Source organism: Balaenoptera ricei, chromosome 15, assembly GCF_028023285.1.
Source record: "Balaenoptera ricei isolate mBalRic1 chromosome 15, mBalRic1.hap2, whole genome shotgun sequence".
Classification (NCBI taxonomy): Eukaryota; Metazoa; Chordata; class Mammalia; order Artiodactyla; family Balaenopteridae; genus Balaenoptera; species Balaenoptera ricei.
In genome coordinates, this window is record NC_082653.1 from 51,491,838 (window position 1) to 51,621,140 (window position 129,303).

Sequence of the window (129,303 nt, forward strand, 5' to 3'; positions counted from 1 at the left end):
CCAGGGGGCGGCAAAGAGCAAAGGCAGCTGCTCCTGGGAGTCCTTACCCTCCCTCATCTCTGCCCCACGTTTTGTCTTTAAATTTGCTCAAATGTTGAATGAAACCTGGAATTTTAAAATCACATTGCTGTCAGAAATGGAAAGCCAATATCACATTTCATGAGCAGAAAACCGACATTAAAGTGTGGAAAGTGGAAACAAAACACCTCTCGATTCTGGGAGATGGGGAAGCTGCCTGGCTCTCCAGCCCAGGGCGTGTCTGATATGGGGGAGGGGAGAGAAACTGCCACATTCAGGGGGGAAACCCCATCCCCTCTGGGCTCCAGCCTCCTGGCTGCAGATGCAGGGCAGGCAGATCACGGGAGCCTCAGAAACGGGTGCTGTGGGCCCTCAGCAAGGCTCTTGACCTCTCCGAGGCTGGGCTTTTCTGTCTCAAAATGAGGGGCGATGTCTGCCCCTGGGGCGTGGGAGGTGGGGGAGAGCTCAGGTCCTGCCTGGCCAGGCAGGCAGGAGGAAGACCAGGCTGTTGTGCTCGGAGAGCGAGGGGCCTCCATGTTCAGCAGGGTGATGTCTGTGCCCCGCCAAGGCCGACAGGCTCTGGTTGAACTCGGGGTGCTGGGTTATATGGGTCACCTTCGTCGGCTGGCTGTGGTCGTAGTGTCTCAGCTGCCCGACAGGGACCCCATGTTTTGCAGTTATATAAGAAAGGAGGGGGTGGGGTGGGGAGTCCTGAATGTTGGCTGTGCCCCTCTGGAGCGTTCTGCAGGGAGTTCATCTGGTCTCTTCTTGGGGAGGGGCTGGACATCCCCCCACAAAACTTTTTAAACAAGATGCTCTTCTGTAATTGTCAGGTTGGAACTTGATGCAGGAAAAGCATCCCCAGGGGCTGACAGGGTCAGAGGGGACCCGGCCTGGTGGGGATCATCCAGGGAAGGTGTCGTGTAGGGAGGATACATACCTTTGTCGGACCCACAGAGGGCATGACATGGAGCCAGCCTGGGGGTAGACGAGGGTGGTGGTGGGGCTTCAGCCAGCAAGCCTGTGTCTGTATCGGATCATCAGTCCTAACATGGGCACCTCAGGGTGAGGATGGTCACAGAAAACTGTGTGAGACCTGGATTTCCTGACACAGTTTTTCTCTAAATCTAAAAATGCTCTTGGGAATTCCCTGGAGGCCTAGTGGTTAGGATTCTGGGCTTTCACTGTCAAGGGCTCTAATTCAATCCCTGGTCGGGGAACTGATATCCTGCAAGCCACATGGCATGGCCAAAAGAAAAAAAAATGCTCTTAAAGAATAAAGTCTAGGGACTTCCCTGGTGGTCCAGTGGGTAAGACTCCATGCTCCCAGTGCAGGGGGCCTGGGTTCGATACCTGGTTGGGGAACTAGATCCCGCATGCATACCGCAACTAAGAGTCCACATGCCACAACTAAGACCCAGTGCAACCAAAATAAATAAATAAATATATTTTTTAAAAAAGAATAAAGTTTAGTTTATATATATATAAATATATATTTTTTGCCTATGTTGGGTCTTCGCTGCTGCGCGCGGGCTTTCTGTAGTTGCGGCAAGCAGGGGCTACTCTTCGTTGCGGTGCACAGGCTTCTCATTGCAGTGGCTTCTCTTGTTGCAGAGCACGGGCTCTAGGCACGCAGGCTTCAGTAGTCGTGGTACATGGGCTTAGTTGCTCCGTGGCATGTGGGATCTTCCCGGACCTGGGATTGAACCCATGTCCCCTGAATTGGCAGGCCGATTCTTAACCACGGTGCCAACAGGGAAGTCCCAAAGTCTATTTTAAATTGCTTGTAATTAACTAGGGGGTAGAAAAGAAAGTCTAAGACAGGCTCAAGGCAAAGAGGGCGAGCTGGGGGAGGGGGCAGGTGTGGAGGTGACCAGTGGGGCCGGGCGGCCACAGAGCAGAATGCAGAGTGAAGGCACCGTCAGATGGGCCGGCGTGAGATGTCACAGGAGACGCTGCACATCCAGTTGCCAGGTAGAGTCCTCGGGGAGAAAGTGGCAGGAGCAACCCTCTCCATCCGCCCACCATGTCCACGGGAGAGAGGAGTGGGCCCTTCGCTCGGCTGAGACACAGGACACCAGCGACCCCCACCACCCGGGCCTGCAGGGCCTTCTGTCACCCAGGGGCAGAGGAAGGAAGGTGAGAACATCTGGCATCTGTGAGGACACCCTGCAAGTCCTGGGGACACATCCACGTGTGACAACTGCTGCAGGTGTGGGCAGAGCAGGGTGGAGGGGATGAATTGGGGCGCACGACCCACTGACCATGCACCGGGGCCGCAGCCTTAGGAAGCCGTGTGTGGCTGCATGGCCGTGGGGTAGACGTGCAGGAACGTCTGGGTTGGAAGTTACGTATCACCCAGTAAGCCGGGCAGACCTACAGGATCAGGGTGGGGGGACAGGTCTCTTGCTGGCCCCTGCCCATGTGCCACCCTGCATCACACCCATGGCAGTCCCCTGGCCACACCTCTGGCTGACTCCTTGGTCAGTGACACCTGGGTGCCAGCCTCAGACACTGACTTCGCTGACTCAAGCAGAAGAGGGATTTCAGGAAAGGATGCTGGGAGTGCAGCTTCCACCTGGCGGGAAATAGGGCCCCATAGACTCCTGGCTCCCTCTCCCAGACTCAGTGGGTTGGAATAGCATCCGCAAAAATCCTGTCCACCCGGAACCTCAGAAGAGGACCTTATTCGAAAATAGGGTCTTTGCAGGTGTAACAAGTCGAGGTCATACTGGATTAGGGCATCCTTAGGAGAGAAGACAGAGGCAGAGGGTGGAGTGATGTGTCCACAGGACAGAGGATGCCAAGGACGGCCAGGAGCTGGGAGAAGCCAGGGGGGCTGGAGCAGGTGCTCCCTCAGAGCCTCTGCAAAGAACCCACCTGCTCGCACCTCAATTCCAGAATTTTGGCCTCCAGAACCTTGAAAAAATTAATTTCTGTTCTTTTAAGTCATCCGGTTTGTGATACTTTGTTACAGCAGCCCCAGGAAAACAATACACCGGCCGAAACAAAATAATACCCTGGCAGTAGAAGGACGTGTGAGATGGGGGCTGGGAGCCCCGTGACAGAGGGCGGCCGAGGCCTGGCGTTGAGGGGAAATGGCTCAGGGCAGCAAGGACACCAGGACAGAGGGCTGAGCTGCTCACTAATTTCTCTGCCACATCAACCAGGTCGAACGTGAAGTCTTGTGTGATTGTGTACTTCTGTCAAAAACTCATCACATTGTACACTTAACGCTGATGAGTGTTATTAAATTACACCTCATTAAAGCTGCCTTTTTTAAAAGAGACTTTACAGGTATTGAAATAATGCAAGCAGGATATTGGTGCAGAATTCTAAAGATCAACCGTCAGAAAGGAAAAATTTAAAACCTAGGTAACAACAAAATTTGGGGGAACGCAGAGAAACGGGCGCTCTCGGTTCCAAGGTGAGTGGACTCGTTTCCCATGGCTGCTGTAACAAGCACCAAACTGATGGCTGAAAACAACAGAAATGTGTTAATTTTCTCTTTTTTTATTGGCGTGATGGCCACATCACTGCTGTCTCTGCCTCCATATCCACGTTGCCTCCATGTCCCCTACGTGTGTCTATTATTAAGATGCATTAGGTTGCATTCAGGTCCACACGTGAAACCAAGACAGGCTCCTCCTCTCAAGAGCCGTCATCACATCGTTTGCCGTATGATGTAACACCCACTGGTCCCAGAGGTGACAACACGGACAGATCTTTGGGGGTCAACATTCAACCCACTGCAGTGGGGTGGCGACAAGCACGGTCATCGGCCTGGTACTTAGTGAAGTGAGGCGTGCCTGTGCCCTGGCCCAACGTTTGCACCCCGGGCAGGGAGCCCAGAGAAGATTCCCTCATGGAGAATGAGATCACAAATCATCAAGACACGAGCAGCATATGGAAGAAGCAGCAGCACGTGAGAAGTTAACTCAGAGATGTGGCTGGACTCCCCAGGCTTCACGCTGAGTGAGAGGAGGAATCCCCGACTCCAGCTCTGGTTGGAGGGAACCTGACCCTAGACGGGACCACAGCAAACACCTGGGGGCGGGCTGGCAGGGAGGCCCTCCTGCCCCAGCGAGTGTTGCAGCAGGGTTCCACCAGGGGGCGCAGCAAAGGCGGGTGGGAAGGACTGGGCGATTTCACACCCCAGGAGTATAAATCCCAACCGCTCAAACCCAGCACAAGGAGCAGGGCCCTCGGTCTTTCCCTCTGGGTCCTGATTCACCTTCCCTGAGGCAGGCGGGTCTGAGATATGAGGAGACGCATCCTCTCTGCCCGCAGACCTTCTGTCTGTCCACCAGGCTTCCTCCCCTCCTCTCCACAGCCCCGGGGTCACCCTCACACCTGGCTCCGAGGGCAGGAGGAACATTGCAATGCTAGAGGTCAAGGGTGCAGACGGGGCCAGCAGCACACTTCACACTACAAGTGTCCACAAGAACCATGCGCGCGAAGGTGGAACTTTATAACCAAGATCTTTTTTCCCCCTCTCAAGTCCCTGGTCTGTTTGAGTCAGCCAACTCAGTGCAGACGTTTCAGTTAGTGACCAGCGAGGGTTCGGCACGCAAATGTGAGCAGTTTCCGTAGCCCTAAAGCCCGTCCCTGGAGCACGAGTTTAAAAATCGGCGGTGGGTAGAGTTTACAGCGCCTGTCCGGGCGCCCCCACCTGCAGAGCCGCCCGGGGTCAAGAGACTGTTCCCACCTCCGGCCCGACCTTGGCCACGCCCCTCCTCCAGGCCCGCGCGCCCCCGTGTGGCCTGGAGGAGTAACTGCTGGCCCCATTTTTTTTTTAAGTTTGTTTTTTTTTTTTTTTTTTGCTGTGGACAATTTTTAAAGTCTTTGTTGAATTTGTTACAATATTGCTTCTGTTTTATGTTTCGGTTTTTTGGCCGCGAGGCATGTGGGAATCTCGGCTCCCCCAGCGAGGGATTGAATCCACACCCCCTGCATTGGGAGGCAAAGTCCCAACCACTGGACCACCAGGGAAGTCCCCGTTTTAAGCATCTTAACAGGCAGCGAGCAGTCAGTGCGCAGGCGGTCAGGGCCCCGCTGTCCTGCGGAAGCTTGTCCCCATGTCCCACCCACCACAGCCCACCTGCAGGCGCGGCTCTGGGCTCAGGACCCCGTGCCCTGGGAGGGGCCCCCACAGCTCAGCGCTGAGCCGGGCGAGGGTGGCGGGGCGCACTTCCGTCCACTCCGGCCCATCTCTGGCCGTTTCCCCCGGGAGCTCTTGGGGGCAGGGCCGTGTCTCCGGTTTGTCTCTGGTCCCTGGGGGCGTGGGGGGCGGGGACCGGGCACGGAGGGGACACTCCGTTTACACCACCCAGAGGCCAAAAAAACTGCTCAGGGGAGGGTGTCCGGCAGGATGCAGCCACCAGGGGGCGGCAAAGAGCAAAGGCAGCTGCTCCTGGGAGTCCTTACCCTCCCCCATCTCTGCCCCACGTTTTGTCTTTAAATGTGTTCAAATGTTTAGCTAAGATCTGGATTAAAAACAAAAACTGTATAGCACAATCAGAAACGGAAGGCCAGTGTCACTTGTCATAAATAGAACTACAACACAAAGGTTAAAACGGTGAAAAATAAACTCAAAATGGATTAGAGACCTAAATGTAAGACTGGACACTTAAAACTCTTAGAGGAAAACATAGGAAGAACACTCTTTGACATAAATCACAGCAAGATCTTTTTTGATCCACCTCCTAGAGTAATGGAAATAAAAACAAAAATAAACAAGTGGGACCTAATGAAACTTCAAAGCTTTTGCACAGCAAAGGAAACTACAAACAAGACAAAAAGACAACCCTCAGAATGGGAGAAAATATTTGCAAACGAATCAACGGACAAAGGATTAATCTCCAAAATATATAAACAGCTCATGCAGCTCAATATTAAAAAAACAAACAACCCAATCAAAAAATGGGCAGAAGACCTAAATAGATATTTCTCCAAAGAAGACATACAGATGGCCAAAAAGCACATGAAACTTCTCAACATCACTAATTATTAGAGAAATGCAAATCAAAACTATAATGAGGTATCATCTCACACCAGTTAGAATGGGCATCATCAGAAAATCTACAAACAACAAATGCTGGAGAGGGTATGGAGAAGAGGGAACCCTCTTGCACTGTTGGAGGGAATGTAAATTGATAGAGCCACTATGGAGAACAGTATGGAGGTTCCTTAAAAAACTAAAAATAGAACTACGATATGACCCAGCAATCCCACCACCACTCAGGGCATATACCCTGAGAAAACCATAATTCAAAAAGACACATGCACCCCAATGTTCATTGCAGCACTATTTACAATAGCCAGGTCATGGAAGCAACCTAAATGCCCATCGACAGACGAATGGATAAAAAAGAAGTGGTACATATATACAATGGAATATTACTCAGCCATAAAAAGGAACGAAATTGGGTCATTTGTAGAGACATGGATGGACCTAGAGACTGTCATACAGAGTGAAGTAAGTCAGAAAGAGAAAAACAAATATCGTATATTAACACATATATGTGGAACCTAGAAAAATGGTACAGATGAACCAGTCTGCAGGGCAGAAATACAGACACAGATGTAGAGATCAAACGTATGGACACCAAGGGGGGAAAGTGGCGGGGGGGGCGGGGGTTGGTGGTGTGATGAACTGGGAGATTGGGATTGACATATATACTCTAATATGTATAAAATGGATAACTAATAAGAACCTGCTGTATAAAAAATAAATTAAATTAAATTTTTTTTAAAAAACAGTGAAAATGGGGACTTCCCTGGAGGTCCAGTGGTTAAGACTCTGAGTTCTCAATGCAGGGGGCACAGGTTCCATCCCTGGTCGGGGAACTAAGATCCCACATGCCGTGTGGTGTGGCCACAAAAAAAAAAAAAAAGAAAACGGTGAAAATGAAGCATTGTTGCCAGATTCTGACTATGTACTGCTGTCCATCAAGAGGTGCCGCCTCCTCCATCCCAGGACTCAGGGGAAGGAGGACAGAGAGCAGTGAGCCCCGTTTTCCCAGAGGAAACTTTCAGATCCGCTGTGGAGCCTTTATGGTGGGAAGGCCTTCTCCTCTCCCAGCCAAGTCTGTAAGTCAGATGCAACAGGACATCCAGCAGGACCAGCCAAGACCAGGCCACACTCAAGACTGCAGTGATGCAGGGTGGTCCTCATCACGTCCCCTGAATACACCACCACAGCCCTGCAAAAACCACACGGATCCTGGTGGATATTTGGTAACTTCGACTGTAGATGCTGGGCTGGAATCTTCACCAGGACAGATCAACAAGCCTTTGGCACCTGGAATGTGGCTACGGATCTGGTGGGTGTGTTCCTTCCAATCCTCATCAGCAAGGAGGATGGAAGCATTTGCCTTGGGGGGACTGCAGTGCACGCACATGGTCTTGCCCTGGAGCATCCAGCCGTCCCGTTGATGACATCATGATGATGGGACTTGGTAAGACACACGCCTGCCAGGGGTGTGGTTCATTGATGAGTTTTTGAGGGTACAGTGCTTTGGGGGCGTCCGGGGACATCCCTTCCAAGAAAAAGGACAACTTCCATGTTGCACCTCCTGCTGTCAACAAAGCAGCACAGCGCTCAGCAGCACCTCTGGTTCTGGAGGTGTGTGGACCACACTGGGAATGCTGCACCAATCCGTTATCAAGTGAGGACCCATTATCAACTGCCAATTCTGAGTGGAGCCCAGCAAGAAGGGGCCCCACAGCAGACTCAGGCTAGTCCAAGTGGCCCTGCTGCCTGGGCTGTACGACTTGGTGCTGTGAAGGCATGATCTTCCCAGGGTCTCACCGGGTAGAGCTGGCACTGGAAATCTGTGCCCCTAGGCTTGTGGTCTATTCAGACCTCCTGAGCATTCAGCACACAGGACTGGGGCTGGGGCACAGGCTGGGCTTTCTCCCACCTCACAACCGCCACTCCCCCACTCCACACCCCCACTCCAGCCAGGAGATCCATCCCAGGTGCGAAGAGGCCCTCCCACACGCTCTCTCTGCCTCAGGATCGGGCTGGTGTGAAACAGGCAGAACACTCCTGCCCTGTGCTCCCAGTTCCTCCCCGGCTGCGGGAGTGCCGTTCCCTCCTGCCAGGCCTTGGTAACGCGTCCTCCCGTCCTCCCACCTCTAGGACTTCTGAGCCCTCCTTTCTGAGAGCCCCACATGATTCATTCATTTGTTCATTGATTCAACACGCCTCTCCCCAGGCTCTCTTCCTGCGCTGAGCACCATGAAAGTGGCCTGAATAAGACACTCCCCCACCTCAGGGCTGCTGCACCGCTGACCGGGAGCTGCTCCAAGGATTTCTCAGGCCCCTCTGCACCCGCCTGCCACTTCTCCCCACCCCCCCCCACACACCCCCCCCCCGGCAGGCACCCCTGCTCAGCTCTCAGCTCTCTGCCCTCTGCAGACCACCAGGGGGCACCACTTAAATAGCAGGCCCCATAGGTGGGCAGCCAAAGGGCCGGACACATGGAAGGACAGTGGACAGTCACCCAGGCCTCACAGCAGTGGATGGTGCCTCAGTCTGCTCGGCCCCGTAACAAACTACAGACATTTACTTCTCACAGCTCTGGAGGCGGGAGGTGCAGGACCAGTGTGGCTTTAACATAACAGATTGGCAGGGTCACAATTCAGCCCAGAGCAGACAGTGTGAGCACCCAGTCCCGCCTCGCACCCTGAGTGATCTCGGAATCTGGGCGCCACCCCTCAACCCGGGCAGGAGGCAGTGTCCTGTGGGGTTCCCCCCACTCTTCTTCTACAGCTTTGCTCCCCAAGCTCTCCTGCTCACACACCACTCCTTGCAAGGGCACGGAGAGGCTCAGTGAGACCCATCTGGACCCAGAAACTCGGCAGGGAGGGCTCGCCAAGCCCTGCCCGGTGACCCCACACCCAAAGACCCCGCCGCACCCTGGGCGGGCCTCAGTTTCCCCTCTGTTACCCCGATCTCATTCCTCTGCTGTGAATCATTGGCCTCTGGTTTCCCTTGGCCAACCAGCTTTTCAGGTTTTGGTGTTTGTTTATGAAGTTACTTACCTCTTCTTGGGTCATTCTTGCTGAGAATATTCCTCTTTCCCTATTTAGAAAAAAAAAGTTTTTTTTAATGCATGGCACCAACTGAGTTTCTTATCAGCATTCAAACACAACTCAAATTGCTCGGATTTAGAAACAAAACAACAAACACTCTCCCCTGACCGGCACCTTCCTCCAGCTTCCTCTCTACTGCGCTCTCTGGTCCACGCGAGCTGCTTCCTCGTCCTCCCCACCTCCCTCCTGCCTCTCACCCTGCAGCCCCGCAGCTGCTCTGCCGAGGTCAACATCGACCTCCACGCGTGCTCCGTCCCAGTCTGTATATGGTGGTGACCTGCCATCCTGACCTGTCCAGACTGAGGGGACTCCCAGGAGGTGAGATTTCAGGACATTATTACAGTATTATTATTACCATTATTATTATAAAACACACAATATAAAATTCGCCATTGTAATCATTTAAGGTGAAGGATTCAGTGGCATTTAGTGCATTCACAATGTTGTGCAACACCCACCTCTTTCTGGTTCCAGAACATTTCCAAGCCCCAAAAGGAACCCCATCCCCATGAATCCGTTGCTCCCCATTCCTCCTCGCCCCCAGCCCCTGGTGACCACCGATCCGCTTCCTGTCTGTCTGTGGATTACCCTGTTCTGAACACTTCGCCCGGTGGAGACACACGCTCTGTGGTTTTTAGTGTCTGGCTTGCCTCGCTCAGCACGTTGCCAGGCGCGTCCACGTGGTGCGGGGTGTGGGGCCTGACGATGCTCCACTGTCTGGATGGAGCAGTCTGCTGATCCATCTTCCGCTGACGAGCCTGTGAGTTGCTCCCGCTTTTTGCCTGTCATGAACAGCAATGCTGTGACCATATGTGTACACATTTTAGTGTGAGTGACTGGTTTCAATTCTTTTGCATCTACGCCTAATAGTGGGATTGCTGGGTCCTATGGGAAGGAACTTTCAGTGTTAAACCCAAACTGCGGGTGGTGGGCCACCCCCACCCCCGTATTGCCTGACTCCCAGCTGCCTTCACCCCACTGTTCTGGGCTACTTAACAAGCTGCCTCCGCCATCCTGCTCCATATCCACTCCTCCGCAGGCTCCTCTGCCTGAGCCCTATAAGTGGCATCACAGCCTGCCAGGTGGGGAGTGGTGGGCAAGGCCAGGGAAGTGGCAAAAGTAGCCGTCAGCCCCTGGGAGAGGCCCTGTCGGACAGGGGCCCTGGTGACAGGGAAGGTGGCAGGGGAGCCCATGACAAGGCTGGGCTGCCCTCCCTGCCTCAGGGCTCTGGGCCATGCATCTGCCCCCTGAGACTGTCCCTCTCCTCAAGGTCAGGCTACCAGACACAGAGACCCCGGTCAACTTCAGGGACACACACGCTTGGTCCTGAGCATCACTGGGACCTGGAGTCCAGAATGTGGAGTCTGAGCACCAGGAAACTGGGAAGGGATGAATCAAAATGGCCTTGGAGCATGTTGGCTTTGACTCTAAGCAAATCATTCAGAGTGGGGACACAGAGAACACGTGTCAACAGATGGTTCTGGGGGCTCAAGGAGCCTGTGTTTAAAAAAAACATTGAATTATAGAATGAAGGAGACATACCGGTTTCTTGTAGAATCCCTCAGATTAAGACAAAGAGAAAGGTTTCCCTTTGGGCCACTGTGGTTACTTTATTTTGGCCACACAGCATGTGGGATCTTGGTTCCCCCACCAGGAATTGAACCTGTACCCCCTGTGGTGGAAGAGAGAAGTCCTAACCACTGGACAGCCAGGGAAGTCCCTAGCCACTGTGGTTGCTTTAACACATCTCCAAGTCCTGTCATCCTCGACCCCTCCCACCCCCCCACCCACCCCCACTTTAACAAGAAAGGACAGGTGCAGCCAAAATCTTGGCAGGTAACCTTATCAGGCTTCAAACTCAAAGCATGGTCAGGTTTGCACTGTATTTCTTTGGGTGCAAGGCATAGGGACCCAGCCCCTATTCAGCTGTGATGGGAAGCCTCCTTTCATCACGCTTATTTGCCAGCTGAGTGAGCAAACAAATGGCTAGCCTGCCGCCGCAGCACCTGGCGCATAATGGGTTGGGCGAGGGTCGAACCTGCCTTACCTGCTGCTGCAGCCGCGGGGCGGGGGCGGAGAGGCGGCGCTTTGCTGCCACCTGGCGGCCGAGCGCAGGGCGGGGAAGCGCCGCTGCCGCATCAGAACAAGCCGAGCCAGGTAAGCGCTGTTTCCTGGTTCTTCCGCCTGACACATTATAAACTCCTCCCCCTACCTGGGCGCAGGTTGGGAGGGAGCCCCCCAAACCGAGGGTTGTAGCTCCAGCGGGGAAGGCCTTCCAGAGCTGGGAGGAGGCAGGGAGGGGGCTGGGATTTAGAGCAGGTAGGAGGGGAGGGGGGGAGTGAGCCACCTGGCTGCGGTGTTGGGGGAGAGGAAGGGAGGCCGGCGGAGGGGACAGCGAGCAGAGGCCTGGAGGCGGGAGCGACTCGGTGTCTCAGCTTCATCCTTTGAGGCAGAGCTGCTGCGGGGGGTTGGTGGGGAGGGACGAGAGGAGGGGACTTGACCTGCCCAGGTGGGCGAGGAAGAATGCTGGCAGCGGCTCTGGCGTCCCCAGAATGCCTATTTAGATGTGGAGGACTGAGTCTGATAGGGGGAGGTGCTGAAGCAAGGCTCAGGCTGGGAGGGGGGCCTCTGGAAATGCCTCCAGGGGCGTGTGCACCTGCGGGGGGGTGGAAGCCAGGTCCCTCCACTGTGTGCCCAGCTCACGTGTGCTCTCGATCCGTGCCTCTCTCTCTCTCTCTCTCTCACTGTCTTGCGGTAGCAAACATATTCTCCAATCTTAAGATGAAATAAAAACCAACCAACCCTTCTTTGGCCCCACGCTCAATGACCAGGGAGGGAGGGAGTGAATGAACGTATGACCAGTTGGGAAGTCACCTGGAGAGAGAAGGAGGCCCCCACCCGACGCGTCCTCCATCTGTTTCACGGGGGTTGAGGCCCAAGCTCTGTTAGTGCAACGTTCTTCCTACACAGCAGTGAAGAGGATGTCCAGCTGCCCCAGGCAACCTTATTCTCCACTCACGGAAATCTCCTGACAATCAAATATTTCTCATCCTGGTGGCTCAGCTCTCTGCAGGCCGGAGGGAGCAGAAGTAGAGACTCGCCCTCTCCCAGTCCCACCACCTGGGCTCTGGGAGGGACACACAGCAGGGGCTCCACCCTCCGCCAAGTTCTGAGCACCCAGCCTGATCCCAGCCTCTCTCTTCGGTGACAGTGGCGATTTGGCAGCCGGCAGTGATGGGCATCCAACGACCATCTTCCTTTCTCATTTGGGACACAGAAAAGCAATCACACCCACAGGTCACGGCACAGGCAATCAGAGACAGTCCCAGACTTTGCTCCTTCCTGTTCTAATGTACAAAACCATCCAGTGGATGAGACAAGCAAGCTCGGGGGCCCTGACCGGGTTAACACTTGCACAGATGGAGGGGTGACACTTTCACACGGCCCCAGCATCCCAGCTTGGGCCTCTAGAAAGCATCCTCTGGGCCCTGTGGGGCCAGGCCAGGGCCTGAGGAGCCATGCGGGGGTCTGAGAGGTGCCCCAGCCCTTTCAGGTCAGAGGGTTCCCTCGGGGAGCTTGCAAGGGGAGCCCCTTGAAAAGGGAGCAGTAGAACCCGTCACAGCTGAGTCACTGCTACTTAGGAACATCTTGTGAAGGGCTCAGCCTGGCTCAACTGGACTGCAGTGGGGGAGACTGTCAGAGACTCAGGGGGTGTCCTCTATGGACCTGGAGAGCCTGAGGGCAGCACTGCCCACCAGAGCCTGGAGGACGAAGCAGAGGGCACTGGGGCTGGGCCTGAGGAGAGGGAGACTTTGGGGAGATGTGGGCACCCATCCAGTGCCTCCCAGCACCCCCTGCAATCCACATGTACCCCCAGAGCCGAAAGATGGGGCTCCTCATCCTCCGAGGGCTGTTCCCAAGCTCAGGGAAACAGATGCAGCCCTTCCCAAACCCCTGGCCTTCCCGCCTTCCAGATTTTTCCACAGCAACTGCATCATTTTACATAACCACCAGCAATGCACAAGGTTTCCCATTTCTCCACATTCTTGCCAATGCTCATTATTTCCTGTATTTATTTATTTATTTATTTATTTATTTATTTGCCGCACCGCAGCAGCATGCAGAACTTCCCTGACCGGGGTTCGAACCCATACCCCCTGCAGTGAAAGCGCAGTCTTAATTAACCACTGGAGGCCAGGGAAGTCCAGTTTGTTTGTTTTTAAAATTACCATCCAATGGGTGTGAGGTGGTATTTTAGAGGGGTTTGATCTGCATTTCTCTAGTGACTAGTGGTGTTGAGCATCTTTTCACGTGCTTATTGGCCATTTGTATGTCTTCTTTGGAGAAATGTCTTTTCAGACACTTTGCCCATTTTTGAACTGGGTTTGTTTTGTTGATGTTGAGTTGTAGGAGTTCTTTATATATTCTAAATATTAACCCCTTATCAGATACGTAATTTGCAAATATTTTCTCCTATTCTATGGGTTGCCTTTTTACTCTGTCAATAATGTCCTTCGATGCACAAAAGTTTTCAATCTTTTTTTTTTTTTTTTTTTTAATTTATTTATTTATTTTTGGCTGCATTGGGTCTTCCTTGCTGTGTGCGGGCTTTCTCTAGTTGTGGCAAGCGGGGGCTACTCTTCGTTGCAGTGCGCAGGCTTCTCATTGAGTTGGCTTCTCATTGCGGTGGCTTCTCTAGTTGCAGTGGCTTCTCTTGTTGTGGAGCACAGGTTCTAGGTGTGCAGGCTCAGTACACATGGGCTCAGGCACATGGGCTTAGTTGCTCTGCAGCATGGGGGATCTTCCCGGACCAGGGATCGAACCCGTGTCCCCTGCATTGGCAGGGGGATTCTCAATCACTGCGCCACCAGGGAAGTCCCAAAAGTTTTAACTCTTGATGAAGTTGGATTCATCTAGTTTTTTCCTTTACCTGCCTGTGCTTTTGGTGTCACATCCAAGAAATAATTGCCAAATTCAGTGTCATGAAGGTTTTCCCGTTTTCTTCTACGAGTTTTATAGTTTTATCTTTTATGTTTAGGTCTTTGAGTTGGTTTTGTATGTGGTGTGAGGTAGGGATCCAACTTCACTCTTTTGCATGTGGACTTTCTTCCTTTTTAACCCAGCCCCTGGAGCAGCAGCCCTTGCACACAAACCTCCCATGGCCTAACCCTCAGCAGGCACCTGGAGGAGCTGGGGGTGCCCCTACTCTAGGCAGCTCCCAATCACACTTACCCCCTCCCCACATGGTGGGCACATGACCTGGCTCAGTCAGCCAGAATCCTTCCCCAGGGCTTCATATTCACTGACACTGTACAAAGCCCTCCCCCTCTGCAAGCCTCAGTTTCTCCTTTGTACCCAGGGAGCTGGACCCAATCAAATCCCCCCTCTCTCACGAGAACTGTTGCACTTTGGACACAGCAAACTCCCCAGCACAGTGGAAATGTCACTTGTGGTCTGGTCTCAACTGACTGTCCCACCCCACCCCTTCCCCTCCTCCCCTCCCGCCTGCTTGCTCTGCCCCATACACACTGGCCTTTCCCTACTCACCCCACCTCCCGCTCTTTCTGCCAGGAAGGCTCTTCCCCCAGCCCTCCCCACAGGCCTGTTTGGAGGTCGCCTCCTCAGAGACCTCCCTGTCTAACCCAGGTGCTTTAGTCAGCGCTTGCTGTGTAACAAGTCACCACAAACTCAGTGGCTTTAAAGAAGGCACCTTTTTTTTTTTTAATCTTGGTTTCTGTGCATCAGAAGCCCTGGCTTAGTGGGGTCCCCTGCTCAGGGTCTCGGAAGACTGGGGTCACCTTCTCCCATCCTCTTGGGGCTCAGGGTCTCCCGCAGACTCCCTGGTTGTTGGCAGCTGTCAGCTTCTTGCTATTGAAGACTTGGGGTCCCTGCTTTCTTGCTGGCTGTCAGTGGGGGGCCATTCTCAGTTCCTGGATGTCACCCCCTGTTCCATGCCATGTGGCCCTACCTACAACATGGCAGTGTGCTTCTTCACGGAGTATCAGTTCTGGATACACGTTTGTGAATGACTGATGAGGGGACCACCGAGAGGCCACCATGGAGAACCTGTGTGCAGGGGTGCAGGCTGCTCACAGAAGGCTTCTGAAGGCTGAGGATTCCAGAGCCTGCCCACCCCCTACCCTCGTCCAACCCACCCTCCAGCTAAACGTCCCTCCTCTCTCCAACGATCCCAGCACCCTCTCTCCCCCCCAGCATGAGGACCCCACACCACCTTCCACTGGGATAGGAGTTCTCTCTGCTGCTTGGAACTCAGCCACCTGGGCTGAGGGCCACACCTCCGCCACCTCCGGATGTCCCCTCACCACAAAGAACCAGGACCTTGTCTTGCATCTCCTGCTCCACAACCTTCTATGGCTCCCCATGGCCCACAGGATCAGGCCCAGGCCCTCCACAACCACATGCCACTTCCAGTCTGCCTCCTCACACTATACCCACCATCACCCCTCCAGCCCACCTCCCCCCACCTCACTGTGAGCCCTACCCTCTCTTTGCCCCCTTAGCTGTGCAGAGCCCATGTGGGCCCCTAGTTCTCCTCTCCTTCCTCCAGCAATGGCCATCACCTTTCACTGGCCACGGCTACTTGCTGGGTGCCTTCCTCATGCAGCCCTGTGCAAACCTCCTGGTATCCTCACAAGAAAGATGGCACTGGCACCTGAGGCCCATGCTCCTGGGGTTCCTCAAAGTGGAGCTCTGCAGCCAGGTGCTGTGCAGCAGGCCCACCTGGGGCACTTGTTAAAATGCACACTTCCAGGACCACTCAGAGCCAGCGAACCAGGGCTGGGGACCCAGAGAACAGATGTCTCAGACAATCCCTGATCCTGGCATTTGCCTCAATGGAGGGACAAAGTGAGGCAGCACCTCAGACCAGGCCCACACTGGGTCACTGTGGGGACCCAGGAGTGGGCAGCCCCTCTGGACTTCAGAGCCTAGGAGAGACTTGGAATGCTCACATGCGGCTCAAGGGGGCCGGGCCCTCTGGCCTTGGTTACCTGGGACCCCAATCACTATAACCAGGCCCTCTCGTTGGGCCACTGCTGACCAGGAGGTACCCTAGACAGACCCCCTCTCCAGCCCAACAGAGCCACCAGACCCAGCAGACTACCCCCGACACACACACCGCTGCCCACCCCCCATCTCAGGGCTTGTGGCCTTCCTCACTGTACTCCCCCAGAATAACAGAACTGCTGGGAGCACACGCAATTCATCCACTAAACACCCGCTGAGAGCTTTGGGCCAGATGTGGGCCTTGGGACACCAGACCTAGGGTCCCTGCCCTGGAGGCCAACAGTCCCAGCACAGTGCCAACTAGGGGACTGGGGTGGGGAGGAGGAATGCAAGGAAATGGAGGGAGGAAGGAGGAAGGAGGAAGGAGACAGAGGGAGACTGTGAAAAGGAAAGAAGCAGTGAATGAAAGCAAGCCCCCTCTGCTGTCCAGGGCCGCCAGGAGCCCTGCACCGGCCGCGCGGCCCGGGTCGGGGCCCGGGACACCTCTCGCCACCTGATCCCAAAGCGCCCAAGGGCGGGGCGGCCTGACCTTGGAAAGCGCCCTCTCCCACCGCGAGCCGGGGGACGGGGGTCAGGGGCCGCCCGACGGGGAGGCGCCCAGCGTGGCCGGGAAGGACCCGCGTTCGCACACAGGTTCAGGGTGGACCCGAGACCGGGACGGCAGGGATGGGGCCGTGATTCGGCCGGCCTCCCTTCCCCTCCCCCACCCGCTCGCAGCCCCGACGCCCCTCCCCCCAGGGCCAGCCCCCGGGTTAGGGAGCGTCCACACTTCTCCTTCCGTCGGTCGGGCCAGCACTCGGCCTTTTGTACGGGGTCTGCTCATTGGGCAGATTCGATAAACGCCCCGCCCAGAGCCCCGAACTGGCCAATTGCAAGGGGCTTCACAGCGGGCCGTACGCGAGGGATCGTCACCTTGCTGCGACGCTTCGGGGATCCCTAGGCCTCAGTGGTCTTTGCTCCCCGGCCCCGGATCCTAGCCTCAAGGAGACCTCTGGGAGCCGTGCCCGGGGAGGTGCCCGCGGGGCATCCGGGGAGCCCTTGGAGATCTCGGCCTCCCCGTTACCCCGCCGCTCGCCGGTGTGTCCTCGGGTGGACGCGTGCCCCGCGAGGGGGAGTTTGCAGACGCTCCCTCACATCGGGGACGCGGCTCCTTTAAGGGCGCAGGTGTCCAGGGCGCCGCCTGACTGGAAAGCCGCCCCCGGGCCGGGCTCCCGGGCCGGGCCCGGGGCGCGGGCGCGCGGCGGCGCAACGCGGGCGGCGGGCGGCGAACGGCCTAGCGGGCGGCGCGGGGCGTGCGGCGGCGGCAACGGGTTGCGGGGCAGGCGCGCGGCGGGCAGGCCTCGCAGGCCCCGCCCCGCCCCGCCCGCGCCGGGGTCCTCGAGCGCTCGGGCTGCGCGCGGAGCGGGCTCGGGAGGGAAGTCCCGAGACAAAGGGAGCGCCGCCGCCGCCGTCTCGTCCGCCTCGCTCGCCGGGCCGCGGCCGCCCGAGGTGAGCGCGCGGGGCGGACGGGCCGGGGGCCAGGCCTCGGCGGGCCGCGGCCTCCGCCGCCGTCGGGCCCGGCCGGGCGGGCGCCCTCCACCCGCGGCCCGGCCCGCTCCCGGGAACCGGCCCGCCCCGGGCTGCTGACGCCGTGGCGGGGGCCGGCCCGTTGGGCTCACCGGCCCGCGGCCCGAGCCGCGGCCCGGGGGGGCGGGGGACGTTCGCTCGGGCGCGCGCTCGGGCAGGTCGCGGCGCGCGAGTCGCGTCCGGGGCCGCAGACGGCGCCCGCCGCTCGGGCCGCGGTGACAGGAGCGCCGAGCCCTCCGCCAAGGCGGAGCGTTTCCGGGGTCAAGGTGTGCGCGCGAACCTGTGGCGCGTTCCAGCCCGGGAGAGGACGCACCGCACAAAGAGTGCAAAGCCGCGCGCTGCAGAAACGCGGGCGCGTTTGGGGGGTGGCGTGTGATGTCTAGAAATGAAAACAAGTCCGAGCTCTTGCGCCTCCGGAGCTCCGCTCCCAGTTGGTGGGACACTGAGTGTTAGCACTCCCCTTTACGGGGAGATTCACTCTCAAGCCTGCTTTGTACCAATTGCACGGAGGCTGGAACTGGTAGTTAGGCGAGTAGGAGGAAGGCGAGGCAATGATTAGCTGGGATCATGGTAACGACTAGCACCTGCTCCTAAATCACGGAATTAATTGGTCTGGTTTGTATGATTTGGAAGTAAGCTTAGTTCCTCAGTTAGCAAAGTTACTGTTCTGTGTTTGCGGAGCTGGCTTTTGTTGGTCTCCTTTTAAAGCCTGTAGTCCTAAATGTTTCTTGCTCTTAAGGAAACCGTGCCTTTGGGTAGAAAACCTATCCAACAGAAAAGGGAGATGGATCCCAAGTTTGTCCTGACTTGTTTATGGCCTTTCGGGTGGTTTAGGCGTGAATTCTGTATCTTGTTGCACCTTTGTCTGGTGAGTCTTGCTGGGGGTTTGGGGCCTTGCTTCAGAAACGGCCTGGGGTCCTAGGAAGTAATGTCAGGAAAGAACAGAGAACTGCACCTGGTCTGGAGTGTCTCCTGAGTGCAGGGTGCCTGCATCAGGTGAAGCTAGTGGCTTCCCCTGGGGAGTTTACGTTTGGGTGAAAAAGACCCATCCAGGGCTTCTGATCCTTTATCAGTTTTATCCCCAGTCAACCTGTGGGGGTCACAGTGCTATTGTCCATTTTACAGGTGAGAAGGTTGAGGGTGGGGGAGAGAAGCCACTCGCCCACATGTGCAGCCAGTAAGTGGCTCTGAAGTCTGTGCTGTCAACTAGAAGAGCGGGTTCAAGTACAGCCTGATCTGGAAGAAGATGACGGCAGATTTCCAGGGTCTCCCTGGAGAACCCGGGTCCTCCCCTGCAGGCTCTCTCTAGCAGTTCATAGATATCTTATCTTCATATCTTAATGATTTTGCTGTTCTAAAGCGTCTAGTAACACTTAACTGCTCCTTAAGTGCCTCTCTGTCGTTTGGGGAAGGCAGATTCGATCCTAAGTGGGATTCTGAAGGAGTGGCTCCATGTTGTAATTAAAATGTACCAAATTGGCTGCTTTCTTCTGGGGAGCAGGAGGCCAGACCTCTGCCTGGGACAGTGCAGGTGTGCACCTGTGGCTGTTTGCCCTGGTGGTGGAAGCGGTCTTTTTGGTTCCCGCTCTGGTCCATTGGCACCCCTAAGGAAGGGGCTGCAGGAACTTCTGTGGGGACCCACCCCCCATTACCTTTCGCACCTGAGACAACCACAGCTGGTGCTTGGACAGGGCCTGCAGAGGCAGCTTTGTCCGTTGTCAGCAGAAGAGGTGGCCTGTGGTGGGGTCCTGGCACGCGGTCAGCAGACAGGCGGTGCTCAGGATTGCCCTGCTGGCCTCGCCTGCGTCCTGGCCCAGCCCTGCCCCTCCAGAGCCGCCCGAGTGCTGGCTTGCCCATTCCGGAATCCACGGATCCTCGGCGTCCAGAGCGCTGCCCTGGGGCTCCAGAAACCAGTCTTGACACCTGGCCGAGCGCAGACTCAGGAACCTCACGCCAGCTGCTTGTCTTCTGCTGCTGAATTTCTGCGTTCATTAGTTCAGAGGTGGCCGCCAGCCTATGCTGCGTGCTCTGCCCTGGCTGGTGAGGGGCTTGCTGTGGACATCCTCCACATCTCTCAAGCCCCCTGTGGGGGGGGTCGTTCCCACCAGCCCTGGGGATGAGGTGGGGTTGAGTTCTCTTTAGAAGAGCCATTTGAAGGGTTTGAGAAAGTCTCAGGAATGAAGGTTTTTCAGACTCGGGGGTTACTGCCCTAGCCTCCGACAAGAGAGAGTCTTAAAGACAAAAGCGGCTGGCACTCTCCTGTGCCCTGATCCCCTGCGTCTCCCCGCCTCCCTCAGGCAATCCCAGGCCCTCAGGACCAGTGCCCACCCTTCCGGCTCTTTCTTCTCTTCCTGCACTGAGCCCATTGCTGCAGGCTGTGTCCAGGCAGCCACCTGACCACCATTAGGACCCAGGTGCCGCCCGTCTCGTCATCCTGCTTTGTGTCTCCTGGCACCTAGCACTTCTCCCCATGTCAGCCATCCGGGCAGCGACACTCATAACCATTCGTCAATTTATGTTGCATGAATGAATGAAAATAGCAGACAAAGGTGTGCCATCCTGGGAAGGAGATCCTAGACATGTTCCTGATGGTCGGGTCCACGGATGGGGAGGAAGCGGGCAGACCAGAGCTCTGGGGTTGGGGGGTGGCAAAGAGAAATTCTGTTTTGGGTGCAGGCCTGGTGTTACTTGTCTTGGACTTAATCTTGAGGTTGGGCAGGGTTATAGCCTTTTAGAAGGTGTGCTCGGGTCAGAGTGCCGCCAGGGCAACAGCTCCTGTCACCATGCCTGCTGAGTGGGGGGCTTTGATTTTTTTTTAAATATAAATTTATTTATTTTATTTATTTTTGTCTGTGTTGGGTCTTTGTTGCTGCACGCGGGCTTTCTCTAGTTGTGGCGAGCTGGGACTTCTCTTCGTTGCCGTGTGCGGGCTTTTCATTGTGGCTTCTCTTGTGGAGCACGGGCTCTAGAGTGCAGGCTCAGTAGTTGTGGTGCAGGGGCTTAGTTGCTCCGTGGCATGTGCTCGACCAGGGCTCGAACCCATGTCCCCTGCATTGGCAGGCGGATTCTTAACCACTGTGTCACCAGGGAAGCCCAGGCTTTGATTTTTGATCCTCGCTTTTTTTCACGATGACATGAGTATATGTGTTTCTTGATGACACACCACATCCCGTTGCTCTGGTGTTTTGCAGTAACTCACCCCACTTCCTGGGACCTGGGCTCCTGGGTGATGCTGGAGGCCGCGGTGGCCATCCCAAACCTGCCCCCCCCTCCCCGCTATGCTTACTTCTTGGGGAGTCGTCCAAGAGCCAGATCCCCGCAGAGTTCCTGGCTCCATGGGGCCACTGGGCCTGGGGACGTGCCCTTGTAACTGGTGCCCAGTGAGGTAGCCGCCCAGGGCCCCAGTGATCGGCTGGTCTGCTGTTGCATTGTTGACCTGACCCCACCTCTCCTGCAGGAACATGGGCGTGTTTGTGTTGTTTGAGGCCTGGGGGCAGAGTGTCCCAGCAGATGCTGGGACAAGGTTTTGATTTGGATTGCTGGAGCACTTGGGGGTCAGCCTGAGCCAAGGGAGGGGGCTGCAGGAGTGATTATGAGGCAGGGGCTGCAGAGAGGAGCAGCCCTCCTGCCGGGAGTGGGAAGACCCCCTGGGTTTGAGTTGAGGCTCTTCCCTCAGTGGGCAGGTTACTTCTGATCTTCCCTTCTCAGGTCTAAAACGGGCTTGGTGGTCCCCAACTTTGGGTCAGGGCCGGCACAGCTGGGAAGCACGGCTGGTTTCCAGTTCTGTGTTTGTCAGAAGTTTGTTCTTCTGTGCCTGGTTGAGAGCCGTGTTGTGGTTGCGAAGGGTGCCCCGTGTTGTCCGAGGGAACTCGAGGTGCTGGACCTCTTCCCTGCCAGAGGTGCAGAGGGGGCCTGTCCCCAGGCCCTCCAGTGCAAGCCTGCAGGGTGGGGGCAAGCCACCGGCCATGCTCGTGTAGGATTCACTCTCCTCGGTCTTGTTAAAGGCTTGCTTAATGGAAATACTTGATTCAGGGTACCTTTAATGTTCCCATGGACTCTGAAGACCAGCAAACACACTTGGGATCAAATTTTCCAGCAAGTTTTCGGGTCTTAGTTGTGGCGTGTGGGCTTAGTTGCCCCGCGGCACGTGGGACCTTAGTTCCCCCATCAGGGATCTTACCCGCGTCCTGTGCATTGGAAGGCAGATTCTTAACCACTGGATCATCAGGGAAGTCCCTAAGGGTCGCGTTCTCGTGGGCAGAAGGAGGTCGAGGGCAGCAGGGGTTACGATAGAGTGCCACATGCCTGGCGGTCTGGTCTGTATGATGCATCAGCAGCACCTGGGAGATGGGCTGACGGCTCCGGGCAATGAATCTGAATGGCTGATGCCGCCAAGCCCTGAGGGTCTGTGGTCCAGAGGTGCAGGGGAGCCAGTATTCTGGAGAGACCAGGAGTTTTGAGTAGCCTGGCTGCAGGGCCTCCTCCCCCTTTTGTTGACTTCCCCAAAGTCACTGGGAGACAGGTCTTGGCCCACTCACAACAGGCAGAGTGGCAGCGGGTCCTAGGGTGGGGCTGTAGGATGAGAAAGTGGCAGGGGCCAGGGAAGGCCCGAGCCCCCAGGCCTGGTGACAGGTGGGTCTGTTGGATGCTGGGGTGGGGGGGGTGCTGCCTCTGGACTTGTGCAGCCCCCACCCGTTGCATGGTTAAACTGCTCTCTGCCCAGGGCTGCCTTCCTCTTGGTTGCCTTCCAGGACCAGGGCTCTCCTCCTGGCCGGGCCTGAGTCTAGATTCTGAGCCCCCGATTCTGGGCCGGAGGCCTGCCAGCAACCCCACATCCCTGCACTGGCAGAGGGGAGCACTCAGTGACTGCCCCTCCCAGGTCTCAGGCCCGCGCTCTGGACGTCCCCATCTTGTCCCTGCCTCTGCTACGGAGTCTGGTGGAATTGGGGTTCCTGTCACTCCAGCGGGTGCCACAGGACAAAGAGGGCAGGGCTAGTGGGCAGGTGGCTGCTGGGAGTGCACGGCGCCCCCTCCCCACGCAGCACCTGGCAGCTGTGTGAGCTGGGCCTGGGGCTTTGCTTCTCTGGAGCTCTGTGTCACCATGAAATGCAGGTCACAGCGCATGCCACAGGGGCCTGGGGATGGGAGACCCGCTCCCTCTTCCCTGGTGAGCTGCCTGCACCAGGAGGCTGGGAGCGCCGCCCCCCCCCCCAGGGTGGGGGGAGCTGTGACAGCTTGTCCAGAGCGGCGTGTGGGGCCGGGTGGGAGCCTTGGTTTCCCTGCTTCTTGGAAGCGAGTCTGTTGGGCTGGGCCGGGTACGGGGTGAGGGGGCAGAGGGCCCACGGCTGCCGGTGCTCATCGCACACTCTGCCCGTCTCTTCTAGGGACGCAAACATGTCGGGGATCGCCCTCAGCAGACTCGCCCAGGAGAGGAAAGCTTGGAGAAAAGACCACCCGTTTGTAAGGAAAGCTTTACTTCTGCGTGTGGCAGGGTGATGGTTTCCCCTTGACGAGAACCTCAGGTCCCTGTGGGTTAGCCATTTGGCCTCTGGGCTGATGCTGGCGGGTTTATCCCGGGAGCAGGGAACCGGCTGCCATGGCACTGATGTGCCCTGTGTTGTTTCCTCTCAGGGTTTTGTGGCCGTCCCAACAAAAAATCCCGACGGCACGATGAACCTCATGAACTGGGAGTGCGCCATTCCCGGGAAGAAGGGGGTAAGAGGGGCTGCCCCCCTTCAGAAGGACTCAGGTTCAAGTGTGTGTGATGATTGTGATGGTCACGCGGGCCATGGTCCCATCCCCTGGCCAGGGGGACAAGGTTAGGGTGACATGTGGCCCTCCGGGCAGTCTTAATTCAGAAAGGAGCTGGGCTGTAGCAGATGGGGAGGGGTGGCATCATGCAGCCCCCCTGCCACGTCCCAGGAGCAGGAGGAGCCCTGGAGGGGGTGGAGGGGGGCTGAGGTTGAAGCAGCCCGGACATGGCGATGCTCTGAGGCGCGGGGGGTGTGGGTCTTGAGCCTGGGACACCTGCAGATCCTTAGACACAGAGGCCAGGCATCAGCCACCTAAGACAGCCATGTGGGGCCCCGCGTGTCCTGCACTCATGGGCCACGGTGCTGCCTCCTCCGCTCACCTGAGTGTGCCTGGGTACGTTAGGACTGGCACGTTGGAAGCGTTTGGGAGGGAGGGTCTCTTGGGTGAAGTGGAAGGAAGGAGGAGACTCCTGAGGTGTCTGGGTGATGACAGGGCTTCATCGTCTCCATTTTCTCCTACCATGGTTGGTTGTAAACATACAGCAAGAGTAGGCCTGGGGGTGGTGGGTGGGGAGGGGTGCTGGGCTGTGGAACTGGGAGGTTGCCCAGGGACCCATGGGACCTGAGGGAGGAGACTCACAGAATGCCCCCCAGGGGAGTCCCCTGCCAAGTCTTCACTGTACACACTCAGTGTTGGGGGGAGCCCCCCAGGGCCCCCTATCTCTCCAGGGAAGGCCCTTTCCAACTCGGGGTCATGGAGGCCCCAACAGTCCTGGTGGTGGGCTGTGAGCCATTAGGAGCCGCCTCTGGGGGCCCTCACCGTCCTGGGGTGCAGCCAGAGCAAGCCCCTTGCCCCTCCTGGGCCCAGCCCGCCGCAGAGGCCCGCAGCACACCTGATCACAGTTTTATTTCCCAACAGACTCCGTGGGAAGGAGGCTTGTTTAAACTACGGATGCTGTTCAAAGACGATTATCCATCCTCACCTCCGAAATGTAAGTAGAACGCAGTCCTCAGAAGTCGGTTGGCTTCTGCCTTGTTCTAGCAGAGAGATCTAAGGTCCTCTTCAGAGAGCTTGGGACTGTGGAGCTTCAGTTATGTCCTGCTCTGCTCCTGGGGTGGCTCCAGGGACTCTGATCCTTGGGACTGGCTGTGGATTTGAGTCTGTTTGTACCCCCAGTGGCTGGAGGTGCACATAATAGGCCCAGTGTCAGACCCAGAATCCCAGCTCTCACCACTGGGAGGTGGGCCCTTAGTGCCACCGAGATCCAGCCCTGGAAGGGGTAGACGTGCAGAAGGACCGCGGTCCAGAGCCTCACCCCCCCAGAGGGTTTTGTTGCTTGTTAGAATTTGATACTTATGTGGTGCAGCGTGTGCACCCTGAGTGGATAGCGTGCTGAAGTCTCCAGAGAAGGCGGCAGGAAGAAAGGGCCGAGGCTGCATCTGAGATAGTGCTGTGGCCAGACCGTGGGAACACATTTCAGCAAAACTCAGAAGGGGCCCCAGGTCCCTCCCCTTTTGTAGCTGGAAATCAGCAAATGCTATCTGTCTCTGGTTAATTGGGTGTGTTAACGCATACCCCAGCATGTGAAGAGTGCCCCCGGCACGTGGTGGGGCAAGACTGTGTCAGCGTTCACTCTGGTGGTCAGTAATTCAAGATGTCTGTTACAAAGGCACAACCAGAAGAATTTCTAAAACTAACAGTTAACCACTGGGACGGAGACTTATTTCATTTGGGGTGGTTCTTTGCTGTTTGAATTTTTTTGCCACGTACAGGTATTACCTTAAAGAATATCTTTAATCAGGGACTTCCCTGATGGCGTAGTGGTTAAGAATCCGCCTGCCAACGCAGGCGACATGGGTTTGATCCCTGGTCTGGGAAGATCCCACATGCTACAGAGCAGCTAAGCCCATGTGCCACAACTACTGAGCCTTCACTCTGGAGCCCGCGCGCCTGGAGCCCGTGCTCCGCAACAAGAGAAGCCACCGCAATGAGAAGCCCGCGCACTGCAACAAAAGAGTAGCCCCCTCTCGCTGCAACTAGAGAAAGCCTGTGTGCAGCAACATAGACCCAATGCTGCCCAAAGAAATTAATTAATTTTTAAAAAAAGAGTATCTTTAATCAAGAAATGAGACATTGTAGCTACTTTCATCACTTCTATTCTACATTGTATTGGAATTCCAAGAAGATAGAGCCAGGCAAGAAAAAGAAATCCCAGCAGAAGAACTGGAAGACAAGACTGCAGACAATCTTTCTCTGAGTCTAAGATTGCTGAATAAAAGACTAATTCACAAAATTTTTTATTTAATTTAAAAGAGGGGAGACTTCCCTGGTGGTCCAGTGGTAAAGAATCCACATTCCAAAGCAGGGGACATGGGTTCGATCTCTGGTCAGGGAACTAAGATCCCACATGCTGCGGGGCAGCTAAGCCCGTGCACCACAACTACTGAGCCTGCGTGCCGCAAACTACAGAGCCCACACCCTCTGGAGCCTGCGTGCCACAGCTAGAGAGAGAAAACCCGCACACCACAACTAGAGAGAAGCCTGCACGCTGCAACGAAATATCTTGCATGCCCAACAAAGATCCCACGTGCTGCAACTGAGACCCAATGTAGCCAAAAAAATAAATAAATATAAATTTAAAAGGGAATTCTCTGGTCCAGCTTTCACTGCTGAGGGCGTGGGTTCAATCCCTGCTCGGGGAACTAAGATCCAAGGACAAGCCCCGAGGCGTGGCCAACAAAAAAGACCTCTCCGCTGAAAATGATCAGATGTTTCTGCAAGGATCAGAGGCAGCCTTGATCCCTGGCTGGACAGGCCGTGTGCACAGCTTGGAAGACTGTGAGTGCATGTGCCTGTTCTCTCCCAGCTCTTCTGCAGGTTCAGTGTGATCCCAGTCACAACACAAGCAGACTTTTTTGGAAACTGTCACACAGACTCTAAAATGCAGGAAATGCAGGGTGCTGAGAACAGCCATGCCCTTGGAGATTTGTGGGGGGGGATTGTGAGGCCTAGGCTGAGGCTGCTTGGGTGAGAAGAGCACCCAGACCCGTAGGACAGCAAGATGGAAAGCGGGCTGAGACTTGCTGCAGGGACACTGAGATGCAGGCCTGCAAGGCAGAGTCCAGAGAGGCCAGCCGTATACAGGCTTGGCTGATGACAGAGGACTCTGGGAGGTGTGGGGGCCCAGTGGAAGGAGAGCTTGCTCTCCTGCGCATCTTGGTGCCCGGTGGGAAGTACAGCTGTGGAGGCGACGGGAGGACCTCTCCATCACGTGGGCGGGCTGAGAGCACTTTAACCATAAGGAGAGAAAGGATGAGCTGGACTGCCTTTAAATCAAGACCATCTCCTCACCAGGAGACACCAGTGAGAGTGAGGAGGAGAGAAATGGGATGTGTTTGTCAGTTCTCGTTCCAAATACATCAAGAGCATCTGCACTTCAGTGAGAAAGGGTAAACCGCCATTAGCTCAGGCCCTTGACAAAAGAGGCTCTCCACCCAGCCAGTGGGCACAGGGGAAGGTGCCTGACCTCATCACCAGACCCTGCAAGTGACAACCCAGCGGGAACAGGCAGGCAGCGGGGAGGGAGGGGCCCAGCTCTAGAGAGCACTTCCCTCGGAAAGCTCTCAGTTTGTCTACTGAGGCCACACTTAACGCCTGCTCTGGGACCGGCTGTTCACTGAGGAGAGACCCAGTGAAAGTGTGCACACCGAAAGGCCTGGGCGGCGTGTGTCCGGGAAAAGCTGGGGGCAGCGCAGGTGTCTGTTCACAGTAGAACGGACACATGAACAGTGGGACAGTCTGCAGCAGAGAGAAGGAAGAGTCTGTGAGTGTTTGTGACATGAGTGAGTCTCCCAGATGCCGAGGAGCTGGACCATGTTCCGTTTGTGGAGGTCAGCAGTCCATGTGATGGCAGTGTTAGGAGTCAGGAGGGTGACCTGGTGCAGAGGGAAGGCAGCCAGTGACCTGAGACGGGGGTGAGGGGCTGGGGGGGTGCTGGGAGACAAATAACTGACAAAGGGCCTGTGTCCTGCGTATATAAAGAGCATCTGCAAGTCAACAAGAAAAGCGCGTGAGAGGTTTAAAGAAGAGCTTCTCCAAAGAAGCAGCAAGTGTGTCGCAGGGAGTGAAAGGAAAATGCAAATCAGAACCATGAGAGGCAACCACTGTCATTTTATCAGGGTGCCTGACACCACCAGGGGCTGGCAAAGTCACAAAGTGTGGGAGCATGCAGACCCTGCTGATGGCATGTAAGTTGGTACAGCCGCTGTGGAAATGAGCAGTATCTACTCAAGTTCAACACGGACACCTTGCAACCCAGCATTTTCACGTTGAAATACACACGTGCACCAGAATTCACGTTCAGGAGTGTTTGCAGCTTCAGTCGTAGTAGCTCAGATGTGCACCTACGGTGGGGTGGACAAGTCCATGGGCAGCTTCTCCCAGCGAGCCCTGTGCGGCAGCAAGGTGCAAACTGACCCCTGGGTGTAGAGCCGCGAGTCCTGGTCTGGAGGCGGGGCAGGTGTACAAGTTGGGATAATGAGGCAGGTGAGGGAGGGAGTTTTCTGGAAGCTGTTGGTATGAGTGGGTGTGTTCATTTTTGGTAATTCATCAAGTGTACTACAGTTGCTGAACTTTTTTGGGTATAATTAAATAATGTTTTAAAAATCAAGAGAAAGGGGGAAAGCGCCCAGATGAGAGAAAAACACTAACACGTTAGGTGAGTTAATGGACCCTGGGTGGGGCTCATTACAGCAATTTTGTCCTGCCTTTTTTTTTTTTCTTTTCCTTTTTTCTTTATTCTTTTTGTCCGTGTCACAAGGCATGCAGGATCTTAGTTCCCCAACCAGGGATTGAACCCACATCTCCTGCAGTGGAAGCGCAGAGTCCTAACCACTGGACCATCAGGGAAGTCCCTCTCTGCTCTTTTATGTTTTCAAATTTCCTACATGTATTCTTTTTTCTTTTTTTTAAGAAAATTAACTTTTTTTGCTTTGTGTTATTTTGTTTTTGAAGAAAGAATGTGGGGTCCTAAAAGCCTCTGTTTTGAAGCAGGATGATCTGCTTTGAAAATGGCCACTTGTTTGGAAGGGCCTCTGAGTTTCTGCCCTTGGCTCTCCCGCAGGACCCTCCTCACCTGCTGCAGTGGCCCCTTCCCATCTTCCTGAGTCAGGCCACAGCCTGGCTGGGAGGACATGGGGGCAGCCATCCGGGGCTCTGTGCTCTGAATGCCAGCCACCCCGGGTGGGGTCCTGGGAGCACGTGGCTTCCCCTCTGAGTCTGTCAGGAAGGTGACTGCTTACTCCTCCCACCTCCTCCCACCTAGAGCCCAGTTTCGTTTTTCTAAGTAGTTCTTGGCCAGGTGCCTGGTGACCAGCCAGGTGCCCCAGTGTAGGGGGAGAGGCACCGTCAGGGCAGGACATTACTTGGTAGGAAGACACCTGCCACCAGAAACATGTTTCTTTCATTTCCTTTGCTCCAGGCAAGTTTGAACCACCGTTATTTCATCCGAACGTGTACCCCTCAGGCACAGTGTGCCTGTCCATCCTGGAGGAGGACAAGGACTGGAGGCCGGCCATCACGATTAAGCAGGTATGGAGTGCGAGCTCCCTCCACCCTTCAGGGCCCGAGGGCCAGTGGTCCTCCATCCCGGGAAAGTTTGCCTTTCAGCACGCTGGCCTCCCACCTTGCTGTGTTTGTTTTGTCTCTTACGCAGATCTTATTAGGAATACAGGAACTTCTAAATGAACCAAATATCCAAGACCCAGCTCAAGCAGAGGCCTACACGATCTACTGGTTAGTAGCAATCCAGCCCCGTTTGCTGCAACTTCTTCTTGGCCTCCCTAAAGTCTGGTCTAGGCTGCCCCTGACAGCCTGGCTGGGAGGCAGCGGTCGGGGGGTGAGACACGGCAGCCGGGCTGTCCTGCAGCCACGGGAGCTGCGTGTGCAGAAACAGGTGACCCGTGGCGGGGAGGGTGGGGGGGGTTGTCAGGAAGCGGAGCTCAGGTGTTGGCCACTTTGTGTCTGAGCTGTGTCCGGGCCGGCCCTGAGACTCTGGTCCAGCTCAGAGGGAACGTCGCCCTGAGTGGGGCCCTGAGGGAGGGATGTCCAACAACCCAGTTCAACCAGGGACCCCAGACCTCCCACCTCGGCCCTCCTGCTGCTCTCCGCATCTCCAGCCCCTCTTCCTGGTCCCGCCTCGGTGTGGTGCCTCCCATGGGGGTGGTCAGCGGGGGCGTGATGATCAGGTTGCTCTTGGCCACCCAGCTGCTGTGATCCCTACCTCCCCACCCCCCAGTGCCAGGCGTCCACTCCATGCCTGGTCCTTCCCCGCATGGCACGTGGGTCCTGCGTCCACTCTCCACGATGAGGGAGGAGGCCTGGTATGACGTAGTTGGGGTGAGCAGTGGTTAAACGTGGCGCGTGGGCCTGTGGTCCTCCCCAGGCTGGTCTGGACGGGGCCTTAAGCTAGGCTGGGGCCCTGACGCCCACTGCTCCATCTGCCCACGTTTAGAAACCCAGGCCCACACCTGAGGGGAACTGGGGAACGGAGTGTAGCATTTTCTGGGGACAGTGCCCAGGTGCCCCAGTGGCCTGGGATCCAAGGGGCTGGCCCTCAGGAGAGGCCAGGCAGGGGCCTGTTCCTTCCTGGAGGGCATCTGGAGTGGGAGGTGGAGGGTAAAGCGGAGGCTGAGACTGTCCTCGGGCTGCTCTGAGCAGCCAGCACCCCAGCTGTTCCGAGTCCACCCGAGAGAAGCACCACGTTGCAGGAGAGGTATTTCTCTTCCCAAGATGGCTCAGGTCTCTGGGCCCAGCCCAGTGTTGTCTAAGGGCAGGAGACACCCCCCGGCAGGGCCAAGGTCCCAGAGCCCCCTGGCCCACCCCCTCCGGACTTCAATCTGGCCTCCTCCCTGGGGCTCCCCGCCAGGGGGCATTGCTCAATGGTTCGAGTGGAGCGTGAGCGACTCCTGCCCTGACCTCAAGCTGGGCGCTGTGTGCTTTCACTGCCGCGCCCCATTGGCGCGCACCCTTTGTAAATAAGGCCACCGGGGTACTCGTTTGAGCTTGAGCCCTTACGACAGAGGTGCGTGGCCCTCGAGCCCGAGATGTCTCCTTGCTGCTCATAGAGCAGAGCCGGGTTTTCCTGGGTCTCCTGTGTTGGTGGCAGCGGCGTGTGGCCGAGGTACCATGGGACACGGCTCTGCACCGTCAGGCGCCGAGGCTCTTCTGGTTGAGTGGTCGGTGCTGGCCCAGGCTGGTGGGGTCTGCCTGCGTTCCCACCTTGCTTCCAAAAGGTCACAGGGCACGTCCTACGCTGGCAGGTGCCTGCAGCCCCATCCCGGCCTTCACTTGGTCAGTGGCGGAGCTGGATTTGGCTGTTCTGCCCACTCCTTCCAAAGCCCCCCCAGCCACTGCCTCCGCCCTGGGGCTGTGGTGGCCTGGGCTTGACACAACACTGGGAGCCAGGGTCAAAGGTCAGGGGCCGGGGGTGGGTGCGCTCAGACCACTGTAGGCGCTGGTCCTGTGACCTCGCTCTCCAGCTCTCAGGGCCACACCAGCCTCCTTGGCGCCGGACCAGCACAGGGCCGCACCGGCAGCTCTGCCTCTCCCGCTGCTGGCGCTGCAGCCATTCCCCAGGGAGGCCACAGGCAGGGTCCTGGGCACTGGAGCCGTCGGCACCGTGGTGCAGCTGAGGAGCTTCAGCCACCCCACGCCTGGGCTGTGGTTACACGGCCTCAGGCCGTGGGCTGCGCTCTGAGGGGCCTCACTGGTTGCACAGCACAGTTTGGAAGGACCCCTGACTTTCTTATCAGGGGCTTTGCACACCTTCGTGAGGGTCACTGACCAGCCCCAGCACTGGGTATCCAGGAACCCTGTCTGCAAATGTCTCCCCTCTGGGTGATGCACACTGGCCCCTTTTATCAGCGGTGGTTCTCACCCTAGAGCCCCAGCTGGGGTCCTGCCTGGCCGCCGTAAGCTGCTCGCACCTTCTCCCGCGGTACTGAGAGCCGAGGGCAAACCCCCCAGAGGTTTGTGTCTGGTTTTGAAGCAGATGGTACTGGGAGATCTGTTTCCTCCAGTGACGAGTATGATGGATGCTGCCTCAGAGGTAGGGAAAGAAGCTGCTGGTCGCTGGCTAGACCGGCAAACCCACAGGGCTCACCCTCCTCCCAGTTTGGCCCAGGACCGGTGCCCCCGAGACCTCCTCACCCATGCGCGCTCCAGGCTTCCTGGGCGCCCTCGGGCAGCGGCCGCACCTTCTAACATGTCTCTCTTTTGACCTTCTCAGCCAAAACAGAGTGGAATACGAGAAAAGGGTTCGAGCACAAGCCAAGAAGTTTGCTCCCTCATAAGCAGCGACCTGTGGCATCATAAAAAGGAAGGGATTGGTGTGGCAAGAACTTGTTTACAACATTTTTGCAAACCTAACGTTGCTCTCTACAATTACTGGTCACCTGGGGAGGGTTGGGCGGGCGCCATTTTCCATTTCCGCCACTGGTACAGTCTCGGCTCGCTGAATCGCCCAGTTTTTCATACAGGGTCTCTTCCTTCAGTCTTTTGTATTTTTGATTGTTATGTAAAACTTGCTTTTATTTTAATATTGATGTCAGTATTTCAACTGCTGTAAAATTACAAACTTTTATACTTCAATGAGTCCCAAGGAGCTAGTTCCTTTGCTCGCGGATGCAGGCATGCTTCACGCCGTCTAGAGCTGCACTTAGCCTTCAGCTGGCTGCACGAAACAGAAAATCAGACCTGCCCCGCCCTGCCGCCTCCTCTCCCAGAGCCCGGCTTGTGTTGCTTACGAGCCTCAGATCCACAGTCAGCCAGCGTCGCGTTTCCGCATCACTTCCTTTGTGTTTATATGGCGTTTGTCTGTGTTGCTGTTTAGAGTAAATAAACTGTTTATATAAAGGTTTTTGTTGCATTATCATCATTAAAAGTGAGGAGGTGACCTCAGTGTGCCCAGCACCCCACACTCGGCCCCATCCTCTGTAAATAGTGCTGTGTATTCTTCCCCCCCCCCCCCCGATGCCGGGGCTCTGGGTTGCAGAGTGCTAGAGAGTTCTGGTCTGGTCAGGTTGGAACTGGCATCGAGACCCTTGTAAAGCTTGCACCGCCTGGGCCATCAGGAGGACGAGATGCCTAACCCAGGCCAGGCGGGCCCGGGGAGGACTGCCGTTCAAGCATCTCGCCCCCTCAGTGCCATCGCAGGCGGCTGAGGGTGGCTGGGCCCTGGCAATGGAGCCCAGCCTGTGGGTGAGGCGTGTGGCCTCCTCTTGCCCAGCAGCGCCCTGGCCTCAGCAGCTGCCCCAGCCTCTACATGTAGCACCTGCGCCATCCCTCCCCGCAACTCCCACCAACCCCCACTCCTGTGCTCGCGCATCAGCGTCCCCGTGTCCCCGCCAGACGCAGGTGGTCCTGGTACCAGGACAGCCTGAAAGAGCAGCAACCCGGCCACCGCCTGCCCCTCAAGCTCTTCCCTTTTCCTGAAGCATCTGATCCTGCTCTGCCTGGAGGCCGCTCTCAAAGCACTGCGGATGAGGCCGCTGCAGAACTTCGACATCCTCGATGCTGTCGGAAGCGGGCCTGGGTCCCGGCTCAGCTGGAGGTGCCGAAGATGGAGCCGGGAAGTGGCAGAGGGGGCCGGGCCCATGTCCTGCACCCCGGCACTACCAAGGCGGGTACTTGGCCTCCGGGTCCCAACGAGGCCTGGAGCCGGCCTGCCCTCCCACCCTGAAGACCCTCGCTGGGGGACCCCTGCACCTGTGGCTCCGGCCCACAGATCCAGGGGCGGGGTGATCCCCATAAGAGCTTGAGGAGGACTGGTCACCCGGGCCCCTGGTCAGGAAGGGCCAAGGCTCGCCTTGGAAAACGTGACCCGGCAACAGGATCGTGGTGGAAGTTGGGGGCCCCTGAGCCCACAGCACCTATGGCTCAAGGCCCCAGTGCCTTCCTTCCCAGCTCACTGAGCTGGATGTGTCGAGTTGCTGAGCTCCCAGTTTGATGTCCGCAATGTGTTGGGCACAGAGGGCCTTGGGGGGATCCAACGGGTTGTGTATTTGTAGCCTCTCCCAGAATGTCTTATTTTGTAATGACCGAACTACTCCTAGTAATAGTTATACATGTATATGGTAATATATATGGAAATTCAATATATTTTCTAGTTAAAGCATTCTAAAGTAATCAGTGTTTCTAGCAAATTGTCGTGACTTCGGCTAATGAAATGTCCTTTTGTGCCACAGTCCTTGGCTTAACAAAGATGTGAATCTTGTAACACAAGAACTATGAAATGCGATGATCCTGTTTCTACTGTAAGGGAAGAGCGTGTGTTCCCGGCATGAGGTGCCTAATAATTAGTGAGGAATTGTGGGCAATAGATTAACCACTGTATCTAAAAATCCTCTAATTAAAACATTTCCACTAACTGCCGCCTGCAGGGTGTCCTTTTCCTGCTCCGTCCGCACAGGCTGCCTCATGCTCGGTGTCAGGGGAGCCAGGCTGGCCAATTCCAGGGTCCTGTGCTGCCGGCCCAGGAGCTGCTGGAGCCGCCTCCTCCCTCGGCTTCCAGCATCAGACGCTCAGTGACCCGCAAGTGGCAGAGGGTGACATTCCCTAGAGCCAAGGTTGAATCCCCCGGTCTGTGCCTCTGAGGCTGGGACGTGGGTAGCCAAGGCTGGGCCCACATTCTGCACTGACCCCTGGCCCTGTCCCCCGAGTCTCGCCTGTACATCCCTGGCCTGCTGGAGCAGGTTCCCCCCATGGGGACCTCCTTCTAACTGCCACAGTGGACCTCCCCGGGGCACCAGGATACTGTCCTCACGGTGCCAAGGTGCCTGTGAGCCCTTGGCTCAGACCCTGACCAGGCCCCTGGAACAGTGTGTCCAAGACTGGCTTGGGCCAGGCTGTTACACAGGTGCAGAGCAAGGAACCCAGCGTTGGGGCTTCTAGGAGAACTTGACCACAGGTAGGACAAGCTGGGAGCCTTTCTCCCCAGGAACCACTCTGCCTGGAGCCCAGATAGGCTCCTGGCTGGGCTCTGGGTCCCTGGGGGTCTCCCCCGGCCTCCCTGGACTGTCCTGGCCAAGTCAGTACCGTGTCCTCACACCTGCCCACCCCCATGAGGCCACCTTGCTCCCTGACCAGGCGGCCCAAAGCCCTCCTACCATATACATCAGGCCCTGCCTCCAGTTTGAGGTTGCCATGGTGACGTGTTGCCAGGTTGGAGGGCCCCTGAGCACTGACTTGGGCCGGCTCCAACTGGTCTAAGCCAGCTCCAGTGGGGAGGGGCCCAAGGAGTGCTGGTCCAGATCTGTCCCCAGCTGACCCTGGTGCTGAGCCTGGGGGTGTCCTGCCTCAGTGGTCAGGAGGCTCATCTGGAGGCCTTCAGACTACTGTGACCCCATCTGCAGAGGCCATGGGCCTGGCGGAGGAGCTAGAGCACTGGGTTCCATCCACACTTAGTTCCTCAGACCCTACGGACTTTGCCACTTGCCCAAAGCCTCGGGCCTCAGTCAGGAAGCTGTTTTATCTGAGCTTTTAGAAGAAAATAATGAGGGAGCAGCAAAAGAAAGTTGCAGGGCCCCAGCCTGGGTCCTTCCCTCCCAGCCTCTGCTCTTACAGGTGACCCATCCCAAGGGGGTCTTTCTTGCCTTGAGGAAGGAATCTGGGGCCCCAGAGTCAGGATGAGTGCCTCAGCCTCCTGTGTGCAGAGGGATGTGCGTGGAGGAGCCAGGCACCTGACCCATTCCCAGCTCTGCCGCCGGTCGCCTGGGCCTCAAGGAGACCTGCAGAGCCCTGGCTGGGCTGCTGCTCTGTCCCCACCCCCAGCCCCACGAAAACCTTGGGCCTGAGGCCTCAGAGCACCCAGCCTGGCACAGGCTCCACCTGCGCAGGTGCTGGCAGCAGGACCCCCACTGGGCTTCTGGTTAAGTGCCCCAGGCAAGGGGTCACATGTGGGCCAGACCCCCTCTCACCTGGAGCCACCACTTCTGCTGGCAGAACCACCCAGGATAGCACAGGCAATGGGACAGATTCCTGCAGTCCCTCAGGGTCCTCCAGCCCAGGGCAGGCAGGGACCCTGACCCGAATCCCCGGGCTATGTGCCCATGAGTTCCCTGTGGTCCACCTCCCTTCCCGCTTTTCCTGCCATTGTCCTCCGACAGGTGCTATGGGGGTCAGAGAGCTGTGGGAGGAGCCTGACTGCTAGGAGGCTGTGCCTGCAATTCCAAGGGCTGCCACCATAGGGCATGATTTCATGCATTATTAAAAGTGATGGCAGTGCCCTGGACTTACCAGGATGCCTCTCACCTCTGAGGCACCTTCTCCCTGCCCATCAGCAGCCATCAGAGTGTTTGCCCAGAGCCTGGTGTTTTTCTCCTGGCCCTAAGGAGGAAAAGCCACTCACCCTGTCTGCCAGACCCTTTCCAGCTGGAAGCTCCACGAGCAAACCCACCTCCCCACAAGACCCACTGAGCCCTGATCCCCATAGGCAGGGTGTCTTGTGCCCTAACTACTGTGCATGCCCTGAGCTGCCCCCTCACAGCCCTTCGAGCTCAGAACCGCTGTGGGGGACCTGGGGCAAGGGGGCCAAGGTAAATCCTTCAGCTCCAGGCCTGGGGCGCAGGCACGGGGCAAGGGGCGTCCCTCCCTGTCCTCTCCTGGCTGTGGGATCACACAAGGATGAGCTTAAACCTCCAACCCGTGGAGGCCAAAACTGAGTCCCTGAAGGAAAGAGCCCCTCCCAAGGCCACTGGAGGGTCCTGGGCAATGGTGGCACCAGTTCCCATCCCCCGTGGACTGGAGGAGCTGCAGCTGACTCTAACCAGCACTTGCTCCACGGTAAGACCATCCCCTCCCCCTGCTGAGAGGTGGGCTCTGCTGCTGCTATCTCCGTTTTACTATTGAGGGAAACTGAGGCCCAAGGCAGCGGAGGAGTGTGGCAGGGCAGGAGTCTGACCCAGGAGGTTGGGGGAGAATGAAAGGGTTGGCACGAACGGGACCATCACTCCCTCCCCAGGAAATGTTTGTGGAGGGAAGGACCCTGAGGATTATGCTTTCCTGGGGAAACAGAAGCCCAGAGCTGGGCTTGGGACCCAGCCTGTTGCTGTGTAGCCCTGGACAGGCCCTTTCCCCTCTCTAGGCCTCTCTGGGCCTCAGTTTCCCTACCTGCAAAAGAGAGTGGTGAGGTCTCCTGGCGCCCTCTGCCCCGACAGGCTGCGTGGTGTTAGTCTTAGGGGCTGGTGCACCTTCGTGACATCGCTGGCCCCCAGCCCCTTAGCTCCCCTCAGAGCTTGGGATGAGGGTGTGAGTAGAGGCCCCCTCCACTGGCAGCTGCCCCTCCTAACTTCCTGTTTACAGCAGCTGCAGACTCTCATCTCTTCACCCCAAAGCCATTAGGGTCACCATGGCAACCAGGCAGTGTTTGTTCCAACAGGTTGGCAGAACCTGATGCAAGACTGCAGAGGTGGGGGGGCATCAGCTACAAGACCCTGGCTCAGGACCTGCCAAATCCCCAGGGAAGGACATTAGCTGCACCCAACCCATTCCCATCCCCTGCAGAAGGAAGCCAAGGGGCAGCTGGTGGCGTGGGATCCAGGCCCCTCCCCTGCTCACCTGACTCATCTGTCCCAAGCCATTGTGCATTTCCTGAGCACCCCCGCCCCCATCTGCCTGGCTGTGCTGGGTCAGGATGGAAGCAGGACCTGGGGCCAGAACTTCCAGAAGGAGAACCCACCCTTCAGTGCCGTCTCCCACCCTGCAGGTCTGTCTTCCCCGAACCAGGTGGTTCTGTGTCTCATCCTGAACAGACAGGCACGCATGGCATGGCTGTGAGTCTGGGTCTAGAAATTGAGACAGGTGGCAGCCCCATCCTGGGGCGAGGGGAAGCGCCTGGTCTCCTCTGGACTGGGGAATGAAGAAAGCACAGGTGGGCTGCCTCTCAGCATGCAGCTCTGTTCTGGAACTCTGCTCCTCCAGACTCTGGCCCTCTCCTAAGTTCAACTGACCCCTGGCCTCCCCAGAGCCAACTGTCTTTTGCCTCTGGGTCTGAGCTGAAGTGGGTTCCAGGTTTGTCTGTTCCCCATCTGGCCTGGAGTCCCTCCATTAGAGACGAGGTCTTTGGGGTGAAAACTTCTCCAAACCACAGTCTTTTTTTATTTATTTATTTTTTTTAACTTTTCGGTTTATTTATTTATTTATTTATTTATTTATGGCTGTGTTGGGTCTTCGTTTCTGTGTGAGGGCTTTCTCCAGTTGCGGCAAGTGGGGGCCACTCTTCATCGCGGTGCGCAGGCCTCCCACCATCGCAGCCTCTCTTGCTGCGGAGCACAGGCTCCAGACGCGCAGGCTCAGCAATTGTGGCTCACGGGCCTAGCCGCTCCGCGGCATGCGGGATCCTCCCAGACCAGGGCTCGAACCCGTGTCCCCTGCACTGGCAGGCAGACTCTCAACCACTGCGCCACCAGGGAAGCCCCAAACCACAGTCTTGATCCCCAAGTACAAGGTGCTCTGAGGGTCCAGCAGGATCCGCCAAAGGCAGGGCTGGGATACAGGGACCCTGTGCATCTCTGACAAGTTCAGAACCTCTGAGCAGCCCCCAGGGTTCTCCAAGTGTGGTGGGAGGAGCCTCAGGTGATGGGGCCCCAGCCCAGACTTTGGGAATCAGCAGGTCCGGGGTGGGCCGAGCAATCTGTTTTTACAAGCTCTCCAGGTGACCACGGTGCGGTGGAGGGGCACTGAGGATGGGCTGGGAACGGCGCTAGAGGGGGTCCAGCCTATGATGGCAGTTCCAGCCGGAGGGGCAACCCAGCAAGGGCCATGGGGTCGATCATCCCAACAGGTGATCAGGATTGTTGTGGGCATCCCGGGTTGGTGCCTGCAGCACCCCCTTGCCCCGGGTGCGGACTGTCCCTTCTGAGAAGAAGAGCGATTAGGCCCCAGACCAAGGTCCGCTCCATGTTTGTGTTGGGGACAGCGCTGGGCTGGTAGGGCGACTTCGCAGATGACTGCGCAGGCTTTCCAGAAAAGTCTGCGCTGCGGACCCGGGCATATCTTGTTCCGTTTCGGCGACTCTGGCTTCCCTGGGGCCCCCAGGAGGGGGTCCTGACGTAGAGCAGATCCTGCTCCCGCACTGCACCCACCTGTGGGTTGACTGACAGCCCCGAACACCGCCCCTTGGGGGAGGGGGTGTCCGGCAGAGCACGGGGGTCGCAGGGATCCTCGCCCGGCGCCCCTTGCGGCGGGGTCGCGGTGGTGGGACTCAAGGGAGGCGGGGGCGGGGCGGGGCGGGGCGGGGCGAGCAGGCCCGGCCCCGCCCCCGGCCCCTGCAGCCGCTGCGCCCGCGCTGTGTTGTCTGCTCGGGCAGCTGCGAGCGGTTGCGCAGCCAAAGCTGCGGAACCGGTGCCGAGCGCGGCACCCGCAGGAGCACTGTCCCCACTCCTCAGCCGCCCGGCCCACGGTGAGTGCCGCGGGCTCCCGCCCGGCCGTCGAAGCTCGGCCCGGCGCCCAGCCGACGTACAGGAGAGCCGCCGGTCCAGCTCCCGCGCCGCGCTCGCCGCCACCCCGGGCCCCGGGAGGTGGAGAAGACGCGCCGTCTGCCCCGGGGAGACGGAGGCCGGCGTGCGCTTGGAGGAGCGACCCTCGCTCTTGCGGCCCTTGGAGCGCGGAAGCAGGACCCGGCGGGAGCGGGGTGCGCACTGCGCAGGGGCGGGGGGACCAAACCTCCCTGCCGCGGGGGGCGCGGGACTCCAGGACCACCGTCCGCCGCCGGCTCCCGGGGTGCGCAGGGTGACCCCGCTCCTACCCGGCGCGCCATCCCCGGGGGAAGCCGCAGGTGGGCCGGGGCCGAGAACCACCCCCCCAACCCCGCTCCGAGACGCTCTGCGGGGTTTCCCAGCCAACCCTCCAGGGAGGAAGACGCCCCTAGAGCCCAGTTCCGTCCCCCTCCTGCCGATCCTGGCAGGACCCCTTGCTTTCCCCAAATCCCTCCAGACGTCTGGGTGGGTCCAAAAAAAATACACCCTCACCAGGTTTCCAAACTGCCCCCGAACCGAGCGCCCACCAATGAGAGAAACACCCCGACAGAACTGGGGGGCCCGAGGTTCTCACAGGGAGCTTCGGGAAGAGGGGGGACGGGAGGAAGGGGCGAGAGGGGAGGTCACTGAGAGAAGTGGGAGGGAGGAACGCCGCGTGAACAGGTGAGGGAAGACAGGTAAGAGGGGGCCGGCCTGGCCAAGTGGGAGGGGACCTCGGAGGATTTCATTTTAAATGCGTTCATTCTAGAAGCATCTAGCTAGCCTTTTACAGCTGGTCTCAGGCTTCAGAGCTCTAGGTCCACCTACAGAGTTGGTTACAATACAGATTCCCAGGTCCATCCCTGGGGATTAAGTGGGGATGAGACCCTAATATTTGTAATGGGCACGCCAGGTGACTTGCAGTGGGGCACTGCAGCCGTGCTGTGTGCAGGGGAGCACTGTGTGCAGAGTCAATGAGGACACGGAGAGGTGGGAGCCGGAAATCCTATAGGAAGAGTGAGGGGGGTCAGGTAGGGGCTGGGCTGGGAAGAGAAGACCAAGAGGGCAGCAGGGACAGCTAGCTGGTGGGGCCAGACATCCTGCCACCCCCTCCTTATACATGCCCACGGCGGCATCAGTGGACCCCCGACCCCTAAGTCTCCAGGGACTGATTTCAGTAAGAAGGCCCCAGCGCCCTGAAGGTGTTTATTCACTCCAAGGGTGGCCGGTTGGCCACTGGGAACTCTGACTAGAGAGAGAGCTGGCCCTCCAGTTCAGCTCAGCTGCCCCAGACCTACCTGCTTCAGTGCCACCCCGGCTCCCCAGTGGGCTAGCAGGAGACAGCTTGGCTTTGAGCCCTGGGCTCGAGGCCTGGCTCAGGGCAGCTCACCCCAGCTCTGGGATGTGAAATGGGACAGTGACATCCACTTTGCAAATTATCATTTCCCATTCAACCCTGGGCCTTGGGCACAGCCCGGGAACATGGCGGGCCTGTCACTTTCAGCTGGGCCCAGTGCCTGTGTGGCATTCAGCTCCTTGGCCCGCGTCACTTTGTTCGTTGGATAAATGGGAACTGGTGGCCAGGCATGCGCAGGGGTGCAGGCATGTCCTGCTCTGAGCTGCCGGCCAGACCTGGGACCGAGAAATGGAGAACTCAGGAAGGAATCCCATGGGGCCCGTCAGACAGATGGGGGGTCCCCTGCAGCCCTGTACCCAGCTCACTCTGCCCTGTACAGACTGAGGGCCCCTGCAGCCAGTGACTGCTTCCTGAGGGTCGGCCACATGCCCACTGTCAAAGGCAGCTCTGGGGGAGGTGCTGGCTGGCTCCCAGGCTGTTGGGTGCAGTGAGGTCATCACTGCTCAGGCGGCCCAGGGTTTCCAGGGGAACAAAGGGAATTTCTGGGCTCTCAGGATGAGCCATCTCTCCTGGACCCCTACACCCAGACGCCACTATTGCCCCGTCCTGGCAATGGGCTGAGGAAGGGAGCAGGGAGGGGCCGCGCAGCACAGGGGAAGGCCAGCCCATCTGGATGGACCCCGAGACTCAAGCCGAGCCAAGAGCTTAGCGCTCGGACACCAGAGCTGGGGAGACCTCGACTCCATCCTGGGCCTCCTGCTGGCTCTGTGGCCTTGGGTGGGTTCCTAACTCCGGGGCCTCAGTTTCCTCGTCTAGGTGGGGGAGCAGAGTGGCACCCCCTCTCCAGGGCTGGTCTGAGGATTATCAGGGGAGGTGGCCTGCCTTGCCTTGAACATTTCGTTCTCACAGAGAAAGCCCCCCACCCTGCAGCTCAGGCCACTTGGCTCCTGCGTCATCTTCATCTCTGGGAATGTGAGCCCCGGAGCCCCTGTCACATGCAGACGCAGCTGGCGGTTGCCCTGGCAACAGCTAAAGCAGTGGCTGCTCCCTGGCTTTGGGGGGCTGTGGGGGGAGCAGCCTCTTCCACTCAGCTAGAGAGGAAAAGGGGGCCCGTGACGCCCAGCCCCCTTGGGACCTCACTGCTGGCTGTAGGGTGACAGCTTCGGGAAGTGCATGCAGAGGCTGCGGAGCCCCCATCTTGGGTAGAGGCCCCCCGGGGCAGGTGCTGACAGGTATGGTGGGGGGAGCCACCTGCCTTCCCTGTCCCCAGCTCTCATGTCTGGCCAGATGACACCCTCTGAGCCCAGTGTCCCCTGGGCCCCACAGGTCCGGGGTTAGAGGATCAGGGAGCAGGACGAGGAGCTGAGAGCTGGTGGGGGTCGCAGACCAGGGATGGCAGCCCGGGCCCACCCAGAGACAGAACTGGTTTGCTCAAAAAGTCTGTTTAGGACCCACAAGGTGGCAGGCGTGCCTGGCCCCGGCTCTCCCAGCAGAGCATAAGTGTCCAGGAAGGGGCAGCGCTGGTAAACGGAGACTTGCACAAGCACAGGCCCAGCCCCTGAGCAGCGGGCGCACAGGGCAGGGGCGGGTCTCACCTGGCTCTCCCATTGCTAAGTGCCCATGAGATCGGGGCAAGTAGAGTTGGATCTGGCTGGGTCCCCATTTCCTATTTTGTCAAATGAAAATGGCAGGCTCAGGCTGATGTGCCTGGCCCTGCGGGGGCGGTGGGGGGGCTCAAGAGTGGACAATGAGGGGACCCAGACAGTGCGAAGGCCCCCAGGTGGGCCAAGGGGAGCACGGTGTGTCCTGCACAAGAGGCCGGCAAGCCTGGGGCAGGGAGCCTGAGGGGTGGCACTGAGTGGCAGAGGTGGCCCGGGAAAGGGTCTTCACTCTGCCCTGATGGTTTTCAACGGGGAAACAGAAGACCACCCTGGGGATCCAGGGGGCCCAGGTCTGGAGGTTGTTGCCTGACCCAGGGGAGAGGTGGGTGCCTGGGCCGGGCCAGGGGGTGGAAGAGGCAGGCTCAGGGGCCCTTGGTGGCTTAGCTATCATCTTGCCCTTCCCAGCGGGGTCTGCAGGGGACACTGAGACCCCTGGAGGACGTGTGTGGGTGTAACAGAAAAGGCTGGTCAGGCCGGGGGAACTGGAGTTGGCAGTGAGAGCTGCTTGCCCCTCAGGGGCATCCCAGGGCCTAGCCACCTGTACAGGAAGGTGTCCCCAGAGCAGGGCCTACTCCTCTTCTGGCAAGTGTGGGTTGTGGGGCCACAGCCCCCGCTCACTCTCCTGTCCGGCTCCAATTGCCCATGTTGCCATGGCAGCTGAGCCGCCATGTAGCATCCTGACTGGAGCAGCCCAGGTACCACGCTGGGACGGAGAGGGATCCTCTGTGTCGAGTGAGGAATGGGCTCCGGGCATCCCCTGAAGCCAGCTCAGTACTAGTCATTCTGGTCTGGGTGGCCAGAACCTGTGGAAGGGATAGGGCTTGGACTGAGCAAGTCTGCAGCCCTGGGAGGGGCTGAAGCCCATGACCCCAGCAGTGGGCAACTCTGAGTAACGGGGACACCTCAGTCATTGCTCAGGGTGGCATCTGATTTGATCATTGGGGACAGTATGGCCACGCCAGTGAATGAACAAGTGGCCCGACCGGAGGCCGTGGCTGTGCTCTCTGCCCGCAGGCCACCCACCATGTCCACCTTGCTGGAGATCAAGAGCAGCGTGCTCAGGCAGGTACAGGTGTGCCCGTCCTTCCGCCGGAGGACTGAGGAGGAGCCGGCGAGCAGCAGCACCGAAGTTCAGGAGCCCGCGGCTGGGGCCTGGTGGGTGCCCCACAGCCCGCTCCGCACGGTCATGGTCACCTGATCTGGCCCCCCCTTCCTTCACTGACCTCACACACCAGCTGCCCAGCATGGCCCCTGGGGGGAGCCCAGGAGGCTCTGAACCCAAGGCCATGGAGGGCATCATACCTCGCCCCCAGACGTGCAGAGACCCTTGAGTCGTGTGGGCCGGCACGTGCCGTGAGCTGTAGCTTCGGGGAGGGTCTGCTGACCCCGAGTCTGGGCTTTCTTGGCAGGAAACCCGGAGATGGTGTGGAGTTCTTCGCCCAGATGCGCCTCATCCTGAAGAAGGGGGAAGGCAGACAGGGCCTGCCGTGCCCCGAGGTGCGGATAGCACGGGCACTGCTGCCTGGCATGGGGCGCTGGGCCAGGCCTCCCCACCTGCCCCTCCGCCCTCCACTCCCTCCCTCCCTGGAGCATTCCCCACCCCACTGGCCCTGGGAGCCACAGAGGCCCTCACCCGGTGCCCTTCACAGGTCCTCCTGCGCAGTAGCTCCCCAGCCCCCACAGAGCCCGTGGACCCCAGCCGTGGCCTTAGAGCCCTGACCCAAGAGGAGGTAAGGGGGAAGGGGTCCTGGCCCCAGGAGGGGCTGTAAGTACCTCTGTGTGCCAGACTTAGGGTCTGGGGTGGGTGGGCCAGGCCTTCCCATGGAAGCGAGCAGAGGTCAGGGGTGAGGAGGGACCCCCAGTGGAGGGCCTGCTAGGTGCAAAGGCACAGAGGCAGGGTTTGGCTCTGCCAGTGGGAGGAGCTGCTGGGGGCTGGGCACACAGGGTGGACTCAAGGAGCCTGAGATCCCCTGTGGCCAGAGCCCGGGGCTGAGGAGAGACAGGGACAGGGTGGCCGGGACTCAGCATGTGCTCCCCTCCCCACCTGCAGGTGGAGATGCTCTATGAGGAAGCCTTGTACACAGTCCTTTACCGGGCAGGGACCATGGGCCCCGACCAGGTGGATGACCAGGAGGTCCTACTGAGCTACCTGCAGCAGGTGAGCCCCATTGGCCCCACCCACCATCCTGGCCTGGCCCCTCCCCATCTCTGGGGAGGACTGAGACACTTTCCCCCACCTGCTTATGTCACTATCACCTGAACAACACACACAGATTTGCCCCATGTACACAAGACACACACACACACACACACACACACACACACGCACAGGCAGACACAAATAGGCTGACAGGCATACCCAGAAAGATGGAGTGATGGACAGACCCACAGACACATTCAAACAGAAGAACACAAAGACAGACAGATAAACACAGAGACAGATATAAAGAACACACGAAGTGACAGGTAGACAGACAGACACACAGAAAAAAGTAGAAAGGACAAACCAACAGATGGACAGACACCTTTATTCTTCACCTGTGTGTGCTCCCCCAACCCCGTGAGGCCCCCAGGACGAGAGTCAGCCCTGCTTCAGCGGTACCTGGGCCCTCACACCTGTCCGCCCTGTGCAGGTGTTCGGCACCAGCCCCGAGGAACATGCTGAGGCCATGGAGCGTGTGAAGAAGGCCAAGGTGAGGCTGCCGCCCACCTGGGCAGACGCTGACCAGCGCAGTGCTCGTGTGCAGGGGCTTGGGGTGGAGGGGGCACAGGGCTGGGTCCATGCTGAGCCCCGAGAGGCCCTCACACACCCACCCACCCACAGGCTCCCACATATGCCCTGAAAGTCTCCGTCATGCGTGCCAAGAACCTGCTGGCCAAAGACCCCAACGGTGAGTGGGGTTGGCTAGCTCAGCCGGGACGTTGGCTAGCTCAGGTGTGGGGGTCACGGGGGGGCCTGGGGTCAGGGGTCAGGGGCTGAGGCACCTGCCGTGTCCCAGGTTTCAGTGACCCGTACTGCATGCTGGGCATCCTGCCGGCCTCAGGCACCCTGAGGGAGCCGGGCCCACACAAGGAGCAGCGCTTCAGCTTCCGCAAGGGCAGCAAGCGTGGTGGCCCACTGCCGGCCAAGTGCATCCAGGTCACCGAGGTCAAGAGCAGCACCCTGAACCCCGTGTGGAAGGAGCACTTCCTCTTGTAAGGCCCCTCGTCCAGCTGGGTGGCAGGGTGGTTGGGCAGGGTCTGCTGCAGTGCCAGGCTGATCCTGGGGTTGCATGTGGCAGCTGTGCCTGTATGTGGTCTCAGTGCCTGCCCCAGGGAACTGAGGGGCTGGTCCTATGCCCATTTTCCAGACGAGGAGACTGAGGCTCAGAAATGGTCCCTGCCCCAGCTCCGGGCAGAGGATCACCTGGACCCTAAAGGGTATCTCTCTGTTCTCCTTATAGTGAGATTGAGGATGTCAGCACCGACCAGCTGCACCTGGACATCTGGTATAGGCCCCTGTGCCCTGCAGGGCAGGGGATGTGGGCGCCTCTGGTCTGGGGAGAGCGGGAGGGGGCAGTCAGGGCCAGGCTGGGCTCCAGACCAGCCAGGTACCCCCACCTCGCCCCACCCTTAGGGATCATGATGATGACGTGTCCCTGGTGGAAGCGTGCAGGAAGCTGAATGAAGTCATTGGCCTAAAGGGCATGAGCAGGTATGGCAGGTGGGACCCTTGTGCCCCTGACACTCACAGCTCGGCCACGGGGGCCAGAAGGTGGTGGCTCCTCAGGGACCACAGGTGTGACGCTCACCCTACTGCTCCCAGGTATTTCAAACAGATTGTCAAGTCTGCCCGCGCAAATGGGACAGCAGGGCCCACGGAGGACCACACCGATGACTTCCTGGGGTGCCTCAACATACCCATCCGGGTGAGTGGGTGTCGGGGCGTCACTCATGGAACACCTGCTCATGGGTGCCCCGCCTTCCTGCGATACTGCTGCTGGCTATGTCCTGTGATTCCCCCAACAGTCTCCCATCTTTCTGGGGCTGCGGGGGCACCATGCTGGGAGGAGTGGGGGAGGGACAGCCTCCAGGGGTCCAGGCACCCCTAAGCGCTCCCTGTGCTGGTTACCCATGTTCAGTGGGAAGCGGAGGCCTGTTTTCTCCCCACGGTCCTGCAGACAGTCTGTGCGGGAGGAAGAGGGAGGCAGAATCGCCAATCTGAACCCCCTTTCCCCAGGAGGTGCCCGTGGCTGGTGAGGACCGCTGGTTCAAACTGGAACCGCGCTCCAGCGCCTCCCGCGTGCAGGGGGACTGCCAGCTGGTCCTCAAGCTGATCACCACACAGGTGGGAAGCCAAGGGGGACCCCCGCCCTGCGGCCCTGCGCCCCAGCCCATGGGCTTGGGCAGGGCTGGTGACCGGCGGGCCCTGCGTTCCAGAGGGACACGAGCATGAGCCAGCGCGGGCGCTCGGGCTTCCTGTCCTACCTGCTGCTGCTCAGCCGTCTGCTGCAGTTCGAGCACCGAGCCGAGGAGGTAGCGCCGCCCTCGGGCCCCCGGGGCAGCCAGGCGCGGCGTGGGGAGGGCGAGAGGGGGAGGCCGGGGACCTGGGGGCCGAGAGGGGATGGGGGTCTCCCGCCTCCACCCACGCCCGGCCCGTCCCCCAGCCCAACTCGAGCAGCTGGCGCGGTGAGCTCAGCGGGCCTGCGGCCACCGTGCTCTGCCTGCACGGCGCGCAGAGCAACCTGTCGGCGCTGCAGCTGGCTGTGCTGTGAGTGGGCGAGGCCGCGCCGCAAGAGGGCAGGGCCCCGACGCGGCGGAAGGGCGGCGGGAGGGGCAGAGCCTCGGCGGGCGAAACTGCAAGTACATGGGCGGGGCCGTGTCGCGAGGGGAGGGGCACTGGGGGGGCGGGGCCCGGAAAGGGGCTGTGCTGTGAGTTGGAGGGGCGCCGGTTTCCTCCCGGTCCCGGCCCCCAGGCCGCTGCCCTGACCCTGGGCTGGGGCCCCGCAGGCACTGGCAGGTCAGCAGCCGCCACCATCAGACTCGCACCCTGGACTACGGCTACCTGCTGGGGCTGCTGGAAGATATGCAGGCACACTGGGAGGAGGCAGCCTCGCTGCCCCAGGAGCAGGTGGGCTCGGCTGAAAATGCTGTTCCTGGGGGGTGTGCTGTGGAGTTGCTCAGGCTGGGGCAGGCAGGGACGGCCAGAGTCCTGCCCTGGTGGGGTGCACAGCCTGCGGGTGCGGTAGGTGGTTAAAAACAAACGGACAAATTGCGGGACCTGGGAGAGAGCACGTGCTGTGCGGTCCCAGGATCCGGTGTGCGATACCTTGATGGAGTCCCGAGGGAGGGAGGCCGTGCCGCTTCAGCCCCGCGAGCAACAGAGGGAGTGGGCCAGCTCGCAGGAGGCACAGCTGGTAGTGCAAAGACCCTGAGGGCGTCTGTGCCTCCAGGGGGAGCTGCGGAGGCAGGGGCTGGAGAGGTCATCACTGCAAGGCCAGTGGGGTTGGAGGTGGTGGTAGGGAGGGTGCTCCTCAGGGCAGAACCTTGTAGACTGGCTGGTTCTGCCGTGGAGCGGGCACTCAGGAGTCAGTTCTTAAGGGCCCTGTCCCCCAGGAGGAGGGACTGGCAGACAGCTTCTCCGCCTTCTCTGAGTTTGGGCTTCGGCTGCTGCGCCAGCTCCGAGACTACTTCCCTGCCACCAACAGCACAGCCGTCTACCGCCTGGAGCTGCTGTTGAAGTGGGTGCAGCCGCTGGCACGAGGGGTGGGGGTGTGGGTAGGGGTAGGGGACTGGGTGGGGCACCCCCAGTCAGCGGGTGACGGGTCGCCCAGGTGTCTTGGCAAGCTGCAGCTCTTCCAGCCTTCCTTTGAGATCTGCCCCTTCGAGACGGAGCTAAACATGGACATTGCTGCTGCCCTGAAGGTGTGTCTGGTAGCTTGGTCTGGGCTAACTGCTCCGGCCCTGCCCGTGCCCCTGCCCCTGCCTGGACCTGCTGTACCACACACACTTTGTTGTCCTTCTTCCCTCCCACCCACCATTCTGCCTCGGTGGCTTCCCTTGCAGAGAGGCAACCGTGAATGGTTCGACAAGCTCCTGAACTCCCAGAGTCCTCGTGAGCAGGTGTGACTCAGGGGGGCATGGGTCAGGGGAAGCAGGTGTGGCTCAGGGAAGGGGAGGGGGGCAGCATGTGGGTGCAGGCCAGAAGGTCAGTGTGCTGGGCTTCCTTGCAGCCGGGGCCACAGCGCCTTGCAGGGCTGGTCAAGCTGGCTGACGCTGTCTACGAGGACCTGCAGTCCTGCTATGGCATCTACGCCAGCCTCTTCCACAGGTGGGGCCAGCGCTCTCCCTGCTGCCCCTGCACCCAGCCCCTCAAGTGCTGCTGCTGGGCTGGGGAGCAGGGAGAGCAGATGTCTGAGGTGTGTCCTTTGCAGCATCATCAAGATCGACTTCTTCACCCTCACCTTTCGGCAGCTGGAGCGTCTGGTGAGGAGGCGGCCTGGGGAGAACCCCCTGGCTGGGAAGGGGCCTGGGTTTCCTGTTGTTGGCAGTCTGACTCCACCCTCCTGGGCAGGTGGCAGAAGAGGCGTGGGTGCTGACGGAGGAGCTGAGCCCTAAGATGACCCTCGAGGTGGCCTCAGGGCTTTTTGAGCTCTACCTGACCCTGGCAGACATCCAGCGCTTCTGGAGCAGCATCCCAGGCCGGTGGGTGCCCTGCCCCCACCTGTCCTCCAGTCTCCTCTTGGAGGGCTCTGTGCAAGAGACTCTCCCCCGGGCCTCCTTAGGCTAGGAACCTGGGACATGTTGGCTCAAGGTGTCTGAGTTGGGGCGAGCTCTGACTGGCCTTCTGCTGCAGGGACAGCCGCTCCCTTGCCCTGGCTGGCATCCATGCCCCGTTCCTGCCCGCTGTGAAGCTTTGGCTGCAGGTGCTGCGGGACCAAGCCAAGTGGAGGCTTCAGGGAGCCATGGATGTGGACACAGTGAGTGAGCACCCAGGCCTGAGGGTGCTGGGCTCATCCGGGGCACCCTCACAACCAAGGCTTCCTCCTGCTTCCTAGCTGGAGCCCATGGATTCCTCCTCCAAGCACAGCAGCTCCGCAGCCACTGCAAGCCTCTGCTTCAGCCACATGCAGGAGCTGTGGGCCCGCCTGGCATGGCCAGACCCTGCCCAGGCCCAGGGGCTGGGCACCCAGCTCAGCCAGGTGGGGACTCCCGAGAGGAGATCGGGGTCTGGAGGGGCAACAGGGCCAGGGGACATGGCCCACAGCTCCTGAGCCCCCATCTTCCACCCCAGGACCTGTGTGAAGCTGCCCTCTTCTACACAGAGCTGCTGCGGAAGAAGGTGGACACTCAGCCTGGGGCAGCGGGCGAGGCAGTGAGCGAGCCAGTGAGCCGACAGGCGGGCGGGGAGGGTCCAGTTGGGGGGAGGAGGAGGTGCGGTGGGGCCACCACCCGACTGCCAACCCACACATGTCCGGCACACCTTCCCAGCTCTGCGTGGTCCTCAACGACGTGGAGCTCCTGCGCAAGGCTGCTGACCAGGCGCTGCGTGGCCTGGTGTGGCCGGAGGGGGCTCCAGGGCTCGAGGGTGTGCTCCCGCGCCCCCTGCTCAGCTGCATGCAGGCCCTGGATGAGGACCTGCAGCGGGAGGCCCGAACCGTGACGGCACACCTGACCTCCAAGGTGGGCAGGGATGGCGGGGCGGGACCTGGCTGCCCCCTCCCTGCACCCCAACTTGGTGCTGAACGCCGTCCTCCCGCAGATGGTGGGTGACATCAGGAAGTACGTGCAGCACATCAGCCTCTCACCTGACTCCATCCAGAACGAGGAGGTGAGTGCCCGGCCAGGTGAGGGCTTGGGCATGGCGGGGAATGTGTGTGTGGGGTGGGGGCCCAGGCTCAGTCCCAGCCTGAGGACCCTGCCTGCAGGCCATGGCCCCGCTCCTGAAGTACCTGGATGAGAAGCTGGCTCTGCTGAACGCCTCACTAGTGAAGGAGAACCTGAGCAGGTATGGTCCCAGGCAGGTGGAGCAGGGCTGGCCCAGTGTCCAGTCACAGATGCCGAGTGTCCCTACAGGGTGCTGGAGGCCCTCTGGGAGCTGCTGCTACAGGCTATTCTGCAGGCTCTGGGCGCAAACCGTGACGTGTCTGCCGACTTCTATGGGCGCTTCCACTTCACGCTGGAGGTAGGGCCATGTGGAAGAGCCCTTTCTGCTGCAGCTCCCAGTTCCTGGCTCCCCCCAACCCCAGGCCCAGGGTGACAAGCCTGCTGACCCTTCCCAGCTGCCCTGCTGCACCCTGCTGGGACGCCAGGCCTTCCCTGGACACCCCTCCTCTGGGAACCCACCAGGGCAGCATCTCCTTCCCCCAGCCCACCTGTGTCAGAAGCACCTGGGCCACCTGTTAAGACAGCTATCTGGCCTCAGGCACTGACATTTTCCCAAGCTTCCTGGGGGCTTCTGATGCGCCCCAGGTGTGAGTGGCTCTGCCCTGGGCTCCCGAGAGCCCGAGCTGGGTGCTGCTCAAGGCTCCATTTGTCTCCACTCTCGGTCCCCAGCACCCACCTCGCCCCTGATATCTCTCCCTTCTTGCCCTGCCGCAGGCCCTGGTCAATTTTTTCCACGCTGAGGGCCAGGGTTTACCCCTGGAGAGCCTGAGGGACGGAAGCTACAAGGTGAAGTTTGGCCCTGGGGCCTCTGACAGAGGAAGGGGGAGGGGCGGACACCAGAGACCCAAGTTTGAGTTCATCCACGCCCCACACGTGAAATGGGGCCGTGAGGAGCTGCCGGCATCACCAGGGGCCTCCTCCTTCCTGCAGAGGCTGGAAGAGGAGCTGCGCCTGCACCAGTGCTCCACCCGGGAGTGCATCGAGCAGTACTACTTGGACAAGCTCAAGCAGGTAGCGCGGCCCAGGTGCGGGCACGAGGCCCCGCCTCCGGGAGTCCCCGGGCTCCGGCTCATCGGCCCCCTGGCCTTTCCGCAGAGATCCCTGGAGCACAACCGGTTTGGGCGCCTGAGTGTCCGCTGCCACTACGAGGCAGCCGAACAGCGGCTGGCGGTGGAGGTGCTGCACGCCGCCGACCTGCTCCCCCTGGACGCCAACGGTGCGGGGGAGGGGTGCGGCGGGGCGGGGCGAGGCGGGGCTGGCGGGGACGGCGGGGACGGCGGCGTGGTCCGCTCACAGCCGTGTCCCTAGGCCTGAGCGACCCCTTTGTGATCGTGGAGCTGGGCCCGCCGCACCTTTTCCCTCTGGTCCGCAGTCAGAGGACCCAGGTCAAGAGCCGAACGCTGCACCCCGTGTACGACGAGCTCTTCTACTTGTGAGTGTCCCTCCCTGCCCTGCCCGTCAGGAGCCGGGAGCAGGGTTCCAGGTGACCACCACCCGCCTCCCCCGCCCCCAGCTCCGTGCCCGCAGAGGCCTGCCGCCGCCGGGGCGCCTGCGTGCTGTTCACCGTCATGGACCACGATTGGCTGTCCACCAACGACTTCGCGGGGGAGGCAGCCCTGGGCCTGGGCAGCATTGGCGGCGTCGCGAGGCCCCAGGTGGGAGGGAGCGCGAGGGCCGGGCAGCCGGTCACCCTGCACCTGCGCCGGCCCAGAGCCCAGGGTGAGTGAGGGGCGGGGCGGGGCGGGGGCGGGGTTGAGGGCGGGGCCAGCCGGGGCTGACGCTGGCCCGGCCCCGTCCCGTCCCCTCTCCACCCGCCCGCAGTGAGATCGGCGCTTAGGATGCTGGAGGGCCGCAACAACAAGGAGGCGCAGGAGTTTGTCAAGAGACTCAAGGAGCTGGAGAAGTACATGGAGGCGGACCCCTGAGCCCCTGCGGCCGCCAGCCAGGCCCTCCCCAAGTCCCCGTGTTGTTCTCTCGCCGTGGTCAGCTTTGTGCAGCCGGGATCGTGGTGCCCCTTCCCCTGCTTCATGGTGTGTTTGCTGTGGCTGGACTCCCTGGGCTCCCTTTTGCCCTGGCCGTGTCTCTGTGGTGTGTGCTGTGAACCCCCTGTGCCCAGTAAACCCCACCCCACTGGATCTGGATGGCCAACTGGGCAAGGCCTGGCCAGCAGCTGCCCCCCAAACCCTGGAGCAGAGAGAACAGGCCTGGCCGCCAGGTGAGCTTCCCGCCTTGCCTCAGGTTCCAGAGCCACAGGGCAGGAGGGCGCTGGTCTTAAAAGCAGGGCTCTCAGTGGGGCAGCCTTGCCCCCCAGGGGACATTAGGTGCTGCCTGGAGACATTTTTGGTAGTCAGTCACATTTGGGGAGTGGGTGAAGGCTGTGCTATTGGCACCAGTGGGTAGAGACCAGGCTTGACATCCTGCCATGAACCCTCCCCCCCCCCCCCAACAAAGAATGGTTCACTCCTAAATGTCACCAGTGCTACACAGGAGAGCCCTGTCCTAAAGGAGGTTCTGTCCTCGTCTCTCCAGGGCTGGGGCAAGGCCTCACTAGGTGAAGAGGCAGGAAGGTCTGCGTTTTGAGTCTGGACAATCCAGGCTTTGGAGGGAGAGGGTGAACATGTGCAGTGTCCCCATCCTTCTCCAGGGATCCTCCACCCCAGAAGGCATGTGGAGGGTGGTTTGCCTGAGAGCTGCACAGGTCTCCAGTCCCCACCCAGCTGACAGGCCCAGGGTCTCTGGCTGAGGATGTCACTCAAGGGTGGTCAGTGTAAGGGGCTCCATGCCAACTGGCCAGCTATCTGGCGTTTCTTTTCACGAACGCATGGGTGCCCACACAAGACCTACCCCGCAGCCCCATCCCCACACCCCAGACTCTTCTAGGCAGGGTCTGCCTCACTAGAGGCTGAGGGTCCCCCCAAACCCACAGGCCAAGCGCAGAGAAGCAGAGGCTCACACAGGGATCTCCTTGGCTTGCAGCTTCATTGGGAGGGCTCTGAGGCAGGACCCAGAGCAAGGCCGGGTTAGAAGCACAGGGAGAAAACCCAGACAGAGTCCAGTCCTGCTGGCAGCTGCAGGGGCTGAGGCCACCAGGCCTGTGTGTGTTCCCGCAAGTTCCACTGCCATCTCTAGATGTCCTCGTCACTCCGCCTTGTAAAATATACATGTCTGCAACTTTCAGTCTCTCTGCCGTTTCTTGATTCCTTTCCAAATCTCTGTGGGGACCCTGGCCTCCGTCTCTTCAGGGCTGCTGCTGCTGCCTCCCCCATCCTCGGGGTCAGGCCCAAGTTCCTCAGACTCCTCCTCGGTGTCACTGTCAGCCCTGTCTCTGGGCAGCCTGGGAGGGAGGGGTGCGTTCACTGGCCAGTCTGAGGTAACACCCCTCCCCACTCACTCACCAAAGCCCCCAAGCTGAGGACAGATTCCTATTCCCTGTCCTCTCAAAACTGAAGTCTCTCCATCAGGACATCCACCTTCCCTTCTCCGCACTCGGAAAGGCATCCTGGTGTTGTTTAGGACACCACCCCACCCTGCAGCAGGAGTGGCTGAGGCCAGAGGCGGAGGGGAGCCCTGGGTCTGAGCTGTCATGAAACTTGGGAAGCCCAAGGACCTACCGGGGGCCAGACACGGGCCTGTTGGGGTTTGCAAACTCTCGCCCTGAATCCACATCAAAGGGATCTGAATCGAGGAATCAAAGAGGAAAGCGACCTGTAGGTGAGCCTGGAGCAGAACCAAACATCCCACAGCTGTGGCAGGAAGGCTCCCCCCAACCCCCAGGCTTCTCAAAGGAGGTGGCAGGCCTGGAGGGTGCTGGCTCCCACCCAGGGGGCTTGTGTCTGTGCCAGGCCTCACCGATTTCCTCCTCTTCCTCAGGCTCCTTGGTGTGGGCCAGGAACTCCTGCTCTGCCTGCAGCACCTCCTCTGGGCCACTGCAGGCTGCATACTTGTCCAGGAGCTGGCGGTTCAGGTCTAGGAAGCCCTTGCCCCACTTGAACTTCCGTAGCAAAATGACAGCAAGGTCTGAAAAACCTGTTGGTGCAGGAAACAGGAATTCCAAGGATGTGGACAATCCCTCTCCTGTTACCCTTGGAGCTGGTTCCTTCTGTCCCAGGAACTAAAAGTCCCGCTGACACTTTCCCACGGTCCAGACAGCCCATGCCCACTCACCAGCCTCTGCCTCAGTAGCCCATTAAGTCCCTCTCCCCACAGGGAGTCTCACAGGGCCACCCACCTGGGCCTCCATGTGGACCATAAGGTCTCTGGGGGTGAGCTGTGGTAACAAAGGACTCTCAGGGCGGTGGTGCCCTGACAACGAGGGCCAAATACGAGTGCTTGTAGGCCAGCGATGTGTTTTGCCTCCACCTCAACCCGGCATGGCGAGGACTTAAGTGGAAGTTAGGATGAAACCCTGGCCACCTCCCCGTACATGGTCATGCTCCTCCTGGGACTTGCAGCAGAAAACACACTGCTGGGAGCACAGCCAGACTCCAGGCTGCCAGGCCCCGACACTCACCCAGGATGCAGAAGGTAGCAGCGAAGGCCTCCACGCAGGAGAGCCTGCAAGGCCGGCCATAGTTCACAGGGTTGGCAGCCACCAGGTGGGGCAGGATCCGCAAGTGGCTCCCTCGCATCTTCCCAAACGGAGTCTCATCCAGTCTGGCCCAGGAGCAGTCGATGACGGCGACCCCGGACCGTGCCACCAACTGTCTGCCAGGAGCAGCGTAGGGCTTGGTTCTGGGGTCAACTTGGTGCTGGCCCCACTGGGGATTCAGGGGCATCATTTCCCCATCCCAGTGACCCCCAAGGACTCTCATGGGCCAAGCTTTTGAGGCAGCTGGGGGGGGAGGTGTTCCTCGATAAAGCTCATTTATTCACTCAACAAACGTTTATTGAAACCTGCTGCATCCTGGACTCTGCCCTAGGTAATGGGGGCAAACTAGATAGATCAGTGCAAACAGGTGAGCGCTTTAAAGAAGGATGCGCCAGAGTAGGGGACTCATTAAGAAAAGAGTCCCAGGAGGCACCCCGCCCTCCCCACTCCTACACCCTGTCCTCTCCCGCCTACCTGTCTGCGGGGGACACGTACTGGGAGCCCACGGGGCTGAGCACAAGGCCGCCGAACCTGTGGCCCAGACGTAGGCAGCGCACCAGTCCCAGGCGCGCCAGCTTGCGGCCGGTGCAGCGCCGGGGGTCGCAGTGGCCCAGCTCCCACATGGCCAGAGCGCAGGGCAGCTGTGCAGGGCCCGGGACGCCCTCGTCCTCGGCCGCCTCTGGCTCCACGGACGCTACACCGGGCACAGAAGGGGACCCGGCCTCAGCCGCGGCTCCGCGACCCGACCCTGGGCCTCCGACCCCCGCCCCCGCTCCGGATCACGCCCCACTCACCGCGCAGCGCGGCGCCCACCTCCTCGGCGAAAGCCTCCAGAGAGCGGCCCGCGGGGCGCCGAGTGCGGCCACCTTCGGCCCCCGGCCCACGCACTGCCCTGCGGCGGCCCATGGCTGGGAGCAGGGACCGAGAGTCCCGCCCGCTCCCAACTTCTCAGGCAGCCGAGACGCGCCTCTGCGCAGGAGCCGGACGTCATTTCCGGTTCCGGCGTTCATGTGACAAGTGCGCTCACGTGACCACGCGCGGCGGCGGCGGCGGCGGCAGCGCGATGGTGGCAGGGTTGGCGCGTTTCGTGCTGCTGCTCGGGCTCGCAACGCGCGGTTAGTGTCCGGGCTGCCGACGCCCGCGCCCCTCCACCCATGCCCAGGCCCCTGCGTCCCGGAGCCCCCTCCTCTCCGTCCCCGCCCCCCCGCCGCACGCCCGCCTCCTCACTGCCTGTTCCCCGTAGGGCCCGCGCCCGCAGGTGCCGCCAAGATGAAGGTTGTGGAAGAGCCCAACACGTTCGGGTGAGCGGCCTCGCGGGGAGCGGCGGCGGGGGGTTCCCGCGGCGGTCCGGGCCCGGTTCCCCCTGACTGTGCCGCTTCTCTCAGGCTCAACAACCCGTTCCTGCCCCAGACCAGTCGCCTCCAGCCCAGGAGAGATCCTTCACCCGTGTCTGGTGAGTTCGGGGCCCTGGCCGCGGGCGTGCTGGGGGCCTGGGAGGGAGCAGGGAGCTGGCCTGGCTTCCCGACCGGTGGGCCGCGTCAGCTCTCGGGAGCCTGCTCCAGGGGGGCCAGGGAGGGAGGGAAGCCTCGGATGAGGGGCCTTGAAAGTTAGGGCCTGGAGGCTCATGTTGTCGTTTGTCAATAATTCTAAAATTATTTTTAAGTGCGCGCTAACATTCCAGACTGTGATTGTACCAAGTTGAATAGTTATCCCGGATATAGTCCTTAATTTTTTTCGCTAGAGGTGATTTCTGTTACAGTTCGGTGTTTGTCTTTCCAAATGTTTTTTATGCTTTTACAAGAAAAAACGTGTAGTTTTGTGTGTGTTTGTTTAAATTTTTTTTGTGATGTTTGCCTTTTTTTGAGCAGTACTACTATACAGGTGTGCTCACTTGCTGTTGTCGCTCACGGTGTTTCTTCACAGTGGATGTGGGTTTTCACTCTTTTCACTTGGTGTTTAGTATTCCATAGGATGGCTCTGCATTCTTTTGTTGTCTAGCAAAGTGTTGTTTATGGTTTTTGGTCACTAGAAACATTGCTGAGGAGAACATCCCTCCAGGGACTGCCTCCTTCTACCCTTCTGTGAGTGGTTTCCTGAGACAGGATCTAAGAAGTGGAACTGCTGGGTTGTTAAATGAGTATTAAATATAACAAACAAAAATCCAAGAATTTTTTTGGCTGCGTTGGGTCTTCGTTGCTGTGCACGGACTTTCTCTAGTTGTGGCGATTGGGGTCTACTGTTAGTTGCGGTGCACAGGCTTCTCATTGCAGTGGCTTCTCTTTGCAGTGGCTTCTCTTGTTGCGGAGCACAGGCTCTAGGAGTGCGGGCTTCAGTAGTTGTGGCACGCGGGCTCAGTAGTTGTGGCACACAGGCTTAGTTGCTCCGCGGCATGTGGGGTCTTCCCGGACAAGGGCTCGAACCCGTGTCCCCTGCATTGGCAGGCAGATTCTTAACCACTGCACCACGAGGGAAGTCCCAAGATCTTTTTCTCTTGAATACTACCACATGTCAGAGTGTGTCTGTGCTGGGGATGTAGAAATGAACAAAACATACAGTGTCCTCATGTAGTTGACAGTAATGGGGGGGGTAGGTAGGCCATAAACAAAAAAGTAGGTAAAATGTAGAATGCTTGATGGTGAAAAACACTCTGTAGGTATGGAAAGCAGAGAAGAGTGAGTGTTTGGGGGGGTTGTTTTGGGGATTGCCGTTTTAAATGGATTCAGGAAAAGACTGAGAAGTGAAATTTTGTTCAAAAGTTGAAGGGGAACAGGAGTAAGGGATGTGGATATCTGGGGAAGAGGGGTCTAGCAAAAGGAGTGGCCAAATAAAGGCCTTGAGCAAGGATTCCAGGGCCAGAGGTATTGGCCGCAGGGGTATGGTGAGATCAGAGATAGAGGGTACAGCTGTGAGCTTTCACGCTAAACAACTCGATTCCAGCTTTTTACTGTGAAAATATTGAATAGAAAAATGGAGGAATGTGGCTGTGAACAGCAGCATACTCTCCCCCTCAGTACAAGAGTTGACATTTTGCTTTATCTTCTCGTTTTCACTTTGAAAAAAGTGAACTTTCATTTTGCTGAACCATTTGAAAGTCAGTTACAGACATCATGACGCTTTATTCCTAAATATTTACAGTATGGATCTCCCACTCCCCAAGTTAGAAGAAATTCTATAATATAACCAGTTCACATCCACATTTTCCTTTTGTCTCAGGAATGCCTTCTACAGCTGTCCCAGGACCCACCCCACACAGGAATCAGTCAAGGGGTTATGTGCCGGGCCAGTTGTCTTACAGGATGTTTGACCAGATCTGTCCGGTTTATGAGGTCATTAACTTGTTCTGCTTTCCCTAGTATATTCTGTAAATGGCCTGGAAGCTTGATTACAGTCAGGTTAAGCAGTTTGGGCACAAATACTTTGTAGGTAGGCATCGTGTCAGAGGGCCGCAGTCGACTGCGGCTGAGTGCTGCCAGGGTCTAGCGGTGGGAGGCAGGTTTCTCCCTCTGCCCTCAGCGTGCTGTCCGTGAGCACTCCTTTGGTGCTGAGTGGACGTGCTGCCCCCGGTGGCCTCCCGGTTCAGTCTGATTGGGTAGAGGAGTGCAGAGCTCTGCTTCTCTCATGCCTTCTGCATTTATTGTTTGCTGGTGGTCTCTGGTAAAGAGAAGTGTTCCCTTTCCCCCCCTTTCTTTCTCTCTCCTTTTTGAATATCATTATTGGGTCAGATTTAAACCCTATTTTTATTGAGGTATAATTGACATGTTCAGTTTGATAAAGTTTGTAAATTGAGCACATGAATGTAATCACCACCCCCAAACAAGACTGAGAACATTTCCACCACCCAGAAGATTCCTACGTGTCCCTTTTAAATCCCCCCCACCCATCCCTTTCTGGCTCAGATTCAAACCCTATTTTTTTATTTTTTTAAATTTTATTTATTTTTGGCCACGATGGGTCTTCGTTGCTCTGCGTGGGCTTTCTCTAGTTGCGGCAAGCGGGGGCTACTCTTCGTTGCGGTGTGTGGGCTTCTCACTGTAGTGGCTTCTCTTGTTGCGGAGCACGGGCTCTAGGTGCGCGGGCTTCAGTAGTTGTGGCTCGTGGGCCCTAGAGTGCAGGCGCAGGCTCGGTAGTTATGGCGCATGGGCTTAGTTGCTCTGCGACATGTGGGATCTTCCCGGACCAGGGATCGAACCTGTGTCCCCTCCATTGGCAGGCGGATTCTTAACCACTGCGCCACCAGGGAAGTCCCTCAAACCTTATTTTTACTGAGGTAAAATTGACATGTTCAGTTTGATAAAGTTTGTAAATTGAGCACATGCATGTAATCACCACCCCCAAACAAGACTGAGAACATTTCCACCACCCAGACGATTCCTATGTGTCCCTTTTAAATCCCCCACCCCATCACTCTCTGGCTTCTGTTGCTTTAGAATAGTGTCATTCGTGCTTGGATTTCAGCTGAAGAAGTCAGCATACACTCCCACGTCTGGAGTCTTCCTCAGCATCATGTTTTTGGGATTCATCTGTGTTGTTGCATGTATCAGTGGCTTTTTCATATTGCTGAACACATACAAAAACTGAAATCCGTGTACGGTTTGTAGTCAGTTGTATAGTGCCAACGTCAATTTCCTAGTTTTAGTGATGTACTACAGTTATAAGTCTATGATTATTTCAAGGTAAAAAGCATGCACACACATAGATGTATTTGTGCTGGAAGAATAGATGAAACCGATGTGATTTTAAGTTTTAACTTGAAATGCAGTATTACAGGGTTTTTATTTTCCCCTTTATTTTCTTTTTTTTTTTTTAATTTATTTATTAATTAATTTATTTTTGGGTGTGTTGGGTCTTCGTTTCTGTGCGAAGGCTTTCTCTAGTTGTGGCGAGTGGGGGCCACTCTTCATCGCGGTGCACGGGCCTCTCACTCTCGCGGCCTCTCTTGTTGCGGAGCACAGGCTCCAGATGCGCAGGCTCAGCAGTTGTGGCCCACGGGACCGGTTGCTCCGTGGCATGTGGGATCCTCCCAGACCAGGGCTCGAACCCGTGTCCCCCGCATCAGCAGGCAGACTCTCAACCACTGCGCCACCAGGGAAGCCCCTATTTTCTTTTTTTAACTTTTTAAAATAATTTTTTTATTTTGGCTGTGTTGGGTCTTCGTTGCTGTGCGCGGGCTTTCTCTAGTTGCGGCGAGCGGGGGCTACTCTTCGTTGCGGTGCGCGGGCTTCTCATTGCAGTGTCTTCTCTCGTTGTGGAGCACGGGCTCTAGGCGCGCGGGCTTCAGTAGTTGCGGCATGCGGGCTCAGTATTTGTGGCTCACGGGCTCTAGAGCACAGGCTCAGTAGTTGTGGCACACGAGCTTAGTTGCTCCGCGGCATGTGGGATCTTCCCGGACCAGGGATCGAACCCATGTCCCCTGCATTGGCAGGCGGATTCTCAACCACTGCGCCACCGGGGAAGCCCCAATCTCATAATTTTTAATAGGTGGTTGGTTTGTCTGAGTCAGTATGGAAGGTCTGTGTGTTGTGTGTGCTTGACACACACCCACGTGTGCTTCAGTTTCCTTGAATCTATAGATGCCCTCCATTTCCTTGCAATTTATTGAGGAAACTGGGTCACTTGTTTCACACATTCTGGATTTTGTTCATTGCATTCCCGTGGTGTTTAACGTTTCTTCATCTATTAGCTGGAGTACAGTTGTGTGCCTTCACCCTGGGTGGGCCTCCAATTTCGGGAGAGCAGTGAGGAGAGGTGTCCCCCCCCACCTGGCCTCGGTCTCCCATCTTCAGTTCACGGTCTGCAGAGGGGCATTTGTAGCCCTTTCTCAGGTGGAGGACCTTCCCTGCTGTTCCTGGTCGCCGAGTTTTTACCATGAATGGGTGTTGGGTTCTGTCAAATGCTTTTTTTAAACCTATCGAGAGGATGATGGATTTTCTCATTTAGGCTGTTTACATAGTGGGTAGCATTGGTGTTTGAATGTTGAGCCAACACTGTGTTCTTGGAGTAAGCTCCACTTGGGCACAGTGAATACATATGTTTTATATATTGCTGGATTTAAATTGTTAATTATTTCTGACTCTTTTCATTTCTAGAGTTTCTGTTCTTTTTCTAATTTCTATTTATCTGCTGAGATTCCCTATCTCTTTATTACCATGTTTTACTTTACACCCTGGAACATAGTTGCAATAGCTGCTTTAAAATCCTCTTCTACTTCCAACATCATCTGTGTTTGTTGGGGTCAGTCTCCTATGTTTGCCTGTTCTCTTGGGGGTGGGTCGCATTTGCCTGCTTTGTTGTATGTCTGATACTTTTGGATACACCCTTGGCCCGGCTCTCCCCTTGGGAGAATGTGGTGTGCTGAGGCAGCTGGCTGGGAGGAGCTCACCCAGGACCGACCCCCCCTGCTTGGTGGTTCATGCATGCAGGGCTCAGCCAGAGAGCCGGGCAGGCTTCCCTCCCTCCACCCCCGCCGTCCTTTTTGATACCACCCCACGCTTTCCAGCTGCTGGGTTGGCTCCCTCTGTCCCAGATCCTATGGCCAGAGACTGGGGCGGGTTATGCCATTGCCTGCCCTAGGCGGGAACCCACAGGAATCAGTGCCCTCTTCTTCCAAGCCGGCCCCGCCCCTCAGTCCCCTCTACAGCCTCAGGCCTTCAGACGTTCTCTACAGTGGGATCTGTAGGAGACTTGGTCCCATGTTAGTGGCTGTGGCTTCTGATACCTGGTATCGTCATATGGTCATTTGCTCTATTCTACAGCACATATATAATGGCCTGAAAACTAATATGGCATTACTGCTATTAACTCATTAACAGTACTTGTTCTTAAATCACTGAGAGTGATTCTTCTTCCGGTGAAGTGACGTTACTAATTGTGTATAGTTCAGTTCGTTTGCTTTGATTTCAGCTGTAGGGGCTTTAATGTCATCCTTTTATTTTACTTTAGAGCACATTAGCATGCCTACGTGGTTCACATGTAAACCTTAGGACAGATACGCCCCGAGCTCTCCTTCCTACCTTGTGCTCCCTGTCCAGGGCCATTTGCTGTTTTGTTTGTTTGTTTTAAGGTATAATTGACGTATTAGTTTCAGGTATACAACATAATGATTCACTGTTTGTATATTTTGCAAAATGATGGGAATAAGTCTAGTTATTCTCTGACACCACATAGTTACCAAAAACTTTTTTTCTTCTTGTGATGAAGACGTTTAAGATTTAAAAAAAAATTTTTTTTTATACAGCAGGTTTTTATTACTTATCTATTTTATACATATTAGTGTATACATGTCAATCCCAATCTCCCACTTCATCCCACCACCACCGCCCACACCCCACCCCCGCTTCCCCCCTTGGTGTCCATATGTTCTCTACATCTGTGTCTCTTTTTTTTTTTTTAATTTATTTATTTTTGGCTGTGTTGGGTCTTTGTTGCTGTGCGCGGGCCCTCTCCAGCTGCAGCGAGCGGGGGCCACTCCTCGTTACGGTGCATGGGCGGAGCTCACCCAGGACCGACATTGCGGTGGCCTCAATGCGGTGGCCTCTCCCGTTGCAGAGCACGGGCTCTAGACATGCAGGCTTCAGTAGTTGTGGCTCACGGGCTCCAGAGCGCAGGCTCAGCAGTCATGGCGCACGGGCTTAGTTGCTCCGTGGCATGTGGGATCCTCCCGGACCAGGGATCGAACCTGTGTCCCCTGCATTGGGAGGCAGATTCCTATCCACTGCGCCACCAGGGAAGCCGTGTGTCTCTATTTTTGCCTTGCAAACCAGTTAATCTGTAACTATTTTTCTAGATTCCACATATATGCGTTAATATACGATATTTGTTTTTTTGACTTATTTCACTCTATGACCGTCTCTAGGTCCATCCACGTCTCTACAAATGACCCAATTTCGTTCCTTTTTATGGCTGAGTAATGTTCCATTGTATGTATGTACCACATCTTCTTTATCCATTCGTCTGTTTATGGACATTTAGGTTGCTTCCATGACCTGGCTGTTGTAAACAGTGCTGCAGTGAACATTGGGGTGCATGTGTCTTTTTGAATTATGGTTTTCTCTGGGTATATGCCCAGTAGTAAGATTGCTGGGTCATATGGTAATTCTATTTTTAGTTTTTTAAGGAACCTCCATACTGTTCTCCATAGTGGCTGTATCAGTTTACATTCCCACCAAGAGTGCAAGAGGGTTCCCTTTTCTCCACACCCTCTCCAGCATTTGTAGATTTTCTGATGATGCCCATTCTAACCGGTGGGAGGTGATACCTCATTGTAGTTTTGATTTGCGTTTCTCTAATAATTAGTGATGTTGAGCAGCTTTTCATGTGCCTCTTGGCCATCTGTATGTCTTCTTTGGAGAGGACGTTTAAGATTTACTTTCTTAAGATGTGGTACATATATACAATGGAATACTACTCAGCTATAAAAAAAGAACGAAATAATGCCATTTGTAGCAACGTGGATGCAACTAGAGATTATCATACTAAGTGAAGTTAAGTCAGAAGGAGAAAGACAAATACCATATATCACTTATATGTGGAATCTAAATATGACACAAATGAACATATCTACACAACAAAAACAGACTCAGACATAGAGAACAGAGTTGTGGTTGCTAAGGGGGGGCGTTAGGGGAGAAATGGAGTGGGAGTTTGGGGTTAGCAGATGTAAGCTTTTATATATAGAATGGATAAACAACAAGGTCCTAACTGTGTAGCACAGAGAACTATATTCAATATCCTATGATAAAGCATTATGGAAAAGTATGTGTAACTGAATCACTTTGCTGTACAGCAGAAATTTAGCACAACATTGTAAATCGACTATACTTCAATTTTTAAAAAAAGATTTACTTTCTTAGCAACTTTCAGATACGCAATTCAATATTATTAACTGTAGTCACTGTGCTGTACATTATATCCTCAGGACTTATTTATTACTGGAAGTTTATATTTTTTGACCATTTTCACTCACTTTGTGTCCCCCCCCCGCCCCAGTCCCCTGCTTCTGGCAAACACTGATCTGTTCTTTGTATCTATAAGCTTGGTGTTTTGTTTTCCACATAAGTGAGATCATAATGTATTTGTCTTTCTCTGACATATTTCACTTAGGATAATGCCCTAAATGTCCATCCGTGTTTCAGATGGCAATTTCTTGTTTTATGGCTGAATAATACTCTGTTGTATATGTGTACCCCACCTTCTTTATCCATCAGTGGACACTTAGGTAGTTTCCATATCTTGACTATTGTAAACAATGCTGCTGTGAACAGGGGGGTGGAGATATTTTTCCGAGTTAGTGATTTTGTTTTCTTTGGATAATACCCAGAAGTGGAATTGCTGGATTATAGGGTAGTTCTATATTTAATTTTGGTGGGAACCTCCATCCTGTTTTCCATAGTGGCCGCACCAATTTCCATTCCTGCCAACAGTGTGCAGGTTTTCCTTTTCTCCACATCCTCGCCAACACTTGTTATTTGTCTTTTTTATAGTGGCTGTTCCGACAGGTGTGAGGTGGTATCTCATTGTGGTTTTGATTTGCATTTCCCTGATGATTAATGATGCTGAGCATCTTTTCATGTGCCTGTTGGCCATCTCTTTGTCTTCTTTGGAAAAATGTCTATTCAGACCCTCTGCCCATTTTTTAATTGGATTGTTTGTTTTTTTGCTATTGAATTGTGTGAGTTCTTTACACATTTTGGATATTACCCCCTTATGTATATGATTTGCTAGATGTTTTATCCCATTCAGTAGGTTGCCTTTCATTTTGTTGATTGTTTCCTTGGCTGTGCACACCTTTGTAGTTTGATATCGTCCCATTTGTTTATTTTTGCTTTTGTTTGGGGAGTCAGATTTTGAAAATCATGACTGAGACTGATGTCAAAGAGCTTACCACCTATGTTTTCTTCTAGGAGTTTCATAGTTTCTGGTCTTACAGTCAACTTAAATTGTTGTGTATGGTGTAAGATAGTGGTCCAGTTTAACCAGCACCGTTTATTGAAGAGACTATCCTTTCCTCATTGTATATCCTTGGCTTCTTTGTTGTAAATTAATTGACTGTATATGTGTGGCTTTATTTCTGGACTCTGTTTTTATGCCAGTGCCATACTGCCTTGACTCTTTGTATGTATATATGTATGTATTTATCTGGCTGCATTGGGTCTTCGTTGCTGCACGTGGGCTTTCTCTAGTTGCAGCGAGCGGGGGCTACTCTTTGTTGCGGTGCGCGGGCTTCTCATGGCAGTGGCTTCTCTTGTTGTGAAGCACGGGCTCTAGGCATGCAGGCTCAGTAGTTGTGGTGCATGGGCTTAGTTGCTCCGAGGCATGTGGGATCTTCCCAGACTAGGGATCGAACCTGTGGCCCTTGCATTGGCAGGTGGATTCTTAACTACTGTACCACCAGGGAAGTCCCATACTGCCTTGATTCTGTTTGTTGTTATTTTATGTTTAGTCTTCTGGTGTTTCTTTTTGCTAATATAAGAAAATATGAATTGCCCTCTTTACTGTGGTAAAATATACATAAAATTTACCATTTTAACCATTATTAGATGTTTAGTTAAGAGGCATTAAACACATCCATATTGTTGGGCAAACATCACCTCTATCATCCCCAGAACTTTTTCATCTTCCCAAACTGCACCTCTGTCCCCATTAAACAACTCCGCACCCCTCCCAGCCTCTGGCCCCCAACATTCTACTTTCTGTCTCTATGAATTTAATGACTCTAGATCCCTGCTGTGGTCACTGTGTGTACACAGGTTGAAATTCACAGGTTGACATCATAACTGAAAAAGATGATGGTGTTAGGAGTTGAGGTCTTTGGAAGATGCTTGAGTCTTGAGGGTGGAGCCCTCAAGAATGGGATTGATGCCCTTATAATATAAAGAGGCTCCAGAGATCCCTAGGCCCTTCTACCATGTGAAGACACAGCGAGAAGGCACCCTCTGTGAACTAGAACTCGACTGTGCTGGTGCCCTGATCTTGGGCTTCAAACCCCCACAGAACTGTGAAAAATAAATTTCTGTAGTTGTAAAATTACCCAGTGGTATTTTGTTATAGCAGCTCGAATGAACTAAGTACCTCATGTAAGTGGAATCATATAATTCTTGTCCTTTTGTGACTGGCGTATTTCACTTAGCAGAGTATCTTGAAGGTTCATTTATGTGGCAGGATTTCCTTCCTTTTTAAGGCTGAATAATATTCCATTGCACATATGTACTACATTCTGCTTATTCATCTGTCAGTGTACACTTGGGTTGTTTTTACTTTTTGGTTACTGTGAATAATGCTGATCTGAACATGGGTGTGCAGCATCTGAGTTCCTGCTTTCCGTTCACATACCCAGGAGTCGATTTGCTGTATCCTGTAAATCTACATTTAAGCTTTATGAGGAACCACCAAACTGTTTTCAACAGCGCTGCACCATTTTACATTCCCGCCAACAGTGCACAAAGGTTTCAGTTTCTCCACATCCTCACCAACATTTATTCTTTTCTGTGTTGTTGTTGTTGTTGTTGTTGGATAGTAGCCATCCTAATGGATGTGAGGTGATATCTCATAGTGGATTTTATTTGTATTTACTTATTTTTCACTTCTTCAGAAAAATGTCTAGTAATCCTTGGTCCATTTTTTAATTGGGTTGTTTGGGGCGTTGCTGTTGCTGTTAATAGGAGTTCTTTATATGTTCTGGATATTACCCTTGTTAGAAATGTGATCTGCAAATACTTTCTCACTTTCTGTAGGTTGTCTTTCAACACTTCCTTGCAAAGTTTTAAATTCTGAAGTCCCATTTATCTAGTTTTCCTTTTGGTGCCTTTGCCTTTGATGTCATATCCAAGAAATCATTTCCAAAGCACAAAGCCAATGTCAAAGATTTCCCCTTATGTTTTGTAGTTTCAGCCTCTGATCCATTTTAAGTTAATTTCTGTACATGGTGTGAGGTAAGGGTCCAGTTTCATTCCTGTGCATATGAACATCCAGCTTCCCGACTCCATTTGTTGAGAAGTATGTCCTTTCCCCCACTGAATGGTTTCAGCACCCTGACAGATCCTTTGAGCATATATTCAAGGGTTTGTTTCTGGGCTCTCTGTTCTGTTTCATTGGTCTACACGTCTGTCTTTCTACTGATACTGCACTGGTTTAATTACTGTGGCTTTGAAGTAAGCTTTGTGGGGTTTTTTGGGTTTTGTTTTTGTTTTTTTTTTTGACGGTGTTGTGCGTCTTGTGGGATCTTAGTTCCTCAACCAGGGATCAAACCTGGGACCCTGGCAGTGGGAGCACCAAGTCCTAACCACTAGACCACCAGGGAATTCCCCTTGAAGTAAGCTTTGAAATCACTAATTGTGAGTCCTTCAACTTTTCTATTTCAATATAGTTTTGACTATTTGGGGTCCTTTGGGAATCCATCTTTGTTGCTGCATGTGGGATCTTCATTGTGGCATGTGGGATCTAGTTCCCTGACCAGGGATCGAACCTGGGCTCCCTGCCTTGGGAGCGCAGAGTCTTAACCACTGGGCCACCAGGGAAATCCCTGGAATTGTTTCATTGAATTTCCTTTTTGTGTTGTCTGTTGGGTTGTTGTATAGAAACACAACTGGTTTTTAGTGTCACTTCTGTATCCTACAACTTTGCTGAATTTAGTAGCTCTAATAGATTTCTGTGGACTCTTTAGGGTTTTCTATATATATGATCATGTCATCTGCAAACACCACATTGTAATTTTACTTCTTCCTTCCTAATTAGGATGCCTTTCCTTTTTTTTGCCTAATTGCTCTGGCTAGAACCTCCAGTACAATGTCGAATAGTGAATAGCAGGGCTGAGAGCTTCCTTGTGTTGTTCCCGCTTTTGGGAGGAAAGCTTTTTCAGTCTTTCACCGTTCAGTAAGATATTCACTGTGGGTTTTGCATATATGGCCTTTATTGCGTTGAGGAAGTTTCCTCCTAATTCTCCTTTGTTGAGTGTTTTCATCATGAAACAGTGTTGAATTTTGATAGGTGCTTTTTTCTGCAACAATTTGGATGATAATTTCCCCCCCCTTTATTCTGTTAATGGGGTGTATTACATTAAAAAAAAACTTTTTTTAAACCATCCTTACATTCCAGGAACAAACCCCACTTCTTCACACTGTAGAATCCTTTTAATGTGCTGCTGATTTCAGTTTGCCAGTATTTTGTTCAGGATTTTTGCACTGACATTCACAAGGGATGTTGACGTCTGTAGTTTTCCTTTCTCGTCAGGTATCTTTTTGGCTTTGGTATCAGGGGAATGCTGGCCTCATAGAACTGAGTCAAGAGGTGTTCCCCCTTCTTCAATTTTCATAGTATTTTCTTGTAATCCTTTTTATTTCTGTAAAATTGGTAGTAATGTCCCTCCTTTTGTTTATGATTTTAGTAATTTGAATTTTTTTTTTAATTAATTATTTTGGGCCATGTTGGGTCTTTGTTGCTGCACACGGGCTTTCTATAGTTGCGGCAAGTGGGGCTACTCTTCGTTGTGGTGTGTGGGCTTCTCATTGCAGTGGCTTCTCTTGTCACAGAGCATGGGCTCTAGGCACGCAGGCTTGCCTCAGTAGTTGTGGCTCATGGACTCTAGAGCACAGGCTCAGTAGTTGTGGCACACGGGCTTAGTTGCTCCGCAGCATGTGGGATCTTCCCGGACCAGGGCTCGAACCCATGTCTCTTGCATTGGGAGGCAGATTTTTAACCACTGCCCCACCAGGGAAGCCCATCTTCTTTTTTGTTACAGTAAATCTAGTTTAAAGGTTTGTTGATTTTGTTGATCTTTTCAAAGAACCAACTTCTGGTTTTTGATTTTTCTTTGTTTTATTTATCTCTGCTTTAATCTTTATTTTCTTCCTTTTGCTTGCTAGTTTTTTGGGGTGTTTTTGTTTTTTTTTTTGCTGTGCCATGCAGCATGTGGGATCTTAGTTCCCCAACCAGGGATTGAACCCACACCCCCTGCATTGGAAGTGTGGAGTCTTAACCACTGGACCGCCAGGGAAGTCCAGCTTGCTAGCTTTCTTTTTCTAGTTTCTTAAAGTGTAAAAGTTAGGTTATTGATTTGAGATCTTGTTTTGAATATGTTTACAGCTGTTAATTTCCCTCTTAGCATTGCTTTCACTGTATCTGATAATTTTTGGTACCTTGTATTTAGAAAATATTTTGAAACAAAAACAAGTTTCCCTTGTGAATTCTTTGAGCCATTGGTTCTTTAAGATTGTGTTAATTTCCATATGTTTGTGGATTTCCCACATTGCTTTTGCTATTGATTTCTGGTTTCCATTGTGTTCAGAAAAGAAACTATGATTTCAGTCTTTTTAAGTTTATTAAGTGGCCTAACATATGGTGTGTCCTGGAGAATGTTCCACGTACACTTAAAAAATGTAATTTCTGCTGTTGTTGGGTGGGTTATTCTGTATATGTCGATTAGGTCTGGTGGTTTTAGTGTTGTTCAGGTCCTCTGTGTCCTTTCAAGTGGGGTGTTGAATGTCCAAGGATTGTAGAACTGCCTGTTACTCCCTTCAGTTTTCAATGCTTGCTTTGTTTTCAGGCTCTGGTGTTTGGTGCCCATATGTTTGTAATTGTTATAATCTTGGTGAATGGACCTTTTTATCAATGAATAATGTCTTTCTTTATCTCCTTTAACAGTGTTTGACTGATAATCGTTTTTTTTCTTTTTTGGCTGCATCGGGTCTGTCAGGCCACAGTTGTGGCAGGGATCTTCATTTCGGCATGCGGGATCTTTTGTTGCAGCGAGTGGGCTCTTTGTTGCAGCGCAGGCCTCTCTCTAGTTGTGGTGCGTGGGCTATCTAGTAGTGGTGCACAGGCTCAGTAGTTGCGGCACGCAGGCTTAGTTGCCCCGAGGCATGGGGGATCTTAGTTCTCTGACCAGGGATCGAACTCGCGTCCCCTGCATTGGAAGGCAGATTCCTAACCACTGGACCAGCAGGGAAGTCCCTGAAAGTCTATTTTGTCTGATACTAGTGTGGCCATCCCTGCTCTCTCATTATTTGCATATCTTTTTCCATCCTTTCACTTTCAGCCTGCTTGTGTCTTTGATCTTAAATGCGTCTCTTACAAACAGTATATATAGTTGGATCACATTTTTTTTACCCATTTGGCCAATCTGTGCCTTTTGAATGGGAGAGTTTAATCTGTTTACATTTAAAGTAGTCATTGATAAGGAAGGATTTAGAGGAAACAAAACAGCAAAATTTGTCTTATAGTTTTTTTGTCCCTCATTCCCTCCATTCCTTTTTGTTGACTTCTAAGTGACGTGTTTTGACGTCCTTTTTACTTTTGTGTATTATTCTGTGTAGCTATTTCCTCTACGGTTGCCAGGGGATTACATACAATCATAAAGCCATTAAGTCTAATTTGTACGTGATTGAAATTGGTATAAATTCAAAGACTTCTCCTGTACAGCTCTGTCCCTCCCCCAACTTTGTTATTGATTTCAGAAATTACCTCTTTAAATGTAATTTGTAATTATTTTTATGCATCTTTTTAAACCCTGTAGATTTGCAGATCAGAATCACATACTGCTTTGGGTTTGCCAGTGTATTTGCCTTTACTGGAAGGACTCCCTCCAGGGCAGGTCTCGTGGTAACGAAGTCCCTCAGCTTTTGTTTATCTGGGAGTGTCTTGATTTTGCCCTCATTTTTGGAGGATAGTTTCCTGGATGTAGACTCCTCAGTTGACAGTTTTTTCTTCCATCCCACAGCTTTCTGGCCTCTGGAGTGTGGCAGAGAAATGGGCGGATAATCTTATTAAGGATCCCTTGATGTGATGAGTCACTTCTTGCTGCTTTGGACTTGGTTTTTGACAGTTTTCTTTTGTGTCTTGGTGTGGGTCTCTCTGAGTTTATTGTACTTGGAGTTCAGTGAGCTGCTTGGATGTGTAGATGCATGTGTTTTGTCAAGTTGGGAGAGTCATTTCCTCAGATACTCTCTCTGCCCCTCTCCTCCTTCAGGGACTCCCACTGTGTGTCCTGCCGTCTCTTCACTGGTTCTTTTCTCTGCTCAAAATCTGTTAACCCCTTTTGTGGATTTATTTCAGTTGTATTTTTCAGCTCCAGATTTTTTTGGTTCCTTTCGATACTGTTTGTCTCTCTGCCTACATGTCATTTGCCTGATATACTTTAGTTCTTTGCGTTTCCCTCCAGGTCCTTAAGCATATTTCAGACATGTGTTTAACTGAAGTCTTCTATCAGTCCAGTGTCTGGGCTTCTCCCAGGTGGTTCTGTTGGGTTTTCCTTTGAAGAGGCTGCGGTTTCTTTGCAGCCTGGCCCCGTGCTGGGGCGGCCTTCACCACCAGGCTGGGTGTGTTCGGAGTCTAGGGGCAGCTGTGTGCAGGCTGCTCCTGGATGTCTTTGGTTCTCCAAGAGTCTCACCCCAGCTCCTCCTCAGGTCCTGGATGTCCTGTTGTGTGTGTCCAACCATAACCCCTTGCCCCCCTGCAGCCTTCATGAGCAGCTCCCTTTCCTGCCTGGTGATCTGAGTTGGGCAAAACAGAGACCAGTCCTCCCGGCAGCCCCCAGCTAGGCTGGGATGTTGCAGATGAGGTCAGCCTGCTCCTCACGACCACGCTGGGGTGGTGGCTTTGCTGTGTGGTGCTCACTTGGTTGCTGTAGGCCTGATTTCCAGAACTGGGTTAGCTCAGCTGGTTTGTAGGGGTTCACTTGATGTTTTCACAGGGATATGAGCTTGGAGCTTCCTGGTCTGGTACTTTGCTGATGTTGCTCCAACTCTTTTGCTCCAGTTTTAAAGTTTAAACTACCAGATCTTTTCCTAAATAGCCCTGGTTCTGTGGGTTTCTGCACGCCTGCTCTTCGCACCACGCTCAGCGGGCCATGCTCTCCCCTTTCAGGGCCCGTGCATCTCTCCAGACTTTCTGGCAAGTGCTTCAGCCTGGTGGAGTCCACGTGAGTGAGGGCAGGGGTAGGCGTGGCCAGGGCCTGGGACCCCCCCTGACAGCGCTGTGCCCCCAGGTACAAGTACGAGCTCTGCCCGTTCCACAACGTGACGCAGCACGAGCAGACCTTCCGCTGGAACGCCTACAGTGGGATCCTCGGGTGAGCGGCGCTGGGGGTGGCTGCGGCTCCACCTGTCCACTGTCCCCCCCACCACAGCCTCACCCACTCTGCTCCTCCCCAGCATCTGGCACGAGTGGGAAATCGCCAACAACACCTTCAGGGGCATGTGGATGAGGGACGGTGACTCCTGCCACTCCCGGAGCCGGCAGAGCAAGGTGAGCTGGGCGGGAGGGTGGGATTGGGGCCCGCTCCCCCCACACGCTCACCAGGGTTTCCCCCCAGGTGGAGCTCACCTGTGGCAAAACCAACCGGTTGGCCCACGTGTCTGAGCCAAGCACCTGTGTCTACGCACTGACGTTCGAGACGCCCCTCGTCTGCCACCCCCACTCCTTGTTAGGTGGGCACCAGGGCCGGCGGGGGGGCACTGGGGGGCGTTGGGGGCAGAGGGGCTCAGCTCAGTCTGGTTTCTGTTGGATTCTCAGTGTACCCGGCCCTGCCCATGGCCCTGCAGCAGAGGTGGGACCGGGTGGAGCAGGATCTGGCGGATGAGCTGATCACGTCCCAGGTGAGCGACAGGGCGGGCGCCGCCTGGGCGGGGAGCAGTGCAGCTGCAGCAGTGCTCCCTCCTCGTCCTCCACCTGCAGGGCTACGAGAAGTCGCTCAGGGCGATTTTTGAGGATGCTGGTTATTTAAAGACTCCAGAACAAAGTGAATCGGTGCAGCAGGAAGGAGGTGCCAAGGGCCTGGTGTTTCAAACGCTGGAGAGCTGTAACGAGGTACAGACGGTGCTCCCAGGCCCGGGACTGGCCTCCCACCAAGGGCCTGACTGCTCCCTTTCAACTCCTGTTCTAGGCACATAAAGCCCTGTCAAAGGAGATGAAAAGACTTAAAAGCATACTGACCCAGCACAGCCTCCCCTACGTGAAGCCTGCAGGTCAGCTGTGCCCGGGGGTTGGGGCTGAGCCCACCTTGGGACCTGCCGCCCTGCAGGTCAGGTCCTGACCTCCTGCTGCCTGGTGTTTTGGCAGAAACTTCCAGCTCTGAGCACTTGGGTCCCAGGACACCCACGGACAAGACAGCAGAGCTGCTACGAGGCGACCCTGGACTGCGTGGGAACACCCTGTGATCTGAGGCAGGAGGAGCAGGGCGACAGGTCTCAGCCAGAGGACACCTTCCTCTGTTCCTTCTGTGCCAGCAGGCTCTCGGGGTTGTGCGCAAAGATGCAGACAAAATAAAGATTCAAAGTTTTAATTAATTTCCCTACTGATAAAAATAATTCCATGAATTCTGTAAACCATTGCATAAATGCTATAGTGTAAAAAAATTTGAACAAGTGTTAACTTTAAACAATTCACTACAAGTAAATGATTATGCATTATAAATACTACCTTCTGGGTTAAGAAAATTCCATTCCAATAACATTCTCCTCTAAATACTCAAAACAGACATACAGAATGGGGCTTCCATAAATTAATCCACATGAAGCATCCACACTGAGTCGTGGTCTTCTGCTGACCACAGTTACACAAATGGTGTGACAATGTAACATCACCGCTAATACTGAACACTCAGGAGCTGACAGATTCGGCAACAAGAACGGCCTCGCCGAGCACCACGCAGCTTCAGCTGCTACACCCAGCGCCCCCCTTCATCACCCAAGTGCGGGGCGGTGACACCCTGAGACGCTGAGCCTGGCCGAGCCTGGCCGAGCCCAGCATGGGTGGCCCCCTCAGAAAACCAGGGCCACCGCGGCCAGGCAGCAGGGGTGGGAGGGCCCCGAGGTAGCCCCAGGAGCTCCACTCTGGGTGGTTCTTTGGTCTTCCCACCGCACACCTGTCCTCAGAGCCAGCGAGTGCCTGGGAGGGGGCGCCTCCACCCCCCCGAACCCCACAGAAAGAACTGACCGGAATAGCTTATAAATACACCTAAAGCTTAATTGTTCTTGTTTATAATTTGAAAATATCGAGGCTAGATGTCAATAACAAACATTGTCCTGTTTTCCCCCCAAAAGCCCAAAGGCCTGAAATGGGAAACAAGTGCATAAATATTAATAAAATAAAGAATTTTAAACAGTGATAACAGTAGCACAAAATATACGTAATTTCTAAGAGCTAATCATTATCAGTATAATTAGAAACAAAGTAGATTCACTACAACCAAGTCATATAGTTACCTTTAGCAGCGGGCGAGCTGCACGATGCCATGGACCCACCTTAAAAAATGACAGCTTTCCTATCAGTTTGTCTTATGTTAAAAAAAAAAGGTCTTAAACTTCTCACTATAGTAAATACATTCTAATTTGGTCACTGATAAAAATTTTTACCTAGTCACCTTGCACTTAAAAAATGCTATATAAAGTCTTTGGCACAGCCCCAAGCAGGGGGCATCCCGTCCCTTCCGGGCCAGGGCCCAGCCCCTGCTCCACGCCTGGCGGCAGACTCTGGGAAGATTCTCATGCCAATCTGGATCTGCCACGAGCAAAGTCTGGATCAACTACAGACAGGTTTTACTTCCTCCCAGATTCCTAGGGAAAGTGACCCAATGCAGACAGAACAGACTGAAGCCGGCACTAAAATCTGACCCGTTCCCAGCAGCCTTTCTGCCACCCCGCCCCCGCACGGCGGCCGGGTCCTCCCCAACCCCATGGTCCCTGGAACATAACACCTGGACAAACAGATCCGGTGCAGTGTCGCCCTGGAGGCTGGCTAGGGTCTCCCACATGGGTGGAGAGAGGCTCCAGACAGGACGCCCGCCAGCAAGCTCTGGGAAGGGGGAGCACCACACGGCTCTGCACAGTCAGTGTGACGCCCGCCCCGTCGGGTCCCCCACCCCACTGCCCTGCTCACTGTCACCACGCTGACCAAGTCCAGGGGAGAAAGGACAGCACGCAGCTCCTTGGCTTTCCTAGGCGCAGGCACTTGAGCGGGAGGCCGCAGGCGCGGGGCGCTGTCACTGACGCTCCAGTTAATGTGCACGTGTTCAGGAAATGAGTTCCCTTCATAAAATTAAAAACATCTACATGTATATGTGTCTCTCAATAATCACTCTGCTATAAATACTATTAGTTTGCACTTAATTTGGAAACTGTAAAAATCCTAGGCATTTCTCACTACTAGATAAATGCTCACTTCATAAGTACTAATTTCAGATACGAAACCTAATGTGTTTACCGTACTATGGATTAACAATAGACCGATAGGAAATACTCTGTTCACAGTACACGTATAAAGCTTCATATTATCGCATATTAAAAACATGAACCTCAAAGCAGCTTATAGCAACTCGGAACGTCTGCCTAAACTCTTCCGTCTACAAAGTGCTTCTCGGGACGTGAACTCCCAGGATCCGGTCACAGTGGCGTCAGGACCACAAACCCCGCAGAGTCACCCTGCCCGCCGAGCCCCATGGGGCCTTCAGGGTCTGTGAGGAGAGTACGAGACCGTGGGTGGTCTGTTTGGGGCTGGGGTCCCGACGTCGGTGGCACCAGGAGGCGGGCGACAAGGCGGCCGTCACCAGGGCAGGGGCTGGCCCGCGCAGTAGGGGCACTCGGGTGCGCTGGCCGCACACGGCTCGCAGAGCACACGATGCTGGCAGGGCCGCAGGACAGCGCTGTGGGCCCGCTCCCCGCACACCCCGCACTGCTTCGCTCGCAGCTGGAAGATCACCTGCGGGGGAGACGCAGTCAGGGGGTACCCCGCCCCCACCCAGGCCGGGCCCAGGGTCAGGGTGGGGTGGACTCCCCTGCTGGGAGCCACCCAGGAACGAAAAGATTGGGTGGGAGAGGCTTCACCAAGAGACCCTTGGGTGGGGACGGGCTCCCAGGGCCAGAGCCACCACATGGTGTGGGAAGGGTAGCCAGGCAGGTGGCCACACGGAGGGGCCGGGTCAGGATGGACCCTGACTTGGGACCCAGCCTCCGGCCGACAGCAGCCAAAACCTGGATGATGGCGCCTTGGAGACGGATGAGAGGTGTGCATCCCAGCGGCCTGGGCCATGAGCCGGGGTTGGGGGGACGGTGTGTGAGAGGCAGGGCTGTGGAGCCTTCCCAATGCCCCAGGTTCTAACAAAATGCCCAGGTGTGGAAGCATTTTCCCACTAAGCTGAGGGCAGCGGCTTTCACGCTACATCAGGCAAGGGGGTGACCAGGGACCCTGGAGGGCGACCCAGGGAGGTGCCCCAGACAACACCAGAGCTCCAGCCGCATGAGGCGATGTGGCCCCTGTCCACGAGGGCACGGCCGCCAAGAGGAGAGGTGGGAGTGGACGGAAGCTGCTCGGCCGGCTCCCCACCACCTCCATGCACCCCCTCCAGTGCCTTGAAAACGAGACCCGGACTCACCCCATCCACTGCTTCCAAATCGAGGCGCAGCTGACTCTGCAGCGAATGCAGCTTCGGCAGGGGGATGGCGCCGATGTCGCCGCAGCCGCGCAGGCCGGGGAGCGCGGAGGCCAAGCCCCGGCCCTCCAGCTCCTCCTGCAGCCGTCGGAACTGGGCCTCCACCTCCTCCTTCTTCTGCAGCGCCAGCTGCCGGGCGCTGTCGGCCGCGAGCGCCCGCTCCTTGGCCTCCTTGGCCTCCCGCTGCCATGCGTCACAGGCCTGAAACCCAGGGGCTGCAGTGATGGCGGCCAGCAGCCGCCACACGCGCCCCTCTCACCTGCGCGGCAGCCCCTCCCCACGCTCACCTGCTTCACCTGTTGCCAGGACTCCTCCCACTGCCGGATCTTCCTCTTGGCCTCATCCAGCTGCCGCCTGACCCGGGCCAGCTCGGCACTGTTTGGACTCGCGCCTGAAGAGGCCGTGGGGCCAGCATTCAGGATGGGGGACGGGCTGGGAGAGAAGCTGCCAGAGACAAAGTCCCAGATGCTGCCGGGGACGCCATTCAAGCCTGAGTGTGGAGGAGCCGGATGTCAGCCTGCTTGTGCTGGGACCTCACAAGCATCTCCCCGGCAAGCTCTGGGGACCCCGATCTCTCCACCAGCAAAGGAAACAAATCCGTTTCTGTGGCTGCATCGTGGGGGCAGCAGTGCTCAGACTCTCGTCCCAGAACCCTTTACGCACTTAGAATCTGGAGGACCCCAAAGGGTTTTTGTTTGCATGGGTGACATCCATTGACATACATGTGTCATTAGAAATTAAAATAGATACTTTAAAATATCAACTCTTTTAAAACAAAACAGATCGCATAAGATAACATTTTTCAAGGAAAGAAATTTAAATCAAGTTTCCTGTTTTTGCAAATCCGTCTGGTTCTGAGCTTGGTCTCTGGCGATGTCACAACCCCGCAGCCTGCGGGTGAGGCAGGTCTCGCCGTGGTGGTGTCACGAGAGCGGCTCGGGGTCCCAGGCACACTGACACCCCCACAGAGGTTCAGGTGCAAACCCCAGGCCCCCTGCCCAGGGCACCTTCCGCCGAGCAGCAGACACCGGGGACGGGATGCGCCGCGCTGTGGCCGCCTCCCGCACCTGGAGCCCCAAGAGCCCCACTCACCGAAGGAGTTGTAGGACGGGGCTGGGGGGCCCAGCGCTCGGGGCTCCGACTTGAGGGCTGGCGGCTGCTGGGGGGGCGTCATGGCTGAGGAGACGAGTGGCCCCGACAGGGACTGGGAGAAGGAGCCGAGTGGGGAGGCGGACAGGGACGATGAGGACTGCAGGGACGGGGAGCGGGGCAGGCAGCCTGGGATGGCCACGGGCGCCGAGCCCCCCAGCGACCGCTGACCTGCGTGGGGTGGAGGGGCCAGGTTAGCGAGGGGCGGAGCGAGATCCTCTGTCCCAGGAATCCCCCAGCACCGCTCCGAGCTGATGGAGCGGGTGGACACCGGGGGTGGGAGCGCTGGGGGGACCCCCACCCAGGGAGGTGTGGCTGCACCCCTCACTGCTCAGACACCCACTAGGCCCTGCCCGGCCGACCTGTCCATGGGCATGGTGGTCCCAGTACTTTTTGGGCCCCCCAGAAATGGTTTATTTTAATAATAGAAGAGGGATTTCCCTGGTGGTCCAGTGGTAAAGAATCTACCTTACAATGAAGGAGATGCGGTTGGATCCCTGGTCAGGGGACTAAGATCCCACATGCCTCAGGGCAACTAAGCCCTCGTGCCACAATTACTGAGCCCGAGCGCCTCAACTAGAGACCCTCCATGCCGCAAACTACAGAGCCCATGCACCACAACTAGAGAGAGAAAACCCACATGCCACAACTAGAGAGAAGCCTGTGCGCCACAATGAAATATCCCGCATGCCTCAACTAAGACCCGACACAGCCAAAAATAAATTAATTGAATAAATAATAAATAAATCTTTAAAAAAATAACAGAAGAAAAAAGATAAACTTTTAGGTCAAACAGAATGATTCAGTACCTAATGTTAACACATTTGTCTTCATGCCAATGCAGTGGTTAAACATCTGAGAAGGGACACGAAGGCCTGACCCCCACCTCTGCAGGGACCTCAGGGTGGGGGCGGCAGGGAGGGAGACAGGACCCCTCCCACCTTAGAGCCACAACAGAAGGCCCCGGAAAGCACCAGGTGCAGGCACTACCTGTGGGTCCGAGGTCACGGCTGTCGTGCTCCTCCAGGTCCTTATCTGGGGGCACGAGGCTGATGTCGCCGAGGTGAAGGTCTAAAGAGGATCCTGCAGAACAGAACCGGCGTCATCGCGGGGGAAAGCCAGGCTCTCGTGGCGGAGGGGACCAGTCTGGGCTTGGGGCCAATCTACTAGCCTCAGCAACACAGCCCTCATCTCACTGACTCAACTCCTAATCATTTGGTAAAACTGACCAAATAAACATGCTTGACTAGTAAAGAATATTCCAGGACAGCGATGTCCAGGGGAAAGCAGCTCACGGACGACTCAGGTGGCACCTGCGCTGACTTCCTCAGCCGGGTCACAGCAGAGACCCACATCCGTTCTCCCCTGGGGCACTGAGCTGGGTGTTCTGCTGTGGCCCTCGGTGCCCCCCAGGCCTGTCTGTTAAAGGGACAGGGGAATGGAACATGGCCCCATCGGCGCTGACCCCACCTGACACTCCCTCCTGGGGTCCTGTACCCTGGGGACCTGACAACAAGCAGGAAGCTGTCTTGGGGTGGCTGAGGTCAGGCCTGCCAACCCCCAAAGTTCCCACAGCCCCAGAGGGTCGACTCAGGGAAGGTGTGGCCTGGGAACCGAGGGGAGGGGCTGCAGGAGCTCCTGGGACACAGCGTGGGGCCAGAGAGACCTCCCCAGCACAAAGTCACAGGCAGGTCCGCAGCAAACCGTGGTGACATCGAAGGCACAGCACACAGGAGCTCTGCCACCTCAGAACCTTTCTCCCCAACCCGCCTCTGGGGTCTGCTCTCCCAAAGCACCCCTTCCAGGAGGCAGGCGGGCCTCTCCTGTGTGGCCCAGTCCCGTGCCCCCTGCTGGCCGCAGGGCCCCTCAGTGCCCCATGACGCCTGGTCAGATGCACCAAGTCCCATTTCAAGAGGCCACAAAGGCACTCAATGCCCCCAGCCCAGGGGTGGACCACGGGGACCCTCGTCAGAACTGCCTGCTCTGGGTCAGCCTCCCACCTCTGCCCCGCCCCCAGCTGCCTGGTGCCAAATGTCAGAGTCCCTGGACAGTGTCCAACCCAACGAGCAGCATCAAGTCAGACCCACCTCAGAGAGGAGGAAGCTCAGCTCTGACTACGCCCCCCCACCTCCTGGGGCTCAGCCAGACCCCCAGGAGCAAAGGAAGGAGGAGCCGGGAGGCTGGGGTGGCTGCATTTGATCCAAGAGTCAAGAGGGCAAGGTAGGGATTCCCTGGTGGCACAGTGGTTAAGAATCCGCCTGCCAATGCAGGGGACACGGGTTCAATCCCTGGTCCGGGAAGATCCCACATGCCGCAGAGCAACTAAGCCCATGCACCACAACTACTGAGCCTGTGCTCTAGAGCCCGCGAGCCACAACTACTGAAGCCCATGCGCCTAGAGCCCATGCTCTGCAACAAGAGAAGCCACCACAATGAGAAGCCCCTGCTTGCCACAACTAGAGAAAGCCCACGGCAGCAACGAAGACCCAATGCAGCCAAAAATAAATAAATAAACAAATAAATTTATTAAAAAAAAAAAAGAGGGCGAGGGGATGAGACCGTGCCTCTGGAACAGAGAGACCCACGCCCAGGGAGAGGGCTGCTGCCTTTCAAATGAAAGACCCTCTACCACACTCAGGGGGAAAAACGGGGCAGGAGACGTGTGACTTCTGAGGAGTCGGGAGCCAGACACATGCAGAGCAGACTTGGGGTCCAGTCCAATGGGCAGCCCCATCCCTTCCCTGCCTGGGCCCCATGGGGACCACTGAGCCAACCACGGGGAGGGCTGCCACCCGATGCCAGCGCTTAGCGGCCCACTGGGGTCCCAGTGCAGCTTCTGCCCCAGGGCGAGGCTACCATGCGCACCCGGGAAGGCGGACAAGGGGTCCCCGCGTCTGTTTCCTTCCCTGTTTCATCCCCGCCACCTGCACACATGACCTGGTCCTGGCCCCACTGGCAACGACAGCCAGGAGCACGGAATGGGGCACAGGCTCCCTCGGCCCAGAGGGATCCCCCGACTGTACCGCACTGCAGGAAGAACTATCTGAAGGGCTGGTGAACACATAGGGTGGCAACCGGGCCAGGGCCCCTGGATTTTCCACCTCTGCTCTGGAGTGTGAGGAGGCCAAGGGGGCTGAGCCTGTGACACCGGGCGCTGTGGACATCGATGCAGGCCCTGGGCTGGCAGCACCCCAAGCTCCTCAGTCCTGGGGGAGCGGCAGGAAGACATGAAGCGCTGCTCACAGCGCTGCCCCAACTGTGACAATAGCGCCTGCACAGCTGGACCAGCCCCGCCAACAGTTTCATGTGACGCACCCGATGACCACATCCAAGGATGGAGGTGACTGGAAGGTGGCCTGATGCAAGAGTGGTGACAGGAAGAAAAGACTGACAAGACTGCCTCAGGGAGACAGTGGGGCTGGGACCGTGGGGGCAGCACCCGCCTCTGGCCTGCACAGTCCCCCTTTCCTCCTGGGGCCTCCACTCCCCTCTGTGGGTGCCCCCTCCCGGCCCTGCTTCTCAACGCTTCTTTGCAGCAAGTGCCTCCTGCTCCCCAGGAAGCCTCCTCCTGACATCTAAAAGCACGCAGGGCCATTTGTGTCCAGGAGCCGCCAAAACCAAGCACCACACACCAGGCGGCCTCAAGCAACACAATTCCACTCATGCAAATCCACTCCGAGGCCAGAGGCTGAGGTCAAGGTGCACAGGGCTGGGCTCCCGCTGAGGCTCCAGGGACCCTCCCTCCTGCCTCTTCTGCTGGCAGTCCTTGGCGTTCCCTGGCTTGTGGACACACCAGCCCCACCTCTGCCTCTGTCCTCTCATGTGGTCTTCCCTCCCCTGTGTTTCTGTGTCCAAATTTCCTTCTTATAAGGACACCGGTCATATCAAATTAGGGCCCATCCTAATGGCCTCATTTTACCTTAATTACATCTGCAGAGACTTGTTTCTTTTTTTTTGGCAGCACCGCACAGCTTGCAGGATCTTAGTTCCCCAACCAGGGATTGAACCCAGGCCCGTGGCAGTGAAAGCGTGGAGTCCTAACCACTGGTCCACCAGGTAATTCCCTGCAAAGACTTGTTTCTAAATAAGGTCACATTCCCAGGTACAGGGACGGGGAGTTTAGGACAGAGGCATATCTTTTGGGGAGCACATAATTTAACTCACAACAATCGAGACCACCTGGAAACACCCCCCCACACACACACCGACCTGTCCTCTCCAGGCCGTGCTGTGGTGCTCGAACGGTGCCTCCCGCAGACCTAGGGGCCCAGACCTGTCAGGACCCTTCCACAGACAGACCTGTCTCCTGTTAATGTGAACTCCGCACAGGGGGTACAGCCTCTGGCTCCCACCTGCTCCCCAGGACATGACCACAGGCCCTGCAGCCCCTCACCCAAATCCGCCCCTAGTCGGGTGACCCCCTCCTTGTTGCTGTCCCCAGTTTCCAGCTCACTCTTTAAACTGTCGCCCCAGCCTTGCCTTCCAGCCCTGCACTGTGCACCCAAACCCCTCCGGTCAAAGGCGGCCCTGTCCCTCTTCCCTCCCCTGCCTGGGGCCACCTCCTGGCCCTCCCACCCTCCATGGGAGGCCGGCAGCCCCTCCTGTGCCTGGTCCACACCCGGACACAGGTGACTTCTGCAGTGCTCACCTGCAGACGCCCCAGCCGTCCCCCAGCACGGCCACACTGCCTCCTCCTAGCAGGAGTGGCCCCACTGCAGCATTGGCTCCTTATCAAACCGCACACAGGTGCCTCCTTTGAGCTGGTGCACCGGGGCCCACATACTGAGCAGAAGCCCAGCGGAGCCCTCAACTCCTCATCCCCTGACCCACACCAGTTAGGGCTCCCAGCTCTAGCCATCTCTGCAGGCTGCCCCCTCACCCCGACCTGCTCTGTCCCAGGAGTAACCTTTCTGTGATGCCAACCCTTTCATGTCCTGAGTCCTGCCTCCCAGAAAGGATGTACTACTCGGCGAGCCAGTCCACACTTCCCCAGCAGGACCCTTTCCCACCCTTCCCCTCCCCACCCCAGCAATGGCTCCTCCTTTGTCTTTAAGCCATGACACTGCTGTGGGATACAGCCTGCCACAGCTTCCATTAGCCCCACTAGTCCTGAGAAAACTCCTGCCTAGCCCCCAAAACCCTTCTCAGAATCACCCCTTCCTCCATCCCTGCATGTCACCTGGACTGTGCAGTCCAGCCCAGGCCTGGACCACTGCTGGCCGATGTGCAGACTCACCCACTGACAGCAAGCACCCTGACCCGCCCACTGCACGCCTGACCTGCCACCACCACCCATGCTCCCTGTGCTGGCCTGGCACATCTGCTCTGCCTGAGGTCCTGAGCTCCCGTCCTGGACATGCTGGTCAGGAGGACCTGACAATATGGACTTAGCCCTTCGCACCTGGAGTGGTGGGATCAGGTTAGGGGTGGTCTGCTTCAAAGCTGGCAGAGTTCCAAAAACATTTTTTGAATAACAAAGGCACATAAAATGAAGGAAGGGATGGACGGATGGATAGAAATAAACTGAGTACAGGAGCCTTTTCTCACCTTGAAGTGATTTATCTCATCCCACTCCCCCACCCCCACCCAATGACTCAGCATAAAGGGGCACCCCTGTTGCCCTGCCCTGCTCAGGTGCAGGCAGGGCACAACAGGGGCCAACTCTCACCTGACAAACCACAGCCTGTGTTGCGGAGGCGGGGGTTGGGGGGGTGGCGGCGGTCACTGGCGCTCCCAGGAGGTGTCCTGGCCCACTTTTTCACCAGCACTATGTCTCTTATCCTATTACACACCCCACTGTTCCCTGAGATCAGACCCAGGTCTTCTGAGACGTTCTCTTAAAGGAAGAACTAACTTAACACTCAAAATCTATGTGAACCCAGTTAGGTAAACTGTGCCATGTGACCCGGAGCCCGCCTTGCCAAACAAAGTACCAGTAACCGCCCAGATGTTAACGAGCAATTAGCTGAAAGCTGCTGAGTAATGGCCCTGGCAAAGCTCGGTTTCCGACGTGACACAGCACATTCAAGAGGTGCCCAGGTCCCCAGGACCATGGGACACACGGGAACAATGCACACAGTCAGTGCTCGAATTAGAGGCCAGAATGGGGAACCCCTGACGTGGGGGTGCTCCCCTGCACCCACGGGGAGGGGGCAGGATGCCCCCTGGCGGGCTGTCCTTCCCCTAACTAGAGGATGGAGAAGCACCTGGCAAACCCGCTCACTGCTGGTCTGAGTTTCCGACAGTGCAGGCGGCGATTCGATTCGCAACAGGACAAGGCAGGAACCCCGTCCTCATCGGGGAGTGAGAGACCCACCTCCGCTAGGCGATGCAGGCTTCCCTGGAGAAGCCCGCGGCTGGCACCCACGCAGGGAAGCAGCGGGCGCCTCTGCAGAGCAGGTTCCTAAAGGGGGGATGTTTGTATTCGCCTCATTCCGCAACCCCGAAGATCTTGGTACCAACCCCTGGCTGTCACACCTGGCCCGGGGCGCGGGTACCGCAGACCGGTAAGAGGCGCACCGGGAGGGGAGGGGAAAGATCGGGGGGAGGGGAGAAGGGGGAGACGCACCTCACATGGGAGCGGATTTGGCCCACCTGGAGGGACGGGAGTTGGCCCACCTGGGGAGAAGGGAAGGCGCACCTGGGGCGGAGGAAGGCGTACCTAGCAGAGAGAGTTGGCGCACCGCTCTGTCTGCAGCTCCGGGTAACGACGACCCGCACCCTGACGGCGCGGGACTGACGATGCTGACTCACCGTCCCAGCGTCCGGCGCCCCGCACTGCTGCGGCCGCCACCGCCGCCGATTCAAACACGGCCCGCGCCCCGCCCGGCCCGCGCCGGCCCCGCCCCTGGTGACGCAAATGTTAGATCGACCCGCCCCCGACTTGCCCCGCCCGGATGACGCAAGCCTCGGGATGCCCCCGCCCCCGACATACTCCGCCCCACACCGGTGACGCAAGCCTTAGGTTGCCCCGCCCCTGGCCCCGCCCCGTCGCACCTGGCTGGCGCTGTGCGGGCTGGTGAGAGTGTTCGGGCCCCGCGGCTCCCTGTCCTCGGATCCCCGCGTCTCCAAGGCCCGGTGTATGGGCCCCCGGCGGGGCACGCCACCTCCTCTTACCAGCACCTGCCCCTCCCGGCGCTGCGAGGCGGCGTGCCGGGACCCCGGACCCAGGTTGTGCGAAAACCATCGCGGGGCCGGGCTGCTTTGTTCAGGTTAAAGTGGGGTCTCCGCGGCAAGTCCCGAGCCCTGCCGCCGGCCGGTTGCTCCTACCCTGCCCACCTGCCGCGGCTCAGGCCGGACCCCACTCAGGTAAAACACGCTCAACCCAACGCCATGCGGGTCAGGATGAACAGGCCGTGACCCTGCCCTCGGAGGTCACTTAGAGTCAGCTGCCCACAGCCCTGAGGTCCCTCCACAGTCGATCTAGTCTTTCCACCCTTTGCCAGCCACCCGGCAATGAACTCCGGAGGTTCCCGCCTGTTCATATGAAGTGGAAGGCAAAAGAAAGGAACCTGCCCAGTGGCCCTGAAATGATTCCACTGAATCCATTAAACACAGAAAATCTGGAACCAGCACCTGTTTATTTCAGAGTTTACCCCTTCTATTCATGCAGTGCATTAGTAAGGATACAACCTGAATGAAACTACATGGAAAAACAATCCAGTCTACACCTGTTAGCCCCAAAGCAGGTGGGGTGTGCACTCTGGGTCCTGGGTCCCAACAGCAGAAAGGCCAGCTAGGGCCCTCCTCCTGGGGCCAGAGGGCAGTTCTGAGGATTCCGTTACTTCCCAAAACTGGCTAGTATTATTGGTGCAGCCAGGTGCACCCAGACGTGGCCTGAGAGGGCCAGGTGACCCGTATGGCCCTGGCAGGCACCGTCTCGCCTGCCAGCTCCACTCTTCCCTTAGCTTTCACGACAGCCCCAACCTGGGCTCTGTGCCTCCATCCAGCTGCCAGACAGGTCCCCCGGGTCCAATCACACCAGTCATCAGTCCACAAACCCTCAAGGACTCCCAGCGGCCAAGGACCCCTCTGCAGCCGGTAGCCATGCCCATGCCTTGTGACCTCATCCCCGCTCCTCACCCTTGTCACCGTCCCCCGTCTTCAGGTGCCCTCACCACCCCTCACAACCCCCATTTCTCTGAAGCCTCCTGTTCTTGGTGGTCTCAGGCTGGGTGGCACTGCCCGCCCTGCCTTGCCCTGTGGGGCCCGTCCAGCTGCCCCGCCTGAGGGCTCCTCATCCCCTCTGCAGCCCAAGGCCCCCAGCAAGGCAGGCATTTCCTAGACCACGGGCAACACAGCCGAAGTGGCAGGTGACCGAAAACGCTCTTCTACAAACTGAGCGTGAGCATACACCATGCATACTGGAAGGCGTCAAGGGAAGTGCAAAGAGGCGTCGGGGAGATGGGAGCAGAGCCCCGGACTTACCTGGGACCGCCTCGACGGCGCTGCCAGTGGGGTCAAGAGGGTGGGCACGAGCTGAGACAGTGGGCAGAGCAGTGGGCGAGGAGCCGCCTGAGCCAGTGCTGGATGCCAGGCTGGATGCGAGGCTGGAACTCACACTGGGAGCGAGGGGGTGACCCACTGCCAACACCGCCAGGTGGCCCTGTGCAAAGACATAACAAGATAAGCCAGCGCCCTGCTCGGGGACAGCAACGTGATGGCAGCACAGTGACAGAGAATGACAGAATCGAGACGGATGGGCTGGCCTACTTTTATCCCCTAAACAAAACAAAGAAAGTTGACTACTTTTCCAGAGATTCTAGAGGGGCTTTAAACATCTGGTTAGTTACAATAACTGTGACAGCAGAATCATGAGCTGTCGATCACCCAGGGATGGGAACAAATGTATCCAGGGCGTGTCCCATCTAATGATGATAATAAGAATCATGATAATAATGATTCAGAGAAGGACATTCACAAGCAGATGCGGCAGCCTAAAAACAACCCACCACAGACGTGAGCAGAAAGCCAGCACTGCTTCTGAAGACGTCGATAAAATAATCCTGTGAGGGGCTTCCCTGGTGGCGCAGTGGTTAAGAATCCGCCTGCCAACGCAGGGAACACAGGTTCGAGCCCTGGTCCGGGAAGATCCCAAATGCTGCGGAGCAACTAAGCCCGTGCGCCACAACTACTGAGCCTGAGCTCTAGAGCCCACGTGCCACAACTACTAAAGCTGCGTGCCTAGAGCCTGTGCTCCGCAACAAGAGAAGCCACTGCAATGAGAAGCCCATGCACCGCAACGAAGAGTAGCCCCCGCTCACCGCAACTAGAGAAAGCCCGCGTGCAGCAACGAAGACGCAAAGCAGCCAAAAATAAATAAATAAAATTTATTAAAAAAAAAATAATCCTATGACCTCGTTACCCAACAAAAGAAAAAGATTGGGGCAATTCACATTATCTTTACTTGATAGATTAAAAGAATTGGCACAATTTTGGATGAATAGCCAGTAACGTGGAGGGCACTGTGCACAGAAAAGGATGTGATAAAAATGAACCAGGACAGACCTACGAAGTCAGACCTCAGGGCTTTCCACATCGTACACAGTCATGTCTGGGTGCACACTCAGAGGTTGCTAGGAAATCAGGAGTCAGAAGCTATACTAAAATGAAATGGTATGTCGTCTGGGTTTTGCCTCAAAATAATATAGGAAAAGTTAACCGTGGCGGGGGGAGGGAAGGGGTGCTATAAGACCAAGTGCAGGAGGTGGGTTCCTAGTGAAATTCTCATAATAAAAAGGAAAGTCACTGAACAGTGTGTAAGAGACCAATCTGGCACAGAATAGCTTCTCCGAGCAAGTGTTCCCAGCCCTGAGGCCTCCTTCTTGGCGTTCACGGTCTACCCCCAGCAACTGGCTTTGCTCAAGAGAGGCCCCAGGTGACAACCCATTGCTCCATGACTGCAGAGACCCTGGGACTGATCGCCATTGTATGCTTGAGACTAAAACTTAAAAATAGTAACTCAAACTACAGAGGTCTGGAGAGCAACGCCCCCCAGCTCTCCCTGGGCTTCGGCTCAGAGGTGGGCCCACCTGCCCATCCACAACCCGGCTTTCCATCCCTCCAGCCATGGGAGGTGTGACCACAGGCCTTCCTCCTCTCTCCCGCTGCAGCCACTGCCCCGTCCCCGGGCGAGGTAGGAATGGCAGGAACCTACCCATGGCACTGCAGACACTCCATGTTAAACCCCACGCATGGAGCCTGGCTGGGAGCTGCCGTGACTTCACCCACCCAAAAAATTCATACTGCAGGAGCACGTGCCCCCTTGAAGACATCAGGTGACACTTTGTCCTGAAAATCGATGACAACATCCTGGTTGGTCCTTTCCCTGAGGCCACCCACGGTGGTTACAGATGTACCAGGATGGGTGGAGAGTGGGGTCTCTGTCACCAGGGGAGCCAGACATGACACAGCAAAATGGGGGGGCCATGCCCCTCCTTACGCCAGCTTTGTCTGCACGGTTTCTCTTTTTTCGTGGTAAAATACACATAACATAGCATTGACCATCTTACCACTGTTAAGCGTACAATCCAGCAGCATTAAATACATTGACAGCTGTGCAGCCATCACTACCATCATCTCCAGAACTTTCTCATCTTCCCAGACTGAAACTCTGTCCTATTAAACACTAACTCCCTACCCTCCCCGAGCCCCTGACACCCACCCTTCCACTCTCTGTCTCTATGAATTTGACAGCTGCAGGGACCTCATATAAGCGGGATCATACAGGATCCCACTGTATGGGGTGGGGGGCATCCCACTGTAGGGCCGCTCCTCGCAGCATGTAGAATCTTGGTTCCCCAACCAAGGATCGAACCCTCATTCCCTGCAGTGGAAGTGAGGAATCTTAACCACTGGACTGCCAGGGAAGTCCCAGGATTTGTCCTTCGTGTCTAGCTTATTTCACTGAGTATAATGTCTTTGCTGTGGACTGAATGTCTGTGTCCCCCCAAAATCCGAATGTTCAAGCCCTAACCTCCAATGTGACTGTATCTAGAGATCGGGCCTTTAAGGTGACAGGTTAAATGAGGTCATAAGAGGGGGTTCTGATCCGATAGGTCTGGTGTCCTTATAAGAGGAAGGGACTCCAGGGATGCACAGGCACAGAGGAAAGGATGTGCAGGCACACAGCAAGACGCCAGCCGTCTGCGCCACACCTGCCTACACTTTGATCTTGGATGTCCAGCCTCCAGAACTGTGAGAAAATAAATTTCCGGTATGTTAGCCAGCCAGTCTAGTGTTTTGTTATGGCAGCCTGAGCTAACACAGTCTTCAGGGTTGACCCATGTTGTAGCATGTGATGGGATTTCCTTCCTTTTTATGGCTGGATAATATTCCACTGTATGGATGGACCACATTATGCTCATCCATTCATCCGCCAATGGGCACTTGGGTTGCTCACAACTTCTGGCTTCATGAATAATGCTGCTGTGAAAATGGGTGTACAAATACCTCTTCGAGACACCGCTTGCAATTCATTTGGGTATATACCCAGAAATGGGATTGCTGGATCATAAGGTAATTCTATTTTTAATTTTTCAAGGAAACACCATACTGTTTTCCACAGCGGCTGCACCATTTTACATTCTTACCGGCAATGCAAAAAATCTTCAACTTCTCTACATCATTGCCAACACCTGTTATTCTGTTTTGCTTTTTTAATAGCAGCTGTCCCCTAATGGGCGTAAAGTGGTACCTCATGGTGGTTTTGGTTTGCATGTTCCTAAAGACCACTGGTATTGAGCATCTTTTCATGTGCTTGTGGGCTATTTGTGTATCTTCTTTGGAGAAATGTCTACTCAAGTCCTTTGCCCAGTTTTTAAAAAAATTTATTTATTTATTTTTGGCTGTGTTGGGTCTTCATTTCTGTGTGAGGGCTTTCTCTAGTTGTGGCAAGCGGGGGCCACTCTTCATCGCGGTGCGCGGGCCTCTCACTATCGTGGCCTCTCTTGTTGCGGAGCACAGGCTCCAGACGCGCAGGCTCAGTAGTTGTGGCTCACGGGCCCAGCTGCTCCACGGCATGTGGGATCTTCCCAGACCAGGGCTCGAACCCGTGTCCCCTGCATTAGCAGGCAGATTCTCAACCACTGCGCCACCAGGGAAGCCCCTTTGCCCATTTTTTAATCAGGTTGCTTGTTTTGTTGATGTTGAGTTGTAGGAGTTCTTTCTATGTTCTGAATATTAACCCCTTATCAGATAAATAATTTGCAGATATTTTTCCCATTCCATGAGCTGTCTTTTCACTCTGTTTGTTGATAGTGTCCTTTGATGCACGAAAGTTTTTAATTTCAATGAAGTCTCATTTATCTATTTTCTCTTCTGTTGCCTGTGCTTTTGGTGTCACATCCATGAAATTGTTGCCAATCCCAAAGTCAGGAAGCTTTCCCATCTGCCTGTTTTTGAGTAGCACAGACACACTCGTGTGCTAGGGGAAGCTTGGGGTGACCTGGGGACTCATCAGACTGACAACTTGGAAAGCCCGCCTGTTCGCTGAGAACTGAGTCCTCCAATTGCACTGCTCTCACGGGGTGACACCACTGGCTGCCTCTCAGGGTGGGACAGAGCGAGTCCTGGAGGGCTGGGGTCTGCGCACTGTGGACACTGTCTCCATGGTCTCGGAGCCTGGACTCTGCAGCGATGGGAGGCCACAGCACGGAGCTGCTTTCCTCGGCAGGAACCACCAAGTGCCGCCCGGCAAGCAGGGGGTGTCTAAGGAAGCGGCCCCCTGGGAAGGAAGACGGACACTGGGGAGTGGGCCGGGCTAACCAGCAAACTGAACCGCCTCAGTTTATCAAGGAAAACACCACACGCCCTGTGCTCCCCACTCTGACCCAATGATCGAAGCCCCAGAAACAAGAGCTGCTGCTGAGGCCCAGGGACATGGGGTCCTGCAGCCGCCTCAGAGGAGATGGGAGGTCCCAGGGACAGGTGGCCAGCATTCTCCTCCAGCCAGAACGGACAGCGCCCACATGCAGGGAAGGGGTCCCCGGAGCAGCAGCTGAGCACCGTTCACCCGAGAGAGCCACCAGGCTGGCCTCACAGCCACGGCGTCCACTGGGCATTCCAGCCAACCCTTCAAACACAGCGGGAACCTCGGGGGTCCCAGGGGAAATGCTGGGACCAGCTAACCTGGTCTAGGGGCCCTCTGGCTTTCCAACCGGGCCTGGCTTTGGGACAGGACAGAGGGGGTCTCTGGGTCCAGGTGAGTGCTGGCTGGTGGATGAACTTGGCCAGTCTACTCACAGCGCCCAAGGCAGAGGGCGGCTCGCACACTGGGAACCTCCCGGCCCTCTTGGGCTCCCCCGCCGTGAGCCCCACTCCTTTCCAGGCCCTTCCTCCTCAGCCCTGAGACTGCGGCCACGTACCCTGTTGGCTACACTACTGTTAACATTTCATGTTTCAGATTCTTAATGAACAACTTCTCGATTTCAATCTCTTTAAAAAAAAAAAATGACAAGATAACTGGGTTGTATTTTTACTTTCAACCACCCTGCTGATTTCAAAAACGTGCTTCAGAAGCTTCTAATGGAAAAAAAGTGCCTGAACATCTTGCTCTGAAAAATCCCCCAGGAAGTACCCTCAGGGCACTAAGAAAACCAGAAGAAAAGGAACTGTGAGGGCCTGTCCACTTGGGAATTTAAAATAAAGCTCAGAGCAGAGACAGGTGACAAGCGGCCAGAGTGAGTGCTCGCTGCGCACCCCGCCCAGCCCAGGCCTTCCAGAGCGTGTAAAGCTCCCGCTGTCTATTTACAGTGACAGGAAAACAAGCATCCTTGTGTCCAGAGAAAAAAACCTGTTTCTCCAACAACTTGGTTTACCAAGCGTACAGGAAGCTATGTCGCACAGAACAGAGAGAAAGGGCCTGACTCAGCAGAAGCCTGGGGGTGGGGGGTGGGGGGCACGGCGGGAAGCCCCCATGTAGCCTCCCTTGGAGGAGAAAGAATGCGTTGATCACTAGGTTCCTGATCACTAGTTCCCTCAGAGGTGAAAACAACTCCAGATTGTGACCCGAGAGAGGGAGACCAAGCCAGGCTCACCCTGGACGCTGCCGTGGGCTCAACTGTGCCCCCAGAACTCAGATGTTGGGGTCCTGACCCCCAGCACCTCTGAACGGGACCTGCTTAGAGTCAGGGTCTTTACCGAGGGAATCAAGTTAAGACGAGGTTGATAGGGTGGGTCCTGATCAATAGCACTGATATCCTGATGGAAAAGGGACCACTGGAGACAGACACAGACACAGAGAGAAGACGGCGCCTGCAGGCCGAGAACGGAGGTCCCCAGAAGGAACCAACCTTGCTGACGCCCTCGTCTCCAACTTCGGGCACTGGACGGAATCACTGCGTGTTGTTTAAGCCTCGGTCTGTGGAGCTTTGTCACGGCTGCCCCGGGGACACTCACACAGAAGGGCCACGAAGGGCACCTCTTATTTCCCCGTGGGGAAAACTTTAAGAGGTTTTGGTTCTGTTGTTTCCAAGGTACGGCACACTTTTTAAAACATTAAAACAAAGGACATACGGAACAGATGACTTTAAGAAGAATATAAGAATGTAGCTGTTTTACAAATGGATGTTAACCAGGTCACGGCGTGAGTCAGGGGTAAGTGACGGGCTACACAGGCAGCGGTCTAGTCACAAAGAGAACGTGAAATCTCGCCTCGGGTAGTACCTGCTTACTGTCCTGCTCGCTGGCCTTCTGGCTGCCTTCAGCAGGTGAATCTCTCCGCTTTGCCTGCAACAGAAAAAGCACTGGCTGTTGGAAGAAAAAGCAGCTGATTAAAAACACACAGAGACCTAAGCTTTGCTCGGAAGGCAGAAAAGGCTGAGGACTGGGACTTCCCTGGTGGTGCAGTGGTTAAGAATCCGCCTGCCAATGCAGGGGACACAGGTTCGAGCCCTGGTCCAGGAATATCCCACATGCCGCGGAGCAACTAAGCCTGTGCGCCACAAATACTAAGCCTGCACTCTTGAAGCCTGCAAGCCACAACTACTGAAGCCTGCGCGCCTAGAGCCTGTGCTCCTCAACAAGAAAAGCCACCATAGTGAGAAGCCCGCGCACCGCAACAAAGACCCAACACAGCCAAAAATAAATAAACAAACAAACAAATAAATAAAAGGGGGGGGGGAAGAAAAGGCCGAGGACTGAAGTCCATGAAACAGAAAGGCTTTCAAATCTGCTGCCTCTGCATCAGTTTTCTTGGATTCCAGTTCCTACACCTGATGTGGATCTCTGCGCTCCTGGCTGGTCCGTGTGAAGGCAGGTGAGAGCTCCCTGAACCCACAACGGCGAACCCCAAACAGAGCCTCGCAGGCAGGGCTGCATCTCCAGAGCCGGGAAAGTCGTGGAAAGTCCAACACCTGAGGCAGATGATTTCCTGGAAGGCTATTCTCTGCCCTCCCCCTTTCTGCCTGGAGACAGCCTATAAATTTCCCTTCATAAAGGCGATCCCTTCCCTCCCAAGAGGAAGGGAACAGCTTAACCACCTGAGAACGCTAATCACCCAAAGGACTGCAGGAGGCTGAGCCTCACAACAAACTAAAATAACCCGCATCTTCCCTTATTTCCCCCATATCTTTACCTTCCCAAATTTAGTTCCCTGTAAGCAGAAACCCCTTTTGTCTTGTCACTTCTCCACAATTTATCGCTCTTTGTTAAAAGGGTAGTTAAGCCCCCAGGTCTAGCCTCCAAATGCATAAGTAATAAGCATTTTCTCCAGTTAATTTGCCTTTGGTCAGTTTAATTTGCGGGACCCCAGACACTAAACCTAATGGATAGAGGGAACAGTTTATTTCCTCTCCCTCGCATGTAAAAATCCTGACTCCCATGAGCCACCTTCTGGGGAAACTGCACGAGGATGGCTTTGCCTGCAGAGCTCAGAGCCTGTACTCTCAGGTCAAACATAAGCATGAAAACTGCACCAAGGGACTTCCCTGGTGGTGCAGTGGTTAAGAATCTGCCTGCCAATGCAGGGGACATAGGTTCAATCCATGGTCCAGGAAGATCCCATATGCCACAGAGCAACTAAGCCCATGTGCCATGACTACTGAGCCTGCACTCAGAGCCCGCGAGCCACAACTACTGAGCCCACCCACCACAACCACTGAAGCCCACGCACCCTAGAGCCCATGTGATGCAACTACTGAAGCCCATGCTCTCTAGGGCCTGCATGCCACAACTACCGAAGCCCATGTGCCTAGAGCCCGTGCTCCACAAGAGAAGCCACCGCAATGAGAAGCCCACGCACCACAATGAAAAGTAGCCCCCGCTCGCCACAACTAGAGAAAGCCCACGCGCAGCAACAAGGACCCAACACAGCCAAAATAAAAACAAAAACAAAAAACAAAACAAGAAAACTGCACCAAAACGTTCTTTAGATCTGAGTATTATTCTGGTTTTTGTGCCTAATCTTATGATAAGTGAACATGAACTTGTGGCGGTGGCTCAGGTCATCCCTTCCTTGTCTGATTTCTGGATTTGTAGAAGGACCCAGAAGACTCACAGAAGGCAGAGAAGAAGCCATGTCCACACAGGCCCTGACTGGGGCCCCTTCCTCCTGCCTGATGCCCAACGCCCAGCTCAACTCTGAGCCCGTCCTGGTTTCTCTGGTTTCCTTGCATTCCTTTCACCCAGAAGTGACCGCCCCCACCCCAATTTGGTTGTTGGCCTCCGAAGGCCCTGACCAGGGACCTGAGACCCTCGCTCTAAGGAGAAGCTACATTGTGAAGAAACCACGTTGTCCTGAAACAGCTCTGCTTGCCTTCAGGATAAAGTCCCAGAGCTCCTGCGTGGGGCCTTGTCCCCGTCCAGGGTCCCTCCTGACTCTTTCCTGTGCCTGCACCTGTGCTGGGCGGGCAGGGGAGCTCATGCTCTGTAACGTCAGCAACCCACCATCACACAGGAGCTTTCAGGTGCGCTGAGCAGGCACCTAGCTGTGCGTGAATGTTCTGGAATGGGGCAAGAGGGAGGCCGGTGAGAGCAGCTTGCCCGGACAGAGCACAGAGTTCTTTCACTTAAGTTCAGTTCTGCTGTCAAAGGTGACTGAGATTCAGGAAAATAGGGAAGGGAAGCTGTCCTCTATTCCTCACCCCCACTTTAAACGAAAACGGTTCGTTTGGGACAGCAAGACCCATGCTGAGGTCCGAGCTTCTCCAAACACCCCAATCGATGTATTCCCTTAGGGTCACGACCAAACCACATGCCCCTGAACCCATGCCCAGAGGCGGCCCGAGCTGACCCCAGCGCCTCAGATCCCACATGATTCTTGGATGCTCAAAATCTATTTGAGTGAGGCTTCCCTGGTGGCGCAGTGGTTGAGAGTCTGCCTTCCAATGCAGGGGACACGGGTTCGAGCCCTGGTCTGGGAAGATCCCACATGCCGCAGAGCAACTAGGCCCATGAGCCACAGTTGCTGAGCCTGTGCGTCTGGAGCCTGTGCTCCGCAACAAGAGAGGCTGCGATAGTGAGAGGCCCGCGCACCGCGATGAAGAGTGGCCCCCACTTGCCGCAACTAGAGAAAGCCCTCGCACAGAAACGAAGACCCAACACAGCCATAAATAAATAAAAGCCATTTGTTTTAAAAAAAAAAAATCTATTTGAGCATGTGCTGAAAATGTCAGGCAGAAGGGCGAGCCAGTTCCCAGTTCCAATGTCGTGATCCTCCAGGGGAAGACTGGATGTTTCACACTGAAACACTTTGCTTGAATCTTTTTAAGGGAAACTTTGTAATAGGGAAGAACAAATCTGACTCCATATTGGACTGTTTCTTTTGCTTTAACCTTTGTATTCTATTGCTTTTGCTACAAGTTAATCACTAAAAGAATGTTGCCTATAGCCTGAAATACACAGGATAGCCCATTCTCAAAGTTCTGACCTTTAAAGGTTTATCACTTTTCCATTCATACAGAGATAAAAAGTTGCAAAACAGAGCATAACATTTATCTTGTTGGAGGTTTATAGGAATGTGACCAGACCTATGTGGACAGCTTTGAGAACAAAGGATTCCAAGAAGTTTGCAACAACTAACCATACCCCCTCCCCTTTTAGTACAAAACAAGCCTGAATTCTAACTGGGTTCTTTGGGACACTAGTCCACTGTCCTCCCGGTCTGCTGGCTTTCTGGATAAAGTTGCTATTCCTTGCCCCAACAACTCATCTTTCGACTTATTGGCCTGTCATGCGGCGAGCAGTACAACGGACTCAGTAACTTCTTGGAGGATTTTAACTTCTCCCTCAATTTCCAGTCCTGGCCTTAGGCCCACCTGAGTGAGTTCTGTGTCACATAAGGACGAGCAGAGGTGGTGGCCACACGAGGCGCTGCTGTTCATTCTGAAACGGTTACACTGACACACTCGCGCCCCACCTCAGGGTAACTGAGGACCTGTGAGGTGGGCGAATCGAGGTGCACCCTGCCTAAAGCAGCTGTGGGGCTGGGAGCCTGACCCGGGGAGCAGGGTGGGCATCACCCAGGAGAGCAGCCCAGCTCCCTGCCTCACCAAAGGAACTCAGCTGAGTCTGAAGCCAGACATGAGAGGCAGCACGCAGAAAGGTTGTGCTAAAGTCACGGCTGGTGAAGAGGAAAAACTCCTCTGTGACACTCGCTACCCGGAGGCAGCGCAGACCCCACAGGCTGAGGGCTGTTCCACGAGACACGCCTGCACCTCAGACGCCAATCCAAGTCCCAAGTTGTCACCTGTGCACCTGACCGACCAGCTGTAAACCAGGGTTTCCATGACCCCCTCCTTGGGTTCCATCTACAATGGAACCCAAGCCATTGTACTATAGCTCACAGAACTCCAGGAAACACGTACAAGGGCTCGCAGAACTCAAGGAAACACATAACTATGTTTACTGGCTCATTATGTAATAGAGGATGTGATAAAGGACACAAATGCACAGCCAGGTGAAGAGGCACTCCGGGCAAGGTCCAGAGGGGTCCCAAGTGCAGGAGCTTCTATCCCCGTGGAGCTGGGGTGTGCCACCCTCCCGCACATGGATGTGTTCCCCAACCTGGATGCTCTCCAAACCTCATACTTTAGAGATTTTTATGGAGGCTCATCACGTAGGCACGATCCATTATTGACTCAATCTCCAGCCCCTTCCCCCTACCCAGAGGATGGGGGTAGGGCTGAAAGTTCCAGGCTTCTAATCACACCTGGTCTTTCTTGTGACCAGCCCCATCCAGGAGCCCACCAAGAGTCACCTCACTGGGACAAAAGAATTATGAGGGTCTTGGAGTCCTGTGTGAGGAACCGGGGGAAGAAGAGACCAATATACATATTTTCTATTATTTCACTATGTGCTTCTGTTGAGAGATGCCAGCAGGTCACGTGATGTGGCCAGTTCTCAACACAGTGAGGAGAGGGTGCCGGCAGCGAGAGCTGACCCACAGCTACGTGGGCCCCACAGCCGGGAGCGAGCAGTGGGGAAGCCGCTTCCCTCTCCCCAGTGGTAGAGGAGGGATTCAAACCCAAGACAGACTCCTCAAACCCAGGACCACATCTACAGGTGATGAGACTCCAGGCATCTCTCCCCCACCAGGGTGAAGTATGCGTGGTGAGGTTCATGGTTTGTCTGTTCACCCAGACTCTCTCTACACTGAAAAGGAAGCAGCGGGAACACCCACTGTGCACAAGGCTGGATTCGGGACTTGTGACAATCCTCACAAACAAATATACTCAGGATGGAGGGGGCAACCAGGAGAGAATGAGAACCTTGCCCCCCCCGCCCCAAGCACAATGCCCCCCCCTGCACAATCTTCCCGTTCAGACCTGGCAGGGCTGCCGGGCCCTCCCTGCGGGGCTGCTGCAACGGGGGACCTAAGAGAGACAAAACCAGGGCTCCCGCTCAGCCAAAGTCGCCCAACACACAGCTGGAGCCCAACACCATGCAGGAAGATGGTGTTGCCAGGCCAGCCCTGAGGCCGTCCATGTCCTGGGCCCGAAAGTCAGAGCCAGCCCTGAACGGGATGCTTCATTACTTTTTTTAGTTTTTTTAAAAATTGCGACGAAATTCACACAACATAAGAGTAATTTTTTTAAACTGAAGGATTCAGTGGCATTTGGCACATTTACGATGTTGTGCGATCCCCACCTCTATCCAGTTCCACGACATTTCCATCCGCAGAGGAACCCTCCCCGCTGAGCTCTCACTGCCACCCCTCCCCCAGCCCTGGAACCCACTATGTGTTCTAGCACGGTGACTTTTAAGTTGCAAAATAATTAACAGAAGACAAAGGATGCCCTGAGAGTCTGTCTGCAGGGGTGGGCGCACTGTTCTGGCACCGCCCAGCAGCCGGAGGCGCCTCCTGCAGGGTCCCAGCTTCCCTGTCCAAACACCCTAGTTGTTGCTTCCTCAGGTACAAGCCACACCAAGGATCCATCCACCCTGGCCCTCAGTGGGAGCCAAGCCAGTGGCCCTCTGACCACCACCTGAAACCACGACTGTCACACCCCCTGGGAGCCACCAAGGTGAGGAGGGGACTAGCTTCTGTCTCTGCCAAGCGTCGGCTCTGCTACTGGAAGAGAGTGGTGGTCCCGAACGCTCCTCCGTGCTGAAGGAGCAGTGATGAACTGTGTGCCTGGCAGGGCTCCTCTAAGCAAACCCCACCTCAGCTGTCCTCACCTTGCCTGTCCTTCTCTTTTTTCAGAAAAGCAACAAGTGGAAAGAAAGACAGGGCGGGGAAACACCTGAGTTTTTTCCAGTTTCCTTCCTAGAACCAATCCCAGGCGGCCACCTCCTCAATGACACCAACACGGCAGATAAAACCATGTGCGAGGAAGAGGATCATCCTCAGAGACGTAAGGCAGAGCCAAGGAGCCCACAACCATGCCCACGACCATGCCAGAGCAATGGACGGGACGCAGGATGGAGCCCCCCATTGTCCCCTCCACCTGCATGGGCACAAGGGTCCTAACCCACCAGGCCCCCCATCTCTCACTGCCCAAATCTCACTGAGACGCCTGGGTCTGCCCTCGCACCTCGTTGGGGACCCGCCTCTCCTGCCCTTCAGGGGTCCCCCTGGACTCAGGGCCCCTCTTCACATTCAGCCAGAGACCGTGCCTCGCACATGGCCAATATGTGCGTGTCTGGCAAAAGGCAAGGTTGGGCAAGTACACCCGGGCCAGGACTCAGCCAGGACTCTTCTAGACTCTTCTATAAGGAGCCGCCAACCCTGCAGGCAGGCTGCCTCCAACCATCTCACCCAGAGAGCACATCCATCTGTGTACCTAACACTGGATTCAAACCAAATAGCAGAGCGGGCACCCTCCTCGGGACGCCGTCCACTTACGTGTCCGGGCTGCCCGCTTGGGGCCGCGGGGCCGCTGGCGGAGGTGAGGTCTCGGCAGCCCCAGTCACTGGCCATTCCAAGACTCTCTGCCAAGAAAGGGGGTGGCGGGCTTTGAGTGGCTGCTGGCTGAGACTTTGGTTAAAGAGACCCCACAGATCAGGGAGGGCAAGCGTGTGCTAGTCTCTAACGGGTCGGCCAGAGCCGCTGTGAGCCGAGCTGACCGCATGGGACCCTGGCGTCTTCCAGAGCAAATCATGAACGACTCCAACAGCAGAAAGTAATGGAAAATTTCAACAGGAAAAGCCACCCTCCCCATTAAAATAAAAAACAGTAAAATCAGAATTTGCAACTATGCTCATAAGAACAGGAAACCCAAATCAAAAAGCTTTAAGAGGAAGCTCTCAGGAACACTGGAGGAAGGGCCGTGTCTGTGCATTTCCCGTCACGGTTTCTGCCTTTGGGGACTTTTTATGGGCTCACCTGGCCATCAAAATTACTACACTCACGGCCCTGGGGTGCCCAGAGGCAGGGCCATGCTGAGCCCCATGAAGCCCAGAGCCCCGCCGACCCTCCCAGCCGCCCCCGACCGAGGCTGAGCCCTGCCTGCTCCGGGTGCACCAAGGTACTCACTCTCCACGTGTGCAAAAGCACAGAAGGGGCCCCGAGGGCAGTGCCCGGTCTGTCGCATGTCGTTGCACTTGGTAGACTTGTAGATCTAGGAAATGAAAATAAAACAGCAAATAGAGAGGCTGGACTGGAAACCTGTTTCTGTGGGAGGCCCAGAGCTGGCTGGGTCTGGCCTCCTCCTTCCAGCTGGAGGCCCAGAGCTGGTAATCACAAGGGGGTATCCTGAAAAAGAGGGATGTGGACACCGCACTCCCCGTCCCCACTCCTCCCAGCAGTCCCGGGACGCCCTGTCTGCGCAGGGCCAGTCAGCCTGGGAAACCGTGTGGGCCTGAGGCTGCTCCTGCAGCGCCTGTCCTTGAAATCACATATCAGGTCAGTTTGTCCACTTGGCATTTCCTGAAAGATGCACCTGGTTCAGTGCCTGGTATACAGCAGGTGCGCAAGAAATGCCTGTTAAGTGACCACATGCGTCCACTCCATGGCCAGACCCAAGGCTGCTTCACTAGGGTGTGGCCCCGCAGCACAGCCTGCCCAGGAGGGACAGCGGCCTCTAGGCCCCAGACACCCTCATGGGCGCTGCCACCCGCCCCCTTCCCTGCCCGAAACGCTGCTCATTCCCCGTGGCTCTTTGACCATCCCCTGAGCACCTGCACTGAAATTTTAAGGGTCACCAACAAAAGCAATTTCAAAAGGTCTCCAATTCAGAACTACAAATATCAGGAGTCTAAGTGTTGTTTTATGCACGCTTTGAAGCACTGAATCTCTAGACAGAAGAAACTTTTAAGAAACAAAACACCACAGCCTTTCAGACCAGGAGCCCACCCCTCCCTGGAGCCCAGGTGCCCCAGTGGGCACAGCTGGGCGCTCCTTCACCGCAGAGCCTGCTCCCAGCCTGGCCCTGACCCTCCTGGTCCCAGTGCTCTGATGCTCTCCCGTTGGCTCAGGGGCCTTGTGTGCTTGTTCGTTTTTAATACAAATCCGAGTGTGCAGCAAAGGGTTAACTCCATGGCTTCCCTGTCCACACCCACATGCCCCAAAGGAAGGACTGGCTTTGACGGGCTCAGCTCAGGGAGGTGACGTTTGAGCCCCTGGAATGTCCTGCCTGGTCGGGTCTCTGTTTACCTGGGGCCCTGGGCCATGCCACATAGTGACTTAAGGTGGGCCTGGGCCACCCAGCATTGGCTCAGCCTCTGCAGGGGCCAGAGACTGAGGTCAGCCACGTCTGCTGACCGACCCCCAGTAAAAACCCTAGATGCCAAGGCTTGGGTGACTTCCCAGCTGGCAGCACTGTGAGTATGGCCACAAATACGGCCACACATGGTGGCTAGGAGGACACACCGTCCACAGTGCGTGCCTGGTCTCCCCAGGACCCGCCCCTGTGGCCTTGATCCTTTGCTGATTTTAATCGCATTCTTTCCGTGTAAAGAACCATAGGTGTTGAGCCCTGCGAGTCCTTTGAGCCTGTCCCTGGACCGGGGATGCTCCCGTACCTCGGGGTGGAACTGCTGCTCTGTGCGCGAGTGGCAGTACTGACAGCTGTCCCCGCTCTCGCACCTGGAGGGCTCGCCCCACTCGTCACCGTGCTTCACGCTGGGGCAGGGGGTGGACCTGGGGGACAAGGAGGAGTCAGCAGAGGATGGATGTCCTCCCCACGTGCCCTGGGGCATCAGGCTGTCCGCACAGTGCTGAGAACACGTGCACCACCAGGGGACATGGGTGCCAGCCCCGGAAGCACTGGCCCTTTCCTCACCAGGACAGGCAAAAAAAAAAGCAGGGCGGGGATTTCCCTGGCCGTCCAGTGGTTAGGACTCTGCGCTTCCACTGCAGGGGGAGTGGGTTCGATCCCTGGTCAGGGAACTAAGATCCCACATGCTGCAGAGCGCGGCCAAAAAAAAGCAGTGCAGGTGCCTGGTGGAACCCAGAAAGCATTCGGGAGCCCGTTTTCATTTTCCACAAAATGTGAAGTGATTCTGAGTCAGAGCCACTGATGCCACTGTGACAAGCACCTCGGAGACGCAGCCAGGCCTCCTGCAGCAGGAGAAGACCAGGCCCAGCCCCCGCCCAGCCCACAAGGGGACCACACTCTGTCTCCCCGTGAGACTGTTTCAAAATTGAACCTGAGACTTTGGTCCTACAATATGAAAACCCTAACCAATACCCTCTAATCTTCAGGTACTTCCTGGCAGCTTTATTGTATTGGATTTATTTTAAAAATTATCATCTGTGGGAAATAAAGCTTTTATTTTTTACGATTTTCTATCCCTTTGATACGCAGTAAATTCACTTCATCTTCTCAAGATGACATCGGGTGACTAAAAGCCAAAGGTTCTCTGTCCCTCAACTCAAACTACTCAGAACAGTGACTGTCATAAAAACAACTTTCTCTATCTGAAAGTGAGGGCTCTCAGGCAGGTGAGGTGGCATCAAATTATTAGAGAGAGGCTCTTTGCTCCAAGAACAAGCTCTACACAGAGCTCGGGACCCAAGGGAGGAGCGAGGTGAGGGCCAAGGTGCCCAGGCACCCCTGGGGTTCCGTGTCCCCAGTCCCCCACCCCGCCAAGTGCCGGGTCCATCCAGCAAGTTGGCAAACCCGAGGCTAAGCTGGGCACCAAGGTGAGGGCAGCTGGAGTGAGGAGGAGACGGCCTAGGAAGAGACCAGGACTGCCAGGTGCATGACAGCAGGTGAGGCCCAAACCCACCACCCCGAGGACATCAGTCCTCCGGAGAGGGTGAAGTCAGGCTGTGGGCACCGGGACTCTCAGCCTCGCAAGGGCCACTTCCTTGCCAGCAGGCGCTCTTGCTGGCAGGGGCACACAGGTCACAGGAGGGAGGCCGGGGGTCGGGGGGGGGGAAATGGAGGAGCCACGCCCTGACCGCACCTGCCGGCTGGCTGGACACCGGGGCCTCCGGGGAGAGTGAAGGGAGCAGAGGGGTGGCTGCCTAAACTAGAGCCTCGAGCCGACGTGAGTGTGAACAGAGGAGACCGCCGGGCTGGGCCCACACCAGAGAAGTTGGCCAGGGCCCTGCGGCGCCTGTGGCCCAGGCTCACCTGTACTGGAACCTCCGGGGGTCCCGCCGCCGGTCCCTGCTGTTGTGGAAGTGCGGGCATGCGTAGCCCTGGCGGCACAGGCGCGGCGGCTTGGGGCACTGCTCTGTCTTGTAGCTGCCTAGCACAAAGTTGGTATCTGAAAAACAGGGGTCCACACGGAAACGTGCACACGTGTGCTCACGGCAGCCACACAGCCAAAAGCTGTCCATCGGCAGATGATGGGTAAACGCCATGTGGCCCATCCATGTGGTGGAGTGAAGCACTGACGCGCTACGACGTGGATGAGACTTTAACGATCTGAACGCACAATGCTCAGTGAGAGAAGCAGACACAGAAGGCACATGTTGTATGATTCTACTTATAGGAAACATCCGGAACAGGCAAATCCATAGACAGGAAGTAGATTAGTGGGTATCAGGGGCCGGGGCTTCTTTGGGGAGACTAGATAGAGTTTTAGAACCAGATAAAAGTGATGGGTGCACAACACTGTGAACATACTAAAAACCTCCGAAATACACTTTAAAATGGCTCATTTTACACCCAATAAAGTACCATACAAATTTTAAAAATAAATAAATAAAAATAAATAAAATGGCTCATTTTAACCCCAAGGTAAATGATGGGTGCTGGGCGATGCTGACATGTCAATGCAGGCTCTCAGCTGTGACAAACATCCCACTGCAGGGGGGCTGCCGTGTGTATGGAGGTACCAGATATGTGAGGCCTCCCTGAACTTTCCACAATGTGGAACCTAAAACTGCTCTAAAAAAATAAAGTTTATGTTTTAAGTAGTTAATTTCATGTTACCTGAATTTTATCTCAAAGGAAAAATAAACAAAAAAACCACCAGGGGTCATTTAAAAGCAGTAATGGATGAACGGAGATTCTTGAAAATCATACCCATTCTTGGGTTGGTTAATAATTGACCTTCCCCATTTTTTTTTTTTTTTTTTTTTTTTTTTACAAACGCCATTGTTTTTAATTACACTTGCCCAGCAGGGCTGACCCTCAAGGCATGGAGGGGAAGACAGTGGCGGAGGGAGGGTGTGTTGCCCAGCCAACCCCGGCAGCCGCAGCGCCACGCCCAGGACACACTTCCACACCCACATTTAATGGCACCACCCCCCCACACACCAAACTCAGTTCCAAATAACTGACAAAATGACAAGGGAAGTGAACCACACAGCAGGGCACAGAGAGGACAAAAGGAGTTTAAACAGAAAAGACGATTTTAAGAAAATAAAAATTGTAAGACACTTGTTCACAAGCATTGACAGAGGACCTCCAACAGACACAAGGTCCTGCGCTGAGTGGCATGAACCACAAAGAAGTGAGAGGCGTGGCAGTGCCCATGAGTCACAGGGGCTCCGGAACGCCCTTTAGGGGGTGACGGATGAACGGTCCACCCAGACGTGGAGAATTATTCAGCAATAAGAAGAAAGGTGCTAACATAATATGAGAAGAAAAAAAGAAGAAAGGCGCTACCAAGCCCCAAAGAGACACAGGGAACCCTGAATGCACAGCACTAAGTGCAAAGGCTACACACTGTGTGATCCCAACTGTATGACAAAACAATGGGGCGAAAGATCAGTGGTCACCAGCAGTGGAGCACAGAGGATCTTAGAGCAGTGACACTACCTGCATGACATCATAATGGAGGATCCGTGTCTTTATACATTTGCCCAAACCCAGAGAATGCACAATGCAGGGGTAAACTGTGCCGTTAGTTAATAATCATGTATCAATATTGGTTGTCAATTGTAACAAATGTTACCTCATCAACACAAGACGTTCACGATGTGCAATTTTTCTGTTAACCGAAAACTTCCCTAAAAAATAAAATCTACTAACTAAAAATCCAAACCACGGGTGCTGAGGGTTAGTTATCCGGCCAGACCCGACCCAGCACCTCCTCCCACTTTCCTTCCTCAAGCTCAGCCCGCCTGACAGTGACAAGAGAGGACCTTGTACCCCCACCTGCACCACCAGCCAGAGCTCACAGGTGGAGCCTGTGGTCCAGGACCAGGGAGACCGAGGGGCTGCGACACGAGAAGGACAAGCCCCGAGGCAGGGAGCTGTGGGCGCAGCCCTCCCTCTGTGCAAGCCTCTCCCCAGAGGGACATGGCGACACTGGGACCCCCATATATGCTGTGGGTCCAGGCCCCCCACACCGCAGGCGCGATGGAAGGCCAGGCTCCTCAGCGCTCCTGCTGGGCCAGGCCTGAGGCCCGGGCATCAGGAAGGCCTGTGCAGCCACTTTTGTTAATTCGTCCCTGGGCCCAGGGTGGCATAGGATTCAGCGGGCGGGGGAAAGACCCTTGTAGGGAATTCACCACTTAAGTAAGCGTGGCCTTGAAGCATTTACGCGCGTGAGAGCAAAGCCGGTCCAAGGAGACACGGCATTACCGAGGGGGGTTCTCTTAAAACCACACCACCCTCGGGAAACATCCAAACAGGCAGCTCCACGGAGACATAGCCAGGCTAGTGGATGCCAGGGCTGGGGAGGGGAGACTGCTGATGGGCACGGGTTTCTGTCCGAGGTGATGGAAATGTTCTGGAACCAGACAGAGTTGATGGTTGCACAACACTGTGGTGCACCAAATGCCATGGACCTGTGACTTTCGGATGGTTAAAATGGCAAATTTACATTATGGGTATTTTACAATTAAACAAACCTCACTGCCCATAGCCATCATCTGTGGAGACTGCTGGGGACCAGGCTGGCTCTGGGACCAGACACCTGGCAGGAGCTGCGCCAGCCGTACAGGCCCCTCCCCCAGAGCAGCCTGGGGACCAGACAGGCTGCTGGAGGGGCTGAGGGTGATGTGCTCGAATGGAGCCTCGGTCTCCCCTCCTGACCTGTAAAGGGGGCGACGAGGTCCACCGTGCGGGCACTTTACAGACAGGGACGAGCCCCCCGCCCCAGCAGCGGCTGCGGGGTTACCTTGCCACCGGGGGTCCTCGCCCAGGATCTTCTCCATCAGGGCCTGGCTGGCCAAGACCCCAGGTTGCAGGTCAGGGACGCCATCCCCAGCACTGAGCTGGCCGTTCTGCAGGGCTTCCTGGGCCTGCAGCTCCCTGCAACCAAACGGCACGTGGTCACGGTGCTGCAGCCTGTCCGAAGCCTCTGACGGTGAGACAGCCACCGGCTTCTGTCATCTTACGAAGCCGCCTACGTGAGGGTTCAGGACGTGCAGCCCACGGCCTTGGGGCCCCCGTCCCGGGATGACAGTCTTGGCCCAAATCCCAAGAGCCTCAGAGCTGAGCGTGCGAGACGCCACAAGCTCCCCCGGGTCCGGGTCAGGAGGGAGAAGAAGGGTCGCTTTCTCGTTAGGAGTAAAATCAAGGCCCAGAAAGAGCTGCTTGAGGCAAGCAATGCCTGAAACACAGGGAGGAGAGCGGCTCCCGGCAGGACGGCCACTCACCTGATGTCACACACAGGCGGCCGCAGGTCCAGGGGGCCGTGCGCGAAGGCACAGTGCAGTCCGTTCTTCACGCAGTGGCCCCGGGCATCCGTCTCATGGATGCACGTGCCCGTCTTGTAGTAGCGCAGGTGATACTTGCGCTCTGTGTCCCCGGTCGTCCGGTGCAGGTACGGACATCTGGGAAGCAGAAGACGACACGCACCGTCTGGGCCCTGGGGCCACCACGGTGTCAACCTGCTCCCGGCAGCTGGTTCTTGTCTCCTTTTCCCAAACACCTGCTCTAGTCGGAGGATGAACAGCACTGGACAGAGCACCCGTCCCTGCTCCAGACCCTCCCCCACGGCACTCAGACCCCCACAAATCCCTCAATTACACATGGGAGAAAAATACAACACCCAAGTTACCCGAAAATCACCCTTCATAATCTTTTGAATAAAGTGGAAAACAAAGCTCCCCCATCAAGTAAGGGGCTGGCGGCCTCTCCCGTCCCCCGTCCAGGTGCTTTCAGGGACCCCTCAAGGGAGGTGGAGGAGCCTGGAAGGGCTGGAGGAGGACGCTGGGGGAGACAGGCTGGGGAGAAGCAGCTGGGGGGAGGCACGGATGGGGCAGCATCCCACAGGCCACACAAAGGCCCGGAGCCACGCACTCCCAGGGAGAGCCACACGCGGCTCCCTGAGCAGCAAGGGTTAGGGTTAGGGTGAGGGCTCCCGCTGCAGGGAGGTGGCAGTGGCAGAGGTGGCATGGACGGTTCCAGCAGACATGGGGCAGGGAACTGAGCCCGCCTTAAGGTCAGTCCCTCCAGACAAGAGCCAGAGACACAGAAGAATGGGAGGGGATACACAAAGGACTCTGAGCAGCCCCGGAGTGGCCCAAGGCCGAGGCAGAGCCATAGCTGCAAGTCCCCAGATCTAAAAACAAGGCCATCACTCCCAGAGATGGATGGGGAGCACTGTGTGGGGCTTGGGAAAGGTCCACTCCCACCTCGCTGCCTGGCAGGCCGTGGACCTGGGTGCTGGGAGCACCTGTGGGGGTGGGGGGCTCCCCATGCAGAGCACAGATGGATGGACAAGACCAAAAGTAAAAGAAAAAACGACTTAGGGACCAACCAGTCTAAACCCCCGTCTGGTAAGATGAAGAAACAGAGGCTCAGAGTTCGGACAGCTCACCCCAGACCTTATGGAACACCCCGGGTGTGCAGGCCATAAGAGTGGGACAGAGAGGACGCCATGCCCTGGCAAGTTCCCGGGTCCCCCGGAGCCAACCAAGCAAAAGGCAAATACTGTGGGCCCAGAAGATCCAGATGCACTCCCGGAAGAGCTGGGGTCTCAAAGATACATGTGCCCCCACAATTACAGCAGCACGAGTCACAAGAGCTTAAAGCTGGAAATAACCCGAGTGTCCACCAACTGATGGATGGATGAACAAAACATGGTCCATCCAGACAGTGGAATGAGCACTGATACAGGCTACAACAGGGATGAACCTTGAAAACATTCTGTTAAGTGAAAGAAGCCAGACACAAAAGGACAAATACTGTGTGGGTCCATTCCCATGAGGTCCCTAAAGCAGTCAAATTCATAGCAACAGAAAGTAGAGGGTGGGGGTAGGATAGGGAGGGTGGGAGGGAGGGAGATGCAAGAGGGAAGAGCTATGGGGACATATGTATATGTATAAGTGATTCACTTTGTTATAAAGCAGAAACTGACACACCATTGTAAAGCAATTATACTCTAATAAAGATGTTAAAAAAAAAAAGGAAGAAAAAAAGAGAAAAAAAATATATATCATGTACTACCTAAATCTTCTTATAGCATGCTGATGAAACAGAGAATAATATATTACTGTTTCAAAGAAGTTGTTTGAAAAAAATTATACTAAGCATTTTCTCATTTTTATTGTCAATAAATATGTATTAAACATGTGACTATAATAAATAGAATAAAGAAAACAAAACAAAAAAAAAGGAAAGTAGAGGGTGGGTGCCAGGGGCTGGGGGAGGCAGAGGGGGAGTGACTGTGTAATGGGACAGAATTTCTGTCTGGGAGGAAGAATCTGGAAATAGATGGCGGTCATGGTTGTACAACACTGTGAATGTAATTAATGCCACTGAATCGCACATTTAAAAATGGTTAAGTGCACCACAACTACTGAGCCTGCGCTCTAGAGCCCGTGAGCCACAACCACTGAGCCCATGTGCCACAACTACTGAAGCCTACATGCCTAGAGCCCATGCTCCGCAACAAGAGAAGTCACCGCAGTGAGAAGCCCCCACTCGCCAGAACTAGTGAAAGCCCGCACGCAGCAACGAAGACGCAACGCAGCCAAAAATAAATAAATTAATTAATTAATTTAAAAGATGGTTAAAATGGCAAACTTTATGGATGTTATCACAACTTTAAACAAAGCCCATTGGAGACAGAGAAGAGAGAGAGAGAGATGGTCTCTATGTGTTGAAATTTCAACACCACACTTATAGGGAAGCGTGTCACAGGTCATACCTGGATGGCCTGTGGCATTTCACAAGCCGACACCTGAGTGACAGCACCCAGTTCAAGAGGACAAAACACAGCCAGCCCCTCGGGTCCCTCACATGGGCACGAGGTGGGGGGGATGACCACACTCTCTTGTGAGTGGCGGGAACTGAAAATGAGGCAATTCCTCCAATTAACCCTGCACAAACACTTCTGGGGCAATCCCAGCTGTTGTTGCCAATCACCAAAGATCCGTGAGAAAAAGGAAAAGCGGAAGATGGGGAAAGCAGTTTACGAGACAAGCTGGTCCCCACCTTGTGAAAAGAGAAAAGAAAAAAACTTAAAGAATTATGACTGTATTACATACAGACAAGAAAAAGGAAACACTGCCTGTGCAGACAGTGCTCTCTGTGCCCAAATAGGAGCTGTCTCCTTCGTGTTCTCAAAGATAAGTTCCAAGGAACATTTTCAGGACGTATGAGTGAAATGGTCAAATATCTACTTAGGTTTTGATGCAGCCTTGATTAAAATCCCTCACTACAGAGTTACATCTTACGTTTTAAGCTCCTCCAAGAGCTCCTGTGCATCTCCTCACAAGCACTGGTGTGTAACTCAGTCTCTGGGTCCCCAAAGAGGTGAGGCTGTCATGGAGCAGTCTCTGCCACACCAAGGAACCTGCTCTAGAACAAGGAACCCCTCCCACTTTTCACATTAATATATAGACTAATATCACTAACAAAGAAGGTGTAGAAATAGAGAGGCCAGGAACTCACAGAACAATGGGCTAGAGAAATAAACAAGGAACTTACAAAAGAGAAAATGCAAAGGGTCTCCACCACTGAGAGGCACTCATCTTGCTTCTGATGAGAGAAATGCACCTGGAGGCCCACATGTTCCCGGGCAAAACCCCAGGAGCAGGGCTATGGTAAAGCAACACTGCTGCTGGCAAGAACGCCAAGTGACAGGCACCAAGAGGACAGGTGCCATTACCCTCCGTCCCAGCAATCCCCAAAGACAGACTGGCACACAGAGATAAAAAGATGTTTTGTTCGTAATCACTAAAGGCGGGAGACAACCGAGTTGTGGGATAAACTTCAAGGGAGCTCAGCGCGGCTTGGAGGAATGGGCAGTCTGTGTGGATGGCTTTGGAGGGGGCGCCAGGTGGTACCGTGAGGGAAAAGCACTAAGAAGACAGAGTGCAGGACTTCCCTGGTGTCACAGTGGTTAAGAATCCGCCTGTCAATGCAAGGGACATGGGTTTGAGCCCTGGTCCGGGAAGATCCCACATGCTGTGGAACAACTAAGCCCGTGCGCCACAACTACTGAGCCTGCGCTCTAGAGCCCATGAGCCACAACTACTGAAGCCCATGCGCCTAGAGCCTGTGCTCCGCAACAAGAGAAGCCACCGCAATAAGAAGCCCGCGCACCACAACAAAGAGTAGTCTTTGCTCGCCGCAACTAGAGAAAGCCTGCGCACAGCAACAAAGACCTAACACAGCCAAAAATAAAATTAAATAAATAAATAAATAAATTTATTTTAAAAGAAAAGGGAGTGTAGCACCCTATGGTTTACATCGGAAGGTGGGGGAGGGGAACAAGAATACAGATACGTCTGCTTGTATCAAAAATTATGGAAGGAGGAGCTATTGTTTCATGGGGACAGAGTTTCAGTTTGAAGATGGAAAAGTTCTGGAGGTGGATGGTGGTGATGGCTGCACAACACTGCAAATAGACTTAACTCCACTAAACTGTACACTTAAAAAAGCTAAGATGATAAATTTAATGTTATGTATGTTTTACTACAATAAAAAATAAAATAAAATGACTTTAATAGGAAAATGGCCATTTTGCAAAAACAGTTCCAATCTTCAGAAACACTCACAATCTACTATAAGTTAAAGCAAGAGAATTCCAGAGTCTGGGGAGAGGGGGACCAGCACATCAGAGCCAAGGCACTGCCTGTTGGTTTATCTACGGAACCCAGTCCGCATAGCCGTGCTGAAGCAGGACCACACGGACCACAGGCATCGCCGATGCGCTAACTGCAGGGTGTGGCAAAGGCTGCATGCACCCCCACAGCTCCGGGGAGTGAATGTGGTGGGCGACACCTCCCCCATTTCCCCATGTTCCCTAATGGTCCCTCAGGTCAGCTCTAAGCATCATTTCGTTTCCTTGCCAGTACCATCATTGTGGCAACCAGAGCCCGGCCAAGGTTCCCCCTCTCGCCAGCACTGAGCACCGAACAGGCACTATTATTTCATTAGGGGCATGTCACCTCTGATTATTACATGACTTCAAAGCATAAGCTAAGATTAAAATATTGGAGGACATTTAATGAAAAGAAAATGGCTTCACCTAAGAACATCTAAGAGGCAAAAGGGAAAACCTTAGAGAAAACACAATGGCAGAATGTAGACGCGGGGAAGAGGCTGGGGGGAACCCCAGGGGTCAGCCCAATACCGCGTGCAGATGCTTCCTCGCCACAGGAGTTCACTCATCCATCCCGGGGGCCACTGACAGCCCTGCAGCACCTGTAATGTGATTCGGTTCCACAGCCCGTCAAATTCAGGGTGGCACCCGTGGTTCTCAAAACCATCCATGACAATTAGTGACCCAATCAGTGTAATTAAAACAAGGCTCCATGGATGGTGTGATGCACCAGTACATGCCAGACACAGGTCTGCCATGATGCTCTGGAACCACTGAAACTAGGAGGGAGGGGTAAAGAGGAACACGGCAGGGGCTCGAGGCTGCTGCCTGTGTCTCCAGGAGAGCCAGAAATCATCCCCTTCCTTCCCGCAACTCACCCAAAACAAAGGTAGACCCACAAACTCAGTTCCACTATACATCAACGTTGGTCAGCAAGCCAGGCTGGAGCGCATCACAACCACCTGGATGGTCTGCTAACCCCAGACCATCTGATCTCGGCAGGAACCTTGGGTAGAAACTGCTGGCAAGTTCCCAGGTGATGCTGCTGCTGCTGATCTGGGGGCCGCACTGGGAGAACCACTGGGCTGAGACGGACACTCAAGTACAACATGATTCTCTCCTAGTCCTCAGGGAGTTCAGGCATAGGTGGGGACCAGAATACAGCACAGAAATAACTGAGGTGTGAACTGGACCAGAACCGAGCAGCAGATATGGAAAATGAGTGGCAGCAGAAAAATGGGAAAAGGAAGACCTGTGTGCCACAGACAACTGGGGATGGCGAAAAGGTGGGGCTTGTGGGGAGAAGCTTGAGTGTCCCCGTCTTCTCTGACACTAGGGGTGGGGGGGTTGCCAGTTAACCCCATGTGGACCACACATCCATCCATTCAGCCCAGCACCCCCAGCCTCTGGCTTCCAAGGGCTGCCCTGGACTCTCGAGCCAGGCCAGCGACCCCTCATTAATCCCTAATATGGACCATCAGCTCGGCAACAAGTCCACCTCCCTCCTCTATGCCCAAAAAGCTGCCACCCTCTCCGAGAAACCTGTCTCTGCCGAGGCCGTCTCCCCACTCGCCTCCAAGGAGCACCAGAGCTCCCTGTGCCAGGCGCTCCCTCCCAGTCACCTCCTCATCCCCGGCCCTTCAATCAAAGCAGGGGGGCCTGAAATGCTACAATCACTCTCACGTTCTTCTGCTTCTTCTACCTACTGGTCTCTGACAGGTCCAACTCAGTCACCTAATTGTAATTCATTTCCGTAGGTTGGCTGATTTGTAAAGCCTGTGTCTTCCTCTAGACTGTTAAGTAGCTCCGTGACTCCTAAATATTATGTTCTAACGTGGCCTGCCCTTGGCTTTCACCTCACCCCAAATGCCCAAGCAGAGTTCACTTATATGGTCAGTTTAAACAGCAACAGTTTATAACCATCCTGAAGTGAACGGACTTTCACCTAAGCCTTAGGTCCTAGGACACCTGACTTTTTAAAATTAAACATTGCAGGAGCATCTCTCAACAGACAAGTCAGACTAAGGACAAGTATGACACAGCAGGCACACCAAGACTTGGGCATGTAGAAAAGTTTCTGTACATCAGCAAGCTCCCGCAGTGCCCAGATTCACGGGTGGGAGGTCCCAGGCAACGTGCAGTGAGGAGGGAGGGAGCTGTGGGGAGACATGCCGGGCCTGCCAGGTGAAAACATGGTAGGGAGCCCTACCAACAACAAGGCAGATCTCTAGAGCCAATCTGGAAAGTTATAGCACAGTAATGGGGCAGGCTCACTTCTTATTAAAACCAAGAAAACCTATAAAATGTGGGGTCTGGAGGGCCGCCTCCAGGGACTGCCTGCTTGTGGCAGAAAGAGGGTTATCAGGAAAGAGGATGGTCACTTTGTACTCCGTATAGTTGGGGACTGCTTGTATTGTCTGCCAATGAAAATGTTCCCCTGGAGGGGCCCCTCAGACCCCTGGAAGGGCCTTTGCTTTTTATGCGTCAGAACCTACCTCTGTAAACGCACCTGACATGCATTTACAAGCACAAAACGGACACATGGTCTCCTGGGAGGGGAAGCACACCTAGGTTCCAGGTGGGAAGACCCGCCCTGACGGTCTACGGTCCTGCGCAGCGAACAGGACTAGCTGTGGGGCTGGGGCTGTCCACACCCACTGCCTCTCTCAGAGCAGCTTTCAGGATGTGGCTGGACCGCGACAAACCTCCGGCCAAGCTTCGCTCCGGCAAGCGAGCGTCGCTTTCTTCAAAATCCCAGCCTGAGAAATACCTGCGACGGATCCGCACGGGTGGGAACAGCGACGCTGTGGGGTGGGCCCTGTGGGGTGGGCCCTGTGGGGTGGGCCCGCCCTCAAGCTCGGAGGCAGCGCCCGCTCGGCCGACTCGCTCTTGGCCGACTACAGAGGGCGCGCAGCGAGCTGCAGACCCAGGCGGTCCAGCCGCGTCGCGGGGAGGCCAGTTCCCACGGGGGCGGGGCGGGGCTCACGTGACCTTGTCGGCCAATCGAGGCCCGCGCCGGGGAAGGGGCGTGCCCGCCAGAACAAAGGGCGCCGCGAAAGGGAGGACCTGGGGCGCTAGCACTGAGGGGCCTTCCCGGCCATAGGGTGCCCGCCGGCGGAGGGTGACAGCGGGAGTGGGGGGGGTGGGGGGATGTGGCGGACGGGGAGGGGCCACGGAAGGAGGGGTGACAGAGAGAGGGGGAGGGTGACTGCCCACGGAGGAAAAGGGGTGACAGAGGGGGTGCCCATGGGGAGGAGGAGATGAGGGGGCTACCCAGAGATGACAGCTGGAGTACTCACAGGGGGTGGAGGTGACAGATGGGGAGGGGTCACTGGAAGGAGGGTGACAGCGAGAGGGGAAGGCTGACGGACTACCCACCAATGAAAAGGGGTGACAGCGGGGGTGTGACAGCGGGGGAGGAGAGTGCCCGCAAATGAAAGGGGGTGACAGAAGGGGAGGGGGCCCCAGGAGGAGAGGTGACAGCAAGGGGGGAGAATGACCACCTGCCTAGGACAGGAGTTGACATCAGGGGTTGCCTCTTGGGGATCCCACCCTCCCGCCCACGGCTCAGCCCCACAGCGCCCCCATCAAGCTCCAAGAACTTGGATGCTTATGTCACCTGATATTGGCTGAAGGGTCTTTGGTCTCTGATACATATTCATGATTTACAATAACAGGTTGCTAGTACATATGCCCAAAATAGGCATTTCAAGAACCAATGAACTGAAATAAAAGGAAAGCCCTTACCCCGCTCTGAAAAGTAGTATCTATTTACAGATTCCATGGCAACCCTGAATGAGCTAGAATATGTAATTCAACAGGACAAACTCTGGGAAAGTCTATCTCCCATGGAATGAGTGGTAATTACTAAGGAGAGATTCTCAGGGGAGATGTCTGGCCTGTCAAACACTTCCTATGGGGCTGAAGCAAGTCATCTCATGTGCTCACTAAAAGTCACAAACAAAATCTTTAATAAGACACGTGTACTTTCATACTGTGTGTACATGTACACAGGATGCACCCAAAACAGTATCAAACAACCATCTTAGTCCCATTCTTCTTCTCAATGATAACCTGCTAACCTGCATGCTATTTGGGCTATATGTTAATTTTTTTTTTTTTTTTTTTTTTTGGCTGCACCATGTGGCTTGTGGGATCTTATTTCCCCCACCAGGGATTGAACCTGGGCCCTCGGCAGTGAAAGCCAGGAGTCCTAACCACTGGACCGCCAGGGAATTCCCCATGTTAATGTTTTTGCAATAAATAATTGTAATATTTAATATTTGAGTCTAGCTTAAAATGACCATCCACAGGTAGGTGTCCACTGCAGCACTCTTCATTCCATAGGAACTGGACCCCACCCTGGATGTCCAGCAATGGGGCCAAATCCATACCAGGACATTCAGACTCCAGAACCCAAAACAGCTGTTCAAATATGCTTTCTTTCTGGCACAGTGGTTAAGAATATGCCTGCCAATGCAAAGGACACGGGTTCGAGCCCTGGTCTGGGAAGATCCCATATGCTGGGGAGCAACTAAGCCCGTGCACCACAACTACTGAGCCTGCGCTCTAGAGCCCACGAGCCACAACTACTGAGACTGCATGCCACAACTACTGAAGCCCGCGCATCTAGAGCCCATGCTCCACAACAAGAGAAGCCACCAAAATGAGAAGCCCACGCACCACAACAAAGAGTAGCCCCCGCTCTCTGCAACTAAAGAAAGCCCTCACGCAGCAACGAAGACCGAACGCAGCCAAAAATAAAATTAATTAATTAATTAAAAAAATATATATGCTTTCTTTTCATGCATTAAAAGCATCACCAGTGAGGGGACTTCCCTGGCAGCCCAGTGGTTAAGAATCTATGCTTCTACTGCAGTGGGTGCAGGTTCGATCCCTCATGGGAGAACTAAGATCCCACATGCCATGCGGTGCAGCCAAAAAAAAAAAAAAAAAAGCTTCACCAGTGAATACTGCCAAATAGTCCAAATAGTCCCCCATCCTGGACTCTGGAATGGGGTCAGACATGCTAGGTGACTGGATCCCTGCACCAGGGTCTCAGCAGTGGCCCCTGGGGGCAACTCAGGACTTAAGGTCCAGAGAGGTAACTGACATGGCCACGGAAATGAGGGACCGGAGGCCAGGCCTTAGCTAGACAAAAATATCTCTCTTCTGCAGACCCATTTGCAGGAAACAGTAGCTCAAGATGCAATTAAATAATGCACTTTTAAAACTTCACAGAAGTATAATACCATCTTAACCAAAGTGGAGCTGGCTACATTATTTCCACAGGCTCCAGGCTGCCTTAACAACAACCCTATTTAACTATCTGGTGTTCAATTAAAAACCTTTCAGGAAATATATAAAGCTTTTAAGATGATCACCATAGGTCAAAAGTTTACTCCCTGACCTAAGCATTTTTGAAAACGAAGAACAGATTCACATGGGTCTCCCTGTGCAGCAGCGTGAAAGTTGTCTTTAAAAGGGACCATACCTGGAGAACCACCTCCCTTCAGAGGGTCAGGGGATGAAGCCTACAGCGCCTCCCCCAGATCAGACCAGGATCTAACAGAAGCTGAACAAGCTGCTCTTTCCAAGAGGCCCTGGGGCACAGCGCCACCACCTCACCTCCAGGTGGGAATGGATAGGCTCTTCTCCTCCTCAAACGGCCCACAGGAAAAAAGCAAGACCTCCCTCTACCAATCTCTGCCAGTTATATGAATGTACAATCTGACTTGTACTTTCCGTGTTTTCCTATTCTACATATTTCAAAATGAAGACATCTGTTCATAACACCATTAGGAAACTTGTGAAAAAAAAAAAAGGCAACCAAAACAAAACCTTGATTTCCTAAACTTTAAAAGTGCTACACAAATAACTTTCCTATCAATTTTTTAAAAAATAAACATATAAACAGCAAGAAAGGAACCATTCCAGAAACATTTGCACAATGTGAGCAAACCTTCTAACAAGCTCTCTGACCAAAAAGCAACTGACAACTACAAAATGGTCCTAAACTCAAAAGGTTTACCTCATAAGGGTTGGTTCTAATGCAGGGAATTTACAGAACTGGGTGGCAATCAAAACTGGGAAGTGCAGCAAAATTGGTTTGTCCCGTACAGGGATATCCCCCAGCCAGATGCGGTTCTTCCCGCACTGGCCGAGAAATAGGGAAATGTCCCCACCAAGACCAGCGGTCAAGGGAAAACTTCAGAGTGAAGTCTGGGCCCTGCAGGTTCCAGGTGCTGGAAAGCCCTGGTCCGCCACCCACCCAGGTGTGGGGGCCACGCTGCCCCGCGCGGCCGCGCACACTCACTCGTCGCCGTCGGGGCACAAGCCGCTGGCCTCGTCGTACTTGGAGCAGTACACGTCCGGGCTGTAGTTAAAAGTGCCGTCGCGCCTGCGGAGCGGTCTGCGCCGACGCTGATTTAGGAAATGCCAATGGAAACAGGTAAATGGCCTGTGCTGGGTGCACTTGTGCTGCACAAACAGGGAGCACTGCTCTGTCCTAAACTCCTTTAGATACCTAAAAAGACAAACAGCGTTGGGGTCGCTTCCGTTGCCACCGCCGCCGGCGGGCGGCCCGAGGACTCGTGGGCAGGGGTCAGATCCCGTGCGCCCGAGGGCCCCGACCCCAGGCGCGATCTCCCACTCTGCCGACCCCCTTCCCGCCTCCCCCGGCCCAGGCGCGTTTCTCAGACCCCAGGCACGATCCCACAACCCCGACCCCAGATGCGACCTTCGACTCCAGGTGCAAACCCCCATCTTCTATCCCAGGCACGGTCCCAGATTCCAGGTGCGACCCCGGACCCCAGGCGCAGCCCCCCATCTCCAATCGCAGGCACAATCCCCTAACCCAGGCGAAACCCCCCATCCCCGACCCCAGGTGCGACCCCCGACCCCAGGCGCCGCTATCCATCCCAGACCCCAGGTGTGATCCCCAACCTCAGATGCAACCTCTCCGAGTTCAGACACCCTCCCCCCACCCCGCCCCCGCAAGCCCAGTCGCGTTCCTCGGGTCCCAGGAATGGTTTGCCAATCCCTGACACGGTCCCCGACCCCAGACGCGACCCCGCAGAATCCAGACGCGGACTCCTGGCCCCAGGCGCAGCGCCCCCCCCATCTCCGATCTCAGGCGTGACACCCACTCCGACTCCAGACGATCCCTGACGGCCTCCCCCACCCGGAGCCCGGGCGAGTTCCCGGACCTCAGGCGCGATCCCTCAGACCCCATGCACAGCCTCCTCATGCAAAACACAGACACGACCCCCAATTTGAGGTGCTATACCGCGACTCCAGGAGCGCCCGGGTCCCCAAGCCCCGGTACCATCCCTGACCCCAGGAGGAGGCAGCCGGACTCCAGATGGCCGCCCTCCGCCCGAGCCCAGGCGCGGTCCCCAATCCCCGACTACAGGCGCATTCTCGGCGGCCCCCGACCCACGACCCCAGGCGCTGTTCCCCGATCCCCAACCCAGGCGCGTGGACCCCCGACCTCGTCCTCCAGCCCCCAAGCCCAGGTGCCACCCCAGACCCTGGGCGCCGCCTCCTGAGCTCAGGCGGCGGTAGCTGAGTAGGATGGTGGTCCACCAGCCCAGAGTCCACGCGCGGCGCGGAGGCTGGGGGGCCGGCTGGCCAGGGGGCTGCAAGGGAGAGGCAGGGGGCGGGGGGAACGGGGAGAGGGGCGGCGCGGGGCCCCAGGCCGCACCCGGAGGCAGCTCCCAGGCCCAGGGGCGCGGGGGCGCGGGCCGGGGGCGCGCGGGGCCGCCCCCTGCCCCGCCCCAGCCCCCGCCGCGGCCGGCCCGGGCACTGACCTGTAGTGGGTCGGCTTCTCGGTCTGCGGGGGGGACCCGCTCAACGCCGCCGCCGCCGCTTTCGAAACCGACGGCATTTTCAGTCAAAACAATGCAGCGCGCATGCGCCGCGCGGGCCCGCCCCCGCCCCTCCGGATCTCCCCCCTCGCGGAGCCCACCCGCGCCCCCCGCCGGGACGGCCACGCCCCCGCCACGCCCCCATCCGGCGCCCGGCGCAGTACCGGAGGCCCAGTGAACTTCCCAGCACCAGGCGCCCAGCGGGGACCCGCGCGCACCGCAGACCACGCCATGCCCCGAGCCCGCCGCCTCGGCCGGACGCCTCCACCCACCGTGCCCCCCCCGGCGTCCACGTTCACAGCCCATCTTGCACTTGCTTGGTCCCGTTCCGGCTGCCGCCTTCAACCCACCACGGCTGCCCCACGCGCTCTGAACGCCCTGACAGCGCCCTGAGCAGCTCCAGGCTCCGAGACGGACCCGACAGGTCCCAAGTAGAGACAGCGCGCCCAGGCTGCTCACACTCGCCTTCATTCGTTCTATGACCCCCGGGTTGGGTGCTGAGACCGCAAAGAGTGGCTCCAGTTGCTTAGGGCTTGGTGTGGGGGAGAGAGGGGGGAAGGAGGCCTGACTGCTCATGGGTAGCGGGTTTCTTTTACACACATGCCCTAAAATTACATCGTGGTAATGGTTGCCCCTGCGAATACACTAAAAAATCAATTGTATACTTTAAATGGATGAATTGAGTAATATGTGACAGACAGACACACACACGCCCTCTTCACCAACAGGGTGGGCGGGGATGCACAGAGGGTGGGCCACCCCCGGTAAGCCCTACCACTCAGGGCCCCAGCTCATCTGGCCCTGGAGGAGGAAGCAGGGTGTGCATTTCGGGAGGGAGAACCCAGGCCCAAAGTACATTGTTTTGTAAGTATATAGCATGAAACTTTTTTTTTGGCCGGGCCTCGCGGTTTGAGATCTCAGAGTCCTAACCACTGGACCGCCAGGGAATTCCTGAGAAGTTATTTAAAATTTTCATCCTCGCTAGTAATTTGTTTTAATGCAAATTAAAACAAGGAAGAGCCCATGGAGCAGACAGACTTTTTGTTGTTCCGAACAGCAACCCACAATGCTGGTGACCTGCAGCAAGAAAAGCCCTTAAAGGAAGTGTGGCTGGGAGGACGAATGGGTACTGGGGTACTGACCTTTACGGAAAATAATCTGTTCCATTTCTAGAAACTCCAACCTAGAAAAGAATGAGATTCAGACAAAGAGGTACAAAGATAATTATCAAAGTTATTTGGCAAAAACTTAAAGAGCACCTCACAGAGAATGACAATGCTTCCTGAGAATTGTTAATGACAAGAAAAATGCTCCTACTTAAGTGACAAAACAAAGCAAGATACTGCAGTTCCATACATTTGTTCCCAAGCATGTAAGTTTTGGGGTTTTTTTTAAACACAAGTAATACAGTAAAATAAGCCATCACTTGCTGGTGGGATGAATGACTACCTTCTTTATATGTTCACATTGTCTAAAGGAATTACTACCTCTACAAACATTACATTTAAACCTGGAAATTAAAATGGCAAAAAATCAACATGATATTTTTGAAGAAAATCAAGCAGAAGAATTAAACAAGGCCCATGAATTCTTTGGAGGAGGACTAAACAGATCTTGAAGACTGCCAGGATGCAGGGAATGAGACAGAAGTTCAGGATATTTCCAAAGTCCCGAGCTGGGAGGGATACAGAGCAAAGAAACAGGTTTGGGGAGAGCTGAACTCTGTTTTGGACCTAAGGAGCTTGAGGAACCTGTAAAGTCCAGTAGAGAAGTATAGACAGCCACCTCGAGCTTAAAAAAGGAAGTTTAAAAAAGGGCTCAAGATAAAGAAATTTGGGGATCTTTGCTGTAGAGGTGGGAGAAAAGATGCCTACCCAAGAGGCACCTCCTTGAAGAGAGCAAAAAGAACTGTGACAGGCTGTAAAGATTGTCATTTTTCATGCTTTTGAAGAATGTCCTTAAAAGGCTGGGGTAGTACCCAGACGTTAAAATACCCTCAGCAGCTCGGAAGATATGAGGCCATCGACTTAGGTAACCTCTTTTCCTTGGATTTTTTAAAATACAGTTTTCTCCATCTTCTGCCCAACAGTACTCACAGCAGTTACCTCTAGTGGTGAGATTATTACTGTTTCTGATTCTCTACCTTTTGCTTATTATACTGTTTAATTTTTCCAGATAAATCATATTGCTTTGGTCATGTGAAAGTTATTTTTAATTAAAACAAAATTTCTTCTCGTTAGTTCTGACTTTTTTTCCTGCAGGAGCTAGTGAGAGTAAAGTCAGGGTTCAGGTTTGAATGACTGTTGCTCAAATAAAATGGTTCACAACCAAGTAGGTCACAACCACACCAGGTCAGAGAAAGGACATCTTAGTTCTTTGCTCCCAGTGGAACTAACGATGTAGCCTGAGCCATGATTAGGTCAATCCTTCTGAATCTTGGTCTCTTCATCTTTAAAAAAAATGAATATACTTGTCTTAGCACCACTTCCCTGACAAGCATAATTTACCAAGGCGGGCCAGACCTTGGCCAAGGCCTTGTGAGAAGCCAGTACACTGCCATACAGTCAGTGGTCTTCAACCATCCTAGTGAGAGAAATTTCCAGTTAACTTTGGCACCAAAGATACGCCAAGATAAAACGTTCCACTAGAACCTTAAGTAAATAAAATCTTCCCTTTTATGCATCTTGTATTTAATCCAGAATTAAGAAAGTTTCCTACTAAGCAGTACTTGAAAACATATCATTTACATACCCAAAATATTGCCTCTAAGTTGTCCATAAAAATATTTATCAATGTTATTCCACTCAGAAAGTTGTTGCCTTGCTAAAATTAAAAACTGGAAGAGAGGTGAGAAAGTGTTCCACAATTTACATTTAGGTTTCTTTCCTCAGTTCCTATTTTGGAAAAAACAAACAAACAAACAAAGGAACTGAAAAGACTAGAAGGCTCCCTTTTTTAAATGAAATGCAAAAAAAAAAAAAAAAATTGGCTTAATTCCACATTACCAAATTAATATTTATTGTTAGTCTGTTAAACTAACATCAATTTATACACATCACGGTACATTGTAAAACAAAACGTTTAACTCTTCTGCTAGTTATTCTGTCTCAGAAAGCAAATGACCTGCAAAGTGGATCACACTGGATTACAAGTGTCACCAGCATCCCTTTGGAAACGTGATAATGTTGTACAAAGACATCACAAATCCAACAGCACACGCTGCAACCAAAACCCTTTCTATGGACCTGAAAAGTCTTTTGGACGTATTCGATGGCAACAAGTATCAGGCAAAGAGCCGGTTCCGATTTGCTGACATTCTGCTTTGCCTTCAACGAGTCAGCTTTGCCAGGCGCGCCATCCAAGTCCTTCAGTCTGGACTTCAGCGTAACCAGGACAGAAACGGTCAAACGCGACGTCAAAGCCTAAAGACTGAGATCTGTCCCCTCGCTGCTGGCACCCCATTAAGTTCTCGCCCCATGGGCCACCGGAGTTCCAGGCTCTTCAGAACGATCGGTGGGCTCCGGTACCTCTTCTTCCAACATCCGTCTCAACCACCGGTCCGCGCTGGTCTCCTGCCTAAAGAAGCACCAGATGACCAGAACCATGAGGCACAGGCTGAAGGGCAGCACCCTCCACCAGGGCCGCTGCTGCTCCCTTCCCAGGGAGTGCTTCACTGTCCAGCGGAACGGGATGGCTTTGCTGGAGGAAAACTGAAGGGGGCGGTTAGGGTCATCCTCTTCCTCACCCTCGGTCGCGGGCTGGGCACGAGCCCGGCCACCGGGCGGAGGATGCAGGCTTCGGAAAGGCCAGCGCACGAGCCTCAGCACCCGGAGGGCCCTGGAAGAGAGAGAACAGTGAGCGCGCCCTCCCGCCGCTCTCACCCTAGGTCCCGCCGAGACCGCGCGGAGCTCACCCAGCAGCCGGCGCACATAGCACGCAATTCATCGCGACCCCGGCTCTGCACTCGGCGCCGCCGCGCCCAGCGTCGCGTCACTTCCGTCGCACGAAGCCGGAAGCCGCGCGCTGTTCCTGGCCTCCGCTCACGACTACAGAACGTGGACCCACTCGCGCAACGGAAATGACTCACGTCCTCCGGCGGCCTCTTCCGTCGCAGGCCCGCCCCCGGCCGGCAGCGCGGGCATGCCGGGAAATGTAGTTCGCTGCCGGCCCGAAGAGGAACTAGCGGGCAGGTTCCTAGGCTTCCGCGCCGGGCTTGAGGCCGGTCGGCGGGGACGGGATGCGGGCGTCGTCCTCCGACGAGCTCGCCTCAGCGCAGGTCTCACCGTCGGCCGGGCTCGCCTGAGATCGGCGCCCTAGGCCCACACTCCACACCCCTCCCGCCGGGCAGGAGCAGCCCCTGAACGCCTCCTCCCCGCGGCCTCGCGACGCCGCTTTGCTCTTTTCATTGGATTTTCAGCCACGGAGTCATCTTGTCCCCTCGACTAGTGTCCCCCGCCCCATGGCCGCGGACCCTCACCCAGCCCTGGCGCGTTGTGTTGCTCTGTGTTGCGCACGAATAGCCGCGTCTACACCACCCACCCTGCGGGACAGGCATTTCTGCGCACTGCTCAGCTGCAGGGCCGCCATCCCTCACCCACCGCAGCAGGGCACGCCCACGGCTGTCACCGGGAAGCCAGCAGGCACTCGGACAAGTCTCTCCAGGCCAGCGGAACCACCAGTGCAGAGCCTAGCACGCCATCATCTTTGTGGATGGAGGCTGCAGCCTGCTCGGGGGGAACCTTCCCATCCACCTTCAGGAGTCAGGCCGGGAGGGTCACCCTCGGGCTGTCCTGGGACTTCCTGTCTACCCGGTTCCCCAGTTGACTTCATAGGGAAGCTGCTGGAGCCTTCTGCCTTCAAGGCAAACTAGCCCTGGATCTGCTGAGCCGTCCTGTCTGGAGACCACGTAGGAGCACCCAGGCATCATCACAGACTCTGTGGAGATGTGGGGATGTGCTGGGGCGGGGGGGGGGGGTTGACGGTGACAAAATCAGGTTAAGAGGCCACCTTGTGAACTGTGACGACGTGAGAGTTTTTCTGCCAGTTTTTGCCAGAGCACAAAGGGCCTCATTCCTGATCTCTGCCCTGAACTCCTTTAAGGGTGTGTTGAAGGTCAGTGACTGCAGTGGCAGGTGACTTCATTCTTGTAGAACCAGGTGACAAGCGACAATTTTTAGTTGGCAGCTGTAATGTGCTGCCTCCTGGTTCAGAATCTTTGCCTCTGGAGCATCTCCTGCACCTGCTTTCTGGCAGGAGAAGCACCAGCCTCGGGACCAGTTCTTCACCCCTCAGGAAGTCTAGAGACACTTAAGCAAGGGTGGTGGGCTGGAGGTGTTCCCAGCTCAGCAGCATCTGGGAGATCTCCCCACCCTGGGAAGCCCAAACCTGGACGCCTGGTGGTGGCTCAGCTGCAAAGCCAGGACTGTGTTCAGAGCTGCTGTGTCAACAGAGGCACCTGTGTGCCTACGTCCTCCTCACTGGGCCCCACCCAACCTGTTCCACCCCAGAACCCCACCCAGAATCACTGCCAAACCAATTCGACCACAGGGAACCCCAGGAGCACCTACTGTGGGCAGGAGGATGGACCAGAATCATTCTGGTGTGCAGCCTGTAGGGCTTCCTGGAGGAGGTGGAGATCAGAGAGGCCTGAGGTTGGGGTGGAGCTGCTGACTGCAGCTGATGCAGCCACCTGGTTGGTATGTTTTAGGGCATCTGGGCACAAGCTGCCCTGGGACAGCAGAGGAGGGTGCAGAGCTGGGGGTCAACGGCAGGGGCTAGGGCTTCAGCCCCAGGCAGGGCAGCCTCCAAAGGGTCACTAAACCTGTCCCACTGCCTTGGATGGGTGACAGAAATAAGACACCTCAGACAGGCACCCCTCGAGCCTCTGCTTCCTCAGCTGTAAAATGGGCATCTCCTGTCCTTCACAGGCTGCTTCCAGGACTGGTGCTATGCCTGGGAAGCCCTCTGCCGGTCCCTGGGACAGCTATTAAGACTGATAAGGGGACGGCATGGAAATGTCCTTCCATTCTGAGGCAGTGGAGGGCTCCTTTACTGCCATCAGGCTCCTAGGGTGCTCTGAGGCCAGAGTCTGGGAGGAGCAGCGCAGGCCCACAACAAAGACTTAGCAAATCCACATGTCCAGTGGACCTCTCCTCTGTCCCCAGGTCCTGCTGGCACCGGTCTCCATTCTAGGTGAAGGCATGATGCAAAGGACGTGGGTCCTGTGGAGTCTGAGGAGGACAGCAGGCCTTGATCTCTGGGAGCTGGCCTGGTGCTCAGAGCTGGGCTCTCCTGTAGGACGTAAACAATTTCAGAGAACATCAGTGTTGGACCAGGCCTCTCCGTGACCATGGTGGCTCAAGACCCCTTTATAATCACATCTGAACACAGGCAAAACATGGAAGTGGCCCAAAAAAGACCAAATACCCCCTTCCTGGCTGATGGGAGGGACCCTGGTCCTTTACCAACCATGGCTGGAGCCTTGCCTCATCTGCCCTCCTTCTGGAGAAGATGTATTAAAGATGCTATACTGGGTGGAATGATGTCCCTCCAAATTCTTATCCCCCTGGAGCCTCAGCACGTGACCCTATTTGGAAATAGGGTCTTTGTGGATGTAATTAGTTAAAACTATGTCATAATGGATAGGGTGGGCCCTAAATGATGTCCTTATAAGAGGAAAAAAGACCCAGAGACGCACAGGGGAGCAGGCCATGTGAAGAGGCAGGCAGAGACTGGAGTGATGCGGCCACCAGCCAAGGAACGCAGAGGACTGCTGGCTACACCAGAAGCTAAGAGAAAGGCCTGGAACAGATTCTCCCCCAGAGCCTTCATGGTTTCAGATTTCTGGCCTCCAGAACTGTGAGAAAGTAACTTCTGTTGTTTTAAACCACCAGTTGGTGGTCCTTTGTTATGGCAGCCCCTGGAGACTGATACAGATGCCCAGTCACACTTACCCTGCTTGCTGACAGCACACAGCCCAGAGCAGAGCCCCTCACCCAACAATGGCTGAACCCAGAGCCCTTTCTAATGCCTGCCTCCTGAGACACCCACGTTCCGGGCTGTGAATTCTCCCTTGCTTAAACCCACCTTGTTCAGTGACACGTGTGTCCCTGGCAGCCTCTGGCTGGAGGGCGACAACAGCCCCAAATGCTGTGGTTTGCTTGACCTTCTGATGCAGTGGAGCCCAGAGTGGGAAAAGCCACAGCCAGATGCGGCCAGTGGCCTGGTGTCTCCAGGGCCCTCCCCTTCCTGACCCCAGCAGTCTCGGCAGGGCACTGGGTGACAGGTGCCCAGCACTGCCAGCGATGCCGCTCTTGTCCAAGGTCCCCCTCCTCCCAGAGGCATAAACCAACACCTCAGGCTTCATTATCTCAAAGCACACAGAGAAACCTCACACGAGGACTAATGTCCCACTAATGGGAGGGAGGCTGCAGCCCTTGTGTGCCTGATGGCGGGAGTAATTTACTGTAGCGCCACTTGAGAGCTGACATATTGGAGCTATTGATTTTCCCTGGGAAGATCAATATGGGGTGCATGGGGACAGGCAGGGCCAGCACCTTCGGAAAGGCAGAGCCTTTATCCCAGGGGCTGAGGCCTGACAGCAGGGGTGGGGGCTGGTGGGGGCAGGGTGGGCACAGAGCTCTGAAGGCCCCATGCTGCCCACAATGGGGGCCTGGCTGGGAGCAGATGCCAGGGCATATGCTCAGGCCCCAAGCCTGGCAGCCTGAGTGCCTCAGCCCCCAGCCCCACCCAGGAGCCCCCATGGGCACAGGGGACTTGGGACACCCATGCCACTTGGCCTGGCACTGGCTGGCCACCCAATACTGGCTGGACATGTGTGGGCAGGGATTCTGGGAAAGTGCATCTCTCCACCTACCCAGGGTCCCCCTGGCTGCCATAACCCAGCCCAGCCTCACCTGTAACAAAAGCTGGAGTTCAGCCTCCACCCACCAGACTCCTGTGTCTATCTTGAGCATGGCTCTGACTCAGGAGGGCAAGGAAGGGGGTAATTCCATTAAGACCCAAGATCTGCTTCTTGAATCCCTCTCATGCCTGTCTCCCAACCTCACCTCCACACACTGTGCCTTGTTAGGCCCCATCGTTGATCACTAGGACTGGTGCAGTGGCACCCTCCCCAAGTCTCCGGTCTCAGGCCTCCTGTGTCCAAAGGCCCACCCCACACTGTGCTGCTGAGGTTCCTCTCCCCAAACACCTGACTGCTCTGGGTTCTCCCGAAATCTAGAACTCTCCATCCTAGACTGGGGTTTCCTCCTTGTCTCTGGTCAGGCAGAAAAAAGCACTGGGATTCTGCCACCGGAGGACAAGAGTCTGGCTGTTGAGTCTCAAGAGTCTTCCCACAGCTGGCACGAATGGACACCTCGCTGGGTCACTCTTGGGACCCAGAGCCCCTTCCACAGCCCCAGTTCCACTGACTGGCAGCCTGAGGCAGAGGCCAGGATGGAAAAGTGGGCCTGTGGGGTGGGGGGTGAAAACCACCCTGGGGCCTCTTTCCTGCAAAAGCCCCACTGCCACTCTGCGATTTGGTTCCAGTGATGCTGGGAAGAGCTGAGGCCCTGGCCGACTTGGCTCCCAGTACAGGAGGAAGGTCCGAGCTCCAGGGCCAGGCCAGGAGGTCCTGTGTGCCACCCACCCCACTTTCCAGCCAACGCTTCCAGCTCTGGGCTTCCTGTTGCTGCTGAAACAGGGAGCACAAACTGAGTGCCTTAAAACAACACTGATTTGTTGTGCAGTCCTGGAGGACCGAGGTCCCAAGTGGGTTTCCCTGGCCTCAAATCAAGGTGTCTGCAGGGTTGCGCCCCGAAGGCTCCAGGGGAGAATCTCCTTGTTTTCCGGATTTTAGAGGCTGCTCCATTCCTTGGCTTGCAGCCCCTCCACCTTCAAAGCCAGCAGTGACCCTCTGCTTCCATCGCCACAACTGCCCCCACCCCCACTCAGACCCTCCTGCTTCCCTCTGTGACACACAAGCCCACTGGATAATCCAGGGCCATCTCCCATCTCAGGATCCTTACCTCAGTCACCTCCACTGGGTCCCTTTGCCAAGTGGGGTGACAACGCAATTCCCAGGGATCAGGGTGTGGACATCTTTGGGGCCATCACTCAGCCGACCACAGGGGTGCCAGCTCCTTGCGATCTGGTTCCTTTCCAGGCTGTCCCCTCTGCTGGAACACCTGTACTTCCCCCGGCTTGGCTGGGTGAGCACCTGCCCCATCAGCACCTGCAAACCACCTCCTTCGTGAAGCCCCCCCCACTCTGGCCACAAAGGCCAGGACCTTCTCCATGACAGGGCTGCGTCTCGCCTTCCTCAGCCCGGCCCCTGTGCCCAGCACTTCCCTCGCGCCCCTGAGGCCCCACCTTGCGGGGCTAACCCCAGCCCGGCCGGTCTCCAGCCCCTTCCCAGACCCCGGCCCTGGCTGTTCCCGATAGGCAGCAGTGGGCACTGCAGCTACAGCCAGGACAGCTGCTGAGGTCCAGCCCTGGGTCCTGGGCAGGTCATGGTGGGCGCTCCCTGGGCTGGCAGAGGGGCAGGGGCCGTATCTGGGCAGAGAGGGATTCTGGGGTCCCAGCAGTCCTGGGGAGCCACCGGGGACCCCAACCCCCAGCCTCCCCCAGGTCTTGGCTGTCAGAGAGAGGCTGGCTAAGGCTGGGGCAGGGCCGACCCACAACCAGGACCTGGCAAGTGTCATCAGACCTCAGGGTATCAGGACAGAACTGTGGCTGTGGCCGAGGTCGGTTTCCGGGGACGGGGAAACTTGGACTGGACTCCTGGGACTCATGGTGAAGGGGCTGTAATGATGGGTGGTAACCACAATGAGGATGCCCCCGGGCAGGACCCACGGGGCTGGAGGGGCCACTAAGCCCCTTAGGGGAAGGCACAGGAGCTAAAAAAGAAGCCAGAGAAGGGAGGTGTCACCTCAGCCTGGACGTGGGGACGAAGCCCTTGGGGGAGCAGTGATTCAATGGGGTTTGTTGCAAATGCACCTGCAGCTCTGGAACAGTGGGAAGTGGCAGGAGGGGGCTGGGCAGGGGCTCCGGGGTCCCCACCTGCATAAACCCACCACCTGGGCCCTGGCTGGTGGTCCTTGGCCCTCCTGGGGCTTCCCAGGTCCTGCTGCTGGCCCAGAGCCTGTTCACCCAGAGCACTGCAGAAGCAGGATGTCCTCTAGAGAAGGCTACTCCAGGAGTCAAAATAGCATGAAATTTAATTTTCCGCCTATTTGACAAGGCTTGGTCGGGGCCCCAATCAGCGGCGGAGATAAGGGTCCTCGGCCCCGGGTGTGAGCCAGCTGGGCGAGCAGCAAACACTCCACGGTCCCCCGGGCAGGCTGAGGCTTCCCCCAGCGGGGCCCTGGTTGCCGGGCGCTAAAGCAAACGGGCTCTATTTGCCCAGTCTGCGATGACAATGCAGTCACCAAATATTTGCCAGCCCGGCCAGCCACAGAGCTTGGCTATAAATGCTTGAGCCCAGGTGGAGGTGGGCCTGCCCAGCGGGAGCTGCAGGCCTCGGCAGGTAGGAGCCAGGCTGGGCGGCGGGCGGGAGGGTGCTGGTGGTGGAGGTCCTGGGAAGGCTGTGGGTTCCTCTGCCCTGGTGGTCTTTGGGGACCACCCACCCACGGGGAGGGGTCAACAGCAGGGCTGAGCGGAGCTGGGTCATCGAGGTGGGACGGCCAGGGAAAGGAGGGCACCTGAGTCTTGGTTCCCCACCAGCGGCCATGCCCACGCCCAACGCTGGGGCCACTGTTCACCCCAACAGAGGAGAAGGGCCCTAGAACTGCAGAGCGTGATGGGAGGGAGGAGGGGGAGGTCTGAGAGGCCCCCCTGACTCTGAGGGCGGCCTGTGGACTTCCCTCCCCTCCCCCCACATGGGGAGTGGTTTCCTGAAGCTGGGAGCCCCCCCTTCTCTCTAACCCCCCTTCCCTTTCTTCCTCCCCCTTGCCCAGGGCTCCCGCTAGAAGGCCTCCTGGTACAAGGGCTGGCCCACCTGCCTCCCTGCAGTGGAGGAGCTGGGTCCCTGTTCTGGGGGCGGCCTCCCACATTCACAATCAGCTCCCCTAATCCCACCCCCTCCCCGGTCCTGCCAGCCCCCCGACCCATCCCCAGGTTAGAGATGCTAGAGGTGACATCACCACCGCCCCCCACCCCCGACAGGGAGCACGGGGAAGCCTGCGACTGTGGGGACAGAGAAATGGCTCTGCCCTCCCCCGAAGACCCCCGGAGCTCACTCTCACAGCCCCTGAAGCCTCTGAAGCCCCCAAAACTGCAAGGGACAGAGCACCCAGGTCGAGGCAGCCAGGCCCGGCTCCCGGGCTCAGCATGGGTACTTCAGGCACAGAGGGACCCTGCCAACCACAGACACTCAGGGAGGGGGTGTGCCAAGGGAGTCCCCCACCACCCTGCACCTGGGCAGACTCTACATCAACAAGCCTGTTTATCAAGAGCTACAGCGACCCTGAGCTGGGACGAGGGCTCTGCTCTCCAGGCCCCAAACCTGCCCGAAGCCCAGCCCCTGGGCCGGCTCCCTTCCCACCTGCCCTGCTTCTCTCTCTCCGAGTCACTATTCCAACAGCACTGTCAGCCACCCTCCCTACAAGACAGGATGTACCCTCCTCTGGCGGGTGA

At 55.8% G+C, this 129,303-nt stretch overlaps 6 protein-coding genes across 16 annotated transcripts; 3 read left to right on the forward strand and 3 right to left on the reverse strand.

Annotated features, from left to right (window-relative positions):
• Positions 1-17,516: 17,516 nt before the first annotated feature.
• On the forward strand, positions 17,517-32,379 carry UBE2I (ubiquitin conjugating enzyme E2 I). Of its 3 annotated transcripts, none has more exons than XM_059895792.1 (7): positions 17,517-17,634; positions 23,097-23,172; positions 23,344-23,427; positions 24,385-24,457; positions 28,946-29,055; positions 29,180-29,259; positions 31,754-32,379. In XM_059895792.1, exons 2-7 carry the CDS (start codon positions 23,107-23,109, stop codon positions 31,815-31,817), a joined length of 477 nt encoding a protein of 158 aa, XP_059751775.1. In that variant the 5' UTR covers positions 17,517-17,634; positions 23,097-23,106; the 3' UTR covers positions 31,818-32,379. The 3 variants fall into 3 exon arrangements, with proteins under 3 accessions (XP_059751775.1, XP_059751778.1, XP_059751776.1); XM_059895795.1 differs by lacking the exon at positions 31,754-32,379 and adding an exon at positions 31,408-31,747; XM_059895793.1 differs by lacking the exon at positions 17,517-17,634 and adding an exon at positions 19,127-19,752.
• A 4,770-nt stretch (positions 32,380-37,149) lies between these two features.
• Positions 37,150-53,039, forward strand: BAIAP3 (BAI1 associated protein 3). Of its 3 annotated transcripts, none has more exons than XM_059898392.1 (34): positions 37,150-37,228; positions 43,011-43,151; positions 43,406-43,493; positions 43,646-43,726; positions 44,047-44,154; positions 44,630-44,689; positions 44,821-44,887; positions 44,996-45,191; positions 45,440-45,484; positions 45,613-45,690; positions 45,802-45,904; positions 46,216-46,323; positions 46,416-46,511; positions 46,643-46,746; positions 46,986-47,106; positions 47,592-47,716; positions 47,810-47,900; positions 48,042-48,098; positions 48,209-48,306; positions 48,410-48,461; positions 48,550-48,680; positions 48,832-48,955; positions 49,034-49,177; positions 49,270-49,362; positions 49,467-49,658; positions 49,738-49,806; positions 49,904-49,983; positions 50,052-50,160; positions 50,577-50,648; positions 50,793-50,873; positions 50,958-51,078; positions 51,171-51,294; positions 51,376-51,581; positions 51,684-53,039. In XM_059898392.1, the coding sequence occupies exons 2-34, from the start codon at positions 43,021-43,023 to the stop codon at positions 51,785-51,787; spliced, it is 3,459 nt and encodes a 1,152-aa protein (XP_059754375.1). In that variant the 5' UTR covers positions 37,150-37,228; positions 43,011-43,020; the 3' UTR covers positions 51,788-53,039. The 3 variants fall into 3 exon arrangements, with proteins under 3 accessions (XP_059754375.1, XP_059754374.1, XP_059754376.1); XM_059898391.1 differs by lacking the exon at positions 37,150-37,228 and adding an exon at positions 38,796-38,923; XM_059898393.1 differs by lacking the exon at positions 37,150-37,228 and adding an exon at positions 38,950-39,154.
• TSR3 (TSR3 ribosome maturation factor) lies at positions 52,825-55,420 on the reverse strand. Of its 2 annotated transcripts, none has more exons than XM_059898395.1 (6): positions 55,245-55,420; positions 54,946-55,144; positions 54,373-54,566; positions 53,712-53,888; positions 53,474-53,537; positions 52,825-53,196 (listed from the first exon to the last, which is right to left on the reverse strand). In XM_059898395.1, the coding sequence occupies exons 1-6, from the start codon at positions 55,354-55,356 to the stop codon at positions 53,037-53,039; spliced, it is 906 nt and encodes a 301-aa protein (XP_059754378.1). In that variant the 5' UTR covers positions 55,357-55,420; the 3' UTR covers positions 52,825-53,036. The 2 variants fall into 2 exon arrangements, with proteins under 2 accessions (XP_059754378.1, XP_059754377.1); XM_059898394.1 differs by having other exon boundaries at positions 54,925-55,144.
• A 37-nt stretch (positions 55,421-55,457) lies between these two features.
• Positions 55,458-72,725, forward strand: GNPTG (N-acetylglucosamine-1-phosphate transferase subunit gamma). The gene is made up of 11 exons (XM_059898569.1): positions 55,458-55,565; positions 55,694-55,751; positions 55,836-55,903; positions 71,305-71,359; positions 71,426-71,509; positions 71,592-71,685; positions 71,753-71,867; positions 71,953-72,035; positions 72,115-72,246; positions 72,323-72,404; positions 72,499-72,725. The coding sequence occupies exons 1-11, from the start codon at positions 55,514-55,516 to the stop codon at positions 72,594-72,596; spliced, it is 921 nt and encodes a 306-aa protein (XP_059754552.1). The 5' UTR covers positions 55,458-55,513; the 3' UTR covers positions 72,597-72,725.
• On the reverse strand, positions 72,495-117,718 carry UNKL (unk like zinc finger). 6 transcript variants are annotated; one of them, XR_009497745.1, is made up of 16 exons: positions 117,610-117,718; positions 116,115-116,324; positions 105,399-105,575; positions 104,918-105,051; positions 101,974-102,109; positions 100,415-100,532; positions 98,928-99,012; positions 98,298-98,383; positions 91,679-91,741; positions 85,442-85,619; positions 78,005-78,097; positions 76,958-77,185; positions 76,153-76,355; positions 75,809-76,066; positions 74,732-75,135; positions 74,383-74,465 (listed from the first exon to the last, which is right to left on the reverse strand). XR_009497745.1 is itself a non-coding variant. In XM_059898565.1 (15 exons), exons 1-15 carry the CDS (start codon positions 117,684-117,686, stop codon positions 74,319-74,321), a joined length of 2,193 nt encoding a protein of 730 aa, XP_059754548.1. In that variant the 5' UTR covers positions 117,687-117,718; the 3' UTR covers positions 72,495-74,318. The 6 variants fall into 6 exon arrangements, 5 of the variants coding, with proteins under 5 accessions (XP_059754548.1, XP_059754547.1, XP_059754551.1 ...); XM_059898565.1 differs by lacking the exon at positions 74,732-75,135 and having other exon boundaries at positions 72,495-74,465; XM_059898564.1 differs by having other exon boundaries at positions 74,373-75,135.
• A 2,942-nt stretch (positions 117,719-120,660) lies between these two features.
• LOC132348629 (ubiquinol-cytochrome-c reductase complex assembly factor 4) lies at positions 120,661-121,694 on the reverse strand. The gene is made up of 2 exons (XM_059896348.1): positions 121,580-121,694; positions 120,661-121,503 (listed from the first exon to the last, which is right to left on the reverse strand). The coding sequence occupies exons 1-2, from the start codon at positions 121,609-121,611 to the stop codon at positions 121,128-121,130; spliced, it is 408 nt and encodes a 135-aa protein (XP_059752331.1). The 5' UTR covers positions 121,612-121,694; the 3' UTR covers positions 120,661-121,127.
• Between the last annotated feature and the right edge of the window lie 7,609 nt (positions 121,695-129,303).

Coding starts and splice junctions, on each gene's coding strand:
- UBE2I (XM_059895792.1), top strand. CDS start 23,107: ATGTCGGGGATCGCCCTCAGCAGACTCGCCCAGGAGAGGAAAGCTTGG. Junction 24,458..28,945: donor TCCATCCTCACCTCCGAAAT/GTAAGTAGAACG, acceptor CCTTTGCTCCAG/GCAAGTTTGAACCACCGTTA. Junction 29,260..31,753: donor GAGGCCTACACGATCTACTG/GTTAGTAGCAAT, acceptor TGACCTTCTCAG/CCAAAACAGAGTGGAATACG.
- BAIAP3 (XM_059898392.1), top strand. CDS start 43,021: ATGTCCACCTTGCTGGAGATCAAGAGCAGCGTGCTCAGGCAGGTACAG. Junction 43,727..44,046: donor GAGCCCTGACCCAAGAGGAG/GTAAGGGGGAAG, acceptor CCCCACCTGCAG/GTGGAGATGCTCTATGAGGA. Junction 51,079..51,170: donor GCTCCCCCTGGACGCCAACG/GTGCGGGGGAGG, acceptor CCGTGTCCCTAG/GCCTGAGCGACCCCTTTGTG.
- TSR3 (XM_059898394.1), bottom strand. CDS start 55,356: ATGGGCCGCCGCAGGGCAGTGCGTGGGCCGGGGGCCGAAGGTGGCCGC. Junction 53,889..54,372: donor TGCTACCTTCTGCATCCTGG/GTGAGTGTCGGG, acceptor CTGCACCAACAG/GTTTTTCAGACCTTGCTGTC. Junction 53,538..53,711: donor TGAGGAAGAGGAGGAAATCG/GTGAGGCCTGGC, acceptor TCCTCGATTCAG/ATCCCTTTGATGTGGATTCA.
- GNPTG (XM_059898569.1), top strand. CDS start 55,514: ATGGTGGCAGGGTTGGCGCGTTTCGTGCTGCTGCTCGGGCTCGCAACG. Junction 71,510..71,591: donor GCCTACAGTGGGATCCTCGG/GTGAGCGGCGCT, acceptor GCTCCTCCCCAG/CATCTGGCACGAGTGGGAAA. Junction 72,036..72,114: donor ATGAGCTGATCACGTCCCAG/GTGAGCGACAGG, acceptor CTCCACCTGCAG/GGCTACGAGAAGTCGCTCAG.
- UNKL (XM_059898564.1), bottom strand. CDS start 117,686: ATGCCGTCGGTTTCGAAAGCGGCGGCGGCGGCGTTGAGCGGGTCCCCC. Junction 99,013..100,414: donor AGCAGCAGTTCCACCCCGAG/GTACGGGAGCAT, acceptor TTCATTTCCTAG/ATCTACAAGTCTACCAAGTG. Junction 91,742..98,297: donor CAAGCGGGCAGCCCGGACAC/GTAAGTGGACGG, acceptor TTTCTGTTGCAG/GCAAAGCGGAGAGATTCACC.
- LOC132348629 (XM_059896348.1), bottom strand. CDS start 121,611: ATGAATTGCGTGCTATGTGCGCCGGCTGCTGG. Junction 121,504..121,579: donor CTATGTGCGCCGGCTGCTGG/GTGAGCTCCGCG, acceptor TCTCTCTTCCAG/GGCCCTCCGGGTGCTGAGGC.